Source organism: Rhinoderma darwinii, chromosome 9 (genome assembly GCF_050947455.1).
Source record: "Rhinoderma darwinii isolate aRhiDar2 chromosome 9, aRhiDar2.hap1, whole genome shotgun sequence".
In the NCBI taxonomy this organism is placed as follows: Eukaryota; Metazoa; Chordata; class Amphibia; order Anura; family Rhinodermatidae; genus Rhinoderma; species Rhinoderma darwinii.
The window spans coordinates 53,004,119-53,148,297 of record NC_134695.1 but is presented as its reverse complement, the minus strand read 5'-3'; the positions used below and the strand labels follow the sequence as shown (position 1 = coordinate 53,148,297).

The following is a 144,179-nucleotide window of genomic DNA, read 5'->3' as shown; positions in this document are numbered from 1 at the left end:
ATAGTTATTTTCCAATTAATTCTGAAATGTTGGTTAAGAAATATTTGGAATATGAGTTCTCTTTTACATAGAAGTGCATATGCATATCCGGTTCTCTAAAATTGATATTAGATGTTTAAAGGGGCTTTCATTGTTTACCAGGCACTACCATGCAATACCAGGCACAGCCGCTACTAAAAGTAAGGTTCTATGCCTGGTAAATCATGGCGGGGATGCAGCGCTTGCCGGAGCTGCAGCCTCTTCGAACAGCTGATCGGCGGGCGTACCAAGAGTTGGAAAATTTTAAAGGACCAGATAACCCTTTGAAGTTAGTGCCTAGCCTTGATAGTATATTTCAGGGGTTTGTCCTGAGCCTTCCACCGTCTTTCTTCCTGTGATATTCCCCTGGTAAGAAACTTATTTGGCTATGCTAACATTGGCATATTCTCTTAAAGGGAACCTGGCATCTTTCTTAACATTTAAAAAAAATGACAATATTCCCCATGAAATAACAATTCTCTAACACCTTTTCTCACAACTCTACATTGTACCATTCATCTGTTGTTCTTCCTGGAGATTTATTAATAAATTGACAACTGGGTGTTACCATTCTCCTTGTCAAAGGGGTGTGTCCCTACACCATCTCAATCTCTCTGCACTGATTGGACAGTGTCAGACTGTGTAGGGACACGCCCCTTTGACAAGGAGAATGGTAACACCCAGTTGTCAATGTATTAATAAATCTCCAGGAGGAATAACAGAGGAATAACACAACACAGAGTTGCAAGAAAATATGTTCCAGAATTGTTATTTCATGGGGAATAAAAGTATTTACTAAGACTGACATGTCAGGAGAGGTAACAGATCTTCTTTAAAATGAGCCATCATAAACCATGATATTCATCAGCACAGTCAGCTAGTCTACAGTAAAGGGGTATGTTCACGCATTAACATGAAGCAACCAGAACAAATAGACTAGCATTTTGTGCATATAGCTTTGATGGATGCCTATGTGTCTCCATGGTTCCAGACTACAAAAGAAACCCTGATTCTGCAGTCATGTGTAAGGCTGGCCATATATTTTAGATTGCTGTTGTCAGCCGAATGATCGTTCACCCAAATATTCCTCCTGAACCACCCCATACACGTGCATGCTTGACTCGACCGAGCGTGCATTCTCAATAGCGAGAACGGAAAAGGCTTCTGACAGACACCTCTGACATTGGACTATCTCCTTGCAAAAAGGATCTGGCATGTTGGAATCCAACATGCCCGATCCTTCTCTCTCCCCCCAACATCTTATGTTGGGGGACAGTCGGGACATAAACATTAGATGGTTAGCCAGGTTTGGTCCACATACATCTAATATGTAAGGCCACCTTAACTCGGATAATAGGGAGTAACACATGAAGGTATGGTTAGGGCTTGTTTATAGTCTGTAACCATGGTGACACATAGATTTATACAGGAGCTGTATACAAAAAAACTGTAGGTTATTTTTAATCAAGGCTATTTGCAAAGTTCATTTAAAAAAAAAAAACGATTTTCCAAGCTGAAGGATCTCATATACTAATGTCTCTACTTTACCTTTATCAATTGACAACACCAATCCAGTTTTAAATCGTTTAAAAGATAACATTTATGTACTATTGTTGATTCTTTTTTGGACTTTTTAAAATATACAGTACAGTTTTAAAGTATATTAAGCTTAGTGGGAGATTTATTTGATACTGAGTCTAAATGTTTGTACATTTAAAATTGGCAATAAAAAATTGTGGGTGCAGAGGTAGGAGTTGTACCTGGGCCCTGGTGCATGAATGGCCAAAAATACATATACAGATGTGTCCATCCTTACCTTTGGTTCAATCAACGTATGGTCACCCATAGATATATATATAGCATAGACATCTTGTGGCAGAGTATCTTGAAATCACGTTTTGTATTTTGTTTTTCAATAATGGCCATCTCACGCCAAACATTTCAAGATGTATTGATATAAGATAAAGACAGACACATCTGTAAGAGGACACCAGTATTCTAAATAGCACATGTAAGGTGGGGGACATGTTACAGCGTTTGCAGTGGAGCTCAGGATCCTCAAGTATAGTATGTATTAACAACTGATACCATCATCAATTTATGCGCTTGGCATTTTTATCATTAGGTCATACTTTAAATATCTAAAATAGATTAAAATGCAGAAAAAAACATAACCGAGTAGACAAACTGTGACACGCAATTCAACACTAAGGTCAATTGTTCTGTTTGTAATTATTAAATATGTCAAATCTCTCTAATGTTACCTTTTCTGGAACACCGTAAATCCTAAAGGTCAGTTCCGTCAGTGTAAATCCAAAAGTTAGAATAGAATTGTTCAGTAAATAACCAATTACCGTCTTACATGAGATTGGAAGACTTGAAATTGCTTTGCCTCTTCATTTGCAACCTCAGAGATCTACTCTTGAGGTTTGAATTTCTATGTACTGAACAATGAAACGTAAATGGTTTGTCCGCTTTTGACAATTTCCTTTTGCTAGGAGTTTCCCCCAACAATAAGTTGATCACATCACACTCATTGCTGGGATCCCTAGTGATCATTTGTTATCTGAGAGTGTACCTGGAGGCAAGTGTTCAATTTCCCTGCAGCGCCCCCACAGGGTAAATGTAGTATTACACATTTTTTACTGAAATCAATGGGCTGCCTTTGTAATGCATGAACCTGCTGGGTCCTCCAGCGTGCTCTTTGTTGCTGTTCTCCACTCTGGCTAATAAATAAGGTTACTGATCGACCCACTCCGAATTCTCTTATTGGATATTACAAAATGGGTTTTCTAAACCAAATAACCCTATTATAGTCCAGAGAATGATTAGTTATATGAGGGGGAAAAAAAAACCCACAAAGAAACAGACAGGTAGAAAAACAGATAGATAGATAGATAGATAGATAGATAGATAGATAGATAGATAGATAGATAGATAGATAGATAGATAGATAGATAGATAGATAGATAGAATGTAACTATCGGGTACTGCGGTAAATGGGCTCCTCTATTCTACTGCCACAGATGACACAATGATGGTCTATCCTAAAACTATTTTAACCCCTTAACGCATCTTGACGTATGTGCACATCATGGTGCAGGGGGAGAAGTATGGAGCGCTCTCACTCTGTCACCCGGGACTAAAAGCCAGGAAGAGCAATTGCGCTGTTCCTGGCTATTTAACCCCCTCAAATGCTGCGGTCAATCGCTCAGCATCTGAGGCGTTATAGAGAGGGGGTGGCCCCCTCTAACAGCTCATCGGCGTCCCCACAACGTGATCGTGGGGTGCAGATGGCTGTCATAGCAGCCCAGAGGCCTAATGAAGCACCCAGGACTGCCTTCAGTCTGCCTCTATTAAGCTCAGCCTGTGGCAGGGCTTAACAGAAGCCTGTAATAATGACGATATACTGCAATACATTAGTATTGCAGTGTATTGTACCCATGATCCAATGATCACTGCTTCAAGTCCCCTAGTGGGACTTATAGAGTGTATTAAAAAAGTTAAAGTTTTTAGTAGTGAAAAAAAAGTTTTAAAAAAAAACCCTTTTCCCATTTTTCATCTGAAGTAATGTAAAAAGTAAAAAAAATACGCCGGTGAACGCCGTGAAAATAAAAAATTATAAAACGCCAGAATCTCTGTTTTTTGGTCAACTTAGCGGTGAATTTTTTTTAATAAAAAGTGATCAAAACGTCGTATTTGTACTAAAAAATTGTACCAATAAAAACCACAGCTCATGCCGCAAAAAATAAGCCGTCAATCGACGAAAAAATAAAAAAGTTATGGCTTTCAGAATATAGAATTATTTTTTTTTTTCTAACAAATAGTTTGTTCATTGTAAAAGGAGTAAAAATTTAAAAAACCTATATAAATCTAGTATCACCGTAATCGTATTGACCACACGAATTAATTAAATTTGACGGTTTTACCACATGGTGAAAGACGTCAAAACAAAATGGAGTAATCACAATTTTTTTCCAATTCCACCCCACATAGAATTTTTTTTCAGTTTCCCAGTATATTATATGGTACTTTAAATGGTGCCAATAGAAACTACAACTCCTCTCGCAAAAAAAAAAAAACAAGCCTTCACAAACCACTCCATTAACGGAAAAATAAAAAAGTTAAAACGAAAATGAAAAAAATAAAGATTTCCGGTGACAAACTCATCTCTCTTACTTCTGTTAAGATTCAGAACTTGCTGTCAGCTCAGTATATTGGAAGTAGCATCACTAACACCACTTCTTTACTAAGTAACCCATTTCTTTCTGCTTCTACATAATACTGAATAGGAAGGAGAGGAGTACGGCAGCTATAAAACATAGCCTTATATTAATCAGGTTCGGTAAAAGAGGTAGAGTTTAGAGGACCTTAGTGACCACACACAAGCCCACAGGACCCATGAAATGGATTGGTGGAAACCTGCCATTTGCTGCTTATTGTACAGTAGGGAGTATATTATTCCTTATAATACACCAAGTTGTAATTGCAACGTAACGTTATTGACTTTTATTCATTATTGAACACTTTACAAGAGTTTTACGTGACATAAATACTTTCCGCATGTATTCGGGATTATCCACTTCTTACTGTTAAGAATAAGTCACAAAGCACAAAGACTCCGGCTGCGTTAACATACTGGGTACAGAGTTTCTGCCGCTAACATTGGCATATGTTACTATGGGGGGTTCATTGTGTATTATTGTTTGAAATTAGCTATGAAATTTGAATATTTCAGAACAGTTTATATCATGGCGATAAACAGTTTTCATATTAAGTTTATTGCTGAAGTTTTCAAGATTTTAATGAGGAGGCCCTGGAAGTTCATCTACGGTCGGCTTTAAGTTAAATAACACCTTGTGCAAGATTATTTTGGCTGACCCTTCCCAGACTTTTCACCGCCATATAGAAGAAAAAATAATCCCAGGTAGCAAGTACCAAGGTATTATTCTCTCTCCCAGGTATAATTTGTTTCCCCTCTTCCAAAAATATCACTTTTTACCCAGGTATGATCTCTCTCTACTCTCCCCTCCCCATAAATAGCAACCTGCTTATCTAGAGATACATTTTAGGGGGCTTGAGAACAAATGCGGGTGCACCTCACCACTCCTATTCTCTTCTCCCCTCCGACTCCCTCGTCACTCCACATACAACGTACGGACGCTGGGCAGCGCCAGGAATTTGTATGCGATGCAGCACTGATGGTCGTGGAGGTGCTGCATCGCATGTAAGGACCTGTCGCTGCTCGGCATCTGGGCCTTGTACAAGCGATGCTGGAGTGATGAGGGAGCCGGCGGAAAGCAGAGGAGCTGTGAGGTGAGTAGGTGTGTTTTTATTTTTTATTTTTGTCAGCGATGTAGGGGGAATTGATGGAGCATGACCGCGATGTGGTGCAAGGCCTGGCCGGAAGATGCAACACATTTTATTCACCTCCTAATTAATGTGTTGCAGTTTTCTTCAACTTTTTTACTATTAAGACTGGCATATGAAACCCTAGTCTTAATAATTTGTCCCTATAGTGTCCCCAAAAATAATATTGTCATGCATACACTGTAGCGTCCCCAAAAACAATAGTTCACACACATAGCGTAAAAGTAATAGCAACACATACTGTCCCCGGAAATTACACATAGAGTCCCAAAAAATAATAGCGTCATATACAAAGAGTCCCAAAAAATAATAGCACCCCACACATTGTGTTTTCTGTGGCCATAATAAATGCACAGAGAAACATGGTGGTACTACTGAGGGTCTAAGCGTATGAGAATGCACGTATTAAATGAAGACAATCTTTTGTAGAAAAGAGAAAAGATTAATATATTTTCCTTAGATATTTTCACACTGATATACAAAATATACACAACTAAACAGTAGTGTGTAGTGGAAAAAAGTCACCCAGTATGCTGGAGTCCTTCTGTGTGAGATCCTCCGGTAGATGTTGCCTTTTTTCCAGATGGATCTGTGAAGAGGAGTCCTGCAGAGAGTCACATAAAGAAGACAGATGAGACGTCTGTCTGCGCCTAGTGCTGATGCGACGTTTCGGGGTCCGCGCCCTTTTTCAAGCATTTTGGATAGGGGATCCACAGGATAGGGGATACATGTGCAATTGCTGGGGGTCCAACTGCTGGGACTCCTAGCGATTAGAAGAACGAGGGACCGAAAGTCCCCCAAAGTGGTTAATGAGGATGGAGCGCTTGTTCACTTGCTCGACCAGCGCTCCATTCATTTCTATGGAGCTGCCATAGACAGCGGTCCGGGAAGTCCCAAAGAAATAAATTGAGCGCTGGCCCAGCATACGACCAGCACTCCGTTCCCATAAAACACTTTGGGGGACTTTCGGTCCCCCATTCTCCTTATTTCTGGGGGTCCCAATGGTTGGACCCCCAGCGATTTGACATGACATGAGTTTTGTGGGAAAACTCCTTTAACTTTTTATGGTTTTCAATGGTTATAAGTAATAAGTAATAATTCTGAAGCAAGTTATCAGTCAAGATAAGAATTTCTACATCTGTATATCTGTACAGATGTAAGAGAGTTCAATTATGTTTATTGAACTGTCTATTTTTCGCACAACTCATTAAAATAAGATATTTTACAAGGGTTACTTGAAGTCTATTAAAAGCCACTGATGACACACCCAGCTATGCTGCATCTGCAGAATCTGCATGGCAGGGGGCAAGAACATTTTTCTGAAGCTTAGCATGATTGCTGTCAGATGGACAATTGTTTCGATTCCCACTATCAGCCCTGATTCACCCAGTAACATGCACGTTTGGCTGTCTGTGCATGCAACTATATATTATGTAGAGCGAGACTTTCTTTTTTCTTTTCAATCCATAAATTATGACGCCTTAGGCAGCTCCCTACTCCACTAACACCTGGCTCTGCTTTATGTTGAACGAGCTTTGTCTGCCTTGATAGCATTGGCAGTGGTCGTATTATATATCTCTAACAACTACTCGATCAGAGGACATATCTTGAAGTAGTGGTGGTAATCTACGTGGGATATGAAGTACGTAGCCCCTGGCTATTAGTAAGAGATTCAGTACCTGATTGTCAATATTTTCTGGTGTTCAGTGGAAGGAGAGGTTACTTTATATTCCTATTAGTCCAATAAGGGTGAGGTAAGCATTATTCCCTGTTGCTTAGTGTCACCATTCAGGTATGTGAGCCGCCTGCAACTCCGTTGGGTTGGCACCGACTATTTTGAAGTTCAGAGTGTAAGACATTCTCTAGGTATTCAGCCTAAATACTGACAAGCTAGATTGGGATCCTCATGGTTCTTGAGGTGGTCTCAAAATTAAGATAGTTGCTCGGGCCAAAAAAAAAGGGCTTCAAATGTCCCTTTTTAAACAGAAGCCAGCAGAGTGATCAGGTGATCGCCGCAGGTCCAGCTTGCTGGCGAGTTATCACCGGGGGAAGCCATGTTTGGTATTACATGCAACCATTCAAACGGCCAACCATGAAATAAATTGACTGATAAAGTCTACCAGAATGAGATACCCTTTTTATGGGCAGCTCTCCGTGCTTTCTCTCTATGACATCCATAATTATGGACAGGGGTGGTCTTTATGGCGCAACCCTTTTAATCATCGTTTATTGGATTATTTTTTTCCGAATGGAGAAAACCCCAGATGTTCATCGCATTCACTAGAGATGTATAAGACTTTGCTTTAACCATTTTATTTGCAAAATAGAAATATATTTTTTGTTAACATGTAGATAGATGTACAATTATATTTGAAGGTCATTTGATTGGTATTGCCAAACTCCATAGTATAATGAGATCTCTCCTACTTCGCTGCTAATGACCGGATATCATTCATTGCGTTACGCATGTCAGGATTTCCAGCACTAACTCTGTGCACCTGTTACATTATGACTTGGCGGTGTGTCCACTTCTCTATTGTCTTGGTTGATGACTTTATCTAGACCATTTGTTTAAAGCAGTTCTGTTAAAGACCAAGTTAAATAGAGCTTAATTGAATATAAAGTAAATAATGTCATGGGAATATCACATGTGAAACTAGCTGTCTTGGCAGAGGGATTAGGCTCATTTACTGCAAAGCTTGGATTGTAATATTTAAGCAAATTACTTCCTTATTCATTACGAGCTGAATTAAGTGAAGAATGGCACAGATGGTAATTCTGCTAATGTTGCCAATGGTGGCTGGTCTGTAGGCACTGGCACTACCGGAAAACCTGGCAGGAAATATAGGATTTACTCAGTTTTTATGGTCATAGAACTTAAAAAGGTTATTGTTCTGCTGTCACACCTCAGAAAACATAATTCAACCACTATGTTTTCTTTCCGAAAATATCATCTAATAGAGATCCACAATCTGTTTGCCCTGTAACATTGTATCCCATCTGCAAGATTTGCTACGATAAAAAGCTGCTCCAGGAGGCGCCATGGATCGCTGCCACAGATGCAGCATTTCTTGCTGATGATAATTAACTTCTATAAAAAAAAATAATTATTTATTTTATCCATTTACCCACAATTCCATGCTTTTTGCACAGTTTTCTACAATTTCCAATCTGGGCGAGACTCTTAGTTATTTTTATTCTGATCTTCTTGCTTTAGGAACTGAAAACCAGAACTATGAAGCAAATTGACACAAACACCAGCAGTAGGGCAGCTTTAATGGTGAGGTCTTTGAGACAACTGCCCCAGACCCACCAGAGGGCTTGTTCCATTATGAGACACCATTTTTTTTCCCATTTTGATATTAACTTTTTTGAATATATATGTGGGGCCGCCAGTACTGAGCTATCTGTCACCAGGACAGGCCCAAGACAATTTTAGAACACAACAACAGGGGCACACTTAAGGTCCTTTTACACCAGCCAATTTTAGCCATAAAAACAAGCGCCGATCAGTGAGACAACTCATTGATCGGCGCTCGATTACTCCTTTCACAAGGAACTATGATGAGTAATGTATGTGGACAAGTGATCGTTACTACGATCGCTCGTTCCCATGCATTTCCATAATGTCGGCTGCACATCTCCCTGTTTACACAGGCAAAGGTGCCGCCGACAACGATAATATTTAATGCTGCATAAAAGATGCGATCAGCAGATGAACGAGCGTTTGCACAGGGCAATGATCGCGAAGGAATGTTCATATGAATGCTTGTTGGCCCAATCACTGGCCCATGTAAAACGGCCTTTAGGGTGTTCCTAGTGCCTGGAAACCCCCCTCTGAGCAGTTCAGGAAATAAAATACAGTTAACAGCTTTAGGCTGGATTCACACAGTGTTTTGTGCGACCAGATGTTACATTAAAGTCTATAGTAAATTATCAAATGCACATTTTTTGCCATTTTATGGCAATTTTGTGGTAAGTGGCGTTTTTTTCTAAATGCAGCATGTTCTGGGTATAGCGTTTTTTTCAGGAGTTTTTCCCATAGACTTCTCTATAGGACTTCAAAACCATATAGAAAACGAATATACAAAATTACACTAAATGAAAGAGACCACTAAAAACACCTTAAAAAATGCATGTTGCATTTTAATAAAGATAGCGTTTTTAGAAGCGATTTTTATTTTGGTGCAGTTTAGATTGCCAAAAATGTTGTGTGTGTGAAGGAAGCATTAAAGAACATTCCGGCCACACATGAAAAATCAGCCAGGACTTATATGTGTTCCTTAGGGTTCATGCACACGACCGTGTCCGCAATTATGGGCACGGACGACCGCGGACAGCCGGCCGTTTTTACGGGCCATGCTCCCATTATAAAGTATAGGAGCACGGTCCGTAAAATAAAATGGGACATGTCCTATTTTTTTCGGCAGGTTTCTACGGCACAAACACCCTCCCGTAGACATACGGTCGTGTGCATGGGGCCTGAGGGCCTTTCTAAACCTGCATTGGAGGTTTGCCAATCCTGCCGTTGAAGATCCGGCCCAACAAAATGTAAACAATAGTGCATCATGATGCGCTATTGTTTCCGGTAAAACCACGGACACCCCGGCTGAACTCCAACGGAACCCATTAAAGTCAAGAGGTTCTGTCGGGCGCTGGTTGACTCCGTCATTCAACGGAAGCGGTGCTTCCGGTATTTTCCGCGTACTGCAGAACAGCAGAAACCCGAACGCAGATGTGAACAGGCCCTTACTTTTACATTGTATAGTCTTTGTACTTCCTGTAATAATTTGCTGTTACTACAGATTTTCCACATTGCGGCACTAAGTAGCTGCCTCTTTACATGACTCCATGTCATTTAGTCCGCTACATGTTATTTACCTCTCCTTACATATTCAGTAGGAACATTCATTGTTTATGTCCAGTGGATAAAATTCTGTCCTGGTCATGTGATGGACACACAGGTGCTGGGTTCGTTACAGTATGTGTATCAGAGCTGTGTCTTCTAATGATCCCAGCACCTGTGTGTCCATTACATGACCGTGGTCAGAATTGTATCTACAGGAAGTAAACAGTGAACGTTGCTACTAAATAACAACAAGCAGAGATCTTGAAAACCATGGGGAATTAATACAGAAAGTATAATGGAAAATTGTATACCTTTTAATTATATAAAAAATTACATTAAATTGCTGAAACCGAATAGCTCCGAAGAGCCCAGGATCACACAGAGCAGTTTGGTGCAGTTATTATTATTTTTCTGGAGTGGGACTTAGATCTTCGGATCTAAGCTATAAAAAGGCATAGCAAAAACTGCACTGTGTGAAGCTAGCCTAACACTGCAGATCTACTATTTTGTTAGACCGTATGTCAGCAGTATTTTCCGGACTGAACACAAGGCAGGTAGCCGGGCTCCTAGCATCATAGTTATCTATGACGCTAGTAGTCTCTGCCTCGCTGCGGGACAACTGTCCTGTACTGTAATCATGTTTTCAGTACGGGACAGTAGTTCCTGGGGAAGGCAGGGACACCTAGCGTCATAGATAACTATGATGCTAGGAGCCCGGCTCCCTGCACTGTGTTCGGTCCGGGAAATGAGGCCGTATATATCATGGCTCGAACACCCTTGTGTGTGGGAGGCCTTAGTATGGGAGAGAAGGTAGAGCACCTACTCCCTATACAGAATATCGGCTGACTCTAGTTAGAAAGGAAACGAGATATTGGATTATCTGCAATCACACCTGAGTTTTTTCAGGTTTTGCAGAGACCATTTGGGAATTTACGTTTCCAGATAAAGTTTTAATTTTAATAGGAAATGCTCTTTCTTGAATCATTATATTAGGGAAGATATCAGAAACCTCAACTAATTACCTCTAAACAGACATAAAATGTTAATAAACGAGGTGCTTTTTAAATATTTTCACACTTGAATAATGTCAGATTTCCATCTCAAGAGACCTTATTAGCGTTTAATTCTGGTCTTTTATCCTTTCACAGACATTCTGAATCAAACATTCAGTCCCCCACTTATAAATCTAGGCTAAAAAGCATGAACATATAGAAGGGAAGGCTCACACGTAAAAGGGTTATTTGGATACAGAAGTCCTAGAAGTCCTCCCTGCTCAATCCCCCTTTTATTATTCAGAGTGTAGAGACGCTAAGGGCACATTCAGACATGGCGGAATTGCAGTGCAATTCTCCAGCGGCCGTTTTTTACATTTGTTTCTATACATTTTTAGGCAAGTTAGTTCAGACGTTCTGGAAAACTCTGCTGCGGACCATAGGCTGCGGTGCGGAATTGTCAAACCGCATCATGCACTGTCTGTTGCGGAGAAGAAGCAGAATTTCACTGCAGATTTCAGTCTTTGCAATGCAAAAACTGAAATCTGTGGCAAGTCCGCTGTGTTTTCTGCAACGTCTGAATTACCTGTCAAATGTGCAAATGTTGGTGCAGATTTGTTGCGTAATTGCCCCAAATCTGCACCAACATTTGCAGCGGAAAAATTCCGCCACGTCTGAACGTGCCCTAACAAACCCTGCAGCATTTTCTGAAGTTGGACTCGTATCATTCCAGGCCAATTTAATTTAAAATGGAGTCACCTTGATGAGACAACCATTAAATTGATGTGCCTGTGGTTTTATTCTAGTTTTGGGGTTTTCTGCTGCTATGGCCCATCCAAGTCAATGTTCAATCTGTGGTTTCCATCAACAGAAGATGTACCAGGCATTTCAGCTTGTACAAGAACTAGCCCCTAAGAAAGGCCTTCAACACTTAAAGGAAAGGTGTAGATAGTGATCACTGTGGATTATGGAAGGGTAGAGTAGAAGGGGTAATTGAAAAAAGGTAGTCCAAAAAATTAGAGAAAATACAGGGGTCATAGCGGAGGTCAAAATAACCATACCCTTTTTATGTCCTGACCTTACTTGCTGCTGAGTGTGGTCATGGTAGAGATAGGCCCCATTCTGTTTAGTTATGGGGCCCCGTGGTTACTTGTTATACACATGTTTACTGTCTTCTACCTGTTAGCTTGAACCAACCTGTTACTTATTTACTCAGAGGCGAAACTTGAAGCTCCTTGGCCCCAAAGCAAAATCTGTAACATCCCCTTCCCCACCTACCATGCGCCATTTATAATACTGGTGTCTTCTCATGTGGCAGAGAGGTCTTTGGGCGTCCTCATGCACCAGGAAAACATTGGCCTTCTTGATCAGTATATATGCTGTAAAACATTGAGTGTTGCTAGAAGATCGGACATTGTTATATTTGCATTAGAAACAGGTGTACATGGGGAAACCAATAAGTGTAAGGGCTTATGCACACAGCGCTGTGTGGTACTATATGCAAGAAGGGGAGCACTGTGTAGCACTGTGTAGCACTATATACAAGAAGGTAAGCGCTGTGTGGCCCTATATACAAGGGGGGGAAGCACTGTGCCATACTATATACAAGAAGGGGAGTGCTGTCTAGCACTATATACAAGCGGGAGAAGCGCTGTGTACCACTATATACAAGGGGAAGCGCTGTGTGGTACTATACACAAGGGGGGAAGCGATGCGTGACATTATATACAAGGGGGAGAAGCGCTGAGTGACACTATATACAAGGGGGAGAAGCGCTGAGTGACACTATATACAAGGGGGAGAAGTGCTGTGTGACACTATATACAAAGGGGAAGCGCTGTGTGACACTATATACAAGAGGGGAACCCTGTATAGCACTATATACAAGGGGGGAGTGCTGTGTGACACTATGTACAAGGGGGGAATCGCTGTGTGACACTATATACAATGGGGGAAGCGCTGTATAGCACTATATACAAGGGGAGGGTGAGTGCTGTGTGATACTATATACAAGAGGGAGCCTTGTGCGTCACTATATACAAGGGGAGTGCTGTGTAGCACTATATACAAGGGGGAGCCCTGTGTAGCACTATATACAAGGGGGGAGGCGCTGTGTGACACTATATACGATGGGGGAAGTGCTGTGTAGCACTATATACAAGGGGGAGTGCTGTGTGGCACTATATACAAGGGGGAGGCGCTGTGTAGCACTATATACAGGGGGGGAAGCAGTGTGACACTATGTACAAGGGTGAGTGCTGTGTGAGACTATATACAAGGGAGGAGTGCTGTGTGTCACTGTATACTGGTGGGAAGCGTTGTCTGGCGCTATCTTAAGGGGACTGTGTGTGGCGCTGTCTACAGGGGGATGTGTGTGATGCTATCTTCAGGGGGTCTGTGTCGCACAATCTATAGGGGGTCTGTGCTATCTACCGGGGGGCTGTGTGTGGCGCTAAGGGCTGTGTGTGCTGCTCCAGGTGGGCCGAGGGGAAGAAGGCCTTCAGTCGGGAGGCCCTGGAGGACCTCGTCATTTTGGAGCAACTCCTCTCCAGGATGGAGGTCCCCGTTCGTGCCTGGGTCGCGGACCGCCACCCCAGCACCCCTGAAGATGCCGTCACCCTGGCCGACGAGTTCTTGGCCCACCGACCCCAGTGGAGAAGCCTTCCGCGCCAGGACCAACGCCGAGAGCTCCGAGCCCCTACCAAAATAGCGGAACCACCCCGGCCAACTTCGATGAGACCCCAGCCGCAGCCTACGGCCGCCCCGATCCCTCCAAGGGTCCGCGGCCCTACGGACTCCCGCCAGTGTTATGGGTGCCACCAGCCGGGGCACATCCGATGGGACTGCCCCCTGGCCCAATCAACGGTGCCCTTTCCCAGACCAACCCCAACCCGGGTCGCCTTTTGCCCGGAGGCGGGCGACCCCGATGAGTGTGACCACCTCCTAGATGCACCAGAGGTGGAGGAGGTGGTCTGCCACGTAGAGCTTGCGAGCCTCGTGACGAACCAGGTCCCTGCCAACATGCAGGGCCCCCGACAGCCCATGGTGCTGGGACGCCGCACCGTCCAGGGACTCCGTGACTCGGGGGCATCCCTCACCCTGGTAAGAGCGGACCTGGTTCCCCAGTCTAAGGTTCTTCCCCAGCGATTAGCCCGGATTGCCCTGGCGGACGGAGAGCAGCGGTCCATTCCCCGCGCCAGAGTCTACCTGGACTGGGGCCCCGGAAAAGGGGAGGTCGAAGTCGGGCTCATGCCGGATCTCCCCGCCGATGTCTTATTGGGGAACGACCTTGGGAACGGTCTCACAAGTCAGTTCGCTGGGGCCGTGACCCGCAGCCAAGCCCGGGAGAACCTTTACCGGTCTCCACCACCGACCAGTGTAACCACCGAGGCTCCTCTCCCGGAAGCCCCGCTCCCCCAACCGCCGGTGGTAAGTACCCAAGCCCCTGACGCCTCACAACTGACCGACCCGACGAACCCCCCGACAGAACTGGGGGATGTGGATAGGGTCGCTTTTAGGGAGGCCCAGCATACGGATCCTTCCCTGTCCTCTGCCCGTAGCCTGGCCGATCGACCCCCCAGTGGAGGGGCCCAGGCAGGGTTCCAGTGGGACAACGGGCTGTTGTACCGGGTCGAAGCCCCGACCAAGCCCGAGTCGCCCTGGACCGCCTCCAAACAGCTGCTTGTTCCCAAAGCCTACCGTGCACGACTGTTAGCCCTGGCCCACGATATACCCGCGGCGGGTCACACTGGGACCAGGTCCACCAGGGCCCGGCTCTCGAAGGCTTTCTTTTGGCAAGGGCTGACTGAGGTCGTGCGGCGGTACCGAGCTTTGTGCCCTGTCTGCCAACGGGTGGCGGGGGCCCCGCGCAAGGTGCCACTCAAGCAGCTGCCCCTCATCCGAGACCCCTTCCAGCGGGTGGCCATAGATCTGGTTGGCCCCATTAATCCCCCCAGCCCAGGGGGAAAGCGTTACATCCTAACCCTGGTAGACTTCGCTACCAGATACCTGGACGCAGTGGCTCTGTCCTCCATAGATGCCGAGCACGTCGCCCAGGGACTCATGGACATCTTCAGCCGGGTGGGGTTCCCGCGTGAGGTACTCACAGACCAGGGATCTCAATTCCAGGGAGAACTCATGCAGGACTTCTGGAAACGGCACGGGGTGAGTTCTCTAAGAACCACCGCCTACCACCCCCAAACGAACGGACTGTGTGAAAGGTTCAAGGGTACCCTCAAGCAGTTGCTACTCCGATACGTCCACTCGGAGGGGAGCAGCTTCTCTTTGCCTATCGAGAGGTGCCGCAGGAGTCTACCAGGCACTCCCCATTCGAGTTGCTGTTCGCGAGGCGGGTCCGGGGACCCTTGGACTTAGTCCGGGAAGGTTGGGAAGGGAAGTTTGCAAGCCCGGAGATCCCGGTAGTAGACTATGTGAGCCAAATGCGGGAGCGCCTAGCACGGCTGATGGATTTGGCCCATCAGCGATTGGAAGTAGCTCGAAGCCGTCAACGGGACGAGTACAACCGTAGCGCCCGACCCCGAGAGCTGGGGGTGGGGGAGAAGGTACTGGTCCTCGCGCCAGTACGAGGCAACAAGTTGCAGGCCAATTGGGCTGGACCGTACACTGTAGTGGGGCGACAGGGGACGACGAACTACCTAGTAGCCCACGACAAGGCAGAAAAGCGGGTACGGAACTACCACATAAACCGGCTCAAGGCCTATGTGGTAAGGGAGGTAGGAGCGGTCGCGATATGCTGCCCGCCCATGGACAACCCTGACGTGGACCGCATCCCTTACCTACTGACAGAGGCCCGACGCCAGACAGGGCTGGCAGATGTGCAGCTTGAAGTCCAGCTATCGCGCTTGCAGAGTAGGGAGATGGGGGAGGTGTTAGCAGCCCAGGAGGCCCTGTTCACCGTGTCCCCCGGACGTACCTCCCTAGTCGCTCACGAGGTCGACACTGGAGGAGCCCGACCCCTGAGGCAGCCCGCATTCCGAGTGGCTCCCTCAGTGCTGACCGCGATGAGAAAAGAAGTAGAAGAAATGCTGGAGAAGGGGGTCATTGTACCATCTCACAGTCCTTGGGCCGCCGGCGTTGTGTTGGTCCCCAAGAAGGACAAAACCACGAGGTTCTGTGTAGACTACCGGCGGCTGAACGAGGTAACCGTTACGGATGCCTATCCGATGCCCCGGATTGATGAGCTGCTCGATAGGCTGGGAGGGGCACGCTTCGTGTCCACTCTGGATCACAGCAAGAGCTACTGGCAGATTCCTCTGACCAAGGAAGCCCAAGAGCGCTCGGCGTTCATCACCCCGTTCGGCCTGTTTGAATTTACGTGCATGTGGTTCGGGTTGAAGAACGCCCCCGCGACCTTCCAGAGGGTGGTCGACCGGATCCTCCTGGGGTGTCAGAAGTTTGCCCAGGCCTACCTGGACGATATCGCTATCTTTAGCGAGACATGGGGGGAACACTTGGGGCACATGGCGCAGATCCTGTTGCGCATCCGGTACGCCGGCCTCACCATCCGCCCCGACAAGTGCCAGATGGGGATGGCAGAAGTCGCCTACCTGGGGCACCGAGTGGGCAGCGGACAGATCCGCCCCGAGCCGGCCAAGGTGGAGGCCATTCTCCAATGGCACCGGCCGGCCAACCAGAAGCAGGTTAGGGCCTTTCTGGGAGTCACAGGGTACTACCGAAAATTCATCCCGCAGTATAGTACCCTGGCCAAGCCCTTGACCGACTTGACGTCCAAAAGGTTCAGTCGACTGATGTCCTGGTTCCCTGACTGTGAGGCGGCCTTCGGGAGCCTTAAGACTGCCCTCTCCACCTCCCCTGTCCTGGCTGCCCCTGACTTCCACCGGCGGTTCATAGTCCAAACCGATGCCTCAGACTTCGGGCTGGGAGCGGTACTGAGCCAAGTGGACCAGGCGGGCCACGAACACCCGGTCGCGTACCTCTCCCGGAAGCTGCTGGACCGAGAGAGGGCATACGCAACCATTGAGAAGGAGTGCCTGGCTGTCGTGTGGGCTCTAAAGAAGCTCCAGCCCTACGTTTATGGGAGGGAGTTCACAATAGTCACAGACCACAGTCCTCTCAGTTGGTTGAACCGAACCGCCGGGGACAATGGGCGTTTACTACGGTGGAGCCTGGCCTTATAATCCTATAACTTTACCATCTCTCATAAAAAGGGCCGGGACCACGGGAATGCTGATGGACTCTCTCGGCAGCAGGACACTGATGGGCGGAGACTGACAGCACCGGGCCCAGATCTCATCACTGACCCGACAGAGGGTCAGCAGGACTGATTCTGGATCTAAGCTGGGGGAGGTCTGTGGCGGAACGGGTGACGGTTACAGGCATTGTACCCAAATAAAGGTTAAGCCTGCCGCAAACCGTCGCACTCCTGCCATCCGGGTGCCATAGCTTAGATGGCGCCCGGTGCTAGATGGGGATATGTCCCCTCAAACTGCATTACGTTATGTTTGATAACCAGTTGATTTATATATATTGTATTCAGTGCTGCTTCACTGTCCTCCCCTCTAGGATTAATCTTATACTGTAGGAGAATGAGTCACAGGCTGCAAGCGGGAACTTGTCTGAATGTAAATAAGAAAAAGGAGGGGGCAAGAGCAGAACGCACATGGCCTGATTCCTGAGGGAGGGGTGAGTGAGGGAGATAGTGGTGCTGTGTGAGATTTCAGTCAGTTCCTGTCCAGGAGAGGATGAGATAACAGTGTGAGCTGCAGGCAGGGGCTGTCTACCTCAGAGATGGTACCTGACCTAGGGACAGTAATAGAGGGCAAGTGCTGGAGTCCCATCTAACTAAGGAGGATCTGGAGACAACCCAAAGGATGAAAGGTACAGTGGAGAGACCCCATAGTGAGGTAGCCTGTCACATCCAGCCCAGAGGGGAGAAGCAGCGGTGCATTGTTTCTGTGTGTTTCTGTGTGTGTCTGTCCCTGTTAATAAACGCGCCTCTGTGGCTTGTCCCCTGTTAATCTGTGTCGCCTAAATCTATCGCCCACATTCTCTTGGCGTAAACCGACCCCCACTGACCCGGTTTCGCCACAGTACCTGATCAGTCCCTTCACCATTCTCCCCTTTTTGGACTCTGTGAAAGTAATGTAGCAGAGTTCAAAACTACATCTCAACATAATAAGGTTGGGCACTCTATCTGGGGGGCACTAGTTTAACCCCCTGTAATACACAACAGCCTGGAACAAAAATGACTTTCTCCTGACAAAAATAAATTTTATCTTTAAAATGACTTGCAACCATTTTCCTGTAAAACATCTCACATTTTCCAAAATAACATTTAGGCCACACTATAGCACGTGCCTCATGTGTGAAAACAAAAACAAAACAATTGTAATTAGTTATTCAATAACACAGAAAATAATATATCTTGTAATATTAATTACTGCAAACCAATAAACTATATACAAGAAAAGGGAACAGTGGGGGCACATACATCATCAAGACCCCGTGTCTCACAATATCTGTATTTTAAGTCATTTGAATTAACATCAAAACATTCCAACATTAAATCTTATCACATCATAACACATAAATATGCAGGTAACTTTTATCGCTTTGCAGACATATGCAGCCGGCTGTAATATTTTCCTCGCTTGGCGTAGTTACGGACAACAGCGCATGCGCAAAGATAAGAAACTTTCCTTTACCCAGATAAAAAATAAACTGATTTTAACCCCATACACAAAACACTAAGAATTGTTTATAGACATTACTGCTGCTGAAAATAAGAGCATACAATATAGATCTAAAATCAGTGCAATATTGTAATCCCTTGTCTCATCAGTCCATGCTCTATATATAAGCTTATACCAGTCTGCTTCTCAGACTTCACACTGCACACAGTATATCACACACACATTACATCACACAGCCCCCCTCCCCGTCACACTCTATCACACACGTTACATCAAATTCTACAGGAGAGGGTCACGCACTCACTCCTCACAGCTTCTGTTCTCACAATCTTAACAATTTCAATGACGGCAAAAATTCTCCCATACAATGAACCTCCAAGAGTCACACATCTGTACAACAACTCAAGATAATGTACGTATCTGCACTCATTCATCACACTATTGTATAGGAATTATCTACGTTCAAATCATCAAACATATAATCTGTAACAGTGTCCAATCTGTCGGCCACTATCTCTATATTATGATGACGTATCTTTTCACCAGTGCACAGCGTCCTGCACCCCTGGGATGGAATCTAGAATAGAAGAAAACACTGCAGCATGTGTTACTGGCAACTCTTTACTGAGGGAAATGACAAAATTAACAAGGCTATCATTTCAAACTGATTTGGTTGGGCCGGGCGTGACCACATCAGGGGGTGGGGGGCAGCCTCTCTCACAGGAAACACATTGCTCAGCTGTGAGGGGGTTTTGCTGCCCACAATGAGGACACACCCAACATGAGGGACTGCCGCCATTATAGAGCGGTGGCTGGTCCTGTGGTTTATAATACATATAACATAATACAATGCCTTTCTTATTTCTAACTTCCCTTTGTTCTCTCGAATACCCTTTGCCCAGTCTCCGGCTTGTAGCCGCCCTCCCCTATGCATCCCGCACTCTTCCATCAATTTATTTGTTTTACTCACATACTGTTTCCCTTCCCTTCGCTTCACCAAATCATACGAATAGGATCGTCCGGGAACGGGTGATCCTGATGATTTGAATATGGACCGTAAACCATCCATTCTAACTTTCTATATCCTTCACGTAATTTATATAACAACTTTTGATTTGCAACCCTCTGGTGACTGGTTTCACCGTGGTCTGTCCAACATATTACCTACGACTTATCACACGACTTAACAGTGTTTACACCACACGTGCGCCTGTCCCACAAATTATCAGTGTTTATACACCCCGCGTGCGCCTGTCCCATGACTTATCAGTGGTTATACACCCCGCGTGCGCCTGTCCCATGACTTATCAGTGTTTATACACCCCGCGTATAAGACAGGTTATATGTTCCATCTAGTCCCTAATTACCCAGAGGATGGTTAGTCGGGCGCGACTAATTTCTTACGGGTTCGTGACCACACAGCGGGGATATCGCTCCTGTCGCCTGAGCTAATCCAGCCAACTGACAAGGGTTATACAGATTCCCACAAGACCGTCCACTAACACAGATAAGTAGACGATTTATAAAATCTACTGACTTACCATGTTATTGTGGAGGTGATCAGGCTCCTTCAGTGGGCAGTCCCGGGTCGTCTGTTTCACCCTGTGATTGTCGGTTGTCCGGATTCCGAGATCCCCTCGAGTGTGGCCCCACGTTTGGGTGCCAATTGTCAGGGTAACTTCCTTCTCCCTGTTATTTCACACCGAATAGCCACCTCTGTAAATTGGAAACTGAGGGCGTGCATGGACGACATGTACCAGACAGAAATGGTGGTAGACATCCTCCCTCAGTGAAGCAGGAAGTACAATTAACTTTATTGAACAAAGAATTTACAAATCTCCTCCCTAGAGATGTGGGAAGTGCTTAAGCCCTATTGGCTCTATTCTGCTGTGAGTTCATCTGTACACTCCTCTTGCATTCCAGGGGCGGTGTCTCCATAGGCGTGTTTCTGATGCAGTCTCCATCTTGTTACATTCAAGTTCTTTGTGGAATATACTGATATAAAGTAACAATGTTTTTGCAATCAATACAGGCTAATGATCCCTGACAATAGTACGTCCAGGAGCGGGAAGGGGTTAAAAACGATGTACACCTTTGAAATATTTTTTTAGTTATTTTTTAATAAAAATGTCTAATAAAAAAAAATCTGTGTGTTTGGTGTAACTTTATAATTACTTTTTATTAAAGATTATTTTTACTTTTTAAGATACAGCTGCTTTGTATCCTGTATACAGAGCAGCTGTACCAGCACTGAAACTGAAACCTGTATCTGTCGGGTCAGCGGGACTGACGGGTTCATTATGTCTCTTACACGCAGGATCGAGCGGTTACCGATCAAATCTAAAGTTCATAACACATATGTGATCGATAACTGGTGAATCCTGCTCGTCAGAGACCCGCAGGACCCGCTGTCATTGCACCTGTCAGTCCTGCTGACCTGACGATTACAGATCTCAGCGCTAGATTCAGCTGCATTATCTACAGGGGGGTTGTATGATGTTATCTACTGGGGGGGCTGCATGGCGCTATCTGCAGGAGGGCTGTGTGGCACTACCTGGGAGGGGGGCTGTGTGGCACTATCCACAGAGGGCACTAAATTTGTGGGGGTACAACTGGGGGCCTAACTTCTACATGGGAGCATAAACAGGGCCTAACTTCTATATGGGGGCACAAAGTCACGTTTTCTGCCATTTTACTGCCGCCGTGAGTTCCCCTGCAAAGGGGCCCACTATGCCAGTGTCACTCAAGCGCCCACATAAACCTGGAGTCAACCCTGGTCAGTATATTATGTCCTGTGAATAACTCATATAATGCGGGGAAGCCTCTAGCTCACTGGTAGAGTTTCTGCCCAACATGTGGAACAGAACGAGGGTAGAGACAAAGAAATGGTTACCACTTGGGTGAGACCATAGGTCAGCCAGTGGAGTCACAGTATTATGACCAGCAGTTAATATCCAGAGTAACCACGGACAGCAGCTAGACGGGCGAGCAGTGACTCAATAAGGTGCTGGTCGGTGGTCTCGTGTATCTGGTGCCATGATGACTGCAGAGCATCTCATATTTGCTGGAGGATGCGTGAGGGAGGATCCATAGAGCGAACAAGACAATCGAGGTGGTCCCACAGATGCTCAATTGGGTTTAAGTCTGGTGAATTAGGTAGCCAGGGAAGCGCTTGGAAGTCTTGGTCGTCGTCTTCCAACCACTGTCGGACATTTCTAGCTGTGTGACATGTCGCATTGTCTTGCTGGAAGATTCCATCTGACAAACAGCATGCATGGGTGGACGTGAGCTGCAACGATGGATTCATACCCAAATCGGTTTAGAGTGCCATCCACATGGATAAATGAACCCAGAGAATGCCATGAAAAAAAAAACCCCAGACCATAAAGCCAATCATCGGATTTGGACCACTGATGATTGGCAAAGGATTGCCTTCTACGAAAAGCCACGTTTTGTGCTTCATCAAATGGATGGACGTTGGCGTGTCAGGCGATAAACAGAGAACAAACACCCTGCAACCATTGTTGGAAGAACACAAGCTGGTGGCGGTACTACCGTGTAAATTGAAGCCTTTTTTCCGCTGCACCTTTGTTACCATGGGAGCAGTGACCACCCATCTGCTTCGGAGCCCCATACGCAGTAGGGTTCGCTAAACTGTTTTAGACACGTCTCGTAACCCTCTGGTTGATTTTCACAGTGAGCTGTTCCACTGTAGTGCGTCCTTTGGATCTCGCGCACCTTCATAGCCGACGTTCACCTCTCACATCAATGGCAAGTTTCCATGTCGATTATTCCCCATTGTGCACTCACGATACACTTTCACCACAGCAGCACGTGAACAGTTCACAAACTGCGCTGTTTGAGAAATACTGCCACCCTTGAGCCGAAAGCCAATAATCAGCCCTTTTTGCAACTCCTTTTTGCAACTCTAATATATCGTCCCTTCTACCCGTGGCAACATTGAGTGATATGTGCTCCGACAGCCTGTCGCACACCTTATATACCCACCAAACCGGACCATGACACATCACTTCATTCATGGGCTACGCTTCGCCGACGTCGAAAGTAGGTGGTGGTTATAATAACGTGACTTGACTGTGTATAAAATATATATACTGTATATATATATATTTATACATATATATATATATATATATATAGTCCCAGTTCTGGGTGTATGTGCAGTGTAGGTTCCCACCTCATAGAGGTCGTCTTGTCGTGGCAGGTGGGCTCACACAATTAGATCCAAAATATGCGCTAAGAACCTCCCTATTATAAGTAGATTTAGCAGTAATGCATATTTATTTATATTTAGTGGCTTAGGTGGCATTAGTGCTAGAAGTGTGCTGTAGCCATTTTCTTGTGTGCTCTATATATATATATGTGTGTGTATATATATATATATATATATATATATATATATATATATATATATATACATACACAGGTGTTAGGCTACATTCAGACTAGCGTACCTAACCTCGAACATGAAAGACTGCACGTCCGATGTGAAGTAATTCAGCCTTTAATAGGGTGACGTATTTCAACACCGGACCGGCGTCCTCATCAGACCATATACCAATATTCTATAAGGTTTGATGAAGATGCCGGTCCGGTGTCGAAAAATGTGTCAACCTATTAAAGGCTGAATTACTACTAACGAGTTTGATAACCTTTTATCTTGATGAAGTAGCGCTATTTGGCTTCCCAATTTTTCCTATTTGAATGTTTATTGGGGTAGATATTGCTCCTGGGCCCATTTTTTGGTGAAGAGGGTAATGTCACTTGTATGGAGAAGAGCACTATTAGGGTATGTTCACACGTAGAGGCAAAAACGTCTCAAAATATGGAGCTGTTTTCAAGGGAAAACAGCCCCTGATTTTCAGACAATCTTTGAGCAACTCGCGTTTTTCGCTGCGTTTTCGCGGCGTATTTTACGGCCATTTTTGGAGCTGTTTTCATTGGAGTCTATGAGAAAACGGCTCCAAAAATGTCCCAAGAAGTAAGTGTCCTGCACTTCTTTTGACGAGGCTGTAATTTTACGAGCCGTCTCTTGACAGCGACACGTAAAATGACAGGTCGTCGGCACAGTACATTGTAAAACCCATTGAAAGTAATGGGCAGATGTTTGCCGACGTATTGGACCCGTTTTTTTCATACGTAATGCGAGGCGTAAAACGCCTCCATTACGTCTGAAAATAGGTCGTGTGAACCCAGCCTAAGTAGGCCGAATAAAAGTTCAATGACATATAAGGCTCTGTTCACACTGTGTTTTCAGTGTATGTTGGAGGTATACATTGAGGGGGGCTCTTTTGGGTCAGTGGGGCCCTATGTTTGTTAAGAGACAGATGAATGTCAGGACAGGTAATGAAGAATATGAGGGCCACCCTGTTCTACTTATGTATATGAAATATCTTGGTGTGTGTTAGGCTATGGTCACACTGTTTGCAGTTCACATTCGACATATCCACCGGGAAAGCTCCTGGCACATAGGCCCAGGGACGCCATCAGGAATTTCTGGGCCCCATACAGCCAAAGAGATTGGGCCCTCTCTCCATTACCGGGGGTGGGCAACGGAAAGTGTGGCGTGCACGTTTGTACGTTATACGCAGTAACTGATTTTGACGTCGAGTTACAGTGAACGAAACCATGGAGCAGTCAGTGAGCGGTTGATACCCTGGATTGTATTGTATCCAGCCAAAACTTTTCTCACTGTACGGCATGCAGTGGGATACGTTGCCTCGGGAATCGCCCTGGGGAAACTCCTGAAGTCACTGTTCATAAATGGACAGAGAAGTCAGGAGCTTTCCCTGGGCCAAAGTCCACGGGCACAGTGCTTGTGATGCTCTGCCTGGGGACTCCGGCATTGGGAAGCTCCTGACATTACTGTCCATATAGTGTCTTCATTAGCGGTATACGTTTTTTTTTGTGGGATCTATCAGAATGGAATAGCTTAGTCCACTACACTATTCCATCCTTCAAAAAAAAAAAAGTATACCGAAGTATACCAACCCGTCGGAGACCAAAAGGACATAATGGAGCCCTATGAACACATTTATCGTGTACGTCGGGAGCTTTTCTGATGTACAGGATAAACGTAGGGCGATAGCACGATGTGGAGGTCGCCTTAAGAGAAGGTGAAGCACTTGTGAGGATGTAAGGAGCACTTAGGGCTCATTCAGACGAGCGTGTATCTCACCCATGTGACACACGGATTCATGTATTTCAATGGGGCCGTTCACATGATCATTGTTTAAACGAAGCGTGTGAAGGGTCCGTGAAAAAATAGGACATGTACTATTTTCCTGCATGTCACGTATCCCTCCGTAGACTCTATAGTCTATGGGTGATCCGTGACAACGCGTCCCGCACGGGTGCACCTCGGACGTGAGAAACTGCGGTTTTTCAGCACATTTTTTACGCAGCGTGTGGATGAGGTTTGTTCAAATGTCATCCACTCTGCTGCTACTTACGCTGCAGATTTTCCACAATGAAATACATTTCTGAAAATCCATATGTGTTTCCGCTACGTGTGAACTGACCCTTACAGATTTTGCTAAGGATTTGCAGCAAATTAACCCTTTGCATTGTAAAGGGTGAAATGTGCGGCAATTTTTCAATACAATGGGCATGCTGCAATCAGCGGAATGCACTAAAGCCCAGGCAGATTTTTTTCTGCTGCATGTGAATAGGGTTTTTAAAATTCCATTCACATGAGTTGTACTGTAATTTGTAGTGGATTTTCAGTGCGCAATCCGCACCGAAAATAGGAGACAGATCTACCACGTCTGAAGTGGCCTTAGCGTCTTATTCACACAGTGCAGTCAAATCCCATTTTTTGCTCCAATTTTTGCAAAATCGCTGCAAAAACATGATTTGACTGCACTGTGGGAATATAGCCTAAAAGCAATGTTTTTTTTCATGTTTTGTACCATTTTGCGGCCATTTTTGCCAAAATTATGAAAATCGCGGCAAAAAACGCGAAGCACATGGAAAATAACAGAGGGCTTGTGAAGGGGGATGGGGCACTCACCAGTCCTGCAGGGTCCAGTCGCTGTGTAGAGAAGGAGCTGTCTTGTCTGGTGGGCGGCTCTCTCCACACGGAGCTTCTGCTTTCTTGCTGCTCATGTAAGTCCTGTCAGGGTCTCAGCGTTAGTTACTTCGGAGGAAGGAACAGGCCCTAGCTGAAGGGTCCGTTTCTTTCTCCAAGTGACCAACGCTGGGGCCCTGATAGAAATGTTTAACCCCTTAGTGACCAGCCCATTTTAGGCCCTAATGACCAAGCTATTTTATTCGTTTTTCTATAGTCGCATTCAAAGAGCTATAACGTTTTTATTTTTTCGTCTACATAGCTGTATGAGGACTTGTTTTTTGCGGGATTAGTTGTGCTTTTTAATGGCACCATTTTTGGGTACATATAATTTTTATATTAACTTTTATTAACCTTTTAGGGGGAGATTATAAAAAAAAACTGAAATTTCGCCATTGTTCTATGCGTTTTTAAATTGACGCTGTTCACTGTGCGACGTAATTAACATGTTACCTTTATGATACCACATATGTAGAGGTTTTTTTATGTTTTACGACTTTTGCACAATAAAAACACTTTTGAACTAAAATTATTTGCTTTTGCATCGTTGCTTTCCAAGAGCCGTAATTTTTTTATTTTTCCATCAATGTAGTGATTTTTTGGGCTTGTTTTCTGCGGGACAAGACGTAGTTTTGAATGGTACTGTTTTGGGGTGCATGGGACTTATTGATTCATTTTTATTATGACTTTTTTGGGGGGCAATGGAAAAAAATTGCAATTTCGCCATGGTTTTTTGCGTTTTTTTTTTACGGTGTTCACTTTGCGGTTTAAATTACATATTAACTTTATTAATGGAGTCATTACGGTCGCGGCGATACCACATATGTGTACTTTATTTTTTTTTTTACACTTTTACTAAATAAAACCACTTTTTATGGAAAAAAATGGTTTTATTTTTTTTTTTTACTGTACTTTTTATTAATAATCTTTATTTCACTTTGATTACTGATTTTATTAGTCCCACTAGGGGACTTTACTGTGCGATGTACTTCGTATACCAGAGCATTATTGCCTGTCAGTGTAAATCTGACAGGCAATCTGTTAGGACGTGCCTCCGGCGCGTCCTAACAGGAATATGTCCAGGGCAGACCTGGGGGCTTTTATCAAGCCCCCGGCTGCCATGACACCCCATCGGAGACCCGCGATTTCATTCGCGGGCCGCCGATGGGTGACAGAGGGAGCTCACTCCCTCTGTAAACAAAGTTAAATGCCGCGGTCGCTATTGACGGCGGCATTTAACGGGTTAAACGGCCGCGATCGAAGTAAACTTCGATCGCGGGCGTTGGAGCAGGAGCTCAGCTGTCATCAGACAGCAGAGCCCCGGCTCCTGCTTGCACGGGAGACCCGTGCAGCACTTAGACTAGGCTGACGTGAAAAGGCGTCAGCCTAGCCTAAAGCCCATTAGTGACCGACGTAAAAAGGCGTATTAGTGGTCACTAAGGGGTTAAAGCAAAATAAATATTCGGCACACAAGTTAGTGATTTTAGCAAATCTTTGAGTTTTATTTTATCAATAGTCGATGCCAGAGGTTTAGTGAGACGTTTTGGTCGTAATTTAGACCTTCATCAGGCACTTGTTCCTCCTGGTGTCTGGTTTATCCAGTTGTTGGCGCTGCATGTTTTAATAGCGGCTAACCGCTGTATTTAGCTAAATGTTTAAAGTTTAATAAGAAACGGACGGGCCCCTAACTTTCTGCATTCTGGCCGGGCCCCTGACTGCAGTACCAGCTGTACTGCCCTGATGGCGGCCCTGCATAGGCCATAAGGCACCCATTTACCCAATGCCAAAAGGGTATCTCCCAATGTATACCTCAATGTACACAGCAATAGCCTAAAACACCAAGACATCTAGAGGAGTAGGACATTGTGACCCTCACATTCTCCATTACCTGTCCTGATAATGTCCTGCTCACACAGGTGCACGTCACATTCATCTATTTTCTAACAAACTCTGCAGCTGTGTAAGAAGTGCTGGATAAGGACAAGTTTGCAGCTACTAAATGTAAACAATGACATCTGTCATTCACTGACAGCAAGCAGAGATCTCGAAAATGATAATTAATTGATACAAAATGTATAAGTATATTAGAAAGTTGCATTCAATTATAATTACATTCATAATTGCACAAAAACGTACACGTATATTGATCCTTATTTTAAAGAAAAACAAAAAAAACCTGTAAAGATATGATCTTGTAGTTCCCTGTACATGTATTCACCATCTGTGAAGGTAAAGAATTTATGTTTTATTCTTCTGTTATTATTATGTAATTTGGGCTCATTAGTAATTCCATGTTCTCCTTATACTGGAGCATCTCTGATAAATCTATAAAATGCTGTCAATATATATCTGGTCATTATATGATCCTGTATATGAATATAATAATAGCAGCTATTACACCACAATGTGCCGGATATTCTCTTATAAGTGCAAATTGTGTATAAGCAGAAATATATACTAGTATATAAAATCAGCTACAATACTGAGTACGAATCAGATTCAGGAATGTGTGATGATGTCACAATGACAGGAGCAGCTATGACATCACAGAAGACTGGTGACATCATCGAGTCTATACCGGCCACTGCATGACATTACTTCTTCATTCTTATCTGTGAATTCAGAGAAAGAGACGGACAGAGATAGCGACTTTTGTTTAGCGAATCTTTGATTTTACTCAGCGAATCTTCTATTTGGCGCCATGGAGATCCGGGGGTTGGCATTCTTGCCTCTCCTCTGGGTCATATGGACGCTATTGGGCCTCGGTGCCCTGATTGTCTTGACTGTCATGTCAGGGCATGAAAAATATCCTTATATCAGGTAAGAGGGGACGGGGTGAGAATCCTGACTCTATAGTATAATGAGTGTTATTATTGTATTAATATTATTACTGTTATTTGTGAAATTATTATTATTATTATTATTATTATTATTATTATTATTATTATTATTATTATTATTATACTATTGACCCTTTAGTGACCAGCCTATTTTAGACCTTAATGAGCAAGCCATTTTTTACGTTTTTCCATCGTCGCATTCCAAGAGCTATAACTTTTTTATTTTTGTGTTGACATAGCTGTATCAGGTCTTGTTTTTTGCGGGACAAGTTGTAATTTTTAATAGCACCATTTTGGGGTACATAGAATTTATTGATTAACTTTTATTAACTTTTTGGAGGGGGAATAGAAAAAAACCTGCAATTTCGCCACACTTTTTTGCATCCTAAATTTACACCGTTTACCGTGTGGTATAAATAACACAATAACTTTATTCAGTGGGTTGTTCCGATTGCAACGATACCAAATTTGTATAGTTTTTGTATGTTTGTATGTGTTAATACTTTTACACAGCTAAAACCGCTTATTTTCATAGCCAAAACTTTTTAATTTTTTCGCCGATGCAATTGTATGAGGGCTTTTTTTGCGGGACGACTTGTAGTTTTTATAGTTACCGTTTTGGAGCAGATGCAATTTTTTTATCACTTTTTTTCACATTTTTGTTAAGGCAGGATTCACAGAAAGCAGCAATTTTTGTATGTTTTTTTATTTTATTTTTTACAATGTTCACCGTGCGGGTTAAATGATGTAATAAGTTTATAGTCGGGGGTTGTTACAGACGCGGTGATACCAAATATATGTAACTTTTCGCTCCCTCCCTCTCTCCAAAACCATTCAGATGCGGCGCTCGCTATTGAGCACCGCATCTGAAGGGTTAAACGGGTGAGATCGATACTAATATAGATCTCACCCGGTCGAGCAGGGCTGCCCCCAGCCCTCAGCTACCTCCGGCAGCTGAGAACAGGGAGATTTGACAGCTCCCTGCTCTGTTTACTTATTCCGATGCAGTGCCGTAGAAAGTCTATTGCATCGGAATAAAGCCCGTTAGTGACCGATGTAAAAACACTATGGGGCGGCCACTAACGGGTTAATAATCTTCATCTTATAATTAATGAAACTGAAAACATCATATTCTAGGAGATTTATCAAAGTAGTCCAAAGGAGAAGTGGAGTAGTTGCCCATAGCAACCATTCAGATTTCAGCTTTCATTTTACTGTGACCTTTTACAAAATGAAAGCTGAAATCTGATTGGTTGCTATGGACAACTACTCCAACTTTCCTTTGATCAATCTCCAGTGACTGTAAGGGTATGTGCACACAGGCTTTTTTCAGCCGTTTTTCAAGTCGTAAACTTCCCGAAAAATGGCTGAAAAAAAACGGAAGCAGAACGCCAACACACATCTGCACCTTGATTTCAATATGCAGGTTGAGAAATGAAATCTGAGCTCTGATTGGTTGCTATGAGCAGCTAGGACAGTTTTACTGTTAGACAGTGTAACCAGTTATATGGTCCCCGGGAGGAAGCAGAGGAACTTAGTACAAATGATGATAAATAACAATAATAATTTTGTTATTTTACTTACTTTTACCAAGTTCCTCTGCTTCCTCCCGGGGACCAGATAACTGGTTACACTGCCTAACAGTAATACTGTCCTAGCTGCTCATAGCAACCAATCAGAGTTCAGCTAGCTGCTCATAGCAACCAATCAGAGTTCAGCTTTTATTTCTTAACCTGCTCTTGAAAAATGAAAGCGGCGCAGTGATTTACTGTTAGGCCGGATTCACACGAGCGCGTGCGTTTTACGCGTGCAAAAAACGCTGCGTTTTGCGCGCGCAAAAGGTCCATGTGTCATCAGCATATGGCGTGTGGCTGCTTGATTTTCGCGCAGCCGGCATCATGATGAAACTCTGTTTTTATGTTTACAAACAGAAAAGCACGTGGTGCTTTTCTGTTTTCATTCATAGTTTTTACTACTGTAGCGCGAATCACCCGGAAGTGCTTCCGTGTGCCGAGCGCGATTTGCACGCACCCATTGACTTAAATGGGTGCGTGTAGTGCGAAACACGGCCAAATATACGCTGCCAGAAATTCACTGACAGTCTGACCGGCCCCATTCACTAACATAGGTCCGTGCGACGTGCGTGCGACGTTCGTGTCAATAAGCCCTTGGACAATTTCTCATAGACAATAAAAATGTTTGCAGCAAAAATGTGGCACTCATGAAGTTATGGGGGGTTATCCGACTTAATAAAAAAGTATGTAATTGAATAATACTCAATGATACTGGTCTCCTTTCTTCTGGATTATTTCCAATGTTACACACTTTTATTGTTTGCAGCGACGCCATTGGCCACCGACAAAAAATTGTCAGACTGGCTCAGCTTGAATGATAATGGGGAAACGTTTCCATCTGAGCGTAGCTTTCATGATTCCCCGCTTCCACATTCCTCCTTTAAATGCCATTTCCCTCTTATTTTAAGTTCCCACACCTCGCTCCTCCGTTCCCTCCCCCCGTAGCCTGACTCGGTCCCTTTCCCCTGTTACGTTTATGTCAGGTAAAGTTGATTACGGAACATGAATGGGTCACATGATTTGTGATGATCCGTTCGGGTGGTGTCGCTGAGCAGAGAGCACTTGTCACATGATCTGTAACGTTTCCTATTTTGGGGATTGATAGAGGAGAGAGGGATCATGTGATCAAAATACGAAACGTCACAAATACTGTAGTCCGTTTACAGCAGACTTGTGATCACATGACCTGAATTAACGGCGCCGTTCCTCGGCTTCGTGGAAGTAAAAAGTTTATTACTAAGTTTAGTCATTAAGTATATCACAATGATAGAGATATAGAGATATACTTTCTAGGGGTAGCGGATAATATGGGGGATGAATTTTTAGGACTAGAAATAGTAGAAGTCAGAAATAGAGATGGAATGATTGGACATTCAGGAGATAATGGGGGAGAATTTTCAATACTGAGCAAGGAAAACATGGAGCCGTTGCCCATAGCAACCAATTGGGTTCCTGAATTCATTTTCCAAAGGGTCTCTGATAAACGAGAGCTGCAATCTGATTGGTTGCTATTGGTAATGGCTTCATGTTTTCCCTCAGTGTTCTTTGCTCCTACTTGACTGTGGATATTGGAACATATTATGGAGGGTGATTATAATGAAGGAAGATAAAGTCTCCTCTGCTCTTAGATGAGACAATTCCACCGCTTGTCTCCTATTAACTCTCAATATTTTTCTTTATTTCACAGTGACACGGGAAAAATGTTCCCTGAATCGGTGATCTACACCGTCGTCTTCATGGTGACGTCCATTCTTGGTAAGTGGATGCAGCTTCCTATAGGGAGATAACATCAGGAGGAGATCAGTGGTGCCAACAGTGATGACCTTTCATTCCCAATCACTATCCAGCACTCACCGGCGGCCATTACTAGGGTTTCTAATCATCACTGCGTCCTGGAGTTAATACAAGTGTCTATAGAAATGATATATGGAAGTCTCCGGCTGATAACATGTATTGTCTATTTCAGGAGCCGGCGTCGCTTCCATCCAGTACAGGTTCATGATTATTCAGTCTGAACCATCGGAGAAGCGTTATATAATCATCCAGAGAATCCTCTACGCCATCGGATGGATCGTCTGTATTGGGACCGCCGTGAACGCCATATATTCGGTTAGTTATTATGTTTTATATAAAGTTTCCAGTATTACATAGAGGGGTCAGTACCCAGTAATATATAGAGGGGTCAGTACCCAGTAATATATAGAGGGGTCAGTACCCAGTAATATATAGAGGGGTCAGTACCCAGTAATATATAGAGGGGTCAGTACCCAGTAATATATAGAGGGGTCAGCACCCAGTAATATATAGAGGGGTCAGTATCCAGTAATATATAGAGGGGTCAGTACCCAGTAATATATAGAGGGGTCAGTACCCAGCAATATATAGAGGGGTCAGTATCCAGTAATATGTAGAGGGGTCAGTACCCAGTAATATATAGAGGGGTCAGTACCAAGTAATATATAGAGGGGTCAGTACCCAGTAATATATAGAGGGGTCAGTACCCAGTAATATGTAGAGGGGTCAGTACCCAGTAATATATAGAGGGGTCAGTATCCAGTAATATATAGAGGGGTCAGTACCCAGTAATATGTAGAGGGGTCAGTACCCAGTAATATGTAGAGGGGTGAGTACCAGTAATATATAGAGGGGTCAGTACCCAGTAATATATAGAGGGGTCAGTACCCAGTAATATATAGAGGGGTCAGTACCCAGTAATATATAGAGGGGTCAGTACCCAGTAATATATAGAGGGGTCAGTACCCAGTAATATATAGAGGGGTCAGTACCCAGTAATATATAGAGGGGTCAGTACCCAGTAATATATAGAGGGGTCAGTACCCAGTAATATATAGAGGGGTCAGTACCCAGTAATATATAGAGGGGTCAGCACCCAGTAATATATAGAGGGGTCAGTACCCAGTAATATATAGAGGGGTCAGTACCCAGTAATATGTAGAGGGGTCAGTACCCAGTAATATATAGAGGGGTCAGTATCCAGTAATATATAGAGGGGTCAGTACCCAGTAATATGTAGAGGGGTCAGTACCCAGTAATATGTAGAGGGGTGAGTACCAGTAATATATAGAGGGGTCAGTACCCAGTAATATATAGAGGGGTCAGTACCCAGTAATATATAGAGGGGTCAGTACCCAGTAATATATAGAGGGGTCAGTACCCAGTAATATATAGAGGGGTCAGTACCCAGTAATATATAGAGGGGTCAGTACCCAGTAATATATAGAGGGGTCAGCACCCAGTAATATATAGAGGGGTCAGTATCCAGTAATATATAGAGGGGTCAGTACCCAGTAATATATAGAGGGGTCAGTACCCAGCAATATATAGAGGGGTCAGTATCCAGTAATATGTAGAGGGGTCAGTACCCAGTAATATATAGAGGGGTCAGTACCAAGTAATATATAGAGGGGTCAGTACCCAGTAATATATAGAGGGGTCAGTACCCAGTAATATGTAGAGGGGTCAGTACCCAGTAATATATAGAGGGGTCAGTATCCAGTAATATATAGAGGGGTCAGTACCCAGTAATATGTAGAGGGGTCAGTACCCAGTAATATGTAGAGGGGTGAGTACCAGTAATATATAGAGGGGTCAGTACCCAGTAATATATAGAGGGGTCAGTACCCAGTAATATATAGAGGGGTCAGTACCCAGTAATATATAGAGGGGTCAGTACCCAGTAATATATAGAGGGGTCAGTACCCAGTAATATATAGAGGGGTCAGTACCCAGTAATATATAGAGGGGTCAGTACCCAGTAATATATAGAGGGGTCAGTACCCAGTAATATATAGAGGGGTCAGTACCCAGTAATATATAGAGGGGTCAGCACCCAGTAATATATAGAGGGGTCAGTACCCAGTAATATATAGAGGGGTCAGTACCCAGTAATATGTAGAGGGGTCAGTACCCAGTAATATATAGAGGGGTCAGTATCCAGTAATATATAGAGGGGTCAGTACCCAGTAATATGTAGAGGGGTCAGTACCCAGTAATATGTAGAGGGGTGAGTACCAGTAATATATAGAGGGGTCAGTACCCAGTAATATATAGAGGGGTCAGTACCCAGTAATATATAGAGGGGTCAGTACCCAGTAATATATAGAGGGGTCAGTACCCAGTAATATATAGAGGGGTCAGTACCCAGTAATATATAGAGGGGTCAGTACCCAGTAATATATAGAGGGGTCAGTACCCAGTAATATATAGAGGGGTCAGTACCCAGTAATATATAGAGGGGTCAGCACCCAGTAATATATAGAGGGGTCAGTACCCAGTAATATATAGAGGGGTCAGTACCCAGTATTATATAGAGGGGTCAGTACCCAGTAATATATAGAGGGGTCAGTACCCAGTAATATATAGAGGGGTCAGTATCCAGTAATATATAGAGGGGTCAGTACCCAGTAATATATAGAGGGGTCAGTACCCAGTAATATATAGAGGGGTCAGTACCCAGTAATATATAGAGGGGTCAGTACCCAGTAATATATAGAGGGGTCAGTATCCAGTAATATATAGAGGGGTCAGTGTACCCAGTAATATATAGAGGGGTCAGTACCCAGTAATATATAGAGGGGTCAGTACCCAGTAATATACAGAGGGGTCAGTACCCAGTAATATGTAGAGGGATCAGTACCCAGTAATATATAGAGGGGTCAGTACCCAGTAATATATAGAGGGGTCAGTACCCAGTAATATATAGAGGGGTCAGTACCCAGTAATATCTAGAGGGGTCAGTACCCAGTAATATATAGAGGGGTCAGTACCCAGTAATATATAGAGGGGTCAGTACCCAGTAATATATAGAGGGGTCAGTACCCAGTAATATATAGAGGGGTCATTGGTATATGCATTGCTCATTATTCTTCCATTCTGCCCAATATAACACACGTTACAGTGGCGCCCCCTGGTGATAGCCTTGTATTACTGCCCCGTTATAATTACACTCCACCTGCGGCCTCTGCTGTTATATACTCTCAGATCTCCCTGACAACCTCATTGATGACATTTATATATCTGTTTATGTTCTAGGTGGAGACCCAGCCTACAGCCCACAGGATCGGCGCAGGATTGGCATTTGTCCTTGCTGCCATTTACAACCTGTGCCAAGCTGTGTACCTGTACATGACCTGCCTAGGTAGAGTCGTGTGTTAACCTTAAACCATACTATCCCCCACCCCCATTTAGTAACGACACATGACACCGAGGTTGGATGTGAAATGGCCACAGCAGCCGTTTATTAATTTCACAGTTTTATAAAAACAATTTAAATCCGAAACATTCGGATAACTAGTTAGGAATCCACCAGAGAATTCCTCCTAATAATTCACATGACCCAACATGGGTCAGAATCATAAATAACCATTAAACGTTAACATTAACCCGAGCAGAGGAAGTCCTTGAAGCCCCTTCAGATGTTCCTTTCAAGAACACACCGAATTAGCCATCTGCAAACCACTAATTACCTCCAGCCGTAAACCAGCTCGGAAGCACCGTTCACCTCTGCAGATGGCTCCACCCACTAGAAGTCCACTTCAAGGGGATAACACCCGTTGAAGCCCTCAAGTGATATACCGACCACTAGAAGTCCACTTCAAAGGGATAACACCCGATGAAGCCTTCAAGTGACATACCTTCTACCAGAAGACCACTTCAAAGGGATAACACCCGATGAAGTCTTCAACCATGTACCTTTTTTGGGGGACGCATACCCCCGATGCGACCCCCCCCACCATTTTGTACTGACTGGCCTCAAGGACTCCCCCCGCCAGCTGCCATGACAACAGAACCTACTCCGGAAAAAAGAAAAACATGTTAAATAAACACACAAAATAAAACACAACGCTCATATACGGACGTACAGAAGACCTAAGGAGTAACAAAACAAGGGTGGGAGGGTGGGAGCTTTGCTTCTTGTGTACTACTCCTCCCGCTGCTTCCGGCTCAATGCCGAGAAACAGCGGGAAGCGCAGTAACGGCCCCCCCGTCCCCCCTAGCTCCTCCCCGTCCCTCCTTCAGCTTCTTCACCTTTCCCTCACCTCTTAACGTTAACCCTTTCCCTACCAGGACGGTCATGTCGGCTTCCCTCAAGCCTGCAGCTGCGTCCAGCCTCTTCTTGACCTGCCTAGGTAGAGTCGTGTGTTAACCTTAAACCATACTATCCCCCACCCCCATTTAGTAACGACACATGACACCGAGGTTGGATGTGAAATGGCCACAGCAGCCGTTTATTAATTTCACAGTTTTATAAAAACAATTTAAATCCGAAACATTCGGATAACTAGTTAGGAATCCACCAGAGAATTCCTCCTAATAATTCACATGACCCAACATGGGTCAGAATCATAAATAACCATTAAACGTTAACATTAACCCGAGCAGAGGAAGTCCTTGAAGCCCCTTCAGATGTTCCTTTCAAGAACACACCGAATTAGCCATCTGCAAACCACTAATTACCTCCAGCCGTAAACCAGCTCGGAAGCACCGTTCACCTCTGCAGATGGCTCCACCCACTAGAAGTCCACTTCAAGGGGATAACACCCGTTGAAGCCCTCAAGTGATATACCGACCACTAGAAGTCCACTTCAAAGGGATAACACCCGATGAAGCCTTCAAGTGACATACCTTCTACCAGAAGACCACTTCAAAGGGATAACACCCGATGAAGTCTTCAACCATGTACCTTTTTTGGGGGACGCATACCCCCGATGCGACCCCCCCACCATTTTGTACTGACTGGCCTCAAGGACTCCCCCCGCCACCGCGAAACAGGCCTTGACCACCTTAAGCCTGTGAGTTCCTCCACACCACCACCGCCCTTTCTATGCCTTCTGCTATAGCCAAGCTCCAAATATCAATGCCAACCTCGGTCAGATGAACCCCGTCACTCCTCCAGAAATTCCCCAATCCTGACTCCAAATCCCTATGCCTCACGCAAATGCCCCCGTTCTTTGCCACAAAACGGGACACCGCCCGGTTAACTTTTATCCGAGCCTTATTGACTCTCTCCACCGATCTAGCTAACCGCCAATGCTTCCTTGGGACTATGTCCGACCACACTACCACCAACTTGGGATAAGATACCCACAAACACAACAAATCATGTTTGATATCCCGCACCAACTCACGAAAAGGGCGGACTCCTAAGTCATTCCCACCCACGTGCAACACTAAAACCTCCGGAACCCTATCAAGCCGCACATATGTCTGGAATTCCGCCAACACCCTGTTCCACGACATACCTCTAAACCCCAGCCAATGCACAACCGCATCCTGTCGCGGAATGCGCAACTGGCGACCATCCGGGCGGACGTCCGCCCTCAAAGCCCCCCAGTGCACGTACGAATGACCCATCAACCACACCAGACAAGGAGGCGAATCTGAAACGGAAAACACAGTTAGGCACCACCATATACATTTGCAAGCATAAACAACAAAATTACAACATATGGGGGCGGACATAGGACTTAAACCTTTTAGACTCCCAACGACCAATACGCCTCACCCCCTCATCATCCAACCCCCAGCGCCCTGCTTCCGTTGCTGCGCCAATCCGGAAGGAATGAGATGAATATGAGCCTGCCGCAACCCCAACCGCCGTCAAACATTTTTTAAAAACAGCTCCAAACTGAAACCTGGACAAGAACGACCCGTCCACATGACATAACAAAGGCAAATCTGGAGACCCCCTGTTTTTTGTAAAACCACGCATGCACTCTACTGGGCACATGACCGACCCCGGGAGAGCGAACAAAACTATCAGTTTTCCCTTCCCTAATTGGTCAGTTTTTGATCTACGCAACCATACCTCCAACCGATCTGCAAAAAGGCTCACCTCCCCAGATCTCAACCCCCCTGCCTGTTTAGTACTTGGCGACACCAACTCACCTATTCTAAATGCTCCGAAGAACGCCAACGAGAAAGCCAACCGAAACAAATCCATTTCATCTGAAGAACGACATACCGATGCCAATGAACCACCCAACAAGCCCAGCAAAGCAAACGACACCGGCCTTCTACTATCCGCCTCCACCCTACCTCTGCGCAACCCCTTCAAAGCCTGCGATACCAGAAATTCCTTCGATACATCCCGCAAGCCCCGCAACTTAAGCCCAAACGCCACCGCGGATATAAACCGGTTCACCTTCGCTACTGAAAACCCCGCCTCCCAGGCATCCCCTAACCAATACAAAAGTGCCACCAACCTGTCTCTATCCGTATTGACATCACCCAACTCTCTTACCCACTCCTCCCACTGCCTCCAACAAGCAGCATAAGCCCTCCACGTCGTGCCCGCCAAAGACCTTTGTAACAGCTGCTCTACGGGACCGATACCAGATCCCATAGATGATCCGGACACGCCAAACCAATACGTTCCGCTCCCGGAGCCAATTGCCGAAACCGGTCCCACTGCGAGCGAGAAAGAGCATCAGCAACACAATTCCGTACACCCGGGACATGCACCGCCACCACCCACGCGTTCAGCGACAAACACACCAACACTAAATGTCGCAACAATTGAACTACCGGAGGAGAGGACGCCGTGATGTTATTAATGGCAAGCACCACACCCATGTTGTCGCAGTAAAAACGGACCTTCTTATCCCTGAGCCTGTCCCCCCAAATGGTAGCCGCCACCACGATGGGAAACAGCTCGAGCAGGGCCAGATTCCGCGTCAATCCACTGGACACCCAGCTAGCCGGCCATTGACCTGCGCACCACGGACCTCCCCCGTAAGCTCCAAAGCCACCCGCCCCAGCCGCATCCGTGAAAATATTCAGATCACTCGTATCCTGCGCTGGGGCCATCCATAGCGAGCGACCATTGTACTGACCCAAGAAGTCATCCCAAACCTGAAGATCAGCTCGGTGCTCCTCCTTGAGCCTCACAAAATGATGCGGCGCCCGCACTCCCGCCGTTGCCGCCGCCAACCTTCTACCAAACACCCTCCCCATCGGCATAATCCGGCAGGCGAAATTCAACTTCCCCAGCAGCGACTGAAGCTCCCTCAACGACATTTTCTTCCTTCTACAAGCCCGTCGCACCTCCAGCCTCAAAGCACCCAGCTTATCCGCCGGGAGCCGACACTCCATTGCCACCGAGTCAATTTCGATTCCCAAGAAACAAATCGTCGCTACCGGGCCCTCCGTTTTTTCCGGCGCCAAAGGGATCCCAAAATCCCTCGCCACCTTCTGCAGGGCATGAAGCAAGTTACCGCAAACCGGCGAACCCCCCGGGCCAACGCACAAAAAATCATCTAAGTAATGGATCAACGAATCGACCCCGGATACTCCCCTCGTTACCCACTCCACGAAGCTACTAAACGCCTCGAAGTATGCACAAGAAAGAGAACACCCCATCGGAAGGCACCGATCCACGTAAAAGGCCCCATTCCAAAAACAGCCCAACAGCCGTTGGCTTTCTGGATGCACCGGCAACAACCTGAACGCCGCCTCGATGTCGGTTTTTGCTAGCAGCGCCCCCGGACCCGCAGCCCGCACTAACCCCACCGCCTTATCGAATGAGGTATAAACTACGGAACACAACTCGTGATCAATCCCGTCGTTTACCGACGAACCTTTGGGATACGATAAATGTTGAATCAAACGAAACTTTCCGGGCTCGCGTTTAGGGACAATACCCAAAGGGGACACAACTAAATCTTTCACCGGCGACTCCACAAATGGCCCCGACATGCGCCCCAACGAAACTTCTTTTAACAACTTTTCCGACACGACTTCCGCATGCACGTAAGCCGATTTTAAATTTCTCCGCGTAACCGGAACCTCATAAGGAGGCGGAGGAATAACAAAACCAACACTAAACCCTTCATAAAGCAACTTAGCCGCCGCCCTATCCGGATACTCATTTAGATAAGGGGCCATCCTTTCCACCCTCACCGGCGACACCCCCTTGACCAGCCCCGTGCTGGTTCCCGGACCTCTTTTTACGCAGACATTTTGCCGCCCCGTGTGATGCACCATTACACTCGGAGCACACGTGCTTGAACTTGCACGTGGCCCCGAACTTACACTGGCCTTCATTGAATTGCCAGCAAAACCCCGCCTTTCCCCCGCCGCTTGGTCCACTCTGACTAATCTGGCCTCCCTGGCCACCGCTCCCGGGAAAGGGCTGCCTAACCGGAACCGTAACCCGTAACCAGAGAGCAATATCCTTCTGGTCCCACCGAATCGCCGGCCGAACCGCCTTCCGCTGACGGAATTGCTCATCATATCGCAGCCACGCCTGACCCCCATACGCCCTATGAGCCTCCCCAATAGCATCAAAATAACAAAATAACGCCGAACAATTTTCCGGCGCCTTTTCCCCTATCACACTAGCCAATATGGCGAACGCCTGCGACCAATTAACGAACGTCTGCGGGATAAGCCTATACCGCCGCCGTTCCTCCTCGTCCTTTTTACTCTCATCCCGCTTGCTCTTATCCAAATTGAATTTAGCCAGCGGCAAGAGAGAAAAAATTTCAACATATTCATCTTTCCAGATCCGATCACGCACCTCCTGCTTTAAATGCGCCCCCAACGGACCCTCAAAACAAACATACACCTCCCCCCGAGCACGATCGTCCATGCGCACTCGATCGCCGTCCTTCTGTGCCTCAGTCTGCACCGACACCGCGACCGCCTCTCTAACCGCCACCACAGGACGCGCCTGCAACGATCCCACTTCCCTGGAGCCTTCCCAAACTACCGCAGGGGACACTTCCGTTACTACCGGCGCCGCGGCCCTATCCAGGCGCCCCACCAGCTCCCGTAAGCAACCCACTAAATCTGCCAAACCCGCTCCGTCGCGTCCGCCCGCGCCACTACCGGCCCCCGATGCTATGCTAGCAGCCCCCCCGCCGACACCCGACATAAAAATCGCTGGATAAGACAATAAAGGAGTTATACACTCACCGGGCTGCACAGGCGCTGTGTTCCCGTCAGCCGGACCATCCTGACCTCGACGATAGACGTCCAGTTCACCTTCCTCCAGTTCTTCTCTCGCCGACGACTGTCCCTCCCAACGACCTCTTCGGAAAGGGGATGAGGACGCGCTGACCGATGGGCCGGCAACCTGCCGCCCGACCGCCGGGACCCAGACTTCCGACCGGACCTGTTGCCTCGACGTCGCTGCAGATCTAGTCGTCCGTCTAGACGATCCTGACGAAGCCTGCCCCCTGGCCGGAACATCACCATGCGGGGCGGCCGTACCTTGCTCTTGACATCTTCCATCTGATGGGGGAGGGGTGACAGGGAGCCCGGCCTGCGACTCCCTGCTTACCGCCGGACCCCGTCGCGGCCTGGGATTCCTGCCAGGACGCAGGGCCTGGGAAGGGGCGGTCCTCCCAGCTGCCTGGCCTGCAGCGTCCGGGATCGGGCTCCCTCTGCGACGCCGTGTCCGCGGGACTACCTCCGGACTCAGGCGCTCTGGAGGTCGGGACCGCCGAGAGGGACGGGTCGACACAGCCTGCATCGCCGTCACCCCTGCTACCGCTCTCTGCCTGCCCAGCGCAGGAGCGGTTGTTGCCGACTCCCCCCCCGCCGCCATAGCCATGCTCGTAGGGGGGCCGGGGGAGGGGAGCCTGTCCCTTACAACAGACCCCGAACGCCGTGCCCGACGTGGCGAAACGGCGTCCGGGATCCGCGTTAATGCAGCCACGGTCTCCTCCAGCCATCCGGGACCGTGGTGCACAGCAGCGGCACGCAGCCGCTCTAAAATCAGGGCCTCTGCCATACTAAAAAGCCGGGCAACGGGGAGCTTTGCTTCTTGTGTACTACTCCTCCCGCTGCTTCCGGCTCAATGCCGAGAAACAGCGGGAAGCGCAGTAACGGCCCCCCCGTCCCCCCTAGCTCCTCCCCGTCCCTCCTTCAGCTTCTTCACCTTTCCCTCACCTCTTAACGTTAACCCTTTCCCTACCAGGACGGTCATGTCGGCTTCCCTCAAGCCTGCAGCTGCGTCCAGCCTCTTCTAGAGATCCTTCAGCAGTCGGCAAATGTGCCACATCCGACTAGTAACAACTGTGGTGACCATTGTGGCACTGATTATCTGTATCCTTTTATTGTGTGCTGGATACACTGGAGATTATGCGCTCCCTCGTGACTCCATTGTAGCACAGATCAGACATGACAGTATAGGAAACACTAGAATAATACAATTCTGTTACTTTCCTTAACACGTTCTTCCAGTTGCTGTAGGTATGAGCGCCTTCTTCTTCAACCTATGTAGCGGCCGCTGTATTGGGGTGAGTTCATATCACTATTCTCCATCTTGTGTAATCCACGTGTCCTGTGTAAGGGTATGTTCACACGGTCTATTTTCAGACGTTTTTTGTGCCGTAAACGCCCCGAAAAATGGCTAAAATTACAGAGGCTAAACGCCTCCAAACATCTGCCCATTGATTTCAATGGGAAAAACGACGTTTCGTTCCCACGGGGCGTTTTTTTACGCAGCCGTTTGTAAACACAGCACGTAAAAAACAGCCCCGTAAAAAAGAAATGCATCTCACTTCTTGAGTCGTTTTTGGAGCCATTTTTTCATTGTCTCACTAGAAAAAAAAAAAAAAACGGCCGTAAAAAACGCATCAAAAAACGCCTGATGAATAAAAAACAGCTGAAAATCAGAGGCTGTTTTCCCTTGAAAACAGCTCCGTATTTTACAGTCGTTTTTTGTTTGCCGTGTGAACATACCCTAAAAGTAAAATAGAAACTCTTGTGGACCTGTCATCCTCCCATCTATTCCATACCAGAGCCACTGGTGAGTACAGCCGGCACTAACATCCTCTATCCTGTCCCTCTATCTTCTGCAGATCTTCTACATAACAGGCATGAAGGCCGAATACATTGGATTTTCTGGCCTGGTAATGCACCATGTGACAAATTATACAGATTTCCAGGTGAGTAGATGCCGTGTGAAGGTCTCATGTGCTCCAGAAGCGTTTCTGATGAGAAGTAATATATTGTATAGAGCCGGTTTATGATAAATGTTCCTTCTTTTTTCCTCAGCGTCTGTCTTTAACATTGTCCAGAGAAGGTGTCTCCATCTCCATGAGGGAAAAGACCCAGGACCCTGAAAACCCTGAATAAGATCCAGGGGTAAGAACTAGGAGGCAGGAGCACCATAAAGACAACTAAAGCCATCTGGACAGCACTGGAGCAGAACATCTTCCTGCAAGTAGGATGAAGGGGCACAAAGACCTCACCCCTAGACCGCAGCAGGTCATGGAGCCAGAGATGCCACCTAAGATGGCAATAAACATATGTAGGTCACTGTTGACATCTATAGTGATCAGTATTACCATCCACATTGAGGTGATAGTAATGACAATGACACCGATCCTTCCAGAAGTCAGTCTGAGAACACCAGTCATGGTACCAGAACCACCTGCAGATAAGTAACCTCCACCTCTTCTGGAACGTTGATGCAACCAGCATTGACTTCCGATAAGGAGGAGTGAGGAGCGTGGCAGGTACAGAAGAGCGATGACTGAACGTTTCATCATGGAAGAGATATATACGTCATAACAGCAACGTTCCTGAACACATAGCAGCAGGAAACCTCAACCATCGTGATTGCTGTACTGAAGAGAACAGGAATATCTGGAGTCGTCCTACCAGGAGAATATGCCAAGTCATCATCATGGCGGAGACTGTGGCCTATTACTACAGCCCGGGCGCAGAAGACTGGCAGTAACATGCCTTGCACTGGCGGACTCTTCACAATGGATTTATTCTGTGGACTATGTGTGACTGTAAAATGTGACAACCTGGTGGAAATCACCTTCTAGTAAACTCAATGTGTTGGAATAATGTTTATTACTGTGGTTATTGCTACAACTACTTCACGATTTATACTTTTTCTTGCATAATATATCTCTAGGTGATGTTGTTGTGTTGCCAATAAATTAAATAGAAAGAAAACCACACACCTAGGAGCACTGGAAAATCTATGGTCCCTATGAACTCCAGAGCAAGTTTTTTTTGTTGTCCTGGGCCCAACCCCCTCTCCTGGCATTCAGTCCCCATGCTCAGACAGTAGACAGACATCCATCCCTTACAGTACTTGGTGTTGCAAGAGGACGTGGCCATGAGATGGAAGGGTCGTCTTTAGTCTGTGCTCGGCCCAGGTGTGCGGCTTAGCGGCTCTCAAGTGGGAGGCAGAGGAGACGTTGTTGGGCCTGGTCGTGGGTGCACAGAGACTGAGAGACATACGGAGATGACAGGAGACATAGAGAAGTAATCTAGGACTGGGAAACATTGGGCCCACCAGAGAAAGTCATTTTCAGGCCCATCCTCCATCTATACAGAACATGTCCACATAAGATACATTGTTATCACACAGGACAGATCATCAATAAGGTCTAATAGGTTATTTGTGGATCATCCCATAAGAAATAGTCCTCAGTGGCAAGTGATTGGCTGCAAAGTCCAAATGGGGTTGTCTTCAGCAGGACCTTTAAGGTCAGAGCCTGGGCCTATCGTAGGACCCTCTGGTGGGACCATCTGGTTCTGAGGAATGGTTGAATATCTTCCTGGAGAAACACAATATTCAAGGTCACAGGTATTCGCAGCGCAGTGTAGTTGATCCAGGGATTTGCCCGTAGGTGATCAGTAAGGGATTTTCCACTCGATCGGTTGTTTCACATGTGACATTTTTGCTGCTGGTTTCATTTACCACAATGACCACATGTTCTAATGTAGTAAATAGAATTTATAAAAATCCTATTCATATATTGTGGGTACAACGTACGTGATTTTCAGGACTGGCTGCGTTTTTTTCCTCTATCTGTTGCGGTTTTTTAACACATTTGCTAATGTCATCCGTTATCGGCTTCACTGGGAGCGGTAGCAGCAAAAGTGCAGCAAACCAGCATGTACTTACCTGCCCATGTGTAGATGCACTTTGGCAAATTGGCCTTTTGTTTTCCTCTGGATCATCTGGGACTCTGTAAGAATAAAAAGTTGAATTCCATGGACTTATTTCTCTTTCCAACCCACTCTATATAACCAGGGCCGCCATCAGGAATTTCTGGGCCCCATACAGCCAAAGAGATTGGGCCCCCTCTCCATTACCGGGGGTGGGCAACGGAAAGTGTGGTGTGCACGTTTGTACGTTATACGCAGTAACTGATTTTGACGTCGAGTTACACTGAACGAAACCATGGAGCAGTCAGTGACCGGTTGATACCCTGGATTTTATTGAATCCAGCCACAACTTTTCCCACTGTACGGCATGTAGTGGGATACGTCGCCTCGGGAATGGCCCTGGGGAAACTCCTGAAGTCACTGTCCATAAATGGACAGAGATGTCAGGAGCTTTCCCTGGGCCAAAGTCCACGGGCACAGTGCTTGTGATTCTCTGCCTGGGGACTCCGGCATTGGGAAGCTCCTGACATTACTGTCCATATAGTGTCGTCAGGAGCGGTATACGTTTTTTGTGGGATCTATCAGAATGGAATAGCTTAGTCTACTACACTATTCCATCCTTCAAAAAAAAAAAAAAAAGTATACTGAAGTATACCAACCCGTGGAAGACCAAAAGGACATAATGGAGCCCTAGACTGCAAGGACCCATTATCAACCTTACCTGCCCAGGACCTTATACCATCCTTAATTAAAATAAAAAAACACCAACACCTTCTTTATGGAAATGTGGAAGTGGCCACAGCTTTATTATTATTTAACAACCATCGGCATGAAGACATATATTTTCCTTTTCTCCTTCTCCTGAAATGCCGATGCTCCCTGTACTCCATCAGGCATGTAGGGTACTAACTCCGTCTTCTTGCCTTCTTGCCGTACTTTCCGCCAGCTGTGACATCTACAAAAGAACCAGAAAAAACGCCAGAACAAGAATATAACCGTAGAAAATTGACAAACCAAAACTAAAACCAAAAACCACTAGGGGAGGGAGGGCGGGTGTTTCTCCCGCTGCAGCTTGAAAGTAAGAGGGCATTTTGCCCCAAACCCCAGCCTTATATCTCCTTAACCACGCCCCTCCTACCCCTTGTTCACCAATCCTGGTCCTGGGCATTATTTAAACGTTCCATCCTTCCTTTAACCCCTCACAGTCCCTGACACTCTCCCTAGGCGCTTCAGTGTCTACAAGACTGCAAGGACCCATTATCAACCTTACCTGCCCAGGACCTTATACCATCCTTAATTAAAATAAAAAAACACCAACACCTTCTTTATGGAAATGTGGAAGTGGCCACAGCTTTATTATTATTTAACAACCATCGGCATGAAGACATATATTTTCCTTTTCTCCTTCTCCTGAAATGCCGATGCTCCCTGTACTCTATCAGGCATGTAGGGTACTAACTCCGTCTTCTTGCCATACTTTCCGCCAAGGAGGGGAACTGAGAAACCTACTCAGTCCCCCGACCACCCCCACCAAGCAACGCCAGTCCTCTCTCGGCACCATCCAACAAATCTGACAGAAAGATATCGAGCCCGATATCGTTGAGGTGTACCCCATCCGGCGCCAGCAAATCAGCATTATCCCCTTCCAAGGCCTGGTGCCGCAGCCCAACTCCACCTATCGAGCGAACGAACCGCGACACCCGCACATTAAGCAACCTGCGCACTCTCTCCAACGCTGCCAAATTACTGGCACCCCGCCACACCGTCCGTGTGAGACCATACCACCACGCAGCGAGCGAACAAATCCTGGAAACGCGCCAAATCAGTCCGAATTAAGGATGACAACTCGGCCATTTTAACTTGGCCGATATCATTCCCCCCGGCGTGAATGATCAGGACAACAGGTCCATCAGTGTGCCTCGTAACTGCCACAACTTCTGGCAGCAACTGCACCCACCGTAGTCCCCGGACGCCTCTCCAGTGGACGTCGGCCTGCGAGAGGCCCAAATTCGGACCCAGCGGCCTCCGTACTGCTCGGACCGCCGCCCAATGCACAAATGAGTGCCCCAGGATCCACACCTGGGGGCGCCGAGACCCTAACAAAAGAAAAGTCGAACTAAATACCAGGTCAAATGTGCGAAACAGAAACAGGCAGGGACAGAAGAACATGACACAAGGAAAGAACTATGGAGGAAGGGGGAGGGGGTTTGGACAACAAACGGAAAAAGAAGAGCCAAACGGAAGAACACTACAATAAATAATCACACTTTAAAAACCAAATCAGGTCGCACATACGACTTATAGCTATTCGAGCTCCATCTACCCAAACGCATGATCGCCACTGAATCCAAGCCTAAGGCATCTGCCTCAGTGGCAGCGCCAATCCTGAAAGAGTGAGTACCGAACTCGCCCGGTGGCAGCCCCAAGTATTTCAGACCAGCCTTAAAAACCGCTTCAAATTGAAAGCGCGACATTAACGACCCATCCTGATGTGTCAAGAATTGAACCCCGGCCGCCTGGACAAACACAAATTCCTGAACTAACTTTACAGGACAATACTGGCCCCCAATCTTCCCAATCGACAACCAAGCACCCTTCCCTGCCGTATCAGTTTTAAACTTCCGAATGCAGACCCGAAGGGAATCACCCAATACTACCACATCAGATCCAAACAACCCACCACGTTTGTTCACACTGGGTGGAACCAGCTCACTAACCCGCAATGCGGCAAAGAAAGCCAAAGAAAATGCTGCGCCAAACAAAGAAACCTCATATTCATCCCGGCAAACAAAACACAAAACGGATAGAAGCCGACCCAGTTGCGCAAAAGATACTGGCCGCCTCGTGTCGCGGGAAAACGCCTCCTTCTTCCACCCCTTCATCGCCTGCCTAACAACAAACTCTTTTGTAACATCCTTACATCCCCACAATTTCAACATAAATGCCACCCCTGCTAAATGTTTACCTGCAGTGGCCGCACTACAACCCTCCTGACGTAATTGTACCAAACTCGTAAGTGTGATATCAAGGTGACAGCTATCCTGTGATGAAAAATTACCCCCCTCAGTCTCCAACCACCGATCCCATGCTCTGCAATGACTCTTCCAAGTCGCTGGTACTACAGAACCCCTTAACAGCCTCATAAGTTGTCCTCGACCAGGGCCCATAAGTGAAGAGGGGGGGACTCCCCGTCTGCCAAAGCTGCAGGGTGCAATTCCCGAAACCAGGACATCTGCGAACGAGACAAAGCATCGGCCATCACATTACAAACTCCCGGAACATGCTTAGCACGAAACCACACGTTCAGCTCCAAACATTTCAAAACCAACCATCGTAATAACGACAAGCCGTTCACCGCATGCACAAACGCCATATTATCTGTCCAGAATATAATCCGCTTATTCACCATCCTGCTACCCCACAACTCTATCGCAACTATAATAGGAAACAACTCTAACAACGTCAAATTACGTACCAACCCTAAATCCCTCCAATGCAAGGGCCAAGGGAACCTACACCAACTTCGGCCCAAAATTGCTCCAAAACCATCACTCCCAGCCGCATCCGTGAACAATTGCAGATCTACACTAGACATCTCGGCGTCCTGACAAACCGACCGCCCATTAAATGAACTCAAAAACGAATGCCAGACAAACAAATCCTTCTTCTTCTTCATCCAAGACGTTACCCGGATAAAATGATCCGGTTTCAATATACCCTTAGTGGCTAATGACAAACGCAGAGAAAAAACACCAGCAATCCCAATAACGACTGTAACTGTTTCAACGTCACTTTCTTAGACCCCATGACCTGGTCAACTTGGGACACCAGGCTTGCCAATTTGTCATCGGGCAAGCGAAAAATCATCTGGACGGTATCTATTTCAATACCCAAAAAAGATAAAACGGTTACCGGGCCCTCAGTTTTTTCCTCTGAAATTTGTACCCCGAAACGAGACATCACCTGCCGAAACACCCTCAGCAACGTGCTGCACAACCCGGAGCCCTTAGGGCCCACAAAAAGAAAATCATCCAGATAATGAATGACCGAAGAAAACCCGGACTCCAAGCAAACTACCCACTCCAAAACTGAAGCAAACATTTCAAAATAACTGCAAGATATAAAACAACCCATGGGAAGGCACATATCAACATAAAAGGCACCGTCCAAACAGCAACCCAGCAGGTGAAAACATTCCGGATGAACCGGCAACAACCGAAAATCAGCTTCAATGTCAGACTTAGCTAGAAACGCGCCCTGGCCTGCAGCCTGCACCAACCTCACCGCAACATCGAAAGAAGTATACGAAACCGCCGCATCCTCCCTGGAGATCCCGTCGTTGACCGATCCACCGCGGGGAAAGGAAAGGTGATGAATCAGCCTAAACTTCCCCCATTCCTTCTTTGGAACTAAGCCAAGGGGGGAAACCCGTAGGTTAGGATACGGCGGCTCGTAGAATGGACCTGCCATTCTCCCCAACTCAACTTCCTTAGCCAATTTCAGACGTGCGACGTCAACATTCTCATTGATCGACTTCAAATTGTCAGCCAATAACAATGTTGCAGAATATTCAAACGGAATCACAAAATCATAAGAAAACCCACTAGTGAGCACCTCTGCCTCCCGTCTCCTGTGGTAACGCTCTAACCACGTGCCCATCTCGAGAACGTTCACCGGCGTTCTCCGCTGTGCCGGAAGGAGGTGCCTTGCCGGCTGCTTACCTCTCCTGAAACACCTGAGCGCCGAATGAGCGCCCCCACAGATGGAGCATTCATGTCGGAATTTGCACGTGGCAAAGAACCGACAATGACCCTCGTTGTAGAGCCGACAGGCTCCCGTGGGCCTAGCGGCCGCAGCTCCAGAGGCGGGGCCTGGCGCCGCGGCTGCACCGGGAAACGATCGTTGCTGTTTGCTGCCTTGCGCTAAGATGAGCTGCAACCAAACATCCGTTGCCTTTGACGCCCAACTAATATCCGGCGACAAAGCCAACCGAAGTCGGAACTCTTCATCGTAACGCCACCAGGCTGCACCACCGTGCAACCTGTGGGCGCTGAAAATCGTGTCAAAATAAACAAACAACTCAGCCCCTTTCGCAGGGTAGCGCTGGCAAATAACATGAGCCAGTGTAGCATAACACTGTACCCAGTTGCCAAAAGTTTTCGCAAAATTAACTTTTTTATCTGAACCTCTCTCATATACCCGCTCCTTATCGACAGTCACCTGCTCCACGGAGACCAAGGACCAAATATCCACAAATTCATTCCTCCAAATTTTTTCCTTGATCTCCGCTGACAAATGAGTCCCGAGAGGAGCGACCCCACAGAACAAAGAATCCCGAAACGTTGGACTAGCTAAAGTATTTTCTCTCTCAGATGGGAGCCTAGCCTCCCCTGGTGGCACAGAGGGAACAGACGTTCCCTCATTCACATTCAAACCAGCCACCACGGCTTTTAAAACAGAAATCAGATCCGTACCCGATACATTAGATTTATTAAGCCATGCGTCACCGCAGGCCGACTCACCGCTCCCAGAGGTCCCACCGACTCCAGAGGGTCCTTCAGCCACTTGCCGCGGCACTGGAACCACGGCCTGAACCTCCTCCACCGACCCGGTGGGAGGAACAACCTGGGACAGCTGCTCATGATTCTCCGATAAGTACTGCACCTCCCGGCGTCAACTGTGTCCCTGCGGCCATGACGATCTCCGCGAAGACCTCTTCCGCGACTCCGATGGGGCAGATGCTGATGACGATGACGAGGAGGAGAATCCTTCGCTGGATGACGAGGAAGACCGCCGACCATGCCTCTTCACGCCACCCGTTCTGCGACATCTGCGATGGCCATGGCGTTGACGTCTTCCAGAACAACGTTTCCACCCCCGTCTGGAACGCTCCCTCACCGAACCCACGGGAGAAAAATGAGACAAGACAGGAGAAGGGCAAACCGGACCAGACGTTTCCCTGTCCCTACACTCACTAGAACAATCCCTACCCGGCCTCGATCGGGGACCGGAGGAGACCGGGGGTGAGAAGCAGCAGGCGCAGCAAAAGCCCCTGCCCCAAGGCTGGGCTGAGTACTCACCGCTCGCTTCTTTGTGCCCGCCGCCATCTTCTTTTCATGGGCGCCGCCATCTTGCTTCATGGCCGACCTGCGCCGAACCGGAAGTCCCGCCTCTGTTCTCTCTCCAACCACTTTCGGCTGAACAGAGAACAGAACAGGGAGCGATGACGTCGGCACCGACCGCTCACAGGAACCGGAAGCAAGTCCCAGTTCCCGCGAACATGCCTTGTGGTAGGCAACCATGGCGGACCAGTCTCCTGGGCCCGCTATACTCACCCCACTGTCCAGGAAGTCGCCTGCCCTATCCGTACCCGCAGCTGCAGATCGAGGTAGGTTGTACCGTGCCTGTGCCGGTTTAACCGCAGCCCTCTTACCGCTTTGGGGAGGGACGCCAGCGCGACGCGTGGACGGGAGGAGGGCGGCACTATGACACCTGACGAAGCGCCGGGTGAAATAGGCCTAGGGGAAATACTGGGACCAGCGCGCAACGGTGGAGCAATCACTGTGCCCCGAACGGGAACGGGGCTGGGGCTTAAGCGAACAGGGGGGCGGATAACACGCTGCGGCCTACCTCGGGTAGCCGCTCCCGGCTATTCCATGACCAGATCCGATCCACTCCTTCTCCCATCCGCCAACAGAGATTCCAGCCAGGCAGGCCCCTCCAAAGCCACCCGCTGTGCCACCTGCCGCAAAAGATCCTCCGCCATCTGTGCAGGACCGTCCACCGAAGCGACAGGAAAAAATGCTCCGAATCTTCCAGCTCCAACCAGAGGATGTTTCTCCCGCTGCAGCTTGAAGGTAAGAGAGCGTTTTGCCCCAAACCCTATTATTTAAACGTTCCATCCTTCCTTTAACCCCTCGCAGTCCCTGACACTCTCCCTAGGAGCTTCAGTGTCTACAATGAACACATTAATCGTGTACGTCGGGAGCTTTTCTGACGTACAAGATAAACGTAGGGCGATAGCACGATATGGAGGTCGCCTTAAGAGAAAGTGAAGCACTTGTGAGGATGTGAGGAGCACTTAGGGCTCATTCAGACGAGCGTGTATCTCACCCATGTGACACACGGATTCATGTATTTCAATGGGGCCGTTCACACGATCGTTGTTTAAACGGAGCGTGTGAAGGGTCCGTGAAAAAATAGGACATGTACTATTTTCCTGCATGTCACGTATCCCTCCATAAACTCTAGTCTATGGGTGATCCGTGACAACGCGTCCCGCACGGGTGCACCTCGGACGTGTGAAACTGCGGTTTTTCAGCACATTTTTTACGCAGCATGTGGATGAGATTTGTTCAAATCTCATCCACTCTGCTGCTACTTACGCTGCAGATTTTCCACAATGAAATACATTTCTGAAAATCCGTAGGTGTTTCCGCTACGTGTGAACTGACCCTTACAGATTTTGCTAAGGATTTGCAACAAATTAACCCTTTGCATTGTAAAGGGTGAAATGTGCGGCAATTTTTCAATACAATGGGCATGCTGCAATCAGCGGAATGCACTAAAGCCCATGCAGATTTTTTTCTGCTGCATGTGAATAGGGTTTTGAAAACTCCATTCACATGAGTTGTACTGTAATTTGTAGTGGAGACAGATCCACCACGTCTGAAGTGGCCTTAGCGTCTTATTCACACAGTGCAGTCAAATCCCTTTTTTTTCTACAATTTTTGCAAAATCGCTGCAAAAACATCATTTGACTGCACTGTGGGAATATAGCCTAAAAGCAATGTTTTTTTTTCATGTTTTGTACCATTTTTTTATTGCAATTTGTGTAATCGAGGCAAAACTGCGCCATTTTTGCCACAATTATGAAAATCGCGACAAAAAATGTGAGGTACATGGAAAAAAAACTGCTTCATTTTCTACAAGTAGGGTCAGGGGGCATGTGAAGGGGGATGGGGCACTCACCAGTCTTGCAGGGTACAGTCGCTGTGTAGAGAAGGAGCTGCCTGGTGGGCGGCTCTCTCCACACGGAGCTTCTGCTTTCTTGCTGCTCATGTAAGTCCTGTCAGGGTCTCAGCGTTAGTTACTTCGGAGGAAGGAACAGGCCCTAGCTGAAGGGTCCGTTTCTTTCTCCAAGTGACCAACGCTGGGGCCCTAATAGAAATGTTTAAAGTTTAATAAGAAACGGGCGGCCCCTTTCTTTCTGCATTGTGGCCGGACCTCTGACTGCAGTACCAGCTGTACTACCCTGATGGCGGCCCTGCATAGGCCATAAGGCCCCATTTACCCAATGCCAAAAGGGTATCTCCCAATGTATACCTCAGACGTACACAGCAATGGCAGTGAGAAAATAGCTTAACACACCAAGACATCTAGAGGAGTAGGACATTGTGACCCTCACATTCTCCATTACCTGTCCTGATAATGTCCTGCTCACACAGGTGCACGTCACATTCATCTCTTTTCTAACAAACTCTGCAGCTGTGTAAGAAGGGCTGGATAAGGACAAGTTTGCAGCTACTAAATGTAAACAATGACATCTGTCATTCACTGACAGCAAGCAGAGATCTCGAAAATGATAATTATTTGATACAAAATGTATAAGTAGATTAGAAAGTTGCATTCAATTATAATTACATTCATAATTGCACAAAAACTTACATGTATATTGATCCTTATTTTAAAGAAAAACAAAAAAAAACTGTAAACCCCATAGATATGATCTTGTACTTCCCTGTACATGTATTCACCATCTGTAGAGGTAAAGAATTTATAGGTTTTATTCTTGTGCTATTATTATGTAATTTGGGCTCATTAGTAATTCCATGTTCTCCTTACATGGGAGCTTCACTAATAAATCTATAAAATGCTCTCAATATATATCTGGTCATTATATGATCCTGTATATGAATATAATAATAGCAGCTATTATACCACAATGTGCCGGATATTCTCTTATAAGTGCAAATTGTGTATAAGCAGAAATATATACTAGTATATAAAATCAACTACAATACTGAGCACCAATCAGATTCAGGAATGTGGGATGATGTCACACATCATCACATATTCCTGAATGTGTCATCATGTGCGACATCATCACAAATTCCTGAATGTGTCATCATGTGTGACATCATCACACATTCCTGAATGTGTGATGATGTCACAATGACAGGAGCAGCTATGACATCACAGAAGACTGGTGACATCATCGAGTCTATACCGGCCACTGCATGACATTACTTCTTCATTCTTATCTGTGAATTCAGAGAAAGAGACGGACAGAGATAGCGGCTTTTGTTTAGCGAATCTTTGATTTTACTCAGCGAATCTTCTTTTTGGCGCCATGGAGATCCGGGGTTTGGCATTCTTGCCTCTCCTCTGGGTCATATGGACGCTATTGGGCCTCGGTGCCCTGATTGTCTTGACTGTCATGTCAGGGCATGAAAAATATCCTTATATCAGGTAAGAGGTGATGGGGTGAGAATCCTGACTCTATAGTATAATGATTGTTATTATTGTATTAATATTATTACTGTTATTCATGAAATGTTATTATTATTATTATTGTTATTATTATTGTTGTTATTATTAGACTATTAACCCCTTAGTGACCAGCCTATTTTAGACCTTAATGACCAAGCCATGTTTTACGTTATTCCATCGTCGCATTCCAAGAGCTATAACTCTTTTATTTTATCGACATAGCTGTATCAGGTCTTGTTTTTTGCGGGACAAGTTGTAATTTTTAATAGCACCATTTTGGGGTACAATTTATTGATTAACTTTTATTAACTTTTGGGGGGGGGCATAGAAAAAAACCTGCAATTTTGCCACACTTTTTTGCATCCTAAATTTACGCCATTTACCGTGTGGTATAAATAACACAATAACTTTATTCAGTGGGTTGTTCCGATTGCAACGATACCAAATTTGTATAGTTTTTGTATGTTTGTATGTTTTACTACTTTTACACAGCTAAAACCGCTTATTTTCATAGCCATAACTTTTTTATTTTTTCGCCGATGCAATTGTATGAGGGCTTTTTTTGCGGGACGACTTGTAGTTTTTATCGTTAACGTTTTGAAGCAGATGCAATTTTTTAACACTTTTTTTTTGTTAAGGCAGGATTCACAGAAAGCAGCAGTTTTTGCATGGTTTTTTATTTTATTTTTTACGATGTTCACCGTGCAGGTTAAAAGATGTAATAAGTTTATAGTCGGGGTTGTTACGGACGCGGCGATACCAAATATATGTAACTTTTTGGTGGGATGAGAGGGAGCAGCCTCCCTCTCTCCAAAACCATTCAGATGCGGCGCTCGCTATTGAGCACCGCATCTGAAGGGTTAAACGGTTGAAATCGATACTAATATCGATCTCACCCGGTCGAGCAGGGATGCACCCAGCCCTCAGCTGCCTCTGCAGCGACGCCATTGGCCACCGACAAAAAATTGTCAGACTGGCTCAGCTTTAATGATAATGGGGAAACGTTTCCATCTGAGCGTAGCTTTCATGATTCCCCGCTTCCACATTCCTCCTTTAAATGCCATCTCCCTCTTATTTTAAGTTCCCACGCCTCGCTCCTCCGTTCCCTCCCCCCGTAGCCTGACTCGGTCCACTTCCCCTGTTACGTTTATGTCAGGGGAAGTTGAATACGGAATATGAATGGGTCACATGATTTGTGATAATCCGTTCGGGTGGTGTCGCTGAGCAGAGAGCACTTATCTCATGATCTGTAACGTTTCCTATTTTGGGGATTGATAGAGGAGAGAGGGATCATGTGATCAAAATAAGAAACGTCACAAATACTGTAGTCAGTTTACAGCAGACTTGTGATCACATGACCTGAATTAACGGCGCCGTTCCTCGGCTTCGTGGAAGTAAAAAGTATATTACTAAGTTTAGCCATTAAGTATATCAAAATGATAGAGATATAGAGATATACTTTCTAGGGGTAGCGGATAATACGGGGGATGAGTTTTTAGGACTAGAAATAGTAGAAGTCAGAAATAGAGATGGAATGATTGGACATTCAGGAGATAATGGGGGAGATTTTTCAATACTGTGCAAGGAAAACATGGAGCCGTTGCCCATAGCAACCAATTGGGTTCCTGAATTAATTTTCCAAAGGGTCTCTGACAAACGAGAGCTGCAATCTGATTGGTTGCTATTGGTAACGGCTTCATGTTTTCCCTCAGTGTTCTTTGCTCCTACTTGACTGTGGATATTGGAACATATTATGGAGGGTGATTATAATGAAGGAAGATAAAGTCTCCTCTGCTCTTAGATGAGAAAATTCCACCGCTTGTCTCCTATTAACTCTCAAAATTTTTCTTCTTTATTTCACAGTGACACGGGAAAAATGTTCCCTGAATCGGTGATCTACACCGTCGTCTTCATGGTGACGTCCATTCTTGGTAAGTGGATGCAGCTTCCTATAGGGAGATAACATCAAGATGAGATCAGTGGCGCCAGTGCTCAGTGATAACCTTACATTCCTAATCACTATCCAGCACTCACCGGCGGCCATTACTGGGGTTTCTAATCATCACTGCGTCCTGGAGTTAATACAAGTGTCTATAGAAATGATATATGGAAGTCTCCGGCTGATAACATGTATTGTCTATTTCAGGAGCCGGCGTCGCTTCCATCCAGTACAGGTTCATGATTATTCAGTCTGAACCATCGGAGAAGCGTTATATAATCATCCAGAGAATCCTCTACGCCATGGGATGGATCGTCTGTATTGGGACCGCCGTGAACGCCATATATTCGGTTAGTTATTATGTTTTATATAAAGTTTCCAGTATTACATAGAGGGGTCAGTAACCAGTAATATATAGAGGGGTCAGTACCCAGTAATATATAGAGGGGTCAGTACCCAGTAATATATAGAGGGGTCAGTACCCAGTAATATATAGAGGGGTCAGTACCCAGCAATATATAGAGGGGTCAGTACCCAGCAATATATAGAGGGGTCAGTACCCAGCAATATATAGAGGGGTCAGTACCCAGCAATATATAGAGGGGTCAGCACCCAGTAATATATAGAGGGGTCAGCACCCAGTAATATATAGAGGGGTCAGTACCCAGTAATATATAGAGGGGTCAGCACCCAGTAATATATAGAGGGGTCAGTACCCAGTAATATATAGAGGGGTCAGTACCCAGTAATATATAGAGGGGTCAGTACCCAGTAATATATAGAGGGGTCAGTACCCAGTATTATATAGAGGGGTCAGTACCCAGTAATATATAGAGGGGTCAGTATCCAGTAATATATAGAGGGGTCATTGGTATATACATTGCTCATTATTCTTCCATTCTGCCCAATATAACACACTTTACAGTGGCGCCCCCTGGTGATAGCCTTGTATTACTGCCCTGTTATAATTACACTCCCCCTGCGGCCTCTGCTGATATATTTTCACAGATCTCCATGACAACCTCATTGATGACATTTATATATCTGTTTATGTTCTAGGTGGAGACCCAGCCTACAGCCCACAGGATCGGCGCAGGATTGGCATTTGTCCTTGCTGCCATTTACAACCTGTGCCAAGCTGTGTACCTGTACAAGAGATCCTTCAGCAGTCGGCAAATGTGCCACATCCGACTAGTAACAACCGTGGTGACCATTGTGACACTGATTATCTGTATCCTTTTATTGTGTGCTGGATACACTGGAGATTATGCGCTCCCTCGTGACTCCATTGTAACACAGATCAGACATGACAGTATAGGAAACACTAGAATAATACAATTCTGTTACTTTCCTTAACACGTTCTTCCAGTTGCTGTAGGTATGAGCGCCTTCTTCTTCAACCTATGTAGCGGCCGCTGTATTGGGGTGAGTTCATATCACTATTCTCCATCTTGTGTAATCCACGTGTCCCTGTGTAAGGGTATGTTCACACGGTCTATTTTCAGACGTTGTTCGTGCCGTAAACGCCCCGAAAAATGGCTAAAATTACAGAGGCTAAATGCCTCCAAACATCTGCCCATTGATTTCAATGGGAAAAACTACGTTTCGTTCCCACGGGGCGTTTTTTTACGCAGCCGTTTGTAAACACGGCACGTAAAAAACTGCCCCGTAAAAAAGAAATGCACTTCTTGAGTCGTTTTTGGAGCCATTTTTTCATTGTCTCACTAGAAAAAAATTAAAACGGCCGTAAAAAACGCATCAAAAAACGCCTGATGAATAAAAAACAGCTGAAAATCAGAGGCTGTTTTCCCTTGAAAACAGCTCCGTATTTTACAGTCGTTTTTTGTTTGCCGTGTGAACATACCCTAAAAGTAAAATAGAAACTCTTGTGGACCTGTCATCCTCCCATCTATTCCATACCAGAGCCACTGGTGAGTACAGCCGGCACTAACATCCTCTATTCTGTCCCTCTATCTTCTGCAGATCTTCTACATAACAGGCATGAAGGCCGAATACATTGGATTTTCCGGCCTGGTAATGCACCATGTGACAAATTATACAGATTTCCAGGTGAGTAGATGCCGTGTGAAGGTCTCATGTGCTCCAGAAGCGTTTCTGATGAGAAGTAATATATTGTATAGAGCCGGTTTATGATAAATGTTCTTTCTTCTTTGTTCCTCAGCGTCTGTCTTTAACATTGTCCAGAGAAGGTGTCTCCATCTCCCTGAGGGAAAAGACCCAGGACCCTGAAAACCCTGAATAAGATCCAGGGGTAAGAACTAGGGGGCTGGAGCACCATAAAGACAACTAAAGCCATCTGGACAGCGCTGGAGCAGAACATCTTCCTGCAAGTAGGATGAAGGGGCACAAAGACCTCACCCCTAGACCGCAGCAGGTCATGGAGCCAGAGATGCCACCTAAGATGGCAATAAACATATGTAGATCACTGTTGACATCTATAGTGATCAGTATTACCATCCACATTGAGGTGATAGTGATGACAATGACACCGATCCTTCCAGAAGTCAGTCTGAGAACACCAGTCATGGTACCAGAACCACCTGCAGATAAGTAACCTCCACCTCTTCTGGAACGTTGATGCAACCAGCATTGACTTCCGATAAGGAGGAGTGAGGAGCGCGGCAGGTACAGAAGAGCGATGACTGAACGTTTCATCATGGAAGAGATATATACGTCATAACAGCAACGTTACTGAACACATAGTAGCAGGAAACCTCAACCATTGTGATTGCTGTACTGAAGAGAACAACAGGAATATCTGGAGCCGTCCTACCAAGAGAATGTGCCAAGTCATCATTATGGCGGAGACTGTGGCCTATTACTACAGCCCGGGCGCAGAAGACTGGCGGTAACATGCCTTGCACTGTGGCGGACTCTTCACAATGGATTTATTCTGTGGACTATGTGTGACTGTAAAATGTGACAACCTGGTGGAAATCACCTTCTAGTAAACTCAATGTGTTGGAATAATGTTTATTACTGTGGTTATTGCTACAACTACTTCACGATTTATACTTTTTCTTGCATAATATATCTCTAGGTGATGTTGTTGTGTTGCCAATAAATTAAATAGAAAGAAAACCACACACCTAGGAGAACTGGAAAATGTATGGTCCCTATGAACTCCAGAGCAAGTTTTTTTTCTTGTCCTGGGCCCAACCCCCTCTCCTGGCATTCAGACCCCAGGCTCAGACAGTAGACAGACATCCATCCCTTACAGTACTTGGTGTTACAAGAGGACGTGGCCATGAGATGGCTGCATTTTTTTCCTCTATCTGTTGCGGTTTTTTAACACATTTTCTGATGTCATCCGTTATCGGCTTCACTGGGAGCGGCAGCAGCAAAAGTGCAGCAAACCAGCATGTACTTACCTGCCCATGTGTAGATGCACTTTGGCAAATTGGCCTTTTGTTTTCCTCTGGATCATCTGGGACTCTGTAAGAAAAAAAAGTTGAATTCCATGGACTTATTTCTCTTTCCAAGCCACTCTATATAACCAGGGCCGCGATCAGGAATTTCTGGGCCCCATACAGCCAAAGAGATTGGGCCCCCTCTCCATTACCGGGGGTGGGCAACGGAAAGTGTGGCGTGCACGTTTGTACGTTATATGCAGTAACTGATTTTGACGTCGAGTTACAGTGAACGAAACCATGGAGCAGTCAGTGATTGGTTGATACCCTGGATTTTATAGAATCCAGCCACAACTTTTCCCACTGTACGGCATGTAGTGGGATACGTCGCCTCGGGAATGGCCCTGGGGAAACTCCTGAAGTCACTGTCCATAAATGGACAGAGACGTCAGGAGCTTTCCCTGGGCCAAAGTCCACGGGCACAGTGCTTGTGATTCTCTGCCTGGGGACTCCGGCATTGGGAAGCTCCTGACATTACTGTCCATATAGTGTCTTCAGGAGCGGTATACGTTTTTTGTGGGATCTATCAGAATGGAATAGCTTAGTCTACTACACTATTCCATCCTTCAAAAAAAAAAAAAAAGTATACTGAAGTATACCAACCCGTGGAAGACCAAAAGGACATAATGGGGCCCTAGACTGCAAGGACCCATTATCAACCTTACCTGCCCAGGACCTTATACCATCCTTAATTAAAATAAAAAAACACCAACACCTTCTTTATGGAAATGTGGAAGTGGCCACAGCTTTATTATTATTTAACAACCATCGGCATGAAGACATATATTTTCCTTTTCTCCTTCTCCTGAAATGCCGATGCTCCCTGTACTCTATCAGGCATGTAGGGTACTAACTCCGTCTTCTTGCCGTACTTTCCGCCAAGGAGGGGAACTGAGAAACCTACTCAGTCCCCCGACCACCCCCACCAAGCAACGCCAGTCCTCTCTCGGCACCATCCAACAAATCTGACAGAAAGATATCGAGCCCGATATCGTTGAGGTGTACCCCATCCGGCGCCAGCAAATCAGCATTATCCCCTTCCAAGGCCTGGTGCCGCAGCCCAACTCCACCTATCGAGCGAACGAACCGCGACACCCGCACATTAAGCAACCTGCGCACTCTCTCCAACGCTGCCAAATTACTGGCACCCCGCCACACCGTCCGTGTGAGACCATACCACCACGCAGCGAGCGAACAAATCCTGGAAACGCGCCAAATCAGTCCGAATTAAGGATGACAACTCGGCCATTTTAACTTGGCCGATATCATTCCCCCCGGCGTGAATGATCAGGACAACAAGGTCCATCAGTGTGCCTCGTAACTGCCACAACTTCTGGCAGCAACTGCACCCACTGTAGTCCCCGGACGCCTCTCCAGTGTACGTCGGCCTGCGAGAGGCCCAAATTCGGACCCAGCGGCCTCCGTACTGCTCGGACCGCCGCCCAATGCACAAATGAGTGCCCCAGGTTCCACACCTGGGGGCGCCGAGACCCTAACAAAAGAAAAGTCGAACTAAATACCAGGTCAAATGTGCGAAACAGAAACAGGCAGGGACAGAAGAACATGACACAAGGAAAGAACTACGGAGGAAGGGGGAGGGGGTTTGGACAACAAATGGAAAAAGAAGAGCCAAACGGATGAACACCACAATAAATAATCACACTTTAAAAACCAAATCAGGTCGCACATACGACTTATAGCTATTCGAGCTCCATCTACCCAAACGCATGATCGCCACTGAATCCAAGTCTAAGGAATCTGCCTCAGTGGCAGCGCCAATCCTGAAAGAGTGAGTACCGAACTCGCCCGGTGGCAGCCCCAAGTATTTCAGACCAGCCTTAAAAACCGCTTCAAATTGAAAGCGCGACATTGACGACCCATCCTGATGTGTCAAGAATTGAACCCCGGCCGCCTGGACAAACACAAATTCCTGAACTAACTTTACAGGACAATACTGGCCCCCAATCTTCCCAATCGACAACCAAGCACCCTTCCCTGCCGTATGAGTTTTAGACTTCCGAATGCAGACCCGAAGGGAATCACCCAATACTACCACATCAGATCCAAACAACCCACCACGTTTGTTCACACTGGGTGGAACCAGCTCACTAACCCGCAATGCGGCAAAGAAAGCCAAAGAAAATGCTGCGCCAAACAAAGAAACCTCATATTCATCCCGGCAAACAAAACACAAAACGGATAGAAGCCGACCCAGTTGCGCAAAAGATACTGGCCGCCTCGTGTCACGGGAAACGCCTCCTTTTTCCACCCCTTCATCGCCTGCCTAACAACAAACTCTTTTGTAACATCCTTACATCCCCACAATTTCAACATAAATGCCACCCCTGCTAAATGTTTACCTGCAGTGGCCGCACTACAACCCTCCTGACGTAATTGTACCAAACTCGTAAGTGTGATATCAAGGTGACAGCTATCCTGTGATGAAAAATTACCCCCCGCAGTCTCCAACCACCGATCCCACGCTCTGCAATGCCTCTTCCAAGTCGCTGGTACTACAGAACCCCTTAACAGCCTCATAAGTTGTCCTCGACCAGGGCCCATAAGTGAAGAGGGGGGGACTCCCCGTCTGCCAAAGCTGCAGGGTGCAATTCCCGAAACCAGGACATCTGCGAACGAGACAAAGCATCGGCCATCACATTACAAATTCCCGGAACATGCTTAGCACGAAACCACACGTTCAGCTCCAAACATTTCAAAACCAACCATCGTAATAACGACAAGCCGTTCACCGCATGCACAAACGCCATATTATCTGTCCAGAATATAATCCGCTTATTCACCATCCTGCTACCCCACAACTCTATCGCAACTATAATAGGAAACAACTCTAACAACGTCAAATTACGTACCAACCCTAAATCCCTCCAATGCAAGGGCCAAGGGAACCTACACCAACTTCGGCCAAAAATTGCTCCAAAACCATCACTCCCAGCCGCATCCGTGAACAATTGTAGATCTACACTAGACATCTCGCTGTCCTGACAAACCGACCGCCCATTAAATGAACTCAAAAACGAATGCCAGACAAACAAATCCTTCTTCTTCTTCATCCAAGACGTTACCTGGATAAAATGATCCGGTTTCAATATACCCTTAGTGGCTAATGACAAACGCCGAGAAAAAACACGACCCATAGGAATTATCCGACAGGCAAACACCAGCAATCCCAATAACGACTGTAACTGTTTCAATGTCACTTTCTTAGACCCCATGACCTGGTCAACTTGGGACACCAGGCTTGCCAATTTGTCATCGGGCAAGCGAAAAATCATCTGGACAGTATCTATTTCAATACCCCAAAAAGATAAAACGGTTACCAGGCCCTCAGTTTTTTCCTCTGAAATAGGTACCCCGAAACGAGACATCACCTGCCGAAACACCCTCAGCAACGTGCTGCACAACCCGGAGCCCTTAGGGCCCACAAAAAGAAAATCATCCAGATAATGAATGACCGAAGAAAACCCGGACTCCAAGCAAACTACCCACTCCAAAACTGAAGCAAACATTTCAAAATAACTGCAAGATATAAAACAACCCATGGGAAGGCACATATCAACATAAAAGGCACCGTCCAAACAGCAACCCAGCAGGTGAAAACATTCCGGATGAACCGGCAACAACCGAAAATCAGCTACAATGTCAGACTTAGCTAGAAACGCGCCCTGGCCTGCAGCCTGCACCAACCTCACCGCAACATCGAAAGAAGTATACGAAACCGCCGCATCCTCCCTGGAGATCCCGTCGTTGACCGATCCACCACGGGGAAAGGAAAGGTGATGAATCAGCCTAAACTTCCCCCACTCCTTCTTTGGAACTAAGCCAAGGGGGGAAACTAGTAGGTTAGGATACGGCGGCTCGTAGAATGGACCTGCCATTCTCCCCAACTCAACTTCCTTAGCCAATTTCTGACGCGCGACGTCAACATTCTCATTGATCGACTTCAAATTGTCAGCCAATAACAATGTTGCAGAATATTCAAAAGGAATCACAAAATCATAAGAAAACCCACTAGTGAGCACCTCTGCCTCCCGTCTCCTGTGGTAACGCTCTAACCACGTGCCCATCTCGAGAACGTTCACCGGCGTTCTCCGCTGTGCCGGAAGGAGGTGCCTTGCCGGCTGCTTACCTCTCCGGAAACACCTGAGCGCCGAATGAGCGCCCCCACAGATGGAGCATTCATGTCGGAATTTGCACGTGGCAAAGAACCGACAATGACCCTCGTTGTAGAGCCGACAGGCTCCCGTGGGCCTAGCGGCCGCAGCTCCAAAGGCGGGGCCTGGCGCCGCGGCTGCACCGGGAAAGGAGCGTTGCTGTTTGCTGCCTTGCGCTAAGATGAGCTGCAACCAAACATCCGTTGCCTTTGACGCCCAACTAATATCCGGCGACAAAGCCAACCGAAGTCGGAACTCTTCATCGTAACGCCACCAGGCTGCACCACCGTGCAACCTGTGGGCGCTGAAAATCGTGTCAAAATAAACAAACAACTCAGCCCCTTTCGCAGGGTAGCGCTGGCAAATAACATGAGCCAGTGTAGCATAACACTGTACCCAGTTGCCAAAAGTTTTCGCAAAATTAACTTTTTTATCTGAACCTCTCTCATATACCCGCTCCTTATCGACAGTCACCTGCTCCACGGAGACCAAGGACCAAATATCCACAAATTCATTCCTCCAAATTTTTTCCTTGATCTCCGCTGACAAATGAGTCCCGAGAGGAGCGACCCCACAGAACAAAGAATCCCGAAACGTTGGACTAGCTAAAGTATTTTCTCTCTCAGATGGGAGCCTAGCCTCCCCTGGTGGCACAGAGGGAACAGACGTTCCCTCATTCACATTCAAACCAGCCACCACGGCTTTTAAAACAGAAATCAGATCCGTACCCGATACATTAGATTTATTAAGCCATGCGTCACCGCAGGCCGACTCACCGCTCCCAGAGGTCCCACCGACTCCAGAGGGTCCTTCAGCCACTTGCCGCGGCACTGGAACCACGGCCTGAACCTCCTCCACCGACCCGGCGGGAGGAACAACCTGGGACAGCTGCTCATGATTCTCCGATAAGTGCTGCACCTCCTGGCGTCAACTGTGTCCCTGCGGCCGTGACGATCTCCGCGAAGACCTCTTCCGCGACTCCGATGGGGCAGATGCTGATGACGATGACGAGGAGGAGAATCCTTCGCTGGATGACGAGGAAGACCGCCGACCATGCCTCTTCATGCCACCCGTTCTGCGACGTCTGCGATGGCCATGGCGTTGATGTCTTCCAGAACGACGTTTCCTCCCCCGTCTGGAACGCTCCCTCACCGAACCCACGGGAGAAAAATGAGACAAGACAGGAGAAGGGCAAACCGGACCAGACGTTTCCCTGTCCCTACACTCACTAAAACAATCCCTACCCGGCCTCGATCCCCGCTGGCAGGGGACCGGAGGAGACCGGGGGTGAGAAGCAGCAGGCGCAGCAAAAGCCCCTGCCCCAGGGCTGGGCTGAGTACTCACCGCTCGCTTCTTTGTGCCCGCCGCCATCTTCTTTTCATGGGCGCCGCCATCTTGCTTCCTGGCCGACCTGCGCCGACCTGGAAGTCCCGCCTCTGTTCTCTCTCCAACCACTTCCGGCTGAACAGAGAACAGAACAGGGAGGGATGACGTCGGCACCGACCGCTCGCAGGAACCGGAAGCAAGTCCCAGTTCCCGCGAACATGCCTCGTGGTAGGCAACCATGGCGGACCAGTCTCCTGGACCCGCTATACTCACCCCACTGTCCAGGAAGTCGCCTGCCCTATCCGTACCCGCAGCTGCAGATCGAGGTAGGTTATACCGTGCCTGTGCCGGTTTAACCGCAGCCCTCTTACCGCTTTGGGGAGGGACGCCAGCGCGACGCGTGGACGGGAGGAGGGCGGCACTATGTCACCTGACGAAGCGCCGGGTGAAATAGGCCTAGGCGAAATACTGGGACAAGCGCGCAACGGTGGAGCAATCACTGCGCCCCGAACGGGAACGGGGCTGGGGCTTAAGCGAACAGGGGGGCGGATAACACACTGCGGCCTACCTCGGGTAGCCGCTCCTGGCTATTCCATGACCAGATCCGATCCACTCCTACTCCCATCCGCCAACAGGGATTCCAGCCAGGCAGGCCCCTCCAAAGCCACCCGCTGTGCCACCTGCCGCAAAAGATCCTCCGCCATCTGTGCAGGACCGTCCACCGAAGCGACAGGAAAAAATGCTCCGAATCTTCCAGCTCCAACCAGAGGATGTTTCTCCCGCTGCAGCTTGAAGGTAAGAGAGCGTTTTGCCCCAAACCCTAGCCTTATATCTCCTTAACCACGCCCCTCTTACCCCTTGTTCACCAATCCTGGTCCTGGGCATTATTTAAACGTTCCATCCTTCCTTTAACCCCTCACAGTCCCTGACACTCTCCCTAGGAGCTTCAGTGTCTACAATGAACACATTAATCGTGTACGTCGGGAGCTTTTCTGATGTACAAGATAAACGTAGGGCGATAGCACGATATGGAGGTCGCCTTAAGAGAAGGTGAAGCACTTGTGAGGATGTAAGGAGCACTTAGGGCTCATTCAGACGAGCGTGTATCTCACCCATGTGACACACGGATTCATGTATTTCAATGGGGCCGTTCACACGATCGTTGTTTAAACGGAGCATGTGAAGGGTCCGTGAAAAAATAGGACATGTACTATTTTCCTGCATGTCACGTATCCCTCCATAAACTCTAGTCTATGGGTGATCCGTGACAACGCGTCCCGCACGGGTGCAGCTCGGACGTGTGAAACTGCGGTTTTTCAGCACATTTTTTACGCAGCATGTGGATGAGATTTGTTCAAATCTCATCCACTCTGCTGCTACTTACGCTGCAGATTTTCCACAATGAAATACATTTCTGAAAATCCTTGGTGTTTCCGCTACGTGTGAACTGACCCTTACAGATTTTGCTAAGGATTTGCAACAAATTAACCCTTTGCATTGTAAAGGGTGAAATGTGCGGCAATTTTTCAATACAATGGGCATGCTGCAATCAGCGGAATGCACTAAAGCCCATGCAGATTTTTTTCTGCTGCATGTGAATAGGGTTTTGAAAACTCCATTCACATGAGTTGTACTGTAATTTGTAGTGGATTTTCAGTGCGCAATCCGCACCGAAAATAGGAGACAGATCCACCACGTCTGAAGTGGCCTTAGCGTCTTATTCACACAGTGCAGTCAAATCCCTTTTTTTTCTACAATTTTTGCAAAATCGCTGCAAAAACATGATTTGACTGCACTGTGGGAATATAGCCTAAAAGCAATGTTTTTTTTTCATGTTTTGTACCATTTTTTTATTGCAATTTGTGTAATCGAGGCAAAACTGCGCCATTTTTGCCACAATTATGAAAATCGCGGCAAAAAATGCGAGGTACAAGGAAAAAAACTGCTTCATTTTCTACAAGTGGGGTCTGGGGGCATGTGAAGGGGGATGGGGCACTCACCAGTCTTGCAGCGTACAGTCGCTGTGTAGAGAAGGAGCTGTCTGGTGGGCGGCTCTCTCCACACGGAGCTTCTGCTTTCTTGCTGCTCATGTAAGTCCTGTCAGGGTCTCAGCGTTAGTTACTTCGGAGGAAGGAACAGGCCCTAGCTGAAGGGTCCGTTTCTTTCTCCAAGTGACCAACGCTGGGGCCCTAATAGAAATGTTTAAAGTTTAATAAGAAACGGGCGGCCCCTTTCTTTCTGCATTGTGGCCGGACCTCTGACTGCAGTACCAGCTGTACTGCCCTGATGGCGGCCCTGCATAGGCCATAAGGCCCCATTTACCCAATGCCAAAAGGTTATCTCCCAATGTATACCTCAGACGTACACAGCAATGGCAGTGAGAAAATAGCTTAACACACCAAGACATCTAGAGGAGTAGGGCATTGTGACCCTCACATTCTCCATTACCTGTCCTGATTATGTCCTGCTCACACAGGTGCACGTCACATTCATCTCTTTTCTAACAAACTCTGCAGCTGTGTAAGAAGTGCTGGATAAGGACAAGTTTGCAGCTACTAAATGTAAACAATGACATCTGTCATTCACTGACAGCAAGCAGAGATCTCAAAAATGATAATTATTTGATACAAAATGTATAAGTAGATTAGAAAGTTGCATTCAATTATAATTACATTCATAATTGCACAAAAACTTACATGTATATTGATCCTTAGTTTAAAGAAAAACAAAAAAAAACTGTAAACCCCATAGATATGATCTTGTAGTTCCCTGTACATGTATTCACCATCTGTAGAGGTAAAGAATTTATAGGTTTTATTCTTGTGTTATTATTATGTAATTTGGGCTCATTAGTAATTCCATGTTCTCCTTATACTGGAGCTTCACTAATAAATCTATAAAATGCTCTCAATATATATCTGGTCATTATATGATCCTGTATATGAATATAATAATAGCAGCTATTACACCACAATGTGCCGGATATTCTCTTATAAGTGCAAATTGTGTATAAGCAGAAATATATACTAGTATATAAAATCAGCTACAATACTGAGCACGAATCAGATTCAGGAATGTGTGATGATGTCACACATCATCACATATTCCTGAATGTGTCATCATGTGCGACATCATCACAAATTCCTGAATGTGTCATCATGTCTGACATCATCACACATTCCTGAATGTGTGATGATGTCACAATGACAGGAGCAGCTATGACATCACAGAAGACTGGTGACATCATCGAGTCTATACCGGCCACTGCATGACATTACTTCTTCATTCTTATCTGTGAATTCAGAGAAAGAGACGGACAGAGATAGCGGCTTTTGTTTAGCGAATCTTTGATTTTACTCAGCGAATCTTCTTTTTGGCGCCATGGAGATCCGGGGTTTGGCATTCTTGCCTCTCCTCTGGGTCATATGGACGCTATTGGGCCTCGTTGCCCTGATTGTCTTGACTGTCATGTCAGGGCATGAAAAATATCCTTATATCAGGTAAGAGGTGATGGGGTGAGAATCCTGACTCTATAGTATAATGATTGTTATTATTGTATTAATATTATTACTGTTATTCATGAAATGTTATTATTATTATTATTGTTATTATTATTGTTGTTATTATTAGACTATTAACCCCTTAGTGACCAGCCTATTTTAGACCTTAATGACCAAGCCATTTTTTACGTTATTCCATCGTCGCATTCCAAGAGCTATAACTCTTTTATTTTTATTTTATCGACATAGCTGTATCAGGTCTTGTTTTTTGCGGGACAAGTTGTAATTTTTAATAGCACCATTTTGGGGTACAATTTATTGATTAACTTTTATTAACTTTTGGGGGGGGGCATAGAAAAAAACCTGCAATTTTGCCACACTTTTTTGCATCCTAAATTTACGCCATTTACCGTGTGGTATAAATAATACAATAACTTTATTCAGTGGGTTGTTCCGATTGCAACGATACCAAATTTGTATAGTTTTTGTATGTTTGTATGTTTTACTACTTTTACACAGCTAAAACCGCTTATTTTCATAGCCATAACTTTTTTATTTTTTCGCCGATGCAATTGTATGAGGGCTTTTTTTGCGGGACGACTTGTAGTTTTTATCGTTAACGTTTTGAAGCAGATGCAATTTTTTAACACTTTTTTTTTGTTAAGGCAGGATTCACAGAAAGCAGCAGTTTTTGCATGGTTTTTTATTTTCTTTTTTACGATGTTCACCGTGCAGGTTAAAAGATGTAATAAGTTTATAGTCTGGGTTGTTACGGACGCGGCGATACCAAATATATGTAACTTTTTGGTGGGATGAGAGGGAGCAGTCTCCCTCTCTCCAAAACCATTCAGATGCGGCGCTCGCTATTGAGCACCGCATCTGAAGGGTTAAACGGTTGAGATCGATACTAATATCGATCTCACCCGGTCGAGCAGGGATGCACCCAGCCCTCAGCTGCCTCTGCAGCGACGCCATTGGCCACCGACAAAAAATTGTCAGACTGGCTCAGCTTGAATGATAATGGGGAAACGTTTCCATCTGAGCGTAGCTTTCATGATTCCCCGCTTCCACATTCCTCCTTTAAATGCCATCTCCCTCTTATTTTAAGTTCCCACGCCTCGCTCCTCCGTTCCCTCCCCCCGTAGCCTGACTCGGTCCACTTCCCCTGTTACGTTTATGTCAGGGGAAGTTGAATACGGAATATGAATGGGTCACATGATTTGTGATGATTCGTTCAGGTGGTGTCGCTGAGCAGAGAGCACTTGTCACATGATCTGTGACGTTTCCTATTTTGGCGATTGATAGAGGAGAGAGGGATCATGTGATCAAAATAAGAAACGTCACAAATACTGTAGTCCGTTTACAGCAGACTTGTGATCACATGACCAAAATTAACGGCGCTGTTCCTCGGCTTCGCGGAAGTAAAAAGTATATTACTAAGTTTAGTCATTAAGTATATCAAAATGATAGAGATATAGAGATATACTTTCTAGGGGTAGCGGATAATATTGGGGATGAATTTTTAGGACCAGAAATAGTAGAAGTCAGAAATAGAGATGGAATGATTGGACATTCAGGAGATAATGGGGTAGATTTTCAATACTGAGCAAGGAAAACATGGAGCCGTTGCCCATAGCAACCAATTGGGTACCTGAATTCATTTTCCAAAGGGTCTCTGACAACTGAGAGCTGCAATCTGATTGGTTGCTATTGGTAACGGCTTCATGTTTTCCCTCAGTGTTCTTTGCTCCTACTTGACTGTGGATATTGGAACATATTATGGAGGGTGATTATAATGAAAGTCTCCTCTGCTCTTAGATGAGAAAATTCCACCGCTTGTCTCCTATTAACTCTCAAAATTTTTCTTTATTTCACAGTGACACGGGAAAAATGTTCCCTGAATCGGTGATCTACACCGTCGTCTTCATGGTGACGTCCATTCTTGGTAAGTGGATGCAGCTTCCTATAGGGAGATAACATCAAGATGAGATCAGTGGCGCCAGTGCTCAGTGATAACCTTACATTCCTAATCACTATCCAGCACTCACCGGCGGCCATTACTAGGGTTTCTAATCATCACTGCGTCCTGGAGTTAATACAAGTGTCTATAAAAATGATATATGGAAGTCTCCGGCTGATAACATGTATTGTCTATTTCAGGAGCTGGCGTCGCTTCCATCCAGTACAGGTTCATGATTATTCAGTCTGAACCATCGGAGAAGCGTTATATAATCATCCAGAGAATCCTCTACGCCATGGGATGGATCGTCTGTATTGGGACCGCCGTGAACGCCATATATTCGGTTAGTTATTATGTTTTATATAAAGTTTCCAGTATTACATAGAGGGGTCAGTACCCAGTAATATATAGAGGGGTCAGTACCCAGTAATATATAGAAGGGTCAGTATCCAGTAATATATAGAGGGGTCAGTACCCAGTAATATATAGGGGGGGTCAGTACCCAGTAATATATAGAGGGGTCAGTACCCAGTAATATATAGAGGGGTCAGTACCCAGTAATATATAGAGGGGTCAGTACCCAGTAATATATAGAGGGGTCAGTACCCAGTAATATATAGAAGGGTCAGTATCCAGTAATATATAGAGGGGTCAGCACCCAGCAATATATAGAGGGGTCAGCACCCAGTAATATATAGAGGGGTCAGTACCCAGTAATATATAGAGGGGTCAGTACCCAGTAATATATAGAGGGGTCAGTACCCAGTAATATATAGAGGGTCAGTATCCAGTAATATATAGAGGGGTCAGTACCCAGTAATATATAGAGGGGTCAGTACCCAGTAATATATAGAGGGGTCAGTATCCAGTAATATATAGAGGGGTCAGCACCCAGTAATATATAGAGGGGTCAGTACCCAGTAATATATAGAGGGGTCAGTACCCAGTAATATATAGAGGGGTCAGTACCCAGTAATATATAGAGGGGTCAGTACCCAGTAATATATAGAGTGGTCAGTACCCAGTAATATATAGAGAAATCAGTACCCACTAATATATAGAGGGGTCAGTATCCAGTAATATATAGAGGGGTCAGTACCCAGTAATATATAGAGGGGTCAGTACCCAGTAATATATAGAGGGGTCAGTACCCAGTAATATATAGAGGGGTCAGTACCCAGTAATATATAGAGGGGTCAGTACCCAGTAATATATAGAGGGGTCAGTACCCAGTAATATGTAGAGGGGTCAGTACCCAGTAATATATAGAGGGGTCAGTACCCAGTAATATATAGAGGGGTCATTGGTATATACATTGCTCATTATTCTTCCATTCTGCCCAATATAACACACATTACAGTGGCGCCCCCTGGTTATCACCCTTATATTACTGCCCTGTTATAATTACACTCCACCTGCGGCCTCTGCTGATATATTTTCACAGATCTCCCTGACAACCTCATTGATGACATTTATATATCTGTTTATGTTCTAGGTGGAGACCCAGCCTACAGCCCACAGGATCGGCGCAGGATTGGCATTTGTCCTTGCTGCCATTTACAACCTGTGCCAAGCTGTGTACCTGTACAAGAGATCCTTCAGCAGTCGGCAAATGTGCCACATCCGACTAGTAACAACTGTGGTGACCATTGTGACACTGATTATCTGTATCCTTTTATTGTGTGCTGGATACACTGGAGATTATGCGCTCCCTCGTGACTCCATTGTAGCACATATCAGACATGACAGTATAGGAAACACTATAATAATACAATTCTGTTACTTTCCTTAACACGTTCTTCCAGTTGCTGTAGGTATGAGCGCCTTCTTCTTCAACCTATGTAGCGGCCGCTGTATTGGGGTGAGTTCATATCACTATTCTCCATCTTGTGTAATCCACGTGTCCTGTGTAAGGGTATGTTCACACGGTCTATTTTCAGACGTTTTTCGTGCCGTAAACGCCCCGAAAAATGGCTAAAATGACAGAGGCTAAACGCCTCCAAACGTCTGCCCATTGATTTCAATGGGAAAAACTACGTTTCGTTCCCACGGGGCGTTTTTTAACGCAGCCGTTTGTAAAAACGGCACGTAAAAAACTGCCCCGTAAAAAAGAAATGCACTTCTTGAGTCGTTTTTGGAGCCATTTTTTCATTGTCTCACTAGTAAAAAAAAAAACGGCTGTAAAAAACGCATCAAAAAACGCCTGATGAATAAAAAACAGCTGAAAATCAGAGGCTGTTTTCCCTTGAAAACAGCACCGTATTTTACAGTCGTTTTTTGTTTGCCGTGTGAACATACCCTAAAAGTAAAATAGAAACTCTTGTGGACCTGTCATCCTCCCATCTATTCCATACCAGAGCCACTGGTGAGTACAGCCGGCACTAACATCCTCTATTCTGTCCCTCTATCTTCTGCAGATCTTCTACATAACAGGCATGAAGGCCGAATACATTGGATTTTCCGGCCTGGTAATGCACCATGTGACAAATTATACAGATTTCCAGGTGAGTAGATGCCGTGTGAAGGTCTCATGTGCTCCAGAAGCGTTTCTGATGAGCGGTAATATATTGTATAGAGCCGGTTTATGATAAATGTTCTTTCTTCTTTGTTCCTCAGCGTCTGTCTTTAACATTGTCCAGAGAAGGTGTCTCCATCTCCCTGAGGGAAAAGACCCAGGACCCTGAAAACCCTGAATAAGATCCAGGGGTAAGAACTAGGGGGCTGGAGCACCATAAAGACAACTAAAGCCATCTGGACAGCACTGGAGCAGAACATCTTCCTGCAAGTAGGATGAAGGGGCACAAAGACCTCACCCCTAGACCGCAGCATGTCATGGAGCCAGAGATGCCACCTAAGATGGCAATAAACATATGTAGATCACTGTTGACATCTATAGTGATCAGTATTACCATCCACATTGAGGTGATAGTAATGACAATGACACCGATCCTTCCAGAAGTCAGTCTGAGAACACCAGTCATGGTACCAGAACCACCTGCAGATAAGTAACCTCCACCTCTTCTGGAACGTTGATGCAACCAGCATTGACTTCCGATAAGGAGGAGTGAGGAGCGTGGCAGGTACAGAAGAGCGATGACTGAACGTTTCATCATGGAAGAGATATATACGTCATAACAGCAACGTTCGTGAACACATAGTAGCAGGAAACCTCAACCATTGTGATTGCTGTACTGAAGAGAACAACAGGAATATCTGGAGCCGTCCTACCAAGAGAATGTGCCAAGTCATCATCATGGCGGAGACTGTGGCCTATTACTACAGCCCGGGCGCAGAAGACTGGCAGTAACATGCCTTGCACTGGCGGACTCTTCACAATGGATTTATTCTGTGGACTATGTGTGACTGTAAAATGTGACATCCTGGTGGAAATCACCTTCTAGTAAACTCAATGTGTTGGAATAATGTTTATTACTGTGGTTATTGCTACAACTACTTCACGATTTATACTTTTTCTTGCATAATATATCTCTAGGTGATGTTGTTGTGTTGCCAATAAATTAAATAGAAAGAAAACCACACACCTAGGAGCACTGGAAAATCTATGGTCCCTATGAACTCCAGAGCAAGTTTTTTTTCTTGTCCTGGGCCCAACCCCCTCTCCTGGCATTCAGACCCCAGGCTCAGACAGTAGACAGACATCCATCCCTTACAGTACTTGGTGTTACAAGAGGACGTGGCCATGAGATGGCTGCATTTTTTTCCTCTATCTGTTGCGGTTTTTTAACACATTTTCTGATGTCATCCGTTATCGGCTTCACTGGGAGCGGCAGCAGCAAAAGTGCAGCAAACCAGCATGTACTTACCTGCCCATGTGTAGATGCACTTTGGGAAATTGGCCTTTTGTTTTCCTCTGGATCATCTGGGACTCTGTAAGAATAAAAAGTTGAATTCCATGGACTTATTTCTCTTTCCAACCCACTCTATATAACCAGGGCCGCGATCAGGAATTTCTGGGCCCCATACAGCCAAAGAGATTGGGCCCCCTCTCCATTACCGGGGGTGGGCAACGGAAAGTGTGGCGTGCACGTTTGTACGCTATATGCAGTAACTGATTTTGACGTCCAGTTACAGTGAACGAAACCATGGAGCAGTCAGTGTTGATACCCTGGATTTTATTGAATCCAGCCACAACTTTTCCCACTGTACGGCATGTAGTGGGATACGTCGCCTCGGGAATGGCCCTGGGGAAACTCCTGAAGTCACTGTCCATAAATGGACAGAGACGTCAGGAGCTTTCCCTGGGCCAAAGTCCACGGGCACAGTGCTTGTGATTCTCTGCCTGGGGACTCCGGCATTGGGAAGCTCCTGACATTACTGTCCATATAGTGTCTTCAGGAGCGGTATACGTTTTTTGTGGGATCTATCAGAATGGAATAGCTTAGTCCACTATACTATTGCATCCTTCAAAAAAAAAAAAAAAGTATACTGAAGTATACCAACCCGTCGGAGACCAAAAGGACATAATGGAGCCCTATGAACACATTTATCGTGTACGTCGGGAGCTTTTCTGACGTACAAGATAAACGGGCGATAGCACGATATGGAGGTCACCTTAAGAGAAGGTGAAGCCCTTGTGAGAATGTAAGGAGCACTTAGGGCTCATTCAGACGAGCGTGTATCTCACCCATGTGACACACGGATTCATGTATTTCAATGGGGCCGTTCACACGATCGTTGTTTAAACGGAGCGTGTGAAGGGTCCGTGAAAAAATAGGACATGTACTATTTTCCTGCATGTCACGTATCCCTCCATAAACTCTAGTCTATGGGTGATCCGTGACAACGCGTCCCGCACGGGTGCACCTCGGACATGAGAAACAGCGGTTTTTCAGCACATTTTTTACGCAGCGTGTGGATGAGGTTTGTTCAAATCTCATCCACTCTGCTGCTACTTACGCTGCAGATTTTCCACAATGAAATACATTTCTGAAAATCCATATGTGTTTCCGCTACGTGTGAACTGACCCTTACAGATTTTGCTAAGGATTTGCAGCAAATTAACCCTTTTCATTGTAAAGGGCGAAATGTGTGGCAATTTTGCAATACAATGGGCATGCTGCAATCAGCGGAATGCACTAAAGCCCAGGCAGATTTTTTTCTGCTGCATGTGAATAGGCTTTTGAAAACTCCATTCACATGAGTTGTACTGTAATTTGTAGTGGATTTTCAGTGCGCAATCTGCAGCGAAAATAGGAGACAGATCCACCACGTCTGAAGTGGCCTTAGCGTCTTATTCACACAGTGCAGTCAAATCCCATTTTTTGCTACAAAATCGCTGCAAAAACATGATTTGACTGCACTGTGGGAATATAGCCAAAAAGCAATGTTTATTTTCATGTTTTGTACCATTTTTTTATTGCAATTTTTTTAATCGAGGCAAAACTGCGCCATTTTTGCCCCAATTATGAAAATCGCGGCAAAAAACGCAAGGCACATGGAAAAAAACACGCTTCATTTTCTACAAGTGGGGTCAGGGCGCATGTGAAGGGGGATGGGGCACTCACCAGTCTTCCAGGGTCCAGTCGCTGTGTAGTGAATGAGCTGTCTGGTGGGCGTCTCTCTCCACACAGAGCTTCTGCTTTCTTGCTGCTCATGTAAGTCCTGTCAGGGTCTCAGCGTTAGTTACTTCGGAGGAAGGAACAGGCCCAGGGGCGTAGCTAAAGGCTCATGGGCCCCGATGCAAAAGTTCTTATTGGGCCCCTCCCCCCCGCAAACTCCTCATGGCCGACGGTCCGCAGCTTTCAGCTGCATCGCTGGGTCTCCTAAGTGACCCAACAATGCAGCACTAGCAGCCGGGGCGTCACTAAGGCTCGGTTCACACACACTATTTACGGACGTAATTCGGGCGTTTTAGCATTGAATTACATACGAAAATGCGGCTCAAAAGCGTTGGCAAACATCTGCCCATTCATTTGAGTGGGTCTTACGATGTTCTGTGCCGACGGTCATTTTTTTTACGCCCCGCTGTCAAAAGGCGGCGCGTAAAAAAGACGCCCGCGTCAAAGAAGTGCCTGTCACTTCTTCAGATGTAAATGGAGCCGTTTTCCATGGACTCCATGGAAATACAGCTCCTATTACGTCCGTAATGGACGCAGCGAAAAACGCCTCAACATGCCGTTACGTCTGAAATTCCGGAGCTGTTTTCTCCTGAAAACAGCACCGTAATTTCAGCCGTAATGGACGCTGCCGTGTGAACATACCCTCTGGGCTTAAAATGTCAGGGGAAATAGCCCCAATACATATGTGTCCGCCCAAAAAAAAATGTGTGTATAGGAGACAGCATAGCATATCTATAGCACTACGACCCTATAAACTATGGATAGGATTATATACAGTGGCTCAGCAGACAGTATCACACATGATAGGATTAGATACACAGCTCAGCAGACAGTATCACACATGATAGGATTAGATACAGTGGCTCAGCAGACAGTATCACACATGATAGGATTAGATACAGTGGCTGAGCAGACAGTATCACACATGATAGGATTAGATACACTGCTCAGCAGACAGTATCACACATGATTGGATTAGATATAGGGCCCAGCAGACAGTATCACACATGATTGGATTAGATACAGAACTCAGCTCGTTGACATTGCGGCTCCAGCGCTGGACCCAGGAAAGGTAAGAATAATAATTTTGCTTCTTTGTGTTACTGATTATTTTTGTGTGTTTGTGTTTTTTTTACAGGTTCGGTTGTTGGACTTCGGATTCGAGGAATTCAATGACAGCTTTTTTATTCTCAATAAAATGGTTAATGAGGGTTGTGTTTTTTTATTTCAATAAAATATTTTTTCTATGTGCTTGTATCTTTTTAAACTTTATCACCGCCTTAGTAATGGCCGCTGGCTGATTGACAACCTCCATTACTAAGGCGGGGCTTAATGTTAGCAGGTGCAGAGGCCAATACTAACCCCCATTATTACCCCGGTACCCACCGCCACCAGGGGTGCTGGTAAGAGCCGGGTACGAACCAGTACCCGTCCATCTTTAGTGACGGCAGGCACCGGGGTGGCCGCAGGCTGGTATTATTAGGCTGGGGAAGGCCAAAAACAGTGGCCCCTACCACCCTGGTAATGCTGCCTGCTGCTGCTGTGTTGTATCTCGCTGGTTATGAAAATTGGGGGGGACCCGATATCGTTCTTTCCAATTATTTTTTATTTTTATTTTTTAAATGACGTGGGGTCCCCCCATTTTTCATAACCAGACAGATACAATAAAGCAGCAGCAGCCTAGCATTACCAGGGTGGGAAGGGCCACTGTATCTGGCCTTTCCCCTCCTGATAATACCAGCCTGCGGCCACTCCAGTGGCCGACCATCACTACAGATGGTCAGGTACTGGATCGTACCCGGCTCTTCCCAGCACCCCTGGTGGCGGTGGGTACCGGGGTAATAAAGGGGGTTAGTGTTAGCCTCTGCACCGGCTAACACTAAGCCCCTCCTTAGCAATCGATACTGTCAATCAGCCGGCGGCCATTACTAAGGCGGTAGTAATATAGTTTAAAAAAAAACACAAAGACATAGAAAAAATATTTTATTGAAATAAAAAAAAAAACCCACACAACCCTCATTAACCATTTTATTGATAATAAAAAAAAAAGCCGTCATCGAAGTAGTCCTGGAATCCGCCGTAGTCCAACGACCGAACCTGTAAGAAAACACACAAGAAAAACGATTAGTAACACATGTGTTAGGCTTAGATACAGGGCCCATGTGTGATATTGTCTGTGGGACCCTGTATCTAAGCCTACCACAACGTAGGCTTAGATACAGGGTCCAGCAGACAGTAATCTTATACAGTATAAGATTACTGCGTGCTGGGGCCCTGTATCTAAACCTACAGTGTGGTAGGCTTATATACAGGGCCCATCAGACAGGATCACACATGGGCTATGTATCTAAGCTTACCATGTGATTGGCTTAGATACAGGGCCCAGCAGACAGGATCACGCATGGGCCATGTATCTAAGCCTACCATGTGATTGGCTTAGATACAGGGCCCAGCAGACAGGATCACACAATCTGTGATCCTGTCTCATGGGCCCCCTAAGCCTGCTACATCGTAGGCTTAGGGGTTGTGCAGTCCCTAAACATTGATGACCTATCCTCAGGATAGGCCATCAATAGTTGATGTGTCTCCCGGGACCCGCAAATCAGCTGTTTTGAAGGGGCCGCAGCACTCATACGAGAGCTGCTTCCCCTTCATTTCACTACTCGCTCACACTGTGAATCGCCGACACCGATTCACAGTGTGACCGGAATGAAGTGACCGGAATGAAGGGGAGCAGCTCTCGTACGAGTGCTGCAGCCCCTTCAAAACAGCTAATTGGTGGGTCCCGGGAGTCGGACCCCGCCAGTCAGGGCTAATCTTACCTTCCTCTTCAGCCGCAACGGTAGTTCTGTCGTCACGCATAGCGCTGTGCATAGCGCTGTGACGTCATGCGCTGCGCACAGCGCTTAACGTCAGGACCTCCGCTGCGATCCGGAACCAGGAAGGTAAGTAAAGTCTGTTACTATAGTAACAGGGGCCCGCAGCCCGAGTTACTATAGTAACTTTTTATTGATGTGGTGCGGGGGGCTGTGGGCCCCCCTGGCTTCGGGGCCCGGTCGCAATTGCGACCGCTGCGACCCCTATAGCTACGCCAGTGAACAGGCCCTAGCTGAAGGGTCCGTTTCTTTCTCCAAGTGACCAACGCTGGGGCCCTGATAGAAATGTTTAAAGCAAAACAAATATTCGGCACACAAGTTAGTGATATTAGCAAATCTTTGAGTTTTATTTTATCAATAGTCGATGCCAGAGGTTTAGTGCAACGTTTCGGTCGTAATTTAGACCTTCATCAGGCACTTGTTCCTCCTGGTGTCTGGTTTATCCAGTTGTTGGCGCTGCGTGTTTTAATAGAGGCTAACCGCTGTATTTGGCAAAATGTTTAAAGTTTAATAAGAAACGGACGGGCCTCTTTCTTTCTGCATTGTGGCCGGACCTCTGACTGCAGTACCAGCTGTACTGCCCTGATGGCGGCCCTGCATAGGCCATAAGGCACCCATTTACCCAATGCCAAAAGGGTATCTCCCAATGTATACCTCAGACGTACACAGCAATCGCAGTGAGAAAATAGCCTAACATACCAAGACATCTAGAGGAGTAGGACATTGTGACCCTCACATTCTCCATTACCTGTCCTGATAATGTCCTGCTCACACAGGTGCACGTCACATTCATCTCTTTTCTAACAAACTCTGCAGCTGTGTAAGAAGTGCTGGATAAGGACAAGTTTGCAGCTACTAAATGTAAACAATGACATCTGTCATTCACTGACAGCAAGCAGAGATCTCGAAAATGATAATTAATTGATACAAAATATATAAGTATATTAGAAAGTTGCATTCAATTATAATTACATTCATAATTCCACAAAAACTTACATGTATATTGATCCTTATTTTAAAGAAAAACAAAAAAAAACTGTAAACCCCATAGATATGATCTTGTAGTTCCCTGTACATGTATTCACCATTTGTGAAGGTAAAGAATTTATAGGTTTTATTCTTGTGTTATTATTATGTAATTTGGGCTCATTAGTAATTCCATGTTCTCCTTATACTGGAGCATCTCTGATAAATCTATAAAATGCTGTCAATATATATCTGGTCATTATATGATCCTGTATATGAATATAATAATAGCAGCTATTACACCACAATGTGCCGGATATTCTCTTATAAGTGCAAATTGTGTATAAGCAGAAATATATACTAGTATATAAAATCAGCTACAATACTGAGCACGAATCAGATTCAGGAATGTGTGATGATGTCACAATGACAGGAGCAGCTATGACATCACAGAAGACTGGTGACATCATCGAGTCTATACCGGCCACTGCATGACATTACTTCTTCATTCTTATCTGTGAATTCAGAGAAAGAGACGGACAGAGATAGCGGCTTTTGTTTAGCGAATCTTTGATTTTACTCAGCGAATCTTCTATTTGGCGCCATGGAGATCCGGGGTTTGGCATTCTTGCCTCTCCTCTGGGTCATATGGACGCTATTGGGCCTCGGTGCCCTGATTGTCTTGACTGTCATGTCAGGGCATGAAAAATATCCTTATATCAGGTAAGAGGTGATGGGGTGAGAATCCTGACTCTATAGTATAATGATTGTTATTATTGTATTAATATTATTACTGTTATTCATGAAATGTTATTATTATTATTATTATTATTATTATTATTATTATACTATTAACCCTTTAATGACCAGCCTATTTTAGAACTTAATGAGCAAGCCATTTTTTAAGTTTTTCCATCGTCGCATTCCAAGAGCTATAACTTTTTTATTTTTGTGTTGACATAGCTGTATCAGGTCTTGTTTTTTGCGGGACAAGTTGTAATTTTTAATAGCACCATTTTGGGGTACATAGAATTTATTGATTAACTTTTATTAACTTTTTGGGGGGGGAATAGAAAAAAACCTGCAATTTCGCCATACTTTTTTGCATCCTAAATTTACGCCGTTTACCGTGTGGTATAAATAACACAATAACTTTATTCAGTGGGTTGTTCCGATTGCAACGATACCAAATTTGTATAGTTTTTGTATGTTTGTATGTGTTACTACTTTTACACAGCTAAAACCGCTTATTTTCATATCCATAACTTTTTTATTTGTTCGCCGATGCAATTGTATGAGGGCTTTTTTTGCGGGACGACTTGTAGTATTTATAGTTACCGTTTTGGAGCAGATGCAATTTTTTTATCACTTTTTTTCACATTTTTGTTAAGGCAGGATTCACAGAAAGCAGCAATTTTTGCATGGTTTTTTATTTTATTTTTTACAATGTTCACCGTGCGGGTTAAATGATGTAATAAGTTTATAGTCGGGGGTTGTTACAGACGCGGTGATACCAAATATATGTAACTTTTCGCTCCCTCCCTCTCTCCAAAACCATTCAGATGCGGCGCTCGCTATTGAGCACCGCATCTGAAGGGTTAAACGGGTGAGATCGATACTAATATCGATCTCACCCGGTCGAGCAGGGCTGCCCCCAGCCCTCAGCTACCTCCGGCAGCTGAGAGCAGGGAGATTTGACAGCTCCCTGCTCTGTTTACTTCTTACGATGCAGCACCGTAGAAAGTCTATTGCATCGGAATAAAGCCCGTTAGTGACCGATGTAAAAACACTATGGGGCGGCCACTAACGGGTTAAAAAACCTTCATCTTATAATTAATTAAACTGAAAACATCATATTCTAGGAGATTTATCAAAGTAGTCCAAAGGAGAAGTGGAGTAGTTGCCCATAGCAACCATTCAGATTTCAGCTTTCATTTTACTGTGACCTTTTACAAAATGAAAGCTGAAATCTGATTGGTTGCTATGGACAACTACTCCAACTTTCCTTTGATCAATCTCCAGTGACTATAAGGGTATGTGCACACAGGCTTTTTTCAGCCGTTTTTCAAGTCGTAAACGTCCCGAAAAATGGCTGAAAAAAATGGAAGCAGAACGCCTACAGACATCTGCACCTTGATTTCAATATGCAATACGGCGTTCTGTTCCGACGGGGCGTTTTTTTTTTACGCCTCATTTTCAAACGAAAAACAGCTGCAAAAACGGCCGTAAAAAACGCTGCGAAAAATTGAAAAATGGCTGAAAATCCACAGCTCCGTATTTTTAGACGTTTTTTATTAAGCATGTGAACATACCCTAAGTCTTTCGATTTTGTCCTCATCATATACACTGTAAATAAATATCATAGTACAAATGATGATAAATAACAATAATAATTTTGCTATTTTACTTACCAAGTTCCTCTGCTTCCTCCCGGGGACCAGATAACTGGTTACACTGTCTAATAGTAATACTGTCCTAGCTGCTCATAGCAACCAATCAGAGTTCAGCTTTCATTTCTCAACCTGCTCTTGAAAAATGAGAGCTGCGCTGTGATTTACTGTTAGGCCGGATTCACACGAGCGTGTGCGTTTTGCGCGCACAAAAGGTCCATGTGTCATTAGCATATGGTGCGCGGCTGCGTGATTTTCGCGCAGCCGTTATCATGATGACACTCTGTTTTTATGTTTACAAACAGAACAGCACGTGGTGCTTTTCTGTTTTCAGTCATAGTTTTTACTACTGGAGCGCGCATCATGGGTGAGTGCAGCGCGAAACACGGGCAAGTATAGGACATGTCATGAGTTTCACGCAGCGCACATACGCTGCCTGAAATTCACTGACAGTCTGAACGGCGGCCCCATTCACTAACATAGGTCCGTACGTATTAACATAGCACGGACGTATTATACGTTCGTGTGAATAAGCCCTTAAACAATTTCTCATAGACAATAAAAATGTTTGCAGCAAAAATGTGGAACTCATGAAGTTATGGGGGGTTATCCGACTTAATAAAATAATAATAATAAAACCAGTATGTAATTGAATAATTCTCAATGATACTGGTCTCCTTTCTTCTGGTTTATTTCCAATGTTACACACTTTTATTGTTTGCAGCGACACCATTGGCCACCGACAAAAAATTGTCAGACTGGCTCAGCTTGAATGATGATGGGGAAACGTTTCCATCTGAGCGTAGCTTTCATGATTCCCCGCTTCCACATTCCTCCTTTAAATGCCATCTCCCTCTTATTTTAAGTTCCCACGCCTCGCTCCTCCGTTCCCTCCCCCCGTAGCCTGACTCGGTCCCTTTCCCCTGTTACGTTTATGTCAGGGGAAGTTGATTACGGAACATGAATGGGTCACATGATTTGTGATGATCCGTTCGGGTGGTGTCGCTGAGCAGAGAGCACTTATCACATGATCTGTAACGTTTCCTATTTTGGGGATTGATAGAGGAGAGAGGGATCATGTGATCAAAATAAGAAACGTCACAAATACTGTAGTCAGTTTACAGCAGACTTGTGATCACATGACCTGAATTAACGGCGCCGTTCCTCGGCTTCATGGAAGTAAAAAGTTTATTACTAAGTTTAGCCATTAAGTATATCAAAATGATAGAGATATAGAGATATACTTTCTAGGGGTAGCGGATAATACGGGGGATGAGTTTTTAGGACTAGAAATAGTAGAAGTCAGAAATAGAGATGGAATGATTGGACATTCAGGAGATAATGGGGGAGATTTTTCAATACTGTGCAAGGAAAACATGGAGCCGTTGCCCATAGCAACCAATTGGGTTCCTGAATTAATTTTCCAAAGGGTCTCTGACAAACGAGAGCTGCAATCTGATTGGTTGCTATTGGTAACAGCTTCATGTTTTCCCTCAGTGTTCTTTGCTCCTACTTGACTGTGGATATTGGAACATATTATGGAGGGTGATTATAATGAAGGAAGATAAAGTCTCCTCTGCTCTTAGATGAGAAAATTCCACCGCTTGTCTCCTATTAACTCTCAAAATTTTTCTTTATTTCACAGTGACACGGGAAAAATGTTCCCTGAATCGGTGATCTACACCGTCGTCTTCATGGTGACGTCCATTCTTGGTAAGTGGATGCAGCTTCCTATAGGGAGATAACATCAAGATGAGATCAGTGGCGCCAGTGCTCAGTGATAACCTTACATTCCTAATCACTATCCAGCACTCACCGGCGGCCATTACTGGGGTTTCTAATCATCACTGCGTCCTGGAGTTAATACAAGTGTCTATAGAAATGATATATGGAAGTCTCCGGCTGATAACATGTATTGTCTATTTCAGGAGCTGGCGTCGCTTCCATCCAGTACAGGTTCATGATTATTCAGTCTGAACCATCGGAGAAGCGTTATATAATCATCCAGAGAATCCTCTACGCCATGGGATGGATCGTCTGTATTGGGACCGCCGTGAACGCCATATATTCGGTTAGTTATTATGTTTTATATAAAGTTTCCAGTATTACATAGAGGGGTCAGTACCCAGTAATATATAGAGGGGTCAGTACCCAGTAATATATAGAGGGGTCAGTACCCAGTAATATATAGAGGGGTCAGTACCCAGTAATATATAGAGGGGTCAGTACCCAGTAATATATAGAGGGGTCAGTACCCAGTAATATATAGAGGGGTCATTGGTATATACATTGCTCATTATTCTTCCATTCTGCCCAATATAACACACATTACAGTGGCGCCCCCTGGTGATAGCCTTGTATTACTGCCCTGTTATAATTACATTCCACCTGCGGCCTCTGCTGATATATTTTCACAGATCTCCCTGACAACCTCATTGATGACATTTATATATCTGTTTATGTTCTAGGTGGAGACCCAGCCTACAGCCCACAGGATCGGCGCAGGATTGGCATTTGTCCTTGCTGCCATTTACAACCTGTGCCAAGCTGTGTACCTGTACAAGAGATCCTTCAGCAGTCGGCAAATGTGCCACATCCGACTAGTAACAACCGTGGTGACCATTGTGACACTGATTATCTGTATCCTTTTATTGTGTGCTGGATACACTGGAGATTATGCGCTCCCTCGTGACTCCATTGTAGCACAGATCCGACATGACAGTATAGGAAACACTAGAATAATACAATTCTGTTACTTTCCTTAACACGTTCTTCCAGTTGCTGTAGGTATGAGCGCCTTCTTCTTCAACCTATGTAGCGGCCGCTGTATTGGGGTGAGTTCATATCACTATTCTCCATCTTGTGTAATCCACGTGTCCTGTGTAAGGGTATGTTCACACGGTCTATTTTCAGACGTTTTTCGTGCCGTAAACGCCCCGAAAAATGGCTAAAATTACAGAGGCTAAACGCCTCCAAACATCTGCCCATTGATTTCAATGGGAAAAACGACGTTTCGTTCCCACGGGGCGTTTTTTTACGCAGCCGTTTGTAAACACAGCACGTAAAAAACAGCCCCGTAAAAAAGAAATGCATGTCACTTCTTGAGTCGTTTTTGGAGCCATTTTTTCATTGTCTCACTAGAAAAAAAAAAAAAAAAAACGGCCGTAAAAAACGCATCAAAAAACGCCTGATGAATAAAAAACAGCTGAAAATCAGAGGCTGTTTTCCCTTGAAAACAGCTCCGTATTTTACAGTCGTTTTTTGTTTGCCGTGTGAACATACCCTAAAAGTAAAATAGAAACTCTTGGTGGACCTGTCATCCTCCCATCTATTCCATACCAGAGCCACTGGTGAGTACAGCCGGCACTAACATCCTCTATTCTGTCCCTCTATCTTCTGCAGATCTTCTACATAACAGGCATGAAGGCCGAATACATTGGATTTTCCGGCCTGGTAATGCACCATGTGACAAATTATACAGATTTCCAGGTGAGTAGATGCCGTGTGAAGGTCTCATGTGCTCCAGAAGCGTTTCTGATGAGAAGTAATATATTGTATAGAGCCGGTTTATGATAAATGTTCCTTCTTTTTTCCTCAGCGTCTGTCTTTAACATTGTCCAGAGAAGGTGTCTCCATCTCCATGAGGGAAAAGACCCAGGACCCTGAAAACCCTGAATAAGATCCAGGGGTAAGAACTAGGAGGCAGGAGCACCATAAAGACAACTAAAGCCATCTGGACAGCACTGGAGCAGAACATCTTCCTGCAAGTAGGATGAAGGGGCACAAAGACCTCACCCCTAGACCGCAGCAGGTCATGGAGCCAGAGATGCCACCTAAGATGGCAATAAACATATGTAGGTCACTGTTGACATCTATAGTGATCAGTATTACCATCCACATTGAGGTGATAGCGATGAAAATGACATCGGTCCTTCCAGAAGTCAGTCTGAGAACACCAGTCATGGTACCAGAACCACCTGCAGATAAGTAACCTCCACCTCTTCTGGAACGTTGATGCAACCAGCATTGACTTCCGATAAGGAGGAGTGAGGAGCGTGGCAGGTACAGAAGAGTGATGACTGAACGTTTCATCATGGAAGTGATATATACGTCATAACAGCAACGTTTCTGAACACATAGCAGCAGGAAACCTCAACCATCGTGATTGCTGTACTGAAGAGAACAACAGGAATATCTGGAGTCGTCCTACCAGGAGAATGTGCCAAGTCATCATCATGGCGGAGACTGTGGCCTATTACTACAGCCCGGGCGCAGAAGACTGGCAGTAACATGCCTCTTCACAATGGATTTATTCTGTGGACTATGTGTGACTGTAAAATGTGACAACCTGGTGGAAATCACCTTCTAGTAAACTCAATGTGTTGGAATAATGTTTATTACTGTGGTTATTGCTACAACTACTTCACGATTTATACTTTTTCTTGCATAATATATATCTAGGTGATGTTGTTGTGTTGCCAATAAATTAAATAGAAAGAAAACCACACACCTAGGAGAACTGGAAAATCTATGGTCCCTATGAACTCCAGAGCAAGTTTTTTTTCTTGTCCTGGGCCCAACCCCCTCTCCTGGCATTCAGACCCCAGGCTAAGACAGTAGACAGACATCCATCCCTTACAGTACTTGGTGTTACAAGAGGACGTGGCCATGAGATGGAAGGGTCGTCTTTAGTCTGTGCTCGGCACAGGTGTGCGGCTTAGCGGCTCTTAAGTGGGAGGCAGAGGAGACGTTGTTGGGCCTGGTCGTGGGTGCACAGAGACCGAGAGACATACGGAGATGAGAGGAGACGGAGAGAAGTAATGTTGGACTGGGAAACATTGGGCCCACCAGAGAAAGTCAATTTGAGGCCCATCCTCCATCTATACAGAACATGTCCACATAAGATACATTGTTATCACGCAGGACATATTATCAATAAGGTCTAATAGGTTATTTGTGGATCATCCCATAAGAAATTGTCCTCAGTGGCAAGTGATTGACTGAAAAGTCCAAATGGGGTTGTCGTCAGCAGGACCTTTAAGTTCAGAGCCTGGGCCTATCGTAGGACCCTCTGGTGGGACCATCTGGTTCTGAGGAATGGTTGAATATCTTCCTGGAGAAACACAATATTCAGGGTTACAGGTGTTCGCAGCGCAGTGTAGTTGATACAGGGATTTGCCAGTAGGTGATCAGTAAGGGATTTTCCACTCGATCGGTTGTTTCACATGTGACATTTTTGCTGCTGGTTTCATTTACCACAATGACCACATGTTCTAATGTAGTAAATAGAATTTAAAAAAATCCTATTCATATATTGTGGGTACAACGTACGTGATTTTCAGGACTGGCTGCATTTTTTTCCTCTATCTGTTGCGGTTTTTTAACACATTTTCTGATGTCATCCGTTATCGGCTTCACTGGGAGCGGCAGCAGCAAAAGTGCAGCAAACCAGCATGTACTTACCTGCCCATGTGTAGATGCACTTTGGCAAATTGGCCTTTTGTTTTCCTCTGGATCATCTGAATTCCATGGACTTATTTCTCTTTTCAACCCACTCTATATAACCAGGGCCGCGATCAGGAATTTCTGGGCCCCATACAGCCAAGAGATTGGGCCCCCTCTCCATTACCGGGGGTGGGCAACGGAAAGTGTGGCGTGCACGTTTGTACGTTATATGCAGTAACTGATTTTGACGTCGAGTTACAGTGAACGAAACCATGGAGCAGTCAGTGACCGGTTGATACCCTGGATTTTATTGAATCCAGCCACAACTTTTCCCACTGTACGGCATGTAGTGGGATACGTCGCCTCGGGAATGGCCCTGGGGAAACTCCTGAAGTCACTGTCCATAAATGGACAGAGACGTCAGGAGCTTTCCCTGGGCCAAAGTCCACGGGCACAGTGCTTGTGATTCTCTGCCTGGGGACTCCGGCATTGGGAAGCTCCTGACATTACTGTTCATATAGTGTCTTCAGGAGCGGTATATGTTTTTTGTGGGATCTATCAGAATGGAATAGCTTAGTCCACTATACTATTGCATCCTTCAAAAAAAAAAAAGTTTACTGAAGTATACCAACCCGTCGGAGACCAAAAGGACATAATGAAGCCCTATGAACACATTTATCGTGTACGTCGGGAGCTTTTCTGACGTACAAGATAAACGTAGGGTGATAGCACGATATGGAGGTCGCCTTAAGAGAAGGTGAAGCCCTTGTGAGAATGTAAGGAGCACTTAGGGCTCATTCAGACGAGCGTGTATCTCACCCATGTGACACACGGATTCATGTATTTCAATGGGGCCGTTCACACGATCGTTGTTTAAACGAAGAGTGTGAAGGGTCCGTGAAAAAATAGGACATGTACTATTTTCCTGCATGTCACGTATCCCTCCGTAGACTCTATAGTCTATGGGGGATCCGTGACAACGCGTCCCGCACGGGTGCACCTCGGACGTGAGAAACTGCGGTTTTTCAGCACATTTTTTACGCAGCGTGTGGATGAGATTTGTTCAAATCTCATCCACTCTGCTGCTACTTACGCTACAGATTTTCCACAATGAAATACATTTCTGAAAATCCATCTGTGTTTCCGCTACGTGTGAACTGACCCTTACAAATTTTGCTAAGGATTGGCAGCAAATTAACCCTTTGCATTGTAAAGGGCGAAATGTGCGGCAATTTTGCAATACAATGGGCATGCTGCAATCAGCGGAATGCACTAAAGCCCAGGCAGATTTTTTTCTGCTGCATGTGAATAGGCTTTTGAAAACTCCATTCACATGAGTTGTACTGTAATTTGTAGTGGATTTTCAGTGCGCAATCTGCAGCGAAAATAGGAGACAGATCTACCACGTCTGAAGTGGCCTTAGCGTCTTATTCACACAGTGCAGTCAAATCCCATTTTTTGCTACAAAATCGCTGCAAAAACATGATTTGACTGCACTGTGGGAATATAGCCGAAAAGCAATGTTTTTTTTCATGTTTTGTACCATTCTTTTATTGCAATTTTTTTAATCGAGGCAAAACTGCGCCATTTTTGCCCCAATTATGAAAATCGCGGCAAAAAACGCGAGGCACATGGAAAAAAACACGCTTCATTTTCTACAAGTGGGGTCAGGGCGCATGTGAAGGGGGATGGGGCACTCACCAGTCTTCCAGGGTCCAGTCGCTGTGTAGAGAATGAGCTGTCTGGTGAGCGGCTCTCTCCACACGGAGCTTCTGCTTTCTTGCTGCTCATGTAAGTCCTGTCAGGGTCTCAGCGTTAGTTACTTCGGAGGAAGGAACAGGCCCAGGGGCGTAGCTAAAGGCTCATGGGCCCCGATGCAAAAGTTCTTATTGGCCCCCCCCCCGCAAACTCCTCATGGCCGACGGTCCGCAGCTTTCAGCTGCATCGCTGGGTCTCCTAAGTGACCCAACAATGCAGCACTAGCAGCCGGGGCGTCACTAAGGCTGGGTTCACACACACTATTTACGGACGTAATTCGGGCGTTTTAGCATTGAATTACATACGAAAATTCGGCTCAAAAGCGTTGGCAAACATCTGCCCATTCATTTGAATGGGTCTTACGATGTTCTGTGCTGACGGTCATTTTTTTTACGCCGCGCTGTCAAAAGGCGGCGCGTAAAAAAGACGCCCACGTCAAAGAAGTTCCTGTCACTTCTTCAGATGTAAATGGAGCCGTTTTCCATGGACTCCATAGAAAAACAGCTCCAATTACGTCCGTAATGGACGCAGCGAAAAACGCCTCAACATGCTGTTACGTCTGAAATTCCGGAGCTGTTTCCTCCTGAAAACAGCACCGTAATTTCAGCCGAAATGGACGCTGCCGTGTGAACATACCCTCTGGGCTTAAAATGTCTGGGGGAAATAGCCCCAATACATATGTGTCCGCCCAAAAAAAAATGTGTGCATAGGAGACAGCATAGCATATCTATAGCACTACGACCCTATAAACTATGGATAGGATTAGATACAGTGGCTCAGCAGACAGTATCACACATGATAGGATTAGATACACAGCTCAGCAGACAGTATCACACATGATAGGATTAGATACAGTGGCTCAGCAGACAGTATCACACATGATAGGATTAGATACAGTGGCTGAGCAGACAGTATCACACATGATAGGATTAGATACACTGCTCAGCAGACAGTATCACACATGATTGGATTAGATATAGGGCCCAGCAGACAGTATCACACATAATTGGATTAGATACAGAACTCAGCTCGTTGACATTGCGGCTCCAGCGCTGGACCCAGGAAAGGTAAGAATAATAATTTTGCTTCTTTGTGTTACTGATTATTTTTGTGTGTTTGTGGTTTTTTTACAGGTTCGGTTGTTGGACTTCGGATTCGAGGAATTCAATGACAGCTCTTTTTTATTCTCAATAAAATGGTTAATGAGGGTTGTGTTTTTTTATTTCAATAAAATATTTTTTCTATGTGCTTGTATCTTTTTAAACTTTATTATCACCGCCTTAGTAATGGCCGCTGGCTGATTGACAACCTCCATTACTAAGGCGGGGCTTAATGTTAGCAGGTGCAGAGGCCAACACTAACCCCCATTATTACCCCGGTACCCACCGCCACCAGGGGTGCTGGGAAGAGCCGGGTACGAACCAGTACCCGTCCATCTGTAGCGACGGGCAGGCACCGGGGTGGCCGCAGGCTGGTATTATTAGGCTGGGGAAGGCCAAAAACAGTGTCCCCTACCACCCTGGTAATGCTGCCTGCTGCTGCTGTGTTGTATCTGGCTGGTTATGAAAATTGGGGGGGACCCGACATCGTTCTTTCCAATTATTTTTTATTTTTATTTTTTAAATGACGTGGGGTCCCCCCATTTTTCATAACCAGCTAGATACAATAAAGCAGCAGCAGCCTAGCATTACCAGGGTGGGAAGGGCCACTGTATCTGGCCTTTCCCCTCCAGATAATACCAGCCTGCGGCCACTCCAGTGGCCGACCATCACTACAGATGGTCAGGTACTGGATCGTACCCGGCTCTTCCCAGCACCCCTGGTGGCGGTGGGTACCGGGGTAATAAAGGGGGTTAGTGTTAGCCTTTGCACCGGCTAACACTAAGCCCCGCCTTAGCAATGGATACTGTCAATCAGCCGGCGGCCATTACTAAGGCAGTAGTAATATAGTTTAAAAAAAAACACAAAGACATAGAAAAAATATTTTATTGAAATAAAAAAAAAACCCACACAACCCTCATTAACCATTTTATTGATAATAAAAAAAAAAGCCGTCATCGAAGTAGTCCTGGAATCCGCCGTAGTCCAACGACCGAACCTGTAAGAAAACACACAAGAAAAACGATTAGTAACACATGTGTTAGGCTTAGATACAGGGCCCATGTGTGATACTGTCTGTGGGACCCTGTATCTAAGCCTACCACAACGTAGGCTTAGATACAGGGTCCAGCAGACAGTAATCTTATATATCTGTGTGCTGGGGCCCTGTATCTAAACCTACAGTGTGGTAGGCTTATATACAGGGCCCATCAGACAGGATCACACATGTGCCATGTATCTAAGCCTACCATGTGATTGGCTTAGATACAGGGCCCAGCAGACAGGATCACGCATGGGCCATGTATCTAAGCCTACCATGTGATTGGCTTAAATACAGGGCCCAGCAGACAGGATCACACAATCTGTGATCCTGTCTCATGGGCCCCCTAAGCCTGCTACATCGTAGGCTTAGGGGTTGTGCAGTCCCTAAACATTGATGGCCTATCCTCAGGATAGGCCATCAATAGTTAATGTGTCTCCCGGGACCCGCAAATCAGCTGTTTTGAAGGGGCCGCAGCACTCGTACGAGAGCTGCTTCCCCTTCATTTCACTACTCGCTCACACTGTGAATCGCCGACACCGATTCACAGTGTGACCGGAATGAAGTGACCGGAATGAAGGGGAGCAGCTCTCGTACGAGTGCTGCTGCCCCTTCAAAACAGCTAATTGGTGGGTCCCGGGAGTCGGACCCCACCAGTCAGGGCTAATCTTACCTTCCTCTTCAGCTGCAACGGTAGTTCTGTCGTCTCGATGCTGTGCGCGGCGCATAGCGCTGTGACGTCATGCGCTGCACACAGCGCTTAACGTCAGGACCTCCGCTGCGTTCCGGAACCAGGAAGGTAAGTAAAGTCTGTTACTATAGTAACAGGGGCCCACGGCCCGAGTTACTATAGTAACTTTTTATTGATGTGGTGCGGGGGGCTGTGGGCCCCCCTGGCTTCGGGGCCCGGTCGCAATTGCGACCGCTGCGACCCCTATAGCTATGCCAGTGAACAGGCCCTAGCTGAAGGGTCCGTTTCTTTCTCCAAGTGACCAACGCTGGGGCCCTGATAGAAATGTTTAAAGCAAAACAAATATTCGGCACACAAGTTAGTGATTTTAGCAAATCTTTGAGTTTTATTTTATCAACAGTCGATGCCAGAGGTTTAGTGCGACGTTTCGGTCGTAATTTAGACCTTCATCAGGCACTTGTTCCTCCTGTTGTCTGGTTTATCCAGTTGTTGGCGCTGCGTGTTTTAATAGAGGCTAACCGCTGTATTTGGCAAAATGTTTAAAGTTTAATAAGAAACGGACGGGCCTCTTTCTTTCTGCATTGTGGCCGGGCCCCTGACTGCAGTACCAGCTGTACTGCCCTGATGGCGGCCCTGCATAGGCCATAAGGCACCCATTTACCCAATGCCAAAAGGGTATCTCCCAATGTATACCTCAGACGTATACAGCAATCGCAGTGAGAAAATAGCCTAACACACCAAGACATCTAGAGGAGTAGGACATTGTGACCCTCACATTCTCCATTACCTGTCCTGATAATGTCCTGCTCACACAGGTGCACGTCACATTCATCTCTTTTCTAACAAACTCTGCAGCTGTGTAAGAAGTGCTGGATAAGGACAAGTTTGCAGCTACTAAATGTAAACAATGACATCTGTCATTCACTGACAGCAAGCAGAGATCTCGAAAATGATAATTAATCGATACAAAATATATAAGTATATTAGAAAGTTGCATTCAATTATAATTACATTCATAATTGCACAAAAACGTACATGTATATTGATCCTTATTTTAAAGAAAAAAAAAAAAAAACTGTAAACCCCATAGATATGATCTTGTAGTTCCCTGTACATGTATTCACCATCTGTGAAGGTAAAGAATTTATAGGTTTTATTCTTGTGTTATTATTATGTAATTTGGGCTCATTAGTAATTCCATGTTCTCCTTATACTGGAGCTTCACTAATAAATCTATAAAATGCTCTCAATATATATCTGGTCATTATATGATCCTGTATATGAATATAATAATAGCAGCTATTACACCACAATGTGCCGGATATTCTCTTATAAGTGCAAATTGTGTATAAGCAGAAATATATACTAGTATATAAAATCAGCTACAATACTGAGCACGAATCAGATTCAGGAATGTGTGATGATGTCACAATGACAGGAGCAGCTATGACATCACAGAAGACTGGTGACATCATCGAGTCTATACCGGCCACTGCATGACATTACTTCTTCATTCTTATCTGTGAATTCAGAGAAAGAGACGGACAGAGATAGCGGCTTTTGTTTAGCGAATCTTTGATTTTACTCAGCGAATCTTCTATTTGGCGCCATGGAGATCCGGGGTTTGGCATTCTTGCCTCTCCTCTGGGTCATATGGACGCTATTGGGCCTCGGTGCCCTGATTGTCTTGACTGTCATGTCAGGGCATGAAAAATATCCTTATATCAGGTAAGAGGGGACGGGGTGAGAATCCTGACTATAGTATAATGATTGTTATTATTGTATTATCATTGTTGTTATTTGTGAAATGTTATTATTATTATTATTATTATTATTATTATTATTAGTATTATTATTATACTATTAACCCCTTAGTGACCAGCCTATTTTAGACCTTAATGAGCAAGCCATTTCCTACGTTTTTCCATCGTCGCATTCAAAGAGCTATAACTTTTTTATTTTTGTGTTGACATAGCTGTATCAGGTCTTGTTTTTTGCGGGACAAGTTGTAATTTTTAATAGCACCATTTTGGGGTACATAGAATTTATTGATTAACTTTTATTAACTTTTTGGGGGGGGAATAGAAAAAAACCTGCAATTTCGCCACACTTTTTTGCATCCTAAATTTACGCCGTTTACCGTGTGGTATAAATAACACAATAACTTTATTCAGTGGGTTGTTCCGATTGCAACGATACCAAATTTGTATAGTTTTTGTATGTTTGTATGTGTTACTACTTTTACACAGCTAAAACCGCTTATTTTCATAGCCATAACTTTTTTATTTGTTCGCCGATGCAATTGTATGAGGGCTTTTTTTGCGGGACGACTTGTAGTTTTTATCGTTACCGTTTTGGAGCAGATGCAATTTTTTTATCACTTTTTTTCACATTTTTGTTAAGGCAGGATTCACAGAAAGCAGCAATTTTTGCATGGTTTTTTATTTTATTTTTTACAATGTTCACCGTGCGGGTTAAATGATGTAATAAGTTTATAGTCGGGGCTGTTATGGACGCGGCGATACCAAATATATGTAACTTTTCGCTCCCTCCCTCTCTCCAAAACCATTCAGATGCGGCGCTCGCTATTGAGCACCGCATCTGAAGGGTTAAACGGGTCAGATCGATACTAATATCGATCTCACCCGGACGAGCAGGGCTGCCCCCAGCCCTCAGCTACCTCCGGCAGCTGAGAACAGGGAGATTTGACAGCTCCCTGCTCTGTTTACTTATTACGATGCAGCGCCGTAGAAAGTCTATTGCATCGGAATAAGGCCCGTTAGTGACCGATGTAAAAACACTATGGGGCGGCCACTAACGGGTTAAAAAACCTTCATCTTATAATTAATTAAACTGAAAACATCATATTCTAGGAGATTTATCAAAGTAGTCCAAAGGAGAAGTGGCGTAGTTGCCCATAGCAACCATTCAGATTTCAGATTTCATTTTAGGGCGGGTTCACACATGGCGGAATTCCACTTAAATTCCGCTGCGGACACTCCGCAGCGTTAATCCGCAGCGGAGCCGTTTCTCCATTGACTTTCACTTTAATTTAGCAGTGTTCGTTTACACGATGCGTACAATTCCGCGGCGGAGCATAGGCTGCGGAGCGGAATTTGGTGTCCGCAGCATGCTCTGTCTGTTGCGGAGCAGTGGCGGACTCATGGCGGAATTTCTCCATTGACTTCAATGGAGATTCAAAGTTCCGCAATGAAGTCCGCAGCTGTCATGCACATGTCATGTGTGCTGCGGATGCGTCTTGCTTTTTTAACTTGACATTTCTTCATTCTGGCTGGACCTATGTATTTCTAGGTCTACAGCCAGACTGAGGAAGTCAATGGGGCTCCCGTAATGACGGGAGCGTTGCTAGGAGACGTCTGTAAATAGTCACTGTCCAGGGTGCTGAAAGAGTTAAGCGATCGGCAGTAACTGTTTCTGCACCCAGGACAGTGACTACCGATCCCAATATACATGTATCTGTAAAAAAACATATAAGTTCATACTTACCGAGAACTCCCTGCGTCTGTCTCCAGTCCGGCCTCCCAGGATGACGTTTCAGTGTAAGTGACGGCTGCAGCCAATCACAGGCAAAGCACAGGCTGCAGCGGTCACATGGACTGGCGCGTCATCCAGGGAGGTCGGGCTGGATGCCGAAAGAGGGACGCGTCACCAAGACAACGGCCGGTAAGTATGAAAATCGTTTACTTTCACTAGGGAAAGTGCTGTCCCTTCTCTCTATCCTGCACTGATAGGGAGAAGGGAAGCACTTTTCCCGCAGTCTGCAGCAGCTAGTCCGCATCAATGTACTGCACATTTTGTGCAGATCCGCTGCAGAATCTGCAACGCAGATTCTGTGCGGCATCGATGCGGACAGTTGCGGAGGAATTCCGCCATGTGTGGTCATGCCCTTACTGTGACATTTTACAAAATGAAAGCTGAAATCTGATTGGTTGCTATGGACAACTACTCCAACTTTCCTTTGATCAATCTCCAGTGACTATAAGGGTATGTGCACACAGGCTTTTTCAGCCGTTTTTCAAGTCGTAAACGTCCCGAAAAATGGCTGAAAAAAATGGAAGCAGAACGCCTACAGACATCTGCACCTTGATTTCAATATGCAATACGGCGTTCTGTTCCGACGGGGCGTTTTTTTTACGCCTCATTTTCAAACGAAAAACAGCTGCAAAAACGGCCGTAAAAAACTCAGCGAAAAATTGAAAAATGGCTGAAAATCCACAGCTCCGTATTTTTAGACGTTTTTTATTAAGCATGTGAACATACCCTAAGTCTTTCGATTTTGTCCTCATCATATACACTGTAAATAAATATCATAGTACAAATGATGATAAATAACAATAATAATTTTGTTATTTTACTTACTTTTACCAAGTTCCTCTGCTTCCTCCCGGGGACCATATAACTGGTTACACTGTCTAACAGTAATACTGTCCTAGCTGCTCATAGCAACCAATCAGAGTTCAGCTTTCATTTCTCAACCTGCTCTTGAAAAATGAGAGCTGCGCTGTGATTTACTGTTAGGCCGGATTCACACGAGCGTGTGCGTTTTGCGCGCACAAAAGGTCCATGTGTCATTAGCATATGGTGCGCGGCTGCGTGATTTTCGCGCAGCCGTTATCATGATGACACGTGGTGCTTTTCTGTTTTCATTCATAGATTTTACTACTGGAGCGCGCATCATGGGTGAGTGCAGCGCGAAACACGGGCAAGTATAGGACATGTCATGAGTTTCACGCAGCGCACATACGCTGCCTGAAATTCACTGACAGTCTGAACGGCGGCCCCATTCACTAACATAGGTCCGTACGTATTAACATAGCACGGACGTATTATACGTTCGTGTGAATAAGCCCTTAAACAATTTCTCATAGACAATAAAAATGTTTGCAGCAAAAATGTGGAACTCATGAAGTTATGGGGGGTTATCCGACTTAATAAAATAATAATAATAATAAAACCAGTATGTAATTGAATAATACTCAATGATACTGGTCTCCTTTCTTCTGGTTTATTTCCAATGTTACACACTTTTATTGTTTGCAGCGACGCCATTGGCCACCGACAAAAAATTGTCAGACTGGCTCAGCTTGAATGATAATGGGGAAACGTTTCCATCTGAGCGTAGCTTTCATGATTCCCCGCTTCCACATTCCTCCTTTAAATGCCATCTCCCTCTTATTTTAAGTTCCCACGCCTCGCTCCTCCGTTCCCTCCCCCCGTAGCCTGACTCGGTCCCTTTCCCCTGTTACGTTTATGTCAGGGAAAGTTGAATACGGAACATGAATGGGTCACATGATTTGTGATGATCCGTTCGGGTGGTGTCGCTGAGCAGAGGGCACTTGTCACATGATCTGTAGTAACGTTTCCTATTTTGGGGATTGATAGAGGAGAGAGCGATCATGTGATCAAAATAAGAAACGTCACAAATACTGTAGTCAGTTTACAGCAGACTTGTGATCACATGACCTGAATTAACGGCGCCGTTCCTCGGCTTTGCGGAAGTAAAAAGTTTATTACTAAGTTTAGTCATTAAGTATATCAAAATGATAGAGATATAGAGATATACTTTCTAGGGGTGAATAATCTGTTTCAATTAGAGGTAGCGGATAATACGGGGGATGAGTTTTTAGGACTAGAAATAGTAGAAGTCAGAAATAGAGGTGGAATGATTGGACATTCAGGAGATAATGGGGGAGATTTTTCAATATTGTGCAAGGAAAACATGGAGCCGTTGCCCATAGCAACCAATTGGGTTCCTGAATTAATTTTCCAAAGGGTCTCTGATAAACGAGAGCTGCAATCTGATTGGTTGCTATTGGTAACGGCTTCATGTTTTCCCTCAGTGTTCTTTGCTCCTACTTGACTGTGGATATTGGAACATATTATGGAGGGTGATTATAATGAAGGAAGATAAAGTCTCCTCTGCTCTTAGATGAGACTATTCCACCGCTTGTCTCCTATTAACTCTCAAAATTTTTCTTTATTTCACAGTGACACGGGAAAAATGTTCCCTGAATCGGTGATCTACACCGTCGTCTTCATGGTGACGTCCATTCTTGGTAAGTGGATGCAGCTTCCTATAGTGAGATAATATCAAGAGGAGATCAGTGGCGCCAACAGTAATGACCTTTCATTCCCAATCACTATCCAACACTGACCGGCGGCCATTACTGGGGTTTCTAATCATCACTGCGTCCTGAAGTTAATACAAGTGTCTAGAGATGAGCGAACCGGGACAACCGAACCCGGTTTCGGTCCGAACTTCCGGTAAAGTTCGGTTCGCAGCGAATCCGAACTTCACCGGGTTCGGCCGAACCCGTTTTGACCGAACCCGGTCAAAAACATTATACAAATCGGGAGCCACTTATCTCTATCAATCACTGATAGAGAAAAGAGGCTGCTGATTAAAAATAAAATAAAAAGCATTTCATACGTACCCGGTCGTTGTCTTGTTGACGAGTCCCTCTTCTTCCAGTCCGACCTTTTCTGACGCGGCAGCCTGTGATTGGCTGCAGAGGCCTCTGCAGCCTGTGATTGGCTGCAGAGGCCGCGGCAGCCTGTGATTGGCTGCAGCGCTCACAAGGCTGCATCGTCATCAAGGAATGTCGGGCCGGATGTCGAGAGGGACGCGTCACCAAGGCAACGGCCAGGAGACCGGACTGGAGGAAGCAGAAAGTTCTCGGTAAGTATGAACGTCTTTTTTTTTACAGGTACTGTGATCGGTAGTCACTGTCCAGGGTACTGAAACAGTTACTGCCGATCAGTTAACTCTTTCAGCACCCTGAACAGTGACTATTTAGTGTATGTGCACACACACTAATTACGTCCGTAAATGACGGACGTATTTCGGCCGCAAGTACCGGACCGAACACAGTGCAGGGAGCCAGGCTCCTAGCATCATACTTATGTACGATGCTAGGAGTCCCTGCCTCTCTGCAGGACAACTGTCCCGTACTGTAATCATGTTTTCAGTACGGGACAGTAGTTCCACGGAGAGGCAGGGACTCCTAGCATCGTACATAAATATGATGCTAGGAGCCCGGCTCCCTGCAGGGTGTTCGGTCCGGTACTTGCGGCCGAAATACGTCCGTCAATTACGGACGTAATTAGTGTGTGTGCACATACCCTTACTGACGTCGCCTAGCAACGCTGCCGTAATGACGGGTGCACACATGTAGCCACCCGTCATTACGGGGCCTCATGCACACGGAGTTCACAGCAGCACAGAGTATTTCAGGAGAGGAGCGTGCAGATTCAGTGCTGCTGTGAACTCTGCTCTTACCATTACGTAGCTCAGTCTGTTACCTCTCCTCCACTCCTGTCCTCAATAACACCTTCACGTGATTGGCAAGTCACCACCCCGCACAAGATCCGCACGCTCATCTCCTGAAATACTCTGTGCTGCTGTGAACTCTGCTCTTACCATTACGTGGTGACTTGCCAATCATGTGAAGGTGTTCTGGAGGACAGGAGTGGAGGAGAGGTAACAGACTGAGAGCTACGTAATGGTAAGAGCAGAGTTCGCAGCAGCACTGAATCTGCACGCTCATCTCCTGAAATACTCTGTGCTGCCTTAAACTCTATGGACAGGTCAGGATCCTGTTTCTTTTAAATGCTGCACTGTAGCGCAGCCGTATATAGTGGATCGAGCGGGTTCCCCAGCAGCATTTAAAAGAAACCGTGTTTGTGTATGTGTGTGTTTGTGTATATATGTGTGTTTGGGTATGTGACTTTGTCTGTTTTTGTTTTTATATGTGTGTGTGTATATATGGGTGTGTTTGTGTATATGTGTTTTGTGTATATGTTTGTGTATATATGGGTGTATTTGTGTATATGTTTGTGTGTAGATGTTTGTGTGTGTTTTTGTATATGTGTATATGTGTGTATATGGGTGTGTGTTTGTGTGTATATATGGGTGTGTTTGTGTATATGTGTTTGTGTATATGTGTGTTTGGGTATGTGTGTTTTTGTTTGTATATGTGTTTGTGTATATGTGTTCGTGTATGTGTGTATAACTGTGTGTGTGTGTGTGTGTTTGGATATGTGTGTTTTTGTTTGTATATGTGTGAGTTCGTGTATATGTGTGTGTTTGTCTGTTTATGTGTGTGTGTATATCTTGTTGTGTTTGTGTATATATGTGTGTGTCTGTGTATGGTTGTTTGTTTGTTTGTGTGTGCGTGTATATATGTGTGTAGGTGAGTAGAAGTATTGGTATTGTTCACATTGATAACTGTTTTTTTATGTTGTTGCAGATTTTGATGTACCGATTGGACTACATCTACGATTCGTTGGACTACTGCGTAGATCTGCGTTTTTTCAAATTTTAATAAAATGGTTAACGAGGGTTTTGTTGGGGATTTCTTATTTCAATAAAAAAGAATTGTCTTTGTGTTTTTTTTTTCAAACTTTATTAGTGCCTAGATAATGGCAGTTGGCTGATTGACAGCGTCCATTATTAAGGCGGTACTTAGTGTTAGCCGGTGCAGAGGCTAGCACTAACCACCCATTATTACCCCGGTACCCACCACCACCAGGGGTGCCGGGAAGAGCTTGGTACGATCCAGTACCCAACCATCTGTTGTGATGGTCGGGTACTGGGGCGGCCGTAGGCTGGTATTATGAGGCTGGGAAGGGCCAAAATCAGTGGACCTTCCCACCCTTGTAATGCTAGGCTGCTGCTGCTGTGTTGTATCGGGCTGGTTATAAAAATGGGGGGGACCCCCACGTCGTTTTTTTTTGGAATTTAACAAATTTAGCAATAGACGGGTCCCCCACATTTTTAATAACCAGCCATATACAAGGCCGCAGCAGTCTGGCATTACATGGGTGGGAAGGGCCACTGGTTTTGTCCATTCCCAGGCTAATAACACTGTGTTGTATGTGGCTGGTTATGATAAATTGGGTGGAACCCCATGTCTTTTTTAAAAAAAAAATGTAAATAAATAAATAATTTAAAAAAATGACGTGGGGTCCCCCCCCACTTTTATAACCAGCCAGATACAACACAGCAGCAGCAGCCTAGCATTACAAGGGTGGGAAGGTCCACTGTTTTTGGCCCTTCCCAGCCTCATAATACCAGCCTGCGGCCGCCCCAGGGCCCGACCATCACAACAGATGGTCGGGTACTGGATCGTACCTGGCTCTTCCCGGCACCCCTGGTGGTTTTGGGTACCGGGGTAATAATGGTGGTTAGTGTTAGCCTCTGCACCGGCTAACACTAAGCCTCGCATTAGTAATGGATGTTGTCACTCAGACAGCGGCCATTACTAAAGTGGTAATAATAAAATTTTAAAAGAAAAAGACAAAGATATAGATAAAATATTTTATTGAAATAAAGCACCCCCAACACAACCCTCATTAACCATTTTATTGTAGAAAAAAAACCGTCATCGAAGTAGTCCTCGAAACCGACGTAGTCCAAACACCAAACCTGTAAAAAAATAAAATAATGAAATAAAACATGTTGTAGGCTTAGATTCAGTTTAATGTGTGATACTGACTGTTATACCATGTATAGAAGCCTGCCGCGAAGTTGACTTAGATACAGGGCGCCAGCAGACAGTATCATACATGGCCATACATACATATATACATGCAAACTATCATACATACATGCATACACACACATGAAAACATACATACATACAAACAAACATGCAAAGATACATACATACATATATACAAGCATGCACAAATATACATGCAAACATAAATACATGCAAACATAATTACATACATGCACATATATAAACATACATGCAAACATACATGCAAAAATAAAAACATGCAAACATACATACATGCACATATATACATACATACATGACAACATACATACAAACATACATGACAACATACATACATGCAAACATACATACATGCAAACATACATACACACATGCAAACATATATACATGCAAATATACATACAAACATGCACATGTATACATACATGCCAACATACATGCAAACATACATGCACATATATACATACATACATGACAACATACATACATGCAAATATACATACATACACACATGCACATATATACATACCAACATACATGCACATATATACATACATGACAACATACATACATACATGACAACATACATACATATATATATATATATATATATACACACATGCAAATATACATACATTCATGCAAACATACATGCAAACATACATACAAATATACATACACACATGCACATATATACATACATGACAACATACATACATACATACATACATGACAACATACATGCAAAAATACATACATGCAAATATATACATGCAAATATACATACAAACATGCACATATATACATACATGCCAACATACATGCAAACATACATGCACAGATATACATACATACATACATACATGCCAACATACATACATGCCAAAAAATAATAATAATACGTTCATACTTACTTTCCTCCTGTCCGGCCTCCAGCGATGACGTTTCATTCATGTCGCCGCTGCAGCCTGTGATTGGCTGCAGAGGCGGTCACGTGGGATGAAGCGTCATCCTGACGTGCGTGACCGCCACTACAGCCTGTGATTGGCTGCAGCGGCGAAAGGGATGAAACGTCATCGCTGGAGGCCGGACAGGAGGAAAGTAAGTACGAACGTATAATTTTTATTTTTTTATTACATTTAAATGGTATTTTCCGCGCGCCGAGCATGTACTGTGAAGGTTGCTGAAAGAGTTAGTGCAGCCCATTAACTCTATCAGCACCCTGGACAGTAGCATGCTCGGCGCACGTAAGTGACAGGTTCGGTCAGAACTAGTTCGGTCCGAACCGAACTTTTTTGTGAAATTCGGCGAACTAGCCGAACCGAACTTTTGATAAGTTCGCTCATCTCTACAAGTGTCTATAGAAATGATATATGGAAGTCTCCGGCTGATAACATGTATTGTCTATTTCAGGAGCCGGCGTCGCTTCCATCCAGTACAGGTTCATGATTATTCAGTCTGAACCATCGGAGAAGCGTTATATAATCATCCAGAGAATCCTCTACGCCATGGGATGGATCGTCTGTATTGGGACCGCCGTGAACGCCATATATTCGGTTAGTTATTATGTTTTATATAAAGTTTCCAGTATTACATAGAGGGGTCAGTACCCAGTAATATATAGAGGGGTCAGTACCCAGTAATATATAGAGGGGTCAGTACCCAGTATTATATAGAGGGGTCAGTATCCAGTAATATATAGAGGGGTCAGCACCCAGTAATATATAGAGGGGTCAGTAACCAGTAATATATAGAGGGGTCAGTACCCAGTAATATATTGAGGGGTCAGTACCCAGTAATATATAGAGGGGTCAGTACCCAGTAATATATAGAGGGGTCAGTACCCAGTAATATGTAGAGGGGTCAGTCTCCAGTAATATATAGAGGGGTCAGTACCCAGTAATATACAGAGGGGTCAGTACCCAGTAATATATAGAGGGGTCAGTACCCAGTAATATATAGAGGGGTCAGTACCCAGTAATATATAGAGGGGTCAGTACCCAGTAATATATAGAGGGGTCAGTACCCAGTAGTATATAGAGGGGTCAGTACCCAGTAATATATAGAGGGGTCAGTACCCAGTAATATATAGAGGGGTCAGTACCCAGTAATATATAGAGGGGTCAGTACCCAGTAATATGTAGAGGGGTCAGTACCCAGTAATATATAGAGGGGTCAGTACCCAGTAATATATAGAGGGGTCATTGGTATATACATTGCTCATTATTCTTCCATTCTGCCCAATATAACACACATTACAGTGGCGCCCCCTGGTTATTAACCTTATATTACTGCCCCTTTATAATTACACTCCACCTGCGGCCTCTGCTGATATATTTTCACAGATCTCCCTGACAACCTCATTGATGACATTTATATATCTGTTTATGTTCTAGGTGGAGACCCAGCCTACAGCCCACAGGATCGGCGCAGGATTGGCATTTGTCCTTGCTGCCATTTACAACCTGTGCCAAGCTGTGTACCTGTACAAGAGATCCTTCAGCAGTCGGCAAATGTGCCACATCCGACTAGTAACAACCGTGGTGACCATTGTGACACTGATTATCTGTATCCTTTTATTGTGTGCTGGATACACTGGAGATTATGCGCTCCCTCGTGACTCCATTGTAGCACAGATCAGACATGACAGTATAGGAAACACTAGAATAATACAATTCTGTTACTTTCCTTAACACGTTCTTCCAGTTGCTGTAGGTATGAGCGCCTTCTTCTTCAACCTATGTAGCGGCCGCTGTATTGGGGTGAGTTCATATCACTATTCTCCATCTTGTGTAATCCATGTGTCCTGTGTAAGGGTATGTTCACACGGTCTATTTTCAGAAGTTTTTTGTGCCGTAAACGCCCCGAAAAATGGCTAAAATTACAGAGGCTAAACGCCTCCAAACATCTGCCCATTGGTTTCAATGGGAAAAACGGCGCTTCGTTCCGACGGGGCGTTTTTTTACGCAGCCGTTTGTAAAAACGGCACGTAAAAAACTGCCCCGTAAAAAATAAATGCATCATACTTCTTGAGTCGTTTTTGGAGACGTTTTTCAATGTCTCACTATAAAAAATAAAAAAAAACGGCCGGAAAAAACGCATCAAAAAACGCCTGATGAATAAAAAACAGCTGAAAATCAGAGGCTGTTTTCCCTTGAAAACAGCTCCGTATTTTACAGTGGTTTTTTGTTTGCCGTGTGAACATAACCTAAAAGTCAAATAGAAACTCTTGTGGACCTGTCATCCTCCCATCTATTCCATACCTGAGCCACTGGTGAGTACAGCCGGCACTAACATCCTCTATCCTGTTCCTCTATCTTCTGCAGATCTTCTACATAACAGGCATGAAGGCCGAATATATTGGATTTTCTGGCCTGGTAATGCACCATGTGACAAATTATACAGATTTCCAGGTGAGTAGATGCCGTGTGAAGGTCTCATGTGCTCCAGAAGCGTTTCTGATGAGAAGTAATATATTGTATAGAGCCGGTTTATGATAAATGTTCTTTCTTCTTTTTTTCCTCAGCGTCTGTCTTTAACATTGTCCAGAGAAGGTGTCTCCATCTCCATGAGGGAAAAGACCCAGGACCCTGAAAACCCTGAATAAGATCCAGGGGTAAGAACTAGGGGGCTGGAGAACCATAAAGACAACTAAAGCCATCTGGACAGCGCTGGAGCAGAACATCTTCCTGCAAGTAGGATGAAGGGGCACAAAGACCTCACCCCTAGACTGCAGCAGGTCATGGAGCCAGAGATGCCACCTAAGATGGCAATAAACATATGTAGATCACTGTTGACATCTATAGTGATCAGTATTACCATCCACATTGAGGTGATAGTGATGACAATGACACCGGTCCTTCCAGAAGTCAGTCTGAGAACACCATTCATGGTGCCAGAACCACCTGCATATAAGTAACCTCCACCTCTTCTGGAACGTTGATAGAACCAGCATTGACTTCCGATAAGGAGGAGTGAGAAGCGCGGCAGGTACAGAAGAGCGATGACTGAACGTTTCATCATGGAAGAGATATATACGTCATAACAGCAACGTTCCTGAACACATAGTAGCAGGAAACCTCAACCATTGTTATTGCTAAACCGTAGAGAACAACAGGAATATCTGGAGCCGTCCTACCAGGAGAATGTGCCAAGTCATCATCATGGCGGAGACTGTGGCCTATTACTACAGCCCGGGCGCAGAAGACTGGCAGTAACAAGCCTCTTCACAATGGATTTATTCTGTGGACTATGTGTGACTGTAAAATGTGACAACCTGGTGGAAATCATCTTCTAGTAAACTCAATGTGTTGGAATAATGTTTATTACTGTGGTTATTGCTACAACTACTTCACGATTTATACTTTTTCTTGCATAATATATCTCTAGGTGATGTTGTTGTGTTGCCAATAAATTAAATAGAAAGAAAACCACACACCTAGGAGCACTGGAAAATCTATGGTCCCTATGAACTCCAGAGCAAGTTTTTGACCTGTCCTGGGCCCAACCCCGTCTCCTGGCATTCAGACCCCAGGCTCAGACAGTAGACAGACATCCATCCCTTACAGTACTTGGTCGTGGCCATAAGGACGTGGCCATAAGACAGAAGGGTCGTCTTTAGTCTGCGCTCGGCCCAGGTGTGCGGCTTAGCGGCTCTCAAGTGGGAGGCAGGAAGACGTTGTTGGGCCTGGTCGTGGGCGCACAGAGACTGAGAGACATACAGAGATGAGAGGAGAGGATACATTGTTATCACACAGGACATATCATCAATAAGGTCTAATAGGTTATTTGTGGATCATCCCATAAGAAATAGTCCTCAGTGGCAAGTGATTGGCTGAAAAGTTCAAATGGGGTTGTCGTTAGCAGGACCTTTAACTCCTTAAGGACGCAGCCTTGTTTTGGCCTTAAGGCTCAGAGCCCATTTTTTTAAATCTGACATATTTCATTTTATGTGGTAATAACTTCGGAATGCTTAAACTTATCCAAGCGATTCTGAGATTGTTTTCTTGTGAGATATTGGGCTTTATGTTAGTGGTAAAATTTGTTCGATATATTCAGTGTTTATTTGTGAAAAACTGCGAAATTTAGAGAAAATTTTGAAAAAATAGCATTTTTCTGAATTTAAATGCATCTGACCAGATTTTGTAAACTACACCCCTCAAGGCATTCATCTAGAGGTGTAGTGAGTATTTTGATCCCACAGGTGTTGTGTAAAAGGTAATGTGCAGCAGATGGTGCAGAGTGAGATTTGCATTTTTCTATACATATATGCCATTTCAGTGTCCAATATATTGTGCTCAGCATGTGCCACCGGAGATATACACCCCATAAGATGTAATGTGGGTTCTCCTGGGAACGGCAATACCCTACATGTGGCTGTTATCAGCTGTCTGGGCACACAAGAGGGCTCTGAAGGGAAAGATGAGGGGGATAAGCTTTGCAGAGTGCGTCAGGGTAGATTAAAAATCTAAGGGATGTATGATAAATTCTAAAACACTTTCATACAGAGCCCTGGTTTTTTGGGACACGTGTCACATTGGTATATTGTGTCCTTCCTTATCCCCCTCTTATAGCAGACTTTGCACCTCTTTTGACTTTTTCCCTTCTTGCCAGTTTGGGGAACTTCTCCTGGAAAGTGTTGCCATGGTACGATGCATGTGGCCTCGGTTCCAGAAGTACTGGGTGCAGTGGTGTAACTACCGCCGTAGCAGCAGTAGCGGCTGCTACGGGGCCCGCGGCATGAGGGGGCCCGTGTCGCCCGCCGGCACGGGCCCCCACCATGGCCGGAGGCTCCGCTAGCAGCCGCTATGGCTGCTGCAGCGGGACGCCACTGAACACTACGGCAGAGCAGGGAGGTATCTCCCCGCTCTGCCATTAACTGGTTCCTGACCGCTGGCTGTATTTTTACGGCCAGCGGTCAGGGTCCTTAAAACCCGAGCCATAGACTTTCTACGGCTCGGGTTTTAACTTGCTGACCGCGCGATCGGGCAGCTGAATGTCGGGTCTCCGGCAGTCAGTGACTGCCGGGGACCCTGAGGAGAGGATAGAAGCAGCTTTCGCTGCTTCTGTCTTCTCTGATCACTTGTACACAGCGCTGAATGCGCGCTGTGTACAGGAATAGAGACAGCAGCAGCGGCGCTGTCTCTATTCCTCCCGGTGATCATGTGACTGGTCACATGATCGCCGGGTGCCGTTAGTGGCAGACTGCTGCTGGGTCTAACAAGACCCAGCACAGCCCTATTAGTGACAATCGTCACTATGAGAGGGCTGATTTCCCCTGTAACTTGGGCTGCTGTGAAGCTCCAGTTACAGTGGAAAAACATGGTGTAAAAGAAAGAAAAAAAATATATAAAGTTCCCCAAAGGTCTTCTTTGACCTTTGGGGGACAGACCATAGTAATAAAAAAATAATAAAGTAAAGTGCAAAAAAAATGTAAATAATAAATACACATAAAATACCCACCCCCAAAAAAAACGTTCCCCCCCGCCAATCATTGTTGTAACGCTAGCGCTGATGCAATTACCCTAATATAGACATGTAATATATAAAAATTTACGGTAGACAATGGCGATCACAAATAAAAGGTCTATTTTAGGGTAAAACTATGTTATTACCAAAAAAAAAATAGCTGAAATGTAAAAAAGCTTATTTTTTTACTATTATTTTCAAACTTTATGAATAAAAATTCTAAAATAGCAAAAAAGGTGTGTATAAAAAACGATAAAAAATGAAACCTGCATTGTCTACGGAAAAAACGTAGCAAAAATCACGTCGTTAGCCCAACAAATAAAAAAGTTATAGCCATTTAACTAACACGTGCTAAAAATGGCTAAACGGTGTCTGGTCCTGAAGGCGCAAAATAGAGCAAAAGACATGTATCTCCACAGGACATGTATCCCCCCCTTCTCCACAGGACATGTATCCCCTCTCCACAGGATATCCACAGGACAGGGGATACATGTGTGATCGCTGGCATTGATAGGGAGAACGGGGGACTGAAAGTCCCCTGAAGTTCTCCATCACAAACCTTGGACTTCCGGGGTCTGTGTCGGCAGCTCCGTAGAAATGAATGGAGCGCCGGTCGTGCTTGTGCGCATGCGTGACCAGCGCTCCTTTCATTTTTATTGAGCTGCGCAGACGCCGGAAGTCAGAGGTTTGTCATGGAGAAGTTCAGGGGACTTTCAGTCCCCCGTTCTCCCGATCGCTGCCAGCGATCACTCATGTATCCCCTATCCTGTGGAGATCCTGTGGAGAGGGGATACATGTATTTTGTAGGACACACTGTAGGTCGTATTTTTTTGGGGGGGGGGGTGGCTGTATGGCGTTCCCTACAGGGGGGGAGCTGTATGGCGTTCCCTACAGGGGGGGCTGTATGCCGTTCTCTGCAGGGGGGGGCTGTATGGCGTTCTCTACAGGGGGGGGTTGTATGGCGTTCTCTGCAGGGGGGCTGTATGGCGTTATCTACATGGGGGCTGTATGGCGTTATCTACAGGGGGGCTGTATGGCATTCTCTACAGGGGGATGTATGGCGCTATCTACCGAGGGGGGGCTGTATGGCGTTATCTACAGGGGGGGCTGTAAAAAAGGCACTATCTACAAGGGGGGGGTTGTGTGACACCCAGGGGAGGGGGGCCCCAGTCAAAAGTTTGCTATGGGGCCCAGTCTTTCCTAGTTATGCCCCTGACTGGGTGTCCCCCTTCTTGGTCCCTAAAGATTAGGTTCTTGATAACCACCTCTTGAAATTCCAGGAAAGTTCCCGTCTGGCCTGCACATCGACGTAGCACGTTCACATTTTACAATGCCATCTGTATGATGTGCCCGGCCAGCTTCTTATACCACACCGCAATGGTGCTGTAAGGCTTCAGGACTTGATCTGACAAGTCCACCCCTCCCATGTACCTATTGTAGTCCAGGATGCAGTCTGGTTTGGGGGTCTCTGTACTGGTACCTCGTACGGGTACATGGGTACTAGTGTGACATCTCTCTTGTCTTGTACATGACACACAATATGTTGCTGCTAGAATGTGCCTTGCTTGTTTGCCCAAGCAGAGTCTTAGGGAGGCCTCTCAGATTTCTTCTAGCAGTGCCGCATGCCGCAGGACTTCTGGAAGCGAGGCACTTAAAGAGTGGGACGCTGGTATAAAAATAATCCAGGTAGAGGTGGTAACCCTGGTCCAGCAGTGGGTGCACCAAATCCCACACAATTTTTGCATTAACTCCCAGTAAGGGGGGGCATTCTGGGGGCTAAATACTGGTGTCCTTCCCTTCATACATCCTAAATCTGTAGGTATACCCTGATGCACTCTCGCACAGCTTATACATCTTCACGCCATGCCTTGCCCTCTTACTCGGCAGGTACTGGCGGAATTGAAGCCTCCCTTTAAAATGTACCAGGGACTCATCAATAGAAATACACTTCTCGGGGGTGTATGCTTGGGAAAACCAGGCACTGAAATGGTCTAATAGGGGTCCCGGTTTATACAAACGGTCAAAACTGGGGTCATCTCGGGGTGGGCACGGCTCATTATCAGTATAATGTAAGAAGCGAAGTATTGCCTCATTTATTTTGTTTTAGGTTCCAGTTCAGTTCTGAAGTTGCTTTGAGGGGCCCATATATTAGACACCCCCATCAAACACCCCATTTTAGAAACTAGACCCCTCAAAGTATTCAGAACAGCATATAGAAAGTTTATTAACCCTTTAGGTGTTTCACAGGAATTTAGGGCAAAGTAGAGGTGAAATTAACATATTCATTTTTTTTTTGTCATAAAATCATTTTTATTCCATTTTTTTCTGTAAAACAGAAAGTTTTACCCGAGAAACGCAACTCAATACTTATTGCCCAGATTCTGCAGTTTTGAGAAATATCTAGTAAGGTAATGGACTGAAACAGCGGCTTCAGAAGCAAAGGAGCACCTAGAGGATTTTGAGGCCTCTTTTTTATTAGGCACCATGTCCGGTTTGAAGAGGTTTTGTGGTGCCAAAACAGTGGACCCCATTTTGGAAACTAGACCACTTGAGGAATTCATTGTAGTTTTCTTGGGGTGCATGCAGCTTTTTGATCAGTTTTTATTCAATTTTAAGTGGCGCGGTGACTAAAAAACAGCAATTGTACTATTGTTTTTTTAGTCTATTTTTTTTACAGCGTTCACTGTGCGCTATAAATGACATATTCACTTTATTCTACGGGGCGATACGATTACGGCGATACCAGATGTTTATAGGTTTTTTATGTCTTATGGCGTTTGCACAATAAAATACGTTTTGTAAAAAATCATTTACTTTTTGTGTTACCTTATTCTAAGAGCCAGGACTTTTTTATTTTTCCATCAAGAACGCTGTGCGAGGACTTATTTTTTGCGTATCGAACTGTAGTTTTGATCAGTACCATTTTTAGGTACATGCGACTTTCTGATTTCTTTTTATTCCATTTTTTTGGAGGTGAAGTGACAAAAAAAAAAAGTGATTCTGGTACGGTTTATTATTATTTTCATTTATGGCATTCACCGCACAGGATAAATAGTTCAGGCCATTACGGACGTGGCGATACCAATTATGTATAGTTTATTTGTTTATTTATCTATTTTTATTAATAATAAAAGACTGATAAGGGAAAAAGGGGGATTTTTACTTTTATTACTTTTGAAACTTTTATTTTCTTATTTTTACACAACTTTTGTAACTTTTTTTTTTACTATTTTACTTTGTCCCACTAGGGGATAAGAAGGCAGGAGGCCCTGATCGCTATTCTAATACACTGCACTACATGCGTAGTGCAGTGTATTAGAGCTGTCAGCTACTCATTGACAGCAAGCATAGTGGGTCCTGACTTTGTCAGGACCCACTAGGCTTCCGTCGATGGCATAGCCGGACGCCATTGGCTATCTTGTAGCAGGACGGCGATGGTAGCTTAACCCCTAAAAAGCCGCGATCACTATTGAACGCGGCTTTTAGGGGGTTAATCAGCGGGGACACCGCGATCGGTCCCCGCTGTAGGAGCTGCGGCAACTGCTGTACGAGACAGCAGCTGTCACAGCTCCTGCATGTGTCCGTGGCGTACTATTCCGTCATGGAGCGTGAACGATACAGCTACCATGACCTAATAGTGTCAGGGTAACTTCCTTCTCCCTGATATTTCACACCGAATAGCCACCTCTGTAAATTGGAAACTGAGGGCATGCATGGAAGACATGTACCAGACAGAAATGGTGGTAGACATCCTCCCTCAGTGAAGCAGGACGTACAATTAATTTTATTGAACAAAGAATTTACAAATCTACTTCCTAGAGATGTGGGACGTGCTTAAGCCCTATTGGCTCTATTCTGCTGTGAGTTCATCTGTACACTCCTCTTGCATTCCAGGGGCAGTGTCTCCATCTTGTTACATTCAAGTTCTTTGTGGAATATACTGATATAAAGTAACAATGTTTTTGCAAGCAATATAAAGACTAATGATCCCTGACAGTCCCCCCTAAAAATATTATTACTCTATCCCTAAGTCTTACCTAGCAACCTACTACTGACCACTCGAACCAGGCGGGTAGGGGTTTTGGATTTCTTCACCAGCTTGAGACGAGCTACTCCTTATGAGTGACCCCCCTTTGTACTTGGACTTCCAAGGTTTCGGAGTGGTCCTAACTTTCTCTATTCTCCTCAGGATACAGGATGATTGTCTTTAACCCCTTCGCGCCATTTCACGTAACTGTACGTGATGGGATGTGGTCTGTTCGCGCATCTCCACGTACAGTTACGTGAATGCTTTAAACTGTCACCGCACCGGGATGTGCGGCGGCAGTTTAAAACAGACGGCTGTCCGAGACAGCCTAGCAGTTGAGGATGCCGGCCGAGGACCAATCACAGCTGTCCTCGGCCGGCGATGGCTGTGATTGGTCCATCAGTGCAGATGGACCAATCACAGCTTAGTGTGACGTTCCGAACAATTTAAACTTCCGCCGCACATCCTGGTGCGGCGGAACTGTAAAAAAGACGGCTGTCAGAGACAGCCTAGCAACTCTGGATGTCAGCCGAGGACCAATCACAGCTGTCCTCGGCCGGCGATCGCTGTGATTGGTCTATCAGTGCAGATGGATCAATCACAGCTTAGTATAATTTATTTTGACAGGTAGAACATTGCATTTTAGGAAATACGGCTGTCCAAGACAGCCTAGCAACAGGGGATGCCGGCCGAGGACCAACCACAGCTGTCCTCGGCCGGCGATCGCTGTGACTGGTCCATCAGTGCTGATGGACCAATCACAGTTTATTATGACAGTTGGAGAGGGGAGTTTAGTGTAGTCTCCGTCTCTGACTGCTTCACTTCTGTCAGGGAAGCGATCAGAGAAGGAGCTATTGCTAGTTAGAGAGTAAATTAATAATTAACTATATAAATTAACCCCTGGATCACCCAGCAGCCAATCTACTGTGCCCTATACAGCTGTCCTGTGCCCTATACACCTGTCCTGTGCCCTATACAGGTGTCCTGTGCCCTATACAGGTGTCCTGTGCCCTATACAGGTGTCCTGTGACCTATACAGGTGTCCTGTGACCTATACGGCTGTCCTGTGACCTATACGGGTGTGCTGTGCCCTATACGGGTGTGCTGTGCCCTATACGGGTGTGCTGTGCCCTATACGGGTGTGCTGTGACCTATACGGGTGTGCTGTGACCTATACGGGTGTGCTGTACCCTATACGGGTGTCCTGTGCCCTATACAGGTGTCCTGTGCCCTATACAGGTGTCCTGTGACCTATACGGCTGTCCTGTGACCTATACGGCTGTCCTGTGACCTATACGGCTGCCTGTGACCTATACGGGTGTGCTGTGCCCTATACGGGTGTGCTGTGCCCTATACGGGTGTGCTGTGACCTATACGGGTGTGCTGTGACCTATACGGGTGTGCTGTGACCTATACGGGTGTGCTGTGCCCTATACAGGTGTCCTGTGCCCTATACAGGTGTCCTGTGCCCTATACAGCTGTCCTGTGCCCTATACAGGTGTCCTGTGCCCTATACAGCTGTCCTGTGACCTATATATTATCTCATCGCTATCGTCCTGTGTTCTGCGCCTAATTGGGACATACCAAACTCCATCCACCTGCGTTTGACACCTGTTACCCGGGAGTTTTTGTAGCTATATTTTAAAAAATACCTTTGTTTTAGGGAATTAGTTATTCTATAAAATAAACAATAAAAAAACACAAAAAAACAACTAAAAAAAGACAAAAAAAGTTTTACGTTACTTTCAACACCAGTGACACTTTGTTACCAAGTTTACAGAAGAAAAAAAAAAATGACTAAGAGTCTGTATACTGCCAAAGAGGCATGTGCCATGCTCTTTGAGGACTCTGATTCTGGTATTGGGGAAGAGGTGACATTTTTAGTGTCCTCTTCGTCTAGTGACTCATCTACTGATGAACCGCCACGTAGGCGTCCAAGGGTAGGCGTCAGTAGTGCACAATCGCAGCCCAGTACAGCTGACTCCACATGGATCCCCGCAGATAATTTTGTGCCCCAGGTGCCTGAATTCACTGCGACTCCAGGCATCAATGTAGATACCGCAGGCTTCAGTGAAATGAACTATTTCCAACTGTTCTTCACTGATGACCTTGTAAATTTGATTGTGGCACAAACAAACATCTATGCGGAGCAATTTATTTCCCGCAATCCAAATAGTTTTTATGCCAGGCCCCAAAAATGGACCCCCACAAACCCCACTGAAATCCACCAGTTCTGGGGACTTCTATTGAGTATGGGCATTACCAAAAAACCCAAGATACGTTCCTATTGGAACAGAGACATCCTTTATCATTCCCCTCTTTATTTTCTTGCCATGCCCAGGGCCATTTTGAAATTTTATTAAAATTCCTTCACTATAACAATAATGATGAGTGCCCACCCCCAAACGACCCCAATTATGATAGACTGTATAAAGTTAGGCCAGTAGTTGACCACTACAACTCAAAATTCAGTCAGGTCTATACGCCCCAAAAATGCCTTGCAGTGGACGAATCCCTAGTCCACTTTAAAGGCAGATTACACTTCCGCCAGTACCTGCCCAATAAAAGGGCTAGGTATGGCGTGAAGCTGTATAAGGCCTGTGAAAGTGTGTCTGGGTATACACTGCGCTTTCGTGTATATGAAGGGAAGGATTCAAAGATCGAGCCAACAAACTGTCCCCCTGTCCTGGGAATAAGTGGGAGGATAGTATGGGATTTGCTCCAGCCCATACTAGACCAAGGATACCACTTGTATGTGGACAATTTTTACAATAGCGTCCCCCTCCTGAAGTGCCTTTCTGCCAGGGGCACACTAGCATGTGGCACAATTCGGAGAAATCAAAAGGGTCTCCCCAAGTCCTTTATAGAGCAGACAATGCGCCGTGGGGAAAGCAGGGCTGTTTGCTCCGAAAATTTGATGCTTGTCAAATATAAAGACAAGCGTGATGTCTTTATTTTGACCACACTGCATGCTGATCAATCCAACCCAGTTCCAGTCAGAGGAGCCACAGAGCAGACCATCAAGCCTGTGTGCATCCAGGACTATAACCAATTCATGGGAGGGGTGGATCTTTCGGACCAGGTACTGCAGCCCTACTGTGCCCTAAGAAAATCTAAGGTGTGGTATAAAAAATTGGCGGTATACCTCACCCAAGTGGCACTCTATAACGCCTTTGTTCTCTACAGAACGGCAGGCAATACGGAGACTTTCCTGGGATTCCAAGAAAAAATTATTAAAAAAATGATTTTTGGAGACCAGGAAGCAGAGGGCAGCAGTGAAGGTAGCAGCACTTCTGGGATCTCCAGAATAATACCTGGCCAGCATTTCCCGGGAGTACTTCCCCCCACAGAAAAAAACCAAAAACCCCAGAAAAGGTGTCGAGTTTGCTCAAGCAGAGGGATTAGGAAAGACACCACTCACTACTGTATGACCTGTCCCTCTAAACCAGGCCTCTGCATCGGAGAATGCTTCCGTTTTTATCACACCTCTGTTGATATTCGTTAAATCTAATTTTTACTACTCCAATGACATCGCATCCATTCCATTTATTTCTTAAATATCCCCTGGGCATTTATTTTCCAAATTAATTTGATATCTCAATAATACCACACCCGCCTCCACCCCCCCCCCCCCAAAAAAAAAATACAAATTCCCATTATACCCCTAGATGAATACTGTGCTTTGAAGGGTGCAATTTTATTAAATTAGGCATTTCTTGAACTTACTTTATGTTCTGGAGCCTCTGCAAACATAAGGTAGGCCTTCCCTTCTGAGCCCTACAGTGTGCCCAGGCAGCAGTTAATGGCCACATATGGGGTATTGGCCTTATCCGGAGAAATTGCACAACAAATTTTGGGGTGCTTTTTTTTTTATTTTTTATTACCATTGTATAAAAGAAAAATTTGAGGATAAAGCAGGAGAAACTTTATTGGAGAAAATTAAATTCTGCATTGTCACGGCCCAGTGTTTGCAACTTCTAAGAAGCACCTTTCGAGTCAAAATGCTCACTACACCCCTAAATAAATTCCTCAAGGAGTGTAGTTTACAAAATGGGGTCACTTTCTAGGGGTTTCCACTGTACTTGTACCTCAGTAGCCAGGGGCGTAGCTAGAGGCTCATGGGCCCCGATGCAAAAATTCTTACTGGGCCCCCCCCCCCCCGCAAACTTCTCATGGCCGACGGTCCGCAGCTTTCAGCTGCATCGCTGGGTCTCCTAAGTGACCCAACAATGCAGCACTAGCAGCTGGGGGCGTCACTAAGGCTGGGTTCACACACACTATTTACGGACGTAATTCGGGCGTTTTAGCATTGAATTACGTCCGAAAATGCGGCTCAAAAGCGTCGGCAAACATCTGCCCATTCATTTGAATGGGTCTTACGATGTTCTGTGCCGACGGTCTTTTTTTTTTACGCGCCGCTGTCAAAAGGCGGCGCGTAAAAAAGACGCCCGCGTCAAAAAAGTGCCTGTCACTTCTTCAGACGTAAATAGAGCCGTTTTCCATGGACTCCATGGAAAACCAGCTTCAATTACTTCCGTAATGGACGCAGCAAAAGGCACATGCCATTACGGCTGAAATTACGGTGCTGTTTTCTCCTGAAAACAGCATCGTAATTTCAGCCATAACAGACGCTGCCGTGTGAACATACCCTCAGGGCTTAAAATGTTAGGGGAAATAGCCCCAATACATATGTGTCCGCCCCAAAAAAAGTGTGTATATGAGACAGCATAGCATATCTATAGCACTACGACCCTATAAACTATGGATAGGATAAGATACAGTGGCTGAGCAGACAGTATTACACATGATAGGATTAGATACAGTGGCTCAGAAGGCAGTATCACACATGATAGAATTAGATACAGTGGCTCAGCAGACAGTATCACACATGATCGGATTAGATATAGGGCCCAGCAGACAGTATCACACAAGATACGATTAGATACAGGGCCCAGCAGACAGTATCACACATGATTGGATTAGATACACAGCTCAGCAGACTGTATCACACATGATAGGATTAGATACAGGGCCCAGCTCGTCGACATTGCGGCTCCAGCGCTGGACCCAGGAAAGGTAAGAATAATAATTTTGCTTCTTTATGTGTTACTGATTATTTTTGTGTGTTTGTGTTTTTTTTACAGGTTCGGTTGTTGGACTTCCGATACGAGGACTTCAATGACGGCGTTTTTTTTATTCTCAATAAAATGGTTAATGAGGGTTGTTTTTTTATTTCAATAAAATATTTTTTCTATGTGCTTGTATCTTTTTAAACTTTATTATCACCGCCTTAGTAATGGCCGCCGGCTGATTGACAACCTCCATTACTAAGGCGGGGCTTAATGTTAGCCGGTGCAGAGGCCAACACTAACCACCATTATTACCCCGGTACCCACCGCCACCAGGAGTACTGGGAAGAGCCGGGTACGAACCAGTACCCGACCATCTGTAGTGACGGGCAGGCACCGGGGTGGCCGCAGGCTGGTAGTATTAGGCTGGGGAAGTCCAAAAACAGTGGCCCTTCCCACCCTTGTAATGCTGCCTGCTGCTGCTGTGTTGTATCTGGCTGGTTATGAAAATTGGGGGGGACCCGACATCGTTCTTTCCAATTATTTTTTTTATTTTTTATTTTTTTAAATGACGTGGGGTCCCCCCCATTTTTCATAACCAGCCAGATACAATAAAGCAGCAGCAGCCTAGCATCACCAGGGTCGTAGGGGCCACTGTATCTGGCCTTTCCCATCCTGATAATACCAGCCTGCGGCCACCCCAGTGGCCGACCATCACTACAGATGGTCAAGTACTGGATCGTACCCGGCTCTTCCCAGCACCCCTGGTGGCGGTGGGTACCGGGGTAATAAAGGGGGTTAGTGTTCGCCTCTGCACCGGCTAACACTAAGCCTCGCCTTAGCAATGGATGCTGTCAATCAGCTGGCGGCCATTACTAAGGCGGTAGTAATATAGTTTAAAAAAAAACACAAAGACATAGAAAAAATATTTTATTGAAATAAAAAAAAAACCCACACAGCCCTCATTAACCATTTTATTAATAAAAAAAAAGCTGTCATCGAAGTAGTCCTGGAATCCGCCGTAGTCCAACGACCGAACCTGTAAGAAAACACACAAAAAATGATTAGTAACACATGTGTTAGGGTATGTGCACACACACTAATTACGTCCGTAATTGACGGACGTATTTCGGCCGCAAGTACCGGACTGAACACAGTGCAGGGAGCCGGGCTCCTAGCGTCGCACTTATGTACGATGCTAGGAGTTCCTGCCTCGCTGCAGGACAACTGTCCCGTACTGAAAACATGATTACAGTACGGGACAGTTGTCCTGCAGCGAAGCAGGGACTCCTAGCGTCGTACATAACTATGATACTAGGAGCCCGGCTCCCTGCACTGTGTTCGGTCCGGTACTTGCGGCCGAAATACGTCCGTCAATTACAGACGTAATTAGTGTCTGTGCACATACCCTAAGGCTTAGATACAGGGCCCATGTGTGATACTGTCTGTGGGACCCTGTATCTAAGCCTACCACAAGGTAGGCTTAGATACAGGGTCCAGCAGACAGTAATCTTATACAGTATAAGATTACTTTGTACTGGGGCCCTGTATCTAAACCTAGTGTGGTAGGCTTAGATACAGAGCCCAGCAGACAGGATCACACATGGGCCATGTATCTAAGTCTACCATGTGATTGGCTTAGATACAGGGCCCAGCAGACAGGATCACGCATGGGCCATGTATCTAAGCCTACCATGTGATTGGCTTAGATACAAGGCCCAGCAGACAGGATCACACAATCTGTGATCCTGTCTCATGGGCCCCCTAAGCCTGCTACATCGTAGGCTTAGGGGTTGTGCAGTCCCTAAACATTGATGGCCTATCCTCAGGATAGGCCATCAATAGTTTATGTGTCTCCCGGGACCCGCAAATCAGCTGTTTTGAAGGGGCCGCAGCACTCGTACGAGAGCTGCTTCCCCTTCATTTCACTACTCGCTCACACTGTGAATCGCCGACACCGATTCACAGTGTGACCAGAATGAAGTGACCGGAATGAAGGGGAGCAGCTCTCGTACGAGTGCTGCGGCCCCTTCAAAACAGCTGATTGGCGGGTCCCGGGAGTCGGACCCCGCCAGTCAGGGCTAACCTTACCTTCCTCTTCGGCCGCGGCGGGAGTTCTGTCGTCTCGATGCTGTGGGCGGCGCATAGCGCTGTGACGTCATGCGCTGCGCACAGCGCTTGAAGTCAGGACCTCCGCTGCGATCCAGAACCAGGAAGGTAAGTAAAGTATGTTACTATAGTAACAGGGGCCCGCGGCCCGAGTTACTATAGTAACTTTTTATTGATGTGGTGCGGGGGGCCGTGGGCCCCCCTGGCTTCGGGGCCCGGTCGCAATTGCGACCGCTGCGACCCCTATAGCTACGCCAGTGTCAGTAGCTCTGCAAACGCGACATGGCACCCGAAAACCGTTCCAGACAAATCTGAGCTCCAAATAGCGCTACTTCTCTTCTGAACCCTGTCGTGGGTCCAAACAGCAATTTAATACCACACATGGGGTATTCCCATAATCGGAAGAAGTTGCTTTACAAATTTTGGGGTTCTTTTTCTCCTTTATTCCTAGTGAAAATTAAACATTTCTACGTTTTCTCAGAAAAAAAGTCGATTTTCATATTCACGGCCGAATTCCACTAAATTCTGCACAAAACCTGTGGGGTCAAAATGCTAACTATACCACTAGAAAAATTCCTTGAGGGGTGTAGTTTCCAAAATGGGGTCACTTTTGGGGTGTTTCCACTGTTTTGGTCCCTCCAGGACGTTGCAAACGCAGCATGTCACCGAAAACCAATCCAGCAAAATCTGGGCTCCAAAATCCAAATGGCGCTGTTTCTCTTCTGAGCCCTGCCATGGGTCCAAACAGCAGTTTATTACCACATATGAGGTATTCCCGTAATCGGGAGAAGTTGCTTTACAAATTTTGGGGTTCTTTTTCTCCTTTATTCCTATTAAAAATTAAACATTTCTACGTTTTCTCAGAAAAAATGTCGATTTTCATATTCACGGCCGAATTCCACTAAATTCTGCACAAAACCTGTGGGGTCAAAATGCTAACTATACCACTAGAAAAATTCCTTGAGGGGTGGTGTAGTTTCCAAAATGGGGTCACTTTTGGGGTGTTTCCACTGTTTTGGTCCCTCCAGGACGTTGCAAACGCGACATGGCACCGAAAATCATTCCAGCAAAATTTGTGCTCCAAAATCCAAGTGGCGCTGTTTCCCTTCTGAGCCCTGCCGTGGGTCCAAACAGCAGTTTATTACCACATATGGAGTATTGCCGTAATCGGGAGAAAGTGCTTTATAAACGCTGGGGTTCTTTTTCTCCTTTATTCCTTGGAAAAATTAAAAAATTCTATGTTTTTTCAGAAAAAATGTGGATTTTCAATTTTACAGACTTTTTCCAATAAATTTAGCAAAAAACCTGTGGGGTTAAAATGCTAACTACACCCCTCAATAAATTCCCTGAGGGGTGTAGTTTCCAAAATGGTGTCACTTTTGGTGGCTTTCCACTGTTTTGGCACCACAAGACCTCTTCAAACCTGACATGGTGCCTAAAATATATTCTAAAAAAAGGAGGCCCCATAATCCTCTAGGTGCTCCTTTGCTTCTGAGGTCTGTATTTCAGTCCAAGAGGACACTAGGGCCACATGTGGGATATTTCTAAAAACTGTAAAATCAGGGTAATAAATATTAAGTTGCAATTCTTGGCTAAAACCTTCTGTGGTACAATTTTTTTTTTTATTACAAATGAATTTTGGCAAAAAAAAAACGAAATTAGTAAATTTCACATCTATTTTGCTTTAATTCCTGTGAAACGCCTAAAGGGTTAAGAAACTTTTTGAATGCTGTTTGGAATACTTTGAGGGGTGCATTTTTAAAAATGGGGTGATTTATGGGGACTTTCCAATATATAAGGCCCTCAAAGCCACTTCAGTACTAAACTGGTCCCTGTAAAAATAGCCTTTTGAAATTTTCTTGAAAATGTGAGAAATTGCTGCTAAAGTTTTAAGCCTTGTAACGTCCTAGAAAAATAAAAGGACATTCAAAAAACGATGCAAACATAAAGTAGACATATGGGGAATGTTAACTAGTAACTATTTTGTGTGGTATTACTATCTCTCTTACAAGCAGATACATTTAAATTTAGAAAAATGCTAATTTTCTCTAAATTATGGTGTTTTTCACAAATAAATACTGAATTTATCGACCAAATTTTTTCACTAACATCAAGTACAATATGTCACGAGAAAACAATCTCGGAATCGCTTGGCTAGGTGAATTTACAACATAAAGTGACACATGTCAGATTTGAAAAAACAATCTGTGTCCTTAAGGGGTTAAATAACAATCCATCAATATTTCTTTACTCGCCGTGAACGGACTGTACCTATACTACACTACACCCATACTGCATTTCTGCATTCTCATAAATTGAACTCCTTTCAGAACAGTCATGCCTCCAGAAAGGAACCTTGAACTTGGATGAAAGACTCCTGCAGCAAAGCGCATGGCTGCTGCCTGAGCTGCTGAGACCTCTCAATAGACCCAAGCCCGTGTCCAGACTGACAAGATACGTCACAGGCAACAGCGACTGCTGCAAATCCACAGCAGGCTGAGGCACGACTGCAGTCTTAAAATGGTCAAAGTGCACACTGTTGAAAATGGTCGGCAGGTTGTGCGCATGGCCGATGTAGAAATTGACAACAGATTCATCGTTCCATATAAGCCACTTCTGTGTGTATTTTGTAGTAAAAGGTTTCCATTTTACAGTTGGCTTCATATGAGTAGGAAGCAAAGTTTTTAGCCACACACACAAACAACAAACAGAAAGACCCGTGCGAAGCCGAGTAAGGCTATGTTCACACGGAGTATTTTGGGGGAGGAATATCTGCCTCAAAATTCCGTTTGGAACTTTGAGGCAGATTTTCCTACACGCCGTTTTTCACCCGCGGCCATTGAGCGCCGCGGGCATAAAACAGCGCGAAATACGCTTTCTCTGACTCCCATTGTCAATGGGAGGTCAGAGGCGGAAGCGCCCGAAGATAGGGCATGTCGCTTCTTTTTCCCGCGAGGCAGTTTTACTGCTCGCGGGAAAAAGACGCCGACGCCTCCCATTGAAATCAATGGGAGGCGTTCTCGGGCCGTTTTTGCCGAGTTTTGCGACGCGGTTTCCGCGTCAAAAAACTCGGCAAAATACTCTGTGTGAACATAGCCTAACACTGCTAGTGTATATATCAAAATATCAGATACAAATTCTTGTTCCAACCATAATCACTGGCTGAAAAATATTAATTTAAATCTATTGATTAATAATTGTAGCCCAAAAATTCCATAGCATCATACGTAGCGGCATATTGATTGAAAAATAAACTTTTTGTGCTGAATTATGATATCTTAACATAGGTTTCCCAAAGGTACTTTATTCAGTGTAGCATATCTAGTAATTAACGCAACATTAATGAGTTTTCTGATATGCATGCAATCTACATCACCGGTTTGGGCTTCCAAAATAAAAGCCCATAAGACACGACTGGTAATTGATTCAAGGCAAGAAAAAGAGATTGCTCTGCCTAGCCAAAATCAAAACTCTACAGACGCAATGCTTGGAAGGAACAAATCATGCTCTAATTGACTGACTGGTTTGCTTCACATACACAATGCAGCAACCATTCACAAATGTCCTATTATCATTATCCCAGCATTCCCTATATGTTATTTAATGAATACATTGACAACTAGGCGTATACTTGCACCCAATGCCAAAGGGGCGTATCCCTCAGCTGCTCTTGGGGGAGGGGCTTAATAAAGACCTCATTGGGCTTCCTGAATAAAGTGGCTCGTGAAAGTGGAGTTAAAAAATCTGAGTTTTTTGGTGATGAGTATGATGCTGTTCACTGGTTGTAGAATATATCAAGATTCTTTTTTGTGCAGCTTGTGCTATTACTGGTGAACATAAAACACTTTTTTCTATTCTGCTGTTCACCTCATTAAAAGGAGTGGTTAAGTGGTCTCAAGAGACTTGTTAACAAGTGAAGTTAAAAAAAAATAGAGTTGCAAGCAGGAGTTAACCCCTTCCCTCTTTAGCCACTTTTGACCTTCCTGACCGAGCCTCATTTTTCAAATCTGACATGTGTCACTTTATGTGGTAATAACTCCGGAATGCTTTCACCTATCCAAGCGATTCTGAGATTGTTTTCTCGTGACACATTGGACTTTAAGTTACTGGCAAAATTTGCTCGATATGTTCAGTATTTAATTGTGAAAAACACCAAAATTTAGCGAAAAATTGCAAAAATTAGCATTTTTCTCAATTTAAATGTATCTGCTTGTAAGACAGGCAGTTATACCACACAAAATTGTTGCTATTTAACATCCCCCATATGTCTACTTTAGATTGGCATCGTTTTTTGAACATCCTTTTATTTTTCTATGACGTCACAAGGCTTAGAACTTTAGCAGCAATTTCTCACATTTTCAAGAAAATTTCAAAAGGCCATTTTTACAGGGGCCAGTTCAGTTGTGAAGTGGCTTTGAGGGCCTTATATATTAGAAACCGCCAAAAAGTCACCCCATTTTAAAAACTTCACCCCTCAAAGTATTCAAAACAGCATTTAGAAAATGTCTTAACCCTTTACACATGTCACAGGAATTAAAGCAAAGTAGAGGTGAAATTTACAAATTTCATATTTTTTTGCAGAAATAAATTTTTAGTACAATTTTTTTTATAACACAGAAGCTTTTACCAGAGAAATGCAACTCAATATTTGTTGCCCAGATTATGCAGTTTTAGGAAATATCCCACATGTGGCCCTAGGCTGCTACTGGACTGAAGCACCGGCCTCAGAAGCAAAGGAGCACCTAGTGGATTTTGGGGCCTTATTTTTGTTAGAATAAATTTTAGGCACCATGTCAGGTTTGAAGGGCTCTTGCGGTGCCAAAACAGTCAAAATCCCCCAAAAGTGACCCCATCTGGGAAACTACACACCTCAAGGAAATTATCTAGGGGTACAGTGAGCATTTTGACCGCACAGGTTTTTTACAGAAATTATTGGAAGTAGGCCGTGAAAATTAAAATCAACATTTCTTCAAAGAAAATGTAGGTTTAGCGATTTTTTTTCTCATTTCCACAAGGACTAAAGGAGAAAAAGCACCGTAAAATTTGTAAAGCAATTTCTCCCGAGTAAAACAATACCCCACATGTGGTAATAAATGGTTGTTTGGAGACACGGCAGGGCTGAGAAGGGAAAGAGCGCTATTTGGCTTTTGGAGCTCAAGTTTAGCAGGAATGGTTTGCGGAGGCCATGTCACATTTACAAAGCCCCTGAGGGGACAAAACAGTGGAAACCCCCCACAAGTGACCCCATTTTGGAAACTACACCCATTGAGGAAATTATCTAGGGGTATAGTGAGCGTTTTGACCCAACAGGTTTTTTGCATAAATTATTGGAAATAGGCCCTGAAAATGACAATCTAAATTTTTTCAAAGAAAATGTAGGTTTAGCTAATTTTTTCTCATTTCCACAAGGACTGAAGGAGAAAAATCACCGTAAAATTTGTAAAGCAATTTCTCCCGAGTAAAACGATACCCCACATGTGGTAATAAACGGCTGTTTGGAGACACGACAGGGCTTCGAAGGGATGGAGTGCCATTTGGCTTTTGGAGATCACATTTAGCAGGAATGGTTTGCAGAGGCCATGTCACATTTACGAAGTCCCTGAGGAGACAAAACAGTAGAAACCCCCCACAAGTGACCCCATTTTGGAGACTACTCCCATTGAGGAAATTATCTAGGGGTATAGTGAGCGATTTGACCCCACAGTTTTTTTGCAGAAATTATTGGAAGTAGGCCCTGAAAATAAAAATCTACATTTTTTCAAAGAAAATGTAGGTTTAGCTTATTTTTTCTAATTTCCACAAGGACTGAAGGAGAAAAAGCACCACAAAATTTGTAAAGCAATTTCTTCCGAGTAAAACAATACCCCACATGTGGTAATAAACTGCTGTTTGGAGACACGGCTTGGCTGAGAAGGGAAAGAGCGCTATTTGGCTTTTGGAGATCACATTGAGCAGGAATGGTTTGCGGCGGCCATGTCACATTTGCAAAGCCCCTGAGGGGAAAAAACAATGAAAACGCCCAAAAAGTGACAACATTTAGGAAACTACACCTCTTGAGGAATTCATCTAGGGGCGTAGTGAGCATTTTGACCCCACAGATGTTTCATAGAATTTATTAGAATTGGGCAGTGAAAATAAAAACAATCCTTTTTCTTCAATAAGACGTAGCTTTAGCGCAAATTTTTTTCATTTTCGCAACAAATAAAGGAAAAAAAAGAACCCAACATTTGTAAAGCAATTTCTACCGAGTACGGCAATACCCCATATGTGGTCATAAACTGCTGTTTGGGCACACGACAGGGCTCAGAAGGGAAGGACCGCCATTTGGAGTGCAGATGTTGCTGGATTGGTTTCTGGGCGCCTGTGGGCCCAAAACAGTGGAAACCCCCCAGAAGTGACCCAATTTTGGAAACTACACCCCTCAATGCATTTACCTAGGGGTATAGTGAGCATGTTAACCCTGCAGGTGTTTTGTAGAAATTAGTGTGAACTCGATGTTGCAGAGTGAAAATGGGATTTTTTCCACAGATATGTGGACAATATGTGGTGCCCGGCTTGTGCCACCATAACAAGACAGCTCTCTAATTATTATGCTGGGTTTCCTGGCTTTAGAAACACCCTACATGTGGCCCTAATCTCTTGCCTGGACAGTCGACCAGGCTCAGGAGTGAAAGCGTACCATGTAAAATTGAGGCCTAATTTGGCGATTTACAAAGTATTGGTTCACAACTGCAGAGGCTCAGATGTGAAATAATAAAAATAAACCCCTGGGAAGTGACCCTATTATGGAAACTGCACCCCTCAAGGCATTTATTAAGGGGTGTAGTGAGCATTTTCACCCCACAGGTCTTTTCCATAAATGAATGCGCTGTGGATGGTGCAAATTAAAAATTTATATTTTTCCCTAGATATGCCATTCAGGGGCAAATATGTCGTGCCCAGCTTGTGCCACTGGAGACACACCCCCCAAAAATTGCTAAAAGGGTTCTCCCGGGTATGACGGTGCCATATATGTGGAAGGAAACTGCTGTTTGGGGACGCTGTAGGGTTCAGATGGGAGGAAACGCCATTTGGCTTTTGGAGCGTGGATTTTGCTTGGTAGTAGTTTTGTTTGGAGTCTTACTGGTGTTTCCGTTTATAATGTAGGGCATATGTAAGCCGGGCGGAGTATATAAGGGGCATAGTCAGGTGGTATAATAATGGGGTAAAAAAAAACAATAAAATGATCCATAGATGTGTGTTACGCTGTGAAGCAATCCTTTCCGCACAGGCCGGTGTCGCACTGATAAATGGCGTCCTTTATTATCCCCCTTTTGGTGCACATTCCGCGCCTTTGTAGTTTTGGGAATTTTGCTAGGAAGTGTTGTCCTGGTATAATACGGGCACCGTCGCTTCCAGCGGATATGTTTGGGCCCTCCCTTTCCTGGTTCCCTAATTTTAGGTCCTTGATAAATCGCCTCTTCAAACAGAAGAAATGTTCCCCTCGGGCACAACTGCATATTTTTTAATTTCCTGACTTATTGGAGCCATAACTAATTTTATTTTTCATAGACGTAGCGGTATGAGGGCTGGTTTGTTGCGGGACGAGCTGTAGTTATTATTGGTACCATTTTGGGGTACATGCAACTTTTTGATCACCTTTTATCCTATTTTTTGGGATGCCAGGTAAACAAAAAAACGCAATTCTGGCACAGCTTTTTTCGGGTTTTTTTTATACAGCGTTCACCATGCGTTATAAACTACATGTTCACATTATTCTGCGGGTCAGTACGATTCCGGCGATACCTAATTTATAGAACTTTTTCATATTTTACAACTTTTTGCACAATAAAATTACTTTTGTAAAAATAATGTATTTTTTCTGTCGCCAAGTTGTGAGAACCATAACTTTTTAATTTTTTTGTCGACGGAGGTGTATGAGGGCTTGTTTTTTGCGGGACGAGCTATAGTTTTTATAGGTACCATTTTTGGATACGTGCGACTTTTTGATCACTTTTTATTCTAATATTTGTAGGGCAAAGTGACCAAAAAACAGAAACTCTGGTAAAGTTTTTTACGTTTTTTTTTACGCTGTTCACCGCGTGCAATAAATAATATAATATTTTGATACCTCCGGTCGTTACGGTCGTGGCGATACCAAATACATATGGTTTATTATTATTTTTCAATAATAAAGGACTTGATAAGAGTAAAAGGGGGATTGTGTTTTATTTGATTACTTGAAACTTTTACTGTTTTCAAACTTTTATTTTTTGCACTTTTTTTTACACTTTTTCTCAAGTCCCACTAGGGGACTTGAAGGTCCAACGGTCAGATTTTTTTTTTTCTAATACATTGCACTACCTATGTAGTGCAATGTATTAGATCTGTCAGTCATTCACTGACAGCAAGCCGATTAGGCTTCGCCTCCCGGCGGGGCCTAAATCGGCTTCCGTAATGGCAGAGCAGGAGACCATTGTGTCTCCTGTTGCCATAACAGCAGTCGCCAGTCCTGATTGCCTGTCAGGGCTGGCGATCTGCTAGTAACCGCTACGATGCAGCAATCGCTTTCGATTGCTGCATCGAAGGGGTTAATGGCAGGGATCGGAGCTAGCTCCGGTTCCTGCCGTTACAGGTGGATGTCAGCTGTACAGTACAGCTGACTTCCACCGCTGATGACGCCGGATCAGTTCCTGACCCGGCGCCATCTTGCCGGCAGCTACGGAAGCCGATCAGGCTCCGCCGCCGGGCGGATCTTGACCGGCTTCGGTGCTAGGCAGACCGGGAGGCCAGTATTAGGCCTCCGGTTGCCATTGCAGCCACCGGAACCCCGGCAATTTCATTACTGGGGTTCCGATGAGCTGCAAACACCTTAAGTGCAGCGATCGCGTTTGAGCGCTGCACTTAAGGGGTTAATGGCGGGGATCGAAGCTAATTTCGGTCCCCGCCATTACAGCCGGATGTCAGCTGTAAGATACAGCTGAGATCCGGTGATCATGGCACCGGCTCAGCTTCTGAGCCGGTCCCAAACATTCGGCGTACATGTACGGCAAGATGCGGGAAGTCAATGCTTTCCATGACGTACATGTACGGCAAATGTCGGGAAGGGGTTAAAGTCCCTGTAAGTACTCTTCTGGAAAGAACACCTATCACTAGTCCCCTACAAAAATATATTTTTTTTTAAAATACGTCATTAACAAAAATTTGAAAAATCCTGTTATAAGACCCTGCAGGAGTTGGGTCTAAACCTCGTGGTTAGTAGATTCCAGGGATTCCCAGCGGCTTCCCACAATCCCCCACACCAGCATATGGAGTCAGAACGTGAGATCTCGCTGTTATCGTGAGATCTTGCAGCTCTGACTAACCGATTGCTGTCTGCAGCATTTGAACAGCAGTTACCGATTGCGAAAACCAGAGAGATCTCGCTTTCTGAATCCATATGCTACCATGGGGGGTTGTGAGAAGCTGCTGAGCATGCTGGGAATTACCTAACCAGGTTTTGGCAGTAATGAAGGTAGGGATAGACAGTTAGTGGTTATAGGAGATTCTGTAGTCAGAAAGAAGGAAGTTTGTCACTAAGACCACCTCAACCAAATGGTTTGTTGTCTCCCTGGCCCTGAGGTTCGGCATGTGGTGGAATGGATGAATACATTACTGGGAATTTCTACTTACTTGCATTCCCCCACTATTTGCGGGCTTACAGCAGGGGAATGTAAGTGAGTAGAAAGATAAAAATTAGCAATTCGGAATCGGCTTGTTTGAATGTTGATCCAATCTGATCACCACTTTGGATAAAAAAAGACATTTTTGGCTTTTAGGTCAGATTGTCTCACGCTTTATGTTTTTTGGTGCAGTTTTTCGTCTGGAATTCTCTGCGGCGACCAGGGCAGATATGCGGTGTGCTTTTACGCAGCGTATCCGACTTGTGTGAACATACCCCAAATACGTTCATGCTTATTGCTTAATGTCAATTTTTGCGAGGCAGAAAACTAGCATATTAGCATTGATATATTTCTGCCAACATTCCTTCCGTTGCAATGCAATCAAATGTTGATTTATTAATGAAGCAAAAAGATTGAAAGGAAAATTGCTGTCCTAATAAAATCTACTGATGATGATAATTCCCTCCTGGTAGAAATACAGGCTTGGGTATTTCAGAATCTCTCCATTCCTTCCTCCTTATTATCTCTCCTGAGCAAAAGTATATAAAGAAGGCCGTTATCTTGGAGACCACTGGTGCTGAAAACAGCATTTATCACGTCAGACACTAAACCTGGCTGCAATATAGTCACCTGTATACTGTTTTTTATTTATCCAACAGCCTGTGATAATTGCATTTCATCAAATCCAATTGAAGTCTTGCTCCCGTTCTAATTTTATTTTAGACGCAAACCTTTAAATGGGAAAAAATACAAAAACAAAAACACCAAGTTCATTTTCTACGTTCCTTAGAAAGGTTTCAAACTACTGATGACAGCTATAAATCAACCCAACTATATTACATTATCGAAATGGTACAACCATAATCCATCTTGCGGTTGTTTAATACTAAGTTGTATCATGAGCCTCTATGTATCTTATTACCCTATTACCGCCGTAACTAGATTATCTGTTGGCTCGGTTTCCAGTCTGCTGCATTCTTGCATTATCCAGTATGTGGATCTGAAAAACTCTATTACTTTAAAGACATCGCAGCAGAAATTACTTATGTGCAAACTGCTCATTCGAATCAGTAAATTGTGGACAAGTGGAGAACAACAAAAAATTGTGTATGAAAACAGAGAGACCTGTGTTATCCTGACATAAACAATGAGGGATATTTACTAAGCTAAAGGTGCCTAATTCTGTCTCAATTCACACCCAAAAAACTGGCATAAATGCTTTGCACCAGATTTATTATGTGTTTTAGATAATTTTTGGCACCTGACTAGACAGTTTTAAAGTGTCTAGAAAAAGTGATGGCGTTTAGCCCAAATGGGGCGTGGCTTAAAATGTGCCAAATTACACCAAAAGTTTGCGTAAGGAAGAGAAAAGTGTCTAACATGTCTAGCAAAATGTGCCAAATTTATCACACAGCATGCACCACTGTGATAAATTTGGCGAATCTTCTGCTTACCTGTATTAGTTTTAAACTGTCTGTGTTTTAGGGTATATTCACACGTCTTATTTTCAGGCGTGTTTGGAGCGTCAAACGCTCGTATTACACTCAAAAATACACTTGAAATACACCTGCAAACAGTTTTCCATTCATTTCAATGAGAAATACTGTGTTGCTCATATGAGGCGTGTTTTTAAGCTGCAGAATTTAAAAAAAACGCCTGGTAAAAATAAGCCTCATGAAAATGAAGTGACATGTCATTTCTCGAAGCATTTTACATTAATTTTCCATTGACAATACAAAAAACGTGTTTAAAATACGCCTCAAAATATGCTTCAAAAACACTTGCAAAAATTAAAAAATCAAAAATGCGTGAATTTAGAGTCTGTTTTCCCTTGAAATTACCCTCGTATTTTTCTGCCTCAAACATATGCTGTATGAACATACCCTAAGACAGCAATAATAAATCTACCCCAGTGTGACATGATTTCGTGTGCTGGAGGAGTTGCACTTAATTAGAATTTTGTATTAAAAAGCAACACATTAAAATTCCATAATTTTTTTTTTTATATTTATACTGAAAGGGGTAGTCCCAACTGTACAAGGTAGTAGCTAAATGAAATAAATAGGCAGCCATATCATACATAGCCACGGACAGACCTCCAGAGTGAGACCCATTCTATACAGGGGATCTCTTCACTCTGCTAAGATAGGAAGGTCCTGTGTGGAGGACACCCCTCTATAGTCATATGCCCTAATAGGCATATCCCTTAAATATGTTAAATACAAAGAAAGACCCACCTTGAACTCTTTTTTTTTTTTTTAATTTCTAAAAAATATTATGTTAAGCTATTGTATTAGCTGTAATTTTACCACATAAAATTATTAAGTTGCTCCCAAAATAGGTCTAAAATTATGTTTAAAGGTAAACCTATTCCGTAAACGGGTTGTCCGAAATAGAAAAATGGGTCTTATTTTATTACAGAAACAGCGCCAATCTTGTGCTTAGGCTGTGTTTAATATTGCAGCCCATCCCCAATCTAGTGAATGGGGCTAAACTGCAATACCAGAAATTACCCATAAACATGAGTGGTGCTGTTAACGTATTTTTTTATATGGTCGTTTGCTACATATAGTTACATTGGTTGAAAAAAGATGCAGGTCCATCAAGTTCAACTCTTCTCAAACACATATTTATACATGATAATAAGATCACCTCTAAGGCGTCTTTTTACCGAGCTCAACCAGCCTAATTTCTCTAATGGACACCTCCCATCCCATTCAATAATCTAGTCACCCGCATGTATGGTCGGCCACAATTTGCCATGGAGATAACAGTCGATTACCGTGTGCCTCAGATGCCAGTCTCACAGGCATCAGCTGATAGCCACGCCAGCTTAATTTTAAAAAGGGATGTCATGATGAGAATCAGCAAATTTGGTCATTTACCCAGGAAATCTTGGTGGTCAAGCATATTCCAAAAAAATAGCCCTGAATTGGAGTTTACCAGTGCTCATTTAAGCATCCAAAGACATTGTTCCAAATCTCATGTCATTAATTCCAAACTGATGACAACCGAAAGCTGGCGTATACATTTTAGTTTTCTCTCCTATTCATAGTAAACGCTCTGTAACTGATGACATCAAGAGCAATTTCTCTGTTCATAAGCTTCATTACACTCTCATTTACTATTACAAGGTTTTTTTCTGCCTTTCTGAATATTTCAGAAATAGATTTTAGAAATTTACATTTTCTCATCTTATTATGAAGGGACAGGAATAAGGTTCGTTATCAGCTTAGTATTAGAGTTGATTATAATTCTTGTACTAGATATGAGTTCCCATTTGAGGAGACGTCTAAAATCAGCTCTTCAACATTCATTTCAAAAGTTATTTTGCATCCGAGCCCATTAAATTTCCTGATTGGTTTGATTGAGATTGTAAATGATGGGAGTCCAGCATAAAAAAAAAAAAAATCCAGCTAAAAAACTAATGTAAAAAAGATGCAAACTAAATATGTTGTTGTAATTTAACAAATAGTTTGTACATATTTTGCCGTTTTCAGGCATTTTTATCCATACATTATGTATGATTAATACAATTTCCATCTATGTATAAATATAGAATAAAATGTGTTATAAATAAATGAATATGTACAATAAAATGTGGGTTCACATATTTTCTGATATTGTCATTGTCAAAATTAAATGTATTTACCTTAGAGTAGAGGAGGTTGAGGGTTGTTATGATATCAATTATTCTTTTTGTGGACGCCACAGAGAACATGTGGTCACTACATCCGCTTAACATAGAGCTATTTTATCTCAAATTCGGAAAAAATTGCTCTACTATCCGAACCATATGGAACGTCCTCGTGAAGGATTTGGCAATAACTTAAAGTGTGGAAAAATTTAAGAAAGGGTTAATGGTATTAATGTAAAATGTTTATGGTGAATTGGAGCTCCAAGTGGGGAGTGGAACCTGTTCTGAGTATTCCCATATATCCCAATGACTTATGTATACACCCCTGACATAATAGTAAATGTGACATTACTTAGGTGATATCCAATATGTTGAAATCCTTTCCAAGAAGCTAAAATTTGAAGATGGTGCATGCAGGGGGGAGCAGTCCTTACCTAATTATTTAGCAGCCGACATACATTGACGGGTGTCCCTGGGGAAATTCTGTCCATTGAGTGCAAATAAATTGTAAATGAGCAGATAACCAGGCCATAATTCTAAGAATACACCATATACACAGGCAAAAAGTACTTATGACAGTGATAAGTGGAACGAATCAAAACGGTCATCCTGAAAATAAAAAAACCTGTATATAACTCTCCAATCCACAATCAGTTTTAAGAAAGTTAAAAGTTATGACCACCTTCACAAGTATTTTTAATTTATTGCTCCAATGGATTTAAAATTAACCTTGCTAATAGCCTTCATTAAACATTTCCTATTATTTGCTGATTACAGCTACACTGTAGACCTATGCATCACCACGGTAACAGACTACAAGCAACGTCATACTCTCTTTTATCTGTCCCCTACCTCTTGCAATACTGCCAAATTAGTTTGACTGTCGAATCAGACAACGCAGAGATTGTTCATGCATACAACTCCAGAACTATTGGACAATGCGTGCAAATTATTGTGATGCGAATGGTTGACATATCTCCACAATTGGTGACACATCACTGCAGCTGTATTGCTTTCATACAGCCATGTTTTTTTGGGAGTAGTAGATAACAGCAAAATTTCTGATTAATTGGATTGTGCACTTTTTTACATTTCAAACGGATTCCAATGTGTAGTTTGATTTTTCTGTTCTCCTGGACAACCCCATTAATGTCAAGTAGGTCATTAAAGTAAAGCACAAACCCAGGGCCGCTATTAGGGGGTGACAAAACTGAACAATTGCCTAGGACCCGAGTATGCTAGGGGCTCCAAAGATTGTATCCCCTACCCTGGATCACCAAGAACGTTAGCATTAAATTGTATTTATATTTTAACTTAATGTGACATATATAATTAACTTTCTAATATAATGTATGTTTATATGTGGCAGCATTACTTCGTTCTGATTTGCGGTCACGTGACGTTTCACAGCCCTAGATCACCAGTGATTTTACCAAGAACCCCGTCACTATTTAGGCATTGTATGATAGTATTATTAGGACACTAAATGGCAGTTTTATTTGGCTAGCAGGGCTCCTTACACATGTGTCCTTCCTTATCCTTTCACTTATCTCCACATTTCCTGAGGTGTGGTGCGAGATGATCAGCTTTAAAAAAAACACATGATTTCGTGATACTCTGTCACGAGATGTCTGTTATAGGGTATGTGTGTCTGCGTGGCCACCCAGTGGTTGTGTTGTGAGTTGCAGCCTGTCTAGAGTTTTGCTAGTATATTGCGATATTGTATTGAATTTGTTTAGTGAAAGATTGGAGTCCTTAACCAAATTCAAGAAGCACACATAAGGGTGGACAACTCTGTACTTTGCTTTTTGCTCAGGGCTCCTTTTCTATAAAACAGACGTAGGGTCAAAAAGTTGCAAAAATATAAAGGAATTCTATGTCGTGCTTAACATCTTTGAATACAGTAATCACTTGTAAATAATATTAATATTGTGACTCATGTATAATGTAATAAATATATTGCCAATTGCAGAATATAATTTCTTAAGACAGAACGACCTCGCTATTCTTTGTAAATCCTAGGCTGTGTGTTGTCATTAGAAGGTGGCATATGCCAAAATTACTGGTTAATTACTGGGCCTAGCAGGTTATAGCTTTGGCACCAGATCCCCAATGTACAGGCGCCTCAGGGGGATCCTGTTGGTGCTGCTGCTGCATAGATTTCAGTCTGTGGTCTTCGATATGCTTTGATTTTCCTGTTCACACCATGACTCTTCCCTTTTATTGTAGAGTAACTTGATAAGTCTACATGAATAGACTATTATAAAGTCGTTCTCTTTTATATAAATAAGCCACTTACCATCTCGACACACATAAAGCATTTAGAATATTTATATTATTTAGAGTTATTTTATTGTTGTTGCTTTTCTTAAGTGCTCTATGCCGAAATCTTCAGCAACAATAAAAGAGAACAAAAGGTCATTCATCTGAATTATATGCGCTGCCGTTCTCCTTTTTGTTTTCTTGTGTTTGTTTTAATAATATTTAAAATTAATTGGAATAGACCGCAGAAAACAATAATTCATACGTAATTATTTCTATTACGCTGCACATTTTTAAAGCTACGGTAGAAAAAAAATGAATTATCTACATGGTAAAATAATGGCTGTGTGAGTCATAAATGTGCCTGCGATTTACTTGTGTATTATTTTTCATATCAGCATTTGCCAGACACAGTTGGAGAACTTAAATATTCCTTAGATAGATGCCTTGTTGTGGTATCTACTGTTTGCTCACTTTGAGAAACGCCACATCTCCAGCATAAAGCGCCATCACAACATTAAGCTTGGAATTATCACAGGACTGACTTATTGAACCGTCCTCACAATATTTACTTTTTTTTTTATAAGCCAATTGATGGCTTTAAAAATGAATGTCTTGACAAGGAGCTAACGTGGGGATAAACTGCTGAGATATTCAGTCAAGGTGTTTGCAAAAGCACATTGCAATTTACACCGAGCAGTGCTTCCTCTTGTGAGACGAAAATTGCTAAATAGGAACCGGAAAGCTGAGGATTTAACACTTACACACTTCAATTATAGTTAAGACAAGCTTTTGATTGCATTAGTGTAAAGTGGGTCTTGTATTAAAGCTGTCTCAAGGAAAAAGTTGCTTTGATGCCCATATCAACCAATACAGGGGCCCCTGGGCAATGAAAGTATGAGGACCCCTTGCTGCCCAACAGCTGATTTGTCAGGATAGGGGAAAGTTGGTATTTTTTATTTAAAATGCACCTATCATTTCATTATATTTTGTCTGAATAGATCCAAAATTCTGTACTGAGTAAAATTTATGATATATCCCCATAGAAGTCGGAACTTCGGTTTTCTTTTACAAAACTTTCTACAAATCTCTTGTTCTCTTCACATAGCCATCACTAGCTTATGACTTACAGATGTGCCCGCCCTTTCCTTTGAATGAATTTGGTTAAGGACTCCAATTTCTCATTAAGCAAATTCAATACAATATCGTGACAGTATAAAAAAAACTTGAAATTATGCAATGCACATAACAACCACTGGGTGGCCACAAATAAACACATAAAGTATAGACATCTTGTGACAGGGTATCGTGAAATCGTGTTTCTTTTCAAAGCTGTTGAGATGAGAGGAATGGTAAGGAACAATACATCAGTAATTCATGGGCGGACATATAATGTAGGGGAAACCAGAATACAAGGGAAAAGTTTGGAGGTACAGTTCCTAGGGGCAATGATCACAACAGGAAGTCAAGGAAAAAATTTACTGGGGATACTGGAGTAAGCAGACATACAGATGTACCAAACTTTAACTTGACACAATGCGTTAGGCTTCGTTCACATCTGTGCCAGGGCTCAGTTCCAACGGAATGTTGTAGCTTTCCGTCGGAATAGGTTTCAGTTTCCATCAACATTAATTTCAATGGTGACGGATCCGGTGCTAATGGTTTCCGTTTGTGTCAGTTGTGCAAGGGTTCCGTCGTTTTGCCGGAATCAATAGCGTAGTCGACTGCAGTATTGGTTCCGTCTCCGTCAAAACTACGGAACCCTTGCACAACTGAGACAAACGGAAACCATTAGCACCGAATTCGTCACCATTGAAATCAGTGGTGATGGAAACGGAAACCTTTAGTTTCCGCTTATGTCAGGCAGGGTCCCGTTCCGACGGAAAGCTCAGGTGAAACGTCGGAATGGGACCCGGGCGCAGATGTGAACGAAGCCTTTAATACACAATTGCAGCAAACTTTAAATTGACACTTCACACAACAAAAGCAATTAAAAAAAGTTCAGTTAAATTTGCTACAACTGTGCATATAAGGAAGTGTCAAGTTAAAGATTGCTACATCTAGTCAGACTAAACAAAGTAAGCAATGGAGGTCAAGCTGAAGTGGGATACGTACCGTGAAGTTAACAGTAACATAGTAAAACAAGCCAGGCGTCAGTAATAAAGGTTAGGCATAACAGGTATGTGGTACCGTGGAGATATCCAGAGAGTAGTGAGGCAACCCAGGTCAGGTCAATAGAGATATCAGAAAGAAAAACTTGAAACTAACACACAAGCCAAAATAGGGTTAGAACCACAATAACTAGCACAGAGGCCAGTAAGACGCTCTCTCAAATAGTGTGCCTTAGGTTTTGGTTGGCTGGACGACTATGTGCACCATGCATGAACAGTCCAACATCCCTGCCCAACCCACCGCGAAATTCAATGCAGCAGTGGCCGGGAGGGGGACGATATGTAGCTGAAGTCTGGACAGGGACATTTATTACAATGAGGTTGTCACAGATAGTTTTAGAAAATATTTATGATTTAGTGGTGAACTGTACAATCACTTTAAAGAGGGTGCTCTGAGCACTTTTTTTTTATATCTTTATTCATTTACCTTAGTCCTCATGCACACAAACATATTTTTTCCCTCCCGTAAATACTGGCATAAATATGGGTCCTTGGTCACACGTATTCGACCCGTATTGCACCAGTATTTACGGACCCATGTCCGTAAATAAGGGTCCGGTGTCACCAGTATTCCACCCGTATTTTCTGCAAAATGGCACTGCACTAATCGGCAGCCCCTTCTCTCTATCAGTGCAGGATAAAGAGAAGGGACAGCCCTTTCCGTAGTAAAAGTAAAAGAAATTCATACTTACCCGGCCGTTGTCTTGGTGACGAGTCCCTCTCTTGACATCCAGCCCGACCTCCCTGGATGACACGGAAGTCCATGTGACCGCTGCAGCCTGTGATTGGCCTGTGATTGGCTGCAGTGGTCACATGGGCTGAAACGACATTCCGGGAGGCCGGACGGGAGGAAGAAGCAGGGAGTTCTGGGTAAGTATGAACGTCTTTTTTTTTTTTTTTACAGATTGATCTATATTGTGATCGGTAGTTTCTGTCCAGGGTGCTGAAAGAGTTACTGACGATCGTTTAACTCTTTCAGCACCCTGGACAGTGACAGGATGGCAGGCTTAGGAGTGGGAGAGCCTATCGCAGCCTGGCCAGACGGAGCTAGCTCCCGCCCTCTGTCTATTTATCCCAGCCTTTCCTGTTCCTCCTTTGCTTGTGATTCTTCTCGTGTGGTTTCCTGGCCCAGCTACAGCTCCTACTATTTGATCCTGCTCCATACTGACCCTGGCTTACTGACTACTCTCCTGCTCTGCGTTTGGTACCTCGTGCTCTCCTGGTTTGACTTGGCTCGTTCAACACTCTGGTTGCTCATGGTGTTGCCGTGGGCAACTGCCCCTTTCCCTTTGCTTTGTATTCCTTTGTATGTTTGTCTCGTGCACTTACTGAGCGTAGGGACCGCCGCCCAGTTGTACCCCGTCGCCTAGGGCGGGTCGTTGCAAGTAGGCAGGGACAGAGTGGCGGGTAGATTAGGGCTCACTTGTTCGTTTCCCTACCCCCGTCGTTACACATGTTCTATATTTTTCAAGCAATACGGAGAGGTACCCGTGGCCAATAGAAGTTTATGGGCCCGTAATTACGGCCCGTGATTACGGGCGTTTTTACGTTCGTGTGCATGGGGCCTTTGAATGTGCTTTTATTCAGCCACGAGTTTAAGTCCGAAAAGGTCCAATTTGCTCCATCATTGTTACACTTACCAGAACGATTAACACTTATTCTGGAGTTAACAGAACCATTATGAACTTTGATTCCTAGACGCAATAGACACTTTAAAAGAGTCAATCATATTTATTTTTTTAAATTGTGTGTGAGGTAGGAATTGCTCTAAAGAATCGTGTCTTTTGACTCCTTTGACCTTACCGATCCCAATAATACAGAAGAACATATAATTGCTTTAACGTTTCTAACCTCTGAGGTGCTGTTCTTTGACAGCCTCACTACAGCAAGTCGGCTAAAGCAAGTTTTTGTTATTTTGGTGAAATGCAATTTTAAGATTAAAAAAAATTGACTTCTGAAATTGCTTAATGACCTGGTTGCCATCTAAAATAACTCTTATGTCTTTAAGGACGGCACTATATAATTTACTTATTTTCAGAATATAAAAATGACATTATTGTGTTCTTACGATACCTAGTAATTAAATGTAATCAACTCATGTTTATAGGTTGTCAACAGTGTATGTAAGCAGCTACAATTCTGCAGTAAATTGAAGGTGAGTTCAAGGTTATCATGAATCATGATTTTTTTGTGAAAATGTTATGCACTGATGTAATGATGAATCATGGGCTCTTTTTCCACTATAATTACATTCAGCAGCAGGTAAGTTCAGGACTCGTTTGGGGCAAATTCAGTCGAATCAGCCCTTCGATTCAATTCGGTTCAAATAAATTCACCGCAAATTACATTTGCCCCGATTTCCCTGAAAACTCGTGTCTGACTCTCTGATGTCTTCTAGGACTATATCCAACACCTTTCAAGCTCTTGAATGCCAAGCCAGAATTTGTAATGTCAAAGTGACAGCAACATATATGGGTAGAGGGAGGGATAACCACAGTGCACTTTGGGAAGGGTGTCTGCAAAGCATTATGGGGAAGCCCACCCGAGGTCATGTGATCCTTTTTCTAATCTGTAAAATGGCAGCCAAATTCAAACCTTTTGTGAATTTTGGACCAAATTGAATTTATGCCGAATCTATTCTCCCCTCTCCATTCAGGACAGGAAATGTTTATGATACAATATGATAATTATTATTTTGGTCTTTACATTGTCCTCTGTGTCTTTTCATCATTTGGTCTACTAGTGATCTGCAATTATCCACCGCGCTTTTTACTCTCATCATCCATAGTGATCAATAACTGCACATCACTCAGTGTGGATCTGGGCATCCTTGGCTTTTGGATATTTTAGCAGCTTATATGCCCTGGTAGTTACGCCCCTTGTGTTGCGGCATGGAATGGCAATGGCTTAAGACAACATAAATGGATACAGATCTCACATTCAGCATTGGTTACTTTTTATGAAAATATCCGATTTTTAGTTTGCTATACCATTAATATGAATGAGATCCATCAAAACTCTGTTGCTCAAGCTTTGTTTCTGAATAAAATATGTTTCATATACACAATATTGCACCATGGCCCTTTGTTTGCCCCGCTAGAAAGTCTAGATGAATCTACTGATAAATTGTGGAAGAAACACATTGGGGTACAGACACTTCTAGGATCTAATCCTCGACACCACAGGGACTAGGTTTGAGTGTAAAATCACTCTTTTTAGGGTGGCTACCCTACTTTGTTAAGGATAGGGTTATAGTAGGGAAACTAAGGTATATGACAAAACCCTTATTCTGAGTTACATCCCCTCTGACTCAGTAAAATTGAACAATTTACTATTAGGGTATGTTCACACGCTAAAGTAAAAACGGCTGTAAAATACGGAGCTGTTTTCAAGGGAAAACACCTCTGATTATCAGTCGTTTTTAAAGCATCAAACATTTTTTGATGCTTTTTTTGGAGACGTTTTTGGAGCTTTTTTTCTATTGACACAATGAAAAACAGCTCCAATAACGGCACAAGTGACATGCTACTTCTTTTTACTCTGCATTTTTTCACGCGCCGTTTTTTCAAACAGCCGCATAAAAATGCCTCGTCTGAATGAAATGCCGTTTTTCCCATTGAAGTCAATGGACAGATGTTTGAAGGCATTCAGCTTCCGTTTTTTTCAGGCGCTTTTGAAGCATTTACGCCTTCGAAAAATGCCTGAAAACAATGCGTCCAAACATACCCCCATAGTACAGATTATTTTTACATATCTTGTTAATGTTATGCACATTGACCTTAAGGGTATGTTCACACGCTTATCAAAAAACTTTGAAAATACGGAGCTGTTTTCAAGGGCAAACAGCTCCTGATTTTCAGACGTGTTTTTCGCTGCGTTTTTTACGGCTGTTTTTGGAGCTGTTTTTCAATAGGGTCATTGAAAAACAACTCCAAAACCGTCCCAAGAAGTGACATGCACTTATGTTTCGCGGCCGAAAATAAGCCGTGTGAACATACCCTAAGAGATTATTTTGGAACCGGAGTCTGCTGACTTAGACGTGTATGTGTTTCTTACTACAGTTTTGCAAACATTGACTTTCAAACATTTTGGAAAATTTCAGAGCAGTGGACATCACCATGTTCAAGATCATAGTTTAGACTAATATACAGTCAAACAGACAATAACTAACAATTATTTATAGTTCAAAAGCTGAATCCTGTTCATAAATCCATTTATAAACAAGTCTAGCCATTTATAAACTGAGACTTGGTTAAAGATCTTTAAAGGGGTTGTGCAGAATTAGAAAAATCTTGCTACTTTCTCCCAGGAACAGCACCACACCTGTACATGGGTTGTATCTGGTACTGCAGGTCATCTAAGTGAATGAGGCTAAGCTGCAATATCACACACAACCTGTGGACAGGTGTGGTGCTATTTTTGGAAGAAAACAGCCATGTTTTTATGATCCTGGAATACATCTTTAGGGGGGATTCACACGAACGTGTATTCGGTCCGTGCGGGCCGCGTGGTTTTCACGCGCCACGCACAGACCAATACAAGTCTATGGGGCAGTACAGACAGTCCGTGCTTTTTGCGCAGCGTTTGTCAGCTGCGCAAAAAGCGCGACATGCTCAATATCTCCGCGTATTTCGCGCATCACGCACCCATTGAAGTCAATGGGTGCGTGAAAACCACGCAGGTCGCACGGAAGCACTTCCGTGCGAACCGACTGAAACAGCGCACCAGCTGTCAAAAGGATGAATATAAACAGAAAAGCACCACGTGCTTTTCTGTTTCCAAACATCCAAACGGAGTGTCTTTGAGATGAGCGAACCCGGACAACCGAACCGAACTTCACCGGGTTCGGCCGAACTCGTTTTGGCCGAACCCGGCAAAAAAATTTCCGGTACGCGACGTCAGGAGATAGTCACTGTCCAGGGTGCTGAATGAGTTAAACTGTTTCAGCACCATGGACAGTGACTTCTGATCCCAATATACATGAACCTGTAAAAAAAAAACGAAGTTCTGACTTACCAATAACTCCCGGCTTCTTCCTCCAGTCTGACCTCCTGGGATGACAATTCAGTCCAAGTGACAGCTCCAGCCAATCACAGGCCAAGCACAGGCTGCAGCGGTCACATGGACTGCCGCGTCATCCAGGGAGGTGGGGCCCGATGTCAAGAGAGGCGCGTCATCAAGGACGCGTCACCAAGGCAACGGCCGGGAGGGAAGTTCTCGGTAAGTACGCACTTTTTCTTTTTTTTTAACAGGTTTCTCGATATTGTGTTCGGCATTCACTGTCGAGGGTGCTGAAAGAGTTACTGCCGATCAGTTAGCTCTTTCAGCACCTTGGACAGTGACGGGCATCGACTAGCCTCATCTCTATGATGGCGGCTGCGCGAAAATCACGCAGCCGCTCATCATACACGGATGACACACGCAGCTGTCAAGTGTTTTTTTGCGCGCACAAAACGCCGCGTTGTTTGCGAGCGCAAAAACACAACGTTCGTCTGAATCTGCCCTTAAGGGAATAAGAAAAAAAGGGGGCTGCTTGTTTTTCAAAAACAGTGCCATGCTTGTTCATGGGTTGTATCTGTTATTGCAGCTGAGACCCATTTAAAATAATACAGTTCAGCTGCAATACCAGACGCAATCCATGGACAAGTGTGGCACTGTTTATAGGGAACAAAAAATTATATATTTTTTTTAATCCTGGACAACACAAATATGATAAAATGCCAGAGTTGCCAGACTACCCGCTAGCGGGTTCATACAGTAGAAGCTCAACAGCTTTGAATTAGATTACAATATAATGTAGTTGTAAAAAAGTAGAGGAGGCTGGTGTGAGAAAATACTAGAAATTTATTAACAGGTTATAGGATTCATAGAGTAATGTATATTAAGAATGGATGCTTATTAAAGTGTAATCAGATAGTCAGCATTACAGTGGTAATGAAAACACCATTAGAGTTTATCATAAATTCTCAGCGGGCAGAATGACTTCTTCTCTACTATGTAATGCATTCTGAGCTTGAAAACTGAATCAAGAAAAACAACATATCCTGTGAGATATAGACTCTGTTTTTGAATCCCATACCATAATACATAAAGAAGGCCTTTGACTGTAGCAAGTCTAATTAAATTTATTCTTTCATCGCCTAGCCAAAAGTTTCCCTATAGCCGACACATCAACCACTTCCCGAAAGGGAATTCCGCATCCACATGAATGTTTCACTTATCAGTCAAGTCTGACTATAAAATGCTCATGTTCTTCAATTTAAATAATTGATCTACAGCTTCTTTTTCTGCTTT

The 144,179-nt window shown here is 44.7% G+C and overlaps 5 protein-coding genes across 5 annotated transcripts; all 5 read left to right on the top strand.

Moving 5' to 3' along the window:
• Positions 1–28,693: 28,693 nt before the first annotated feature.
• On the top strand, positions 28,694–44,350 carry LOC142660382 (DNA damage-regulated autophagy modulator protein 1-like). The gene is made up of 8 exons (XM_075836995.1): positions 28,694–28,812; positions 32,094–32,161; positions 32,373–32,515; positions 35,459–35,569; positions 42,403–42,478; positions 42,617–42,672; positions 43,237–43,323; positions 43,433–44,350. Exons 1-8 carry the CDS (start codon positions 28,694–28,696, stop codon positions 43,511–43,513), a joined length of 741 nt encoding a protein of 246 aa, XP_075693110.1. The 3' UTR covers positions 43,514–44,350.
• Positions 44,351–54,642: 10,292 nt separating this feature from the next.
• LOC142660381 (DNA damage-regulated autophagy modulator protein 1-like) lies at positions 54,643–59,524 on the top strand. Its single transcript, XM_075836994.1, has 7 exons — positions 54,643–54,763; positions 56,648–56,715; positions 56,931–57,073; positions 57,783–57,954; positions 58,093–58,148; positions 58,707–58,793; positions 58,906–59,524. The coding sequence occupies exons 1-7, from the start codon at positions 54,645–54,647 to the stop codon at positions 58,984–58,986; spliced, it is 726 nt and encodes a 241-aa protein (XP_075693109.1). The 5' UTR covers positions 54,643–54,644; the 3' UTR covers positions 58,987–59,524.
• Positions 59,525–69,033: 9,509 nt separating this feature from the next.
• On the top strand, positions 69,034–73,954 carry LOC142660380 (DNA damage-regulated autophagy modulator protein 1-like). The gene is made up of 7 exons (XM_075836993.1): positions 69,034–69,152; positions 71,030–71,097; positions 71,313–71,455; positions 72,608–72,779; positions 72,918–72,973; positions 73,530–73,616; positions 73,729–73,954. Exons 1-7 carry the CDS (start codon positions 69,034–69,036, stop codon positions 73,807–73,809), a joined length of 726 nt encoding a protein of 241 aa, XP_075693108.1. The 3' UTR covers positions 73,810–73,954.
• A 7,109-nt stretch (positions 73,955–81,063) lies between these two features.
• On the top strand, positions 81,064–87,003 carry LOC142660379 (DNA damage-regulated autophagy modulator protein 1-like). The gene is made up of 7 exons (XM_075836991.1): positions 81,064–81,256; positions 84,569–84,636; positions 84,852–84,994; positions 85,392–85,563; positions 85,702–85,757; positions 86,326–86,412; positions 86,522–87,003. The coding sequence occupies exons 1-7, from the start codon at positions 81,138–81,140 to the stop codon at positions 86,600–86,602; spliced, it is 726 nt and encodes a 241-aa protein (XP_075693106.1). The 5' UTR covers positions 81,064–81,137; the 3' UTR covers positions 86,603–87,003.
• Positions 87,004–94,491: 7,488 nt separating this feature from the next.
• LOC142660186 (DNA damage-regulated autophagy modulator protein 1-like) lies at positions 94,492–105,779 on the top strand. The gene is made up of 6 exons (XM_075836767.1): positions 94,492–94,684; positions 98,966–99,033; positions 103,915–104,057; positions 104,898–105,069; positions 105,208–105,263; positions 105,717–105,779. The coding sequence occupies exons 1-6, from the start codon at positions 94,566–94,568 to the stop codon at positions 105,777–105,779; spliced, it is 621 nt and encodes a 206-aa protein (XP_075692882.1). The 5' UTR covers positions 94,492–94,565.
• The last annotated feature ends 38,400 nt before the right edge of the window (positions 105,780–144,179 follow it).

What these genes read in the sequence shown, in the direction of transcription:
- LOC142660381 (XM_075836994.1), top strand. Translation starts at nt 54,645, where the DNA reads ATGGAGATCCGGGGTTTGGCATTCTTGCCTCTCCTCTGGGTCATATGG. An exon ending in GAAAAATATCCTTATATCAG is followed by an intron (nt 54,764 to 56,647) that starts GTAAGAGGTGAT and finishes TTTATTTCACAG; the next exon opens with TGACACGGGAAAAATGTTCC. An exon ending in CAAATTATACAGATTTCCAG is followed by an intron (nt 58,794 to 58,905) that starts GTGAGTAGATGC and finishes TTTGTTCCTCAG; the next exon opens with CGTCTGTCTTTAACATTGTC.
- LOC142660186 (XM_075836767.1), top strand. Translation starts at nt 94,566, where the DNA reads ATGGAGATCCGGGGTTTGGCATTCTTGCCTCTCCTCTGGGTCATATGG. An exon ending in CATGGTGACGTCCATTCTTG is followed by an intron (nt 99,034 to 103,914) that starts GTAAGTGGATGC and finishes TGTCTATTTCAG; the next exon opens with GAGCCGGCGTCGCTTCCATC. An exon ending in GTAGCGGCCGCTGTATTGGG is followed by an intron (nt 105,264 to 105,716) that starts GTGAGTTCATAT and finishes ATAACCTAAAAG; the next exon opens with TCAAATAGAAACTCTTGTGG.
- LOC142660380 (XM_075836993.1), top strand. Translation starts at nt 69,034, where the DNA reads ATGGAGATCCGGGGTTTGGCATTCTTGCCTCTCCTCTGGGTCATATGG. An exon ending in CATTGTGACACTGATTATCT is followed by an intron (nt 72,780 to 72,917) that starts GTATCCTTTTAT and finishes ACGTTCTTCCAG; the next exon opens with TTGCTGTAGGTATGAGCGCC. An exon ending in CAAATTATACAGATTTCCAG is followed by an intron (nt 73,617 to 73,728) that starts GTGAGTAGATGC and finishes TTTGTTCCTCAG; the next exon opens with CGTCTGTCTTTAACATTGTC.
- LOC142660379 (XM_075836991.1), top strand. Translation starts at nt 81,138, where the DNA reads ATGGAGATCCGGGGTTTGGCATTCTTGCCTCTCCTCTGGGTCATATGG. An exon ending in CATGGTGACGTCCATTCTTG is followed by an intron (nt 84,637 to 84,851) that starts GTAAGTGGATGC and finishes TGTCTATTTCAG; the next exon opens with GAGCTGGCGTCGCTTCCATC. An exon ending in GTAGCGGCCGCTGTATTGGG is followed by an intron (nt 85,758 to 86,325) that starts GTGAGTTCATAT and finishes TATCTTCTGCAG; the next exon opens with ATCTTCTACATAACAGGCAT.
- LOC142660382 (XM_075836995.1), top strand. Translation starts at nt 28,694, where the DNA reads ATGGAGATCCGGGGGTTGGCATTCTTGCCTCTCCTCTGGGTCATATGG. An exon ending in CCGTGAACGCCATATATTCG is followed by an intron (nt 32,516 to 35,458) that starts GTTAGTTATTAT and finishes TTTATGTTCTAG; the next exon opens with GTGGAGACCCAGCCTACAGC. An exon ending in GTAGCGGCCGCTGTATTGGG is followed by an intron (nt 42,673 to 43,236) that starts GTGAGTTCATAT and finishes TATCTTCTGCAG; the next exon opens with ATCTTCTACATAACAGGCAT.